The sequence below is a fragment of the Mesoplodon bidens genome (genome assembly GCF_964165515.1).
Source record: "Mesoplodon bidens genome assembly, chromosome: 1".
NCBI lineage: Eukaryota > Metazoa > Chordata > Mammalia > Artiodactyla > Ziphiidae > Mesoplodon > Mesoplodon bidens.
The window spans coordinates 125340258-125466985 of NC_138176.1; the positions used below are offsets into that span (position 1 = coordinate 125340258).

At 36.4% G+C, this 126728-nt stretch overlaps 1 protein-coding gene and 1 pseudogene across 3 annotated transcripts; both read left to right on the forward strand.

The window, feature by feature from the left end:
• Nucleotides 1-8448: 8448 nt before the first annotated feature.
• Nucleotides 8449-84550, forward strand: LOC308627592 (transmembrane protease serine 11C-like; annotated as a pseudogene). The gene is made up of 9 exons: nucleotides 8449-8566; nucleotides 42145-42263; nucleotides 53146-53213; nucleotides 54797-54960; nucleotides 73760-73823; nucleotides 75433-75575; nucleotides 77031-77294; nucleotides 78332-78474; nucleotides 84389-84550. The product of its transcript is annotated as a transmembrane protease serine 11C-like (transcript).
• A 6568-nt stretch (nucleotides 84551-91118) lies between these two features.
• On the forward strand, nucleotides 91119-121692 carry GNRHR (gonadotropin releasing hormone receptor; the record flags this gene model as incomplete). Of its 2 annotated transcripts, none has more annotated exons than XM_081249517.1 (3): nucleotides 91119-91640; nucleotides 104973-105192; nucleotides 121448-121692. In XM_081249517.1, 3 exons carry the CDS (start codon nucleotides 91119-91121, stop codon nucleotides 121690-121692), a joined length of 987 nt encoding a protein of 328 aa, XP_081105643.1. The 2 variants fall into 2 exon arrangements, with proteins under 2 accessions (XP_081105643.1, XP_081105644.1); XM_081249518.1 differs by having other exon boundaries at nucleotides 105101-105192; nucleotides 121448-121475.
• Nucleotides 121693-126728: the final 5036 nt, after the last annotated feature.

Here is a 126728-nt window from a genome sequence, read left to right on the forward strand (position 1 = left end):
TCTTAAAAAAAATGGTTCTGAAGAAACTAGGGGTAGGACAGGAATAAAGATGCAGACATAGAGAATGGACTTGAGGACACAGAGAGGGTGAATGGTAAGCTGGGACGAAGTGAGAGAGTGGCATGGACATATATACACTACCAAATGTAAAATAGATAGCTAGTGGGAAGCAGCCGCAAAGCACAGGGAGATCAGCTCGTTACCTTGTGTCTACCTAGAAGGGTGGGATAGAGAGAGTGGGAGGGAGACTCAAGAGGGAGGGGATATGGGGATATATGTATACGTATAGCTGATTTACTTTGTTATATAGCAGCAACTAACACAACAATGTAAAAAGCAATTATACTCCAATAAAGATGTAAAAAGAAAAGAAAAATACTATTTTTTAACATTTTTGGTTACTTAATATTTTATAGGAAGTGTTACATCCTAAAAGTACAAGTGCGAAGTCATTGTACAGTCCTACAGCAATCTTAATTACCCTGTAGGAACATGCTCCCATAGGAACTAACCAATGAATTTCAGGCATTTACGATCAAAGCTAGAATATTCACTCCTCACCAGAGACCCAAAGAATTATAATTTTCATGATAACTTTTATTTAAAATATTCTTTATCTATGTGAATGAGAGAATTTATCGCCTCCATGGGTGGGGGGCGGGGGGAATGGCAAGAGTTGGTTTGCAAAAAAAACCCAAAAAGTTAAATAGCTTAATTTCAATAAAATTATCTTAATGAAGAAATTTTCTCTCTCCTTCTTTCTTTCTCTTTCTCCCTCTCTCCTGCCCTCCCTCCCTTAAACACACACACACACACACACATGCACACACACACCAAAAGAACACAAATAAAATTTATTAACATTTAATGGCACAGCAATTTATACAGTCTGAATTATGACTGTTACTGAATTTTTACGGGATTCTAGCAGAGTTAAAGTTCGCTTACGCATGATCATCTATGTGTCAGAGCTTCCTCATTCTAAAAGCTAACTTATGACACCTGGGTATCAGAACAACTACATGCATTGTGATGAAAATGTCTTGTATTTCTTCATGTAAAATTGTGAAGAGACCTACACTGAAGTCACTTACTTACAGAAGTTGAAAATTTAACCAACTCTGTGAAATGTACAAATAAATCATTGGTATACCTTACTTCAAATAAACTATTTTAAAATCATTTCTCTGCCTAAGTATTTACGGAAGTTATGACTTATGAAGGACAATCCAAAACAATTTAACTGGTTCTTAAGTAGAATGGCCAACTAGATTCTGAAGGCTTGGCACTTTCTGCTGTCTTATAATCAAGCTCTGTAACTAAGGCAAGCGTCCAGCTTGAAACTCCCTGGCTGCGCCCTGTGAGGACAATATTAAACTGGCCATTTACAGTAAGCCTCAGGGGAGCGTGTTTGTGCATGGGTGTGTTGGTGTGTTTGTATGTGTGTGCATATGCCTTCACATAATCATAAACATACTAGTTTATTTCTAGACATTGAAAGCTATATAAAGGAAAGTACTTATTTAGCAGAAAATAGAGCAAATTCAATTATTTATTGAAAATAAAATAGTAAATATTCATAGTTTTATGAAAAGATATTTGAACACCAGAAGAACACCTATTTTAAGAGATTTTTTTAATGTTCTGATGAGATCTATCTTCTTGATAGCTAAGTAACTCCATGAAAGCAATTTTGAATATTTATGGAAGGCATGATGATTCATAAATCTTTTCAGTTCTTAAAAAATCATTCTGGAAACTCTGGAAGAAACATTCTAGAACCTTAATTCAGTGCCAGGAAGTGTTATTAATACCAGGGAGAATCCTTTTCATCATAGAGAAAACACACAGATGAACCAATTTTTTTAAATGGCAAAGTGAATATTTGATGTTCAAACTGAATACTCCTGAGTTTAAAATAGTCAACAGAACTAATAAAAAGGGAATTATTCAAGAAAGTTTAGAGCCAGCAATTGACTATTTCACTCCTGGGAAGTGTTAATTACAGAGTGTAGATCATTCTTTTGGCAAATTTATTGAGCCCTATATATTTCAGGCTCTCTACTACACTACTCTCTACTATACACTAATGAAACTAAGATAAACAAGACATAGTCCCTGTCTTTAAGACACTCAATATACTGTAATGACAAACAGAAATATAATATAATGGAGGCAATGATAAAGAGTAGGATATTTATTACAGGATAACAAAAAAGGGGTAGTTCTATAAGACTCAGGGAAAATATCTTATAATAATATCAAAAGTGAGTCTTCCAGACCATCAATTTGCCATGAATGATACTAATTACTGTGTGGTTAGAGAGAAGGGAGCTAAGAACTCCTCAGGTTATTTATTTAAATATGTCACAAGCTCTAATTTATACAATTCAATTCCTATTTTCCTATTTGCTAAACATTAATCTTCAAACAGAGCCAAAATACAATTTTTTATATTTTTTATGTCCACATAATCCAAATCTCAAAATCCAGTCCATTCTGCTTCTAATCAGTTTAATTAATCTCCTTTGGGGAAAACAGATCATCCCCACTCCCCCACATTTCCAGTGATTCATTTCTGTAAGAATCAGCTGTCTTTTGAAGGAACAGTTTTCTTATCATGAGAGATAATTAAGCAGAAGCTGGATAATAACCTGAAGAAATGTTTTAGAAGATTTCTGCAATGGGTCAGGCTTAAAAGCAGATTATTTCCATGGTGATTTCCAGACTAAGATTCTACCCATGATAAGCAAATAGTTTTGAGGGAGCATAACATCTGAGAAAAAGAAGAATTTCAGCATATTAGGATATGTTTGTTTAATCTGGTTCACAACCATGAAACAAATCATCCAGAGCAAAGAAATCAAACTGATCAAAATTCAAATTAAGTAGAAAACCATTCTGGAGAAAAAGAGAACTAAATGAAATGAGAAATTAATTCAAAAAGCAGACAGAGCTCAGGCATTTTCCTACCTCCAAACATACAACTTAGACTGAAATTACTTATGCAATAAAAATCTGTTGATATAGTATTAATAAAAGTTTTTTCCCTGCAAAATTCATCCATCTAACCATTCATTTTTTAACCCATTCATTTGTTTATCAATAGCTTTTGAGCACTGACAATTTGCCAGGCACTACTGTAGGCTAGCCAAGTCAACTTCAAGGAAAGAACAAGAAAGGCAGAGGAAGAAGCAAGTGTAAAAGTCCTGAGGTGACTACAAGTTTGTGGGTTTGAGGAACAGTAAGAAGTCAATGTGACTAGAGCAAAACTAATATGAGACTAGTGTTAGAAGAGGTTGAAGAAATAGGTGTGGGGGCCATCTAAAGAACTTTTTATTTTATTCTAAATGTGAAGGCAAAATTCTGAAGGGAAATTATATGATCTATTTTCTAAAGATTAAACTGGTGAAACCAAGGTTAATCATCAGTTAGATCTGTTAAACCTGTAACCTGCCTTCACTAATCAAGCTCCCTTTAATTGTTACTACAAAAACATGCATGCCCTCCAAGTGGCATGTAACCTAAACAATAGGATGTTTGCCCAAGTTGTGTCCAGTTCAAGCTCCAGCCAATTAAGACTGGTTGGGACCACTGACCCTCCAACTGCACATGCCTGAATGACCACTTGGTGACCTCTTAATGTCAGAGGGCTAGGTGTTCTGGCACCCTCAGAACATGCCAACACCACCAGTTTCTGACCATGAGTACTGTGAAGAAGCCTGTAGCTTAGTTACACTTGTGCAGCACCACGATTACCTCACCTTTTTCTTATTTCCAATCATCTTTCCCCATGCTCCCCACACCTCACACCACCCTGCTTCTTTATCCCATAAATATCCCAAGCCTCTCCCTCCTCCCTTTGGGGAGGCCGATTTGAGATTTTGTTCTCCCATCTCCTCACTTGGCTGTCTCATGAATATGAAACAGTCCCTGTAAAGCTGAGTTCCTCTGCTGAGTTTATGATTAACCTTTCTATCCAAAACTTGTTCCCTTTTTTGCCCCATACCTATTCCCCCTCAAGATTGAGAAGTATCAAAGAAAATGGGGGATTGACACTGAGAAAGACCCTATGGGGTCCTCCTAGGCACAAAAGTCTTACCATGTCCCCTCTGTTTCTTGCTCATAGGCCTTCCCTGATTTCCAAAGAGCAGATTCAAACAGTTACTAATTAGGGAGGTGAGGGAATACAGAAACAAAGAAAAGCAGTGAAGAGAAAACTGTGCAGTGATAAAGTAGAATACTAGTTCCTCCTCAAAGTATATACACAACAGTCTGATACTTTTCTTTGAGTTCTTTGACAGGAACTAAAGCCCTCACCCAGGTGGAGGGTGGTAACTTCAGGCTGAGCATAAGCACATTGACCCCAGACCAGTTAGAACCAGGAGGCTGATGACTGAGATTCCTGGACCACCACCCTGTTACCTCACCACCAACCAATCATGCATCCTGCAGCCCTCCCCCTAAATTTGTCTTTAAAAATTCTTCCCAGGGCTCCCCTGGTGGTGCAGTGGTTGAGAATCTGCCTACTAATGCAGGGGACACGGGTTCGAGCCCTGGTCTGGGAGGATACCACATGCCGCGGAGCAACTAGGCCCATTAGCCACAACTACTGAGCCTGCGTGTCTGCAGCCTGCGTTCCACAACAAGAGAGGCCGCAACAGTGAGAGGCCCGTGCACCGCGATGAAGAGTGGCCCCCGCTTGCCACAACTAGAGAAAGCCCTCGCACAGAAACAAAGACACAACACAGCAAAAATAAATAAATTAAAAAAAAAATTCTTCCCAGAAGACTATTGGGGAATTTGGGTGTTTTGAGCATGAGCCTCCCATACTCCTTGCTTGGCCCTTGCAATAAACCTTTCTCTGACTCAAATTCCAATGTGTCAGCTTGTTTGGTCTCACTGTGCATCAGGCACACAAACTTGAGTTCAGCAACAAATACACCCTTTCTCTGCTGCAACCCTCTGCAGTCTTGATATTTGACTTGCTGTGCATCAGGCAAATGAACTTGGTGTGGTAACACTGGCTACCCTAAAGAGAAAGAGCTACAAGAGTACAAAAGAAGGGAGATGAGTCAGAAGACTAATGCAGTAATCCAGGGAAAAGATGGGACTGACTTGGATTAAGGAGTTAACAGTGAAGATGGTGACAAATAGTGGAATTCAGAAAATATTTGTAGGGAGAAACAATAGGAATTTCTAATAGACTAGATTTAGGGACTGAGGGAAAGGAAGAGATCTAGGTTGACTCAAATTTGGGGCCTGAACCACTGAGATAGGAAATTTGGGAGGAGCAAGTTTGGGGTGTGGGGAAACTATAACAGTTTCTTTCTGAATCTGTTACGTTTGAAATTTGCAAGCAATAAGGTGAGGTAAACAACTATGAACACACATCTGTAGCTCAGGGGAGGGACTGAGACCTGAAATATCTATCTGATGGCATTTACAATTTCAGGGAAGTAGGAGACAAAAGCCATATTGGATGACTAGAAGAGGGAGTGGGAAATGTAGCTTTTAGAAAATATAAGGAAATATCTTAATGATCAAGAAATATTTTGATATCTAAAGAAGATGAAAGAGTGATTTTAATATCAGAACGAAACGGGATTTAAAGGAAAGTTAAATTTGATTTTATTAAAATTAAGAACTTTCTATTCAAAAGACACTATTAAGGAATGAAAAGGTAAAATGACAGAGTGAGAAGATATTTGCAATACACATGACAAATACCTTGTATCTAGAATGTGTAGAGAATGACCACAGATCAAAAGGAAAAAGATAACTCAATAGAAAAATGGACAAATGATTGCAACAGGCATATCAGAACAAAAGAGAAATTTAAATGGCTAATAAATGTAAGACAAGGGGCTCAAGCTTATTAGAAATAAGGAAATGTAAAATAAAGCCACTGTAATGTATCACAACTACACACTTACCAATGGATAAAAATGGAAAGTCTGAGGATATCAAGCACTGGTAAGGATGGAGGAGTGTAAATTGCTTTAACTTGGAAAAAAAATTGGCATTATCAAATAATGGATATCATATGCATATCCTATGATCTAGCAATTCTACTCCAAAGTGAATACTCTAGAAATGGGTGCACATGTGCAGGAATATTCAAAGCAGCATTATTCTTCATAGCCAAACAGTGGGACAACCAAATGCCCATCAACAGTAAAATGGATAAATAAATCTTGTTATATTCATACAATGGAATACAATACAGCAACAAAAATGAATGGACTAGAGTCATACCTAACAACAAGGCTGAACTTTAAAAAAACACAAAGCTAAACAAAAGAAGTCAGTCACTAAAGAATGCATACTATACTATTTGTTTAAAGGTCTACATTGTTTAGGATTCATTCTTACTCATTAAAAGCTATTTTTTTAAAAAAGCAAGTAATTTATTACCAAAAAATACAAGACAATATTTACCTTTAGAGAAGAAGGGTAGAATTGTAATCACGAAGGGAAAGGCTGGTTTGTTAGTAAACTTCAATGGATATATACTTTATAGCAAGCCATTAAGTTGTACGTTTATGTTTTACATGCTTTCCTATATGTGTATTGTTTCTCACATCTCTGATGCAGAACATCTGTGGGCCTTCCAAACATGGTGAGGGGAAGCAATCTATAATTCTCAGGTCATTCAGGAAAGAATCTTTGAAGGAAATATATAAAACTTTTTTTAAGGTATATATCATGACAGCAGAAAAAAAGCATTTTCTTTCTGTTCATGATCCACACTAATCTTTTAAAACCTGTTTTTATTTGAATTTTAAACATCTAGCAGGATCGCCTATTAGTGTTAACATTGCTACTATACTTAAACATTTCTAATGTGCATGGTATTATTCAAACATCTGATTCTATTTCTTCCACAATTAGTTAATTTTCCTAAACTGTAAGTTTTGAGGGTAAAATAAAAAGATACATAAAATCCCATTTTGTAACAAGAGGCCAGATCAAATGATTCAGAGTTAAATTATTCATGTTAAATGATTCAGGTTAAATAACTGTACTTGAAATAATAAAAATGGTTTAATAAAAGGTTGTGTGTTTTGTTTGTTTGTAAACAGAATATTTCTTGAACATTTCATTCAGCTTGTACTAATACACCCCTTCCTTAAAATCTCACCGAACTCCTTATTATACTAAAAATGTGCTTCTGTTTTGGGCCTTAACTCTTATAAGAGTGGACAACCCCAGCGACTTGATACATCCTCTGAACTCCCCCTAGCCACTGCCTCCAATAAAACTCCCTTGATGGAAGGAAAGAAAACTAAAGCTTCCATACATATCAATGCAATGAAAGCAGATGCTGAGAGGGAAGGTACAAAAGGTACTGGTAAAATCTTCTGGGTTTCAAGTGAGTCAGCCATAAGTAGTGTTTGTTCTATTACAGTTTTTAAACTACTGTAGCTTTTTCTGAGTTTTTAAACTTCCTTTCTAGTTCTAATGCTGTCCTAACTCAATACCTCTCATACTCGTATGGACCACTTGAAAAAAACCTGCTTTTTGCTCCTTTTGTGATGATTTTATGCATCCTCACAGGGTAATTTCACTGACATTTTGTCATTCTGAACAGGCTTAGGATGCAACCTTGTTTCTTTTCAACCTTAAATACATCACCTTCTCTCTACTTTTCACAGAGCAATTTTATGAGAAAGATATAAATTTGAATGAACTGTCAAAATCATAAGCAATAAAAATAGGATTATAAAGAACTCATCAACACTAGCTCCAAAAATGTCTATACCACATACTTGGACGAATAAAAAAAAAAAAACTAAAATTATCCTACAGATGTTAAGGTCTATATAATTATATTATTCTGGTTAAAAAAAAAGAAATCTCCATTTGGTTTGTAGCACTTATCAGAAAAAGAAAACTTTTTTCTTCTAAAACTGAAGATTTTTACAATCCCTTCTCTAAAACTTTTCTCTATAGAAGACTTGTCAAGCATGTCTTATATAAATCTACTGTAACTTCATTATTTTTCCAAACCTGGCTCAGGAAACATCAATTGCAAAATGAAATGCCCTTAACTTTAGGGCAACACTTACCCATGGTGTTGCCGGCAAAGCCCTCTGGGACCCCTGGGAAAAATTCGATGGAACCTAGGTGATAAGGTTTACCTTCTTTTGTGCTTAGTCTAGTTTCACTTGTCTATAGAAGCTGCGTGCAGAAGTCTTGCACCTAACACGTTGGGTTAGCACTCCCAGAATAAAAACGCTGTGCCGAACACTTCGGCGGCTGTATGCAGAAGCACCACACACACCACCCCAGTCCAAGATGGCGGCGGAGGTCCGTGTGCAGAGAGGCTGCGCCCGCCCGGCACTGTGATCTGGGCGTGAGCAGCACAGCTGCACCCACCTCGCGAGAACTGCGCCCACCTGAGAGAACTCTGCCAGCCTATGAGAATCTTATAAAGCAGCCCTGATGCCGGCCTGTCAGGGAGAACGGTGTACGCTACAGCTGGAGCTCGAAACTCTCCGTTCTTGGATCCTAGAACAACGCTTTCCTTTGCTTCTGAACCAAGCTCGGTCTCATTATATTAGTGACTAAAACATCGGTCAGGAGGACCCTTGTTGGGGCCCGACTCCAAAGGGTCAGTAGCAATGGCATGAGATTGAAATGAAGACTTCCTTTCTAGATACCCAGATGTAAGTGTGACTTTCATTTCTCTGTAGGTTCATATAATCTGTTAGATAAATGCCAGCTTAAAGATATAATTGTAGGACTCAACTCAAGGCAAACATTAAGAAAATTAGAATAACTCTAAGAGAAGGACCCCTCTAATTAAAGGGATTCTTCTACCCTGACTCAAAAATAAGATTTTTTTAATTAGACTCCTATAAAATACGTTCTTAAATTTTAAAACTAAAATTGAAAGTTTTTAAATAATAATTTAAAATTGGACCAAATAAACAGGCTCATAAATGAGACAAAGAAAAAGGAGGAATAAGAACTAGAAGGCCTATAGTCTATGAGAATATTCTCCAGGATAATGTTTACCTCAAGCAGACTTGATATCCAACACTTAAGAGAAAATATTTACTAATATGTGAGTATATATTTCAAATTACATACATATGGAGAAGTTTAATAGGATCCTACATTTTGACATATTGGATTTTAATTGTTCAAGTAAATTTTTAACATTTAAGAAAGCAAGATGTGTGTATGTATATTTACAGGTTAGGTTTCTTATGGAACTCAATAATAGTGAATGATATAATCATTGGGACTGAGGAAACAAAAATATATAGCAATTAACCTTATGACCAGTTTATGTCACAGGTTTCTCATGAGATTTACACAATCACACAGAAGATGTACACAGACTTTCCACAAAATTCTTACAGCATTTAAATTTTCAATAAATTAAGACATAGTTGCCTTTCATCTCAGAAATCCCATCATGATGCATAACAGAAAATAGACATTCAGTGAATGTTTGTATACATGAATGAATGAAATTCAAATTCAATGGCATTGAAGGAAAAATTAATTTTTTTTCTCAAAGTGGATGGAGATTGTAGCCACAAAAAAACTTTATCTTACATGCAGTCATTTTTTTTATTATGGCCTCCAAAATCAAAGTACATTTCGAAAAAAAATCTAGAATACATTTGTTCTAAATTTTAATAAACATTCTGTCAAAAATTTCCCAAGTGTATAGCCTGAGTTACTAAAGGTTACAGAGCTAATGGATGAGACAAGTACATACAGAGATACAGACACAGAGACATAGATACTTTCAAACATATACAATTATGGAACTTAAAGGAATTATATATATTCATAGCAACACAATCATATGAACATTAACAAAAAGATCAAAGAAAGTATTCTCAGATAAGAATAGAGAATTTGACTTAGTTTTTTTGTTTTTTGTGGGGTTTTTTGTGGTACGCAGGCCTCTCACTGTTGTGGCCTCTCCCATTGCGGAGCACAGGCTCCGGACGCGCAGGCTCAGTGGCCATGGCTCAAAGGCCTAGCCGCTCCACGGCATGTGGGATCTTCCTGGACCGGGGCATGAACCCATGTCCCCCGCATCGGCAGGTGGACTCTCAACCACTGTGCCACCAGGGAAGCCCTGAATAATTAGTTTTTATGAGTTAAACAATTTTTACAAAAATAGTTAAAATAAGAATTATCAACAGTGAGTATACACAATATATATTCATTAAGAAAATGCAGGCTGTGGAACCTGCACGTCCAGAGTCTGTGCTCCGCAACGGGAAAGGCCACAATAGTGAGAGACCCACGTACCACAAAACAAAACAAAAAAAATACTGTTTCTCAAATCATGAATTGCATGTATTCCAGGATTACCTCTTAGACTAGCCCTCATCTAAGGTGTTCTAAATAAAAATTTTTGCATAGAACAGTATCTTTGAAATGGCTTATTTATTAAATTTAAAAACCAATAAAATTTATTCTTTCCCAAGTTTTTTTTTTTTTTTTTTTTTTTGCGGTACGCGGGCCTCTCACTGCCGTGGCCTCTCCCATTGCAGAGCACAGGCTCCGGATGCGCAGGCCCAGTGGCCACGGCCCACGGGCCCAGCCACTCCGCAGCACGTGGGATCCCCCCGGACCGGGGCACAAACCCGCGTCCCCTGCATCAGCAGCTGGACTCTCAACCACTGCGCCACCAGGGAAGCCCCAAGTACTTTTTAAAGATGGAAATATCTTTACGTTTTATCCTTTGTGATTTTTCAAACTTTCCCTTCATTAAATGTCTTCTATTTAAAAACTAGACAGAGGGCTTCCCTGGTGGCGCAGTGGTTGAGAGTCCGCCTGCCGATGCAGGGGACACGGGTTCGTGCCCCTATCCCGGAAGATCCCACATGCCGCGGAGCGGCTGGGCCCGCGAGCCATGGCCGCGGAGCCTGTGTGTCCGGAGCCTGTGCTCTGCAACGGGAGAGGCCACAGCAGTGAGAGGCCCGCGTACAGCAAAAAAAAAAAAAAAAAAAAAAAAAAATAAAAACTAGACAGAAAAGTGCATAACATGTATTTTATACTTATTTTTAAAAGAGATCCATTTTATAAAGCAGAAACTAACACACCATTGTAAAGCAATTATAATCCAATACAGATTTTTTTTTAAAAAAAAAAGAGAGATCCATTTTAAAATTTCACCGGAAATGTTAAAAATGGCTGTACATGAAGGCTTCCCTGGTGGTGCAGTGGTTGAGAGTCCGCCTGCCGATGCAGGGGACACGGGTTCATGCCCCAGTACAGGAAGATCCCACGTGCCATGGAGTGGCTAGGCGCTTGGGCCGTGGCCACTGAGCCTGCGTGTCCGGAGCCTGTGCTCTGTAACGGGAGAGGCCACGGCAGTTAGAGGCCTGCGTACCGCCAAAAAAAAAAAAAAAAAGGCTATACATGAATAAGTCATAATTTTTAAAAATATATACTTTAAAGGAATGTATTGTGTAAACAATGTTATAATAATGGAAAAGAATGAAAAGCTTTAAAAAACAGTGACTGCTAATAATATCAATTTTCACTTTCTCATATTCTCTTCCAGTTCTCATCCAAATATATTTATAATTTTACTTAGTTTGTAATCATAATTTTGGTTACCAAACTAGCCCCTGTACACAGAAGGAAAGGACAGACTGAAGAAAGAGGCAGACCACCTCAGACTGGTAGGTGGCAATTTTAGTAAACAAGACAACTTACACTCAAGGCTTGTCTTGGATGGCTGCAAGAAGAGCAGATCTCCACACCTGTCCACCAAAATCTTTAAAGTTTACAGTATTTAGAGGCCTTAACTGAGCTCAGTCACATATACAGTCCGGATGATCTCAGCAACACATTGCTCTCTCAAGGCTGCGTCCTTGAAAATGGCTCCCACTATGGGAACAGTGGGAAGAACATACATCCCAAGGACAGGAGAGGGGCGAGGAGCCTCCAGTTGCCCAGGTCCAGGTTGTGAGTCAGCTGGCAGTCATGTCCTTTCCATGACCTCCTCCAACAATACAGAACAATTTTGTATTCTGCCTTATTCACTTTATGTTTTATCTTTGACATTAGTTTATGCGGTTTCATGATAATGATCAAAAGGTTTTAGGTTTTCACTTACTTTATATGTCAATGCGTCCATTAATATTTACTTAAAAAATCGTTTTTAAATGATTCTCATCTCAATCCAATGATTGATTGGTTGATTTTTAATGATAGCTTTTGAAGTGGACACTTAGATTTATAATAAGAAAATAAGAAAAAAGAGTTTTTGAAAGTGTTCTAGTGTACATCATCACAAATGTTAGATATATAGAGAAGACACTTTCAAACACATAAAATTATGGCATTTAAAAAGAAACTTGGAGTTGTAACTTCCATATAGCCCCTTTCTCTGGAATCTTTCTTCTATATAATTTTTTAAAGCTATGACCCTGTGTTTTTCCTTGATACTCATTGCTTAAAAACTAATACTTTTATGAAAACCCCCTTTTTTTGCTTTTTAAAAAAATTATTGAAGTTTAGTTGCTGTACAATATTATATAAGTTACAGGTGTACAATATAGTGATTCACAATTTTTAAATTAATTTTTATTGTAGTATGGTTGCTTTACATAGTCACAATTTTTAAAAAGGTTATACTCCATTTATAGTTATTATAAAATATTGGCTATATTTTCTGTGTTGTACAATATATCCTTGCAGCTTATTTTACACATAATAGTTTGTACCTCTTAATCCCCTACCCCTGAATTGCCCCCCCATTTCCTCTCCTCGTTGGTAACCACTAGTTTTTTCTCTAATGTGTGAGTCTAATTCTTTTTTGTTATATCCACTAGTTTGTTGTATTTTTTATATTCCACATGTAGGTGATATCATACAGTATTTATCTTTCCCTGTCTGACTTATTTCACTTAGCATAATACCCTCCAAATCCATCCATGTTGTTGCAAATGGCAAAATTTCATTCTTTTTTATGGCTGAGTACTGTTCCATTGTATATACATACCACATCTTCTTTATCCATTCATCTGTTGATGGACACTTAGGTTGCTTCCATATCTTGACAATTGTAAATAATGCTGCTATGAACATTGGGGTGCATGAATCTTTTCAAATTAGTGTGAAAACCCCTTTTTGTATAACTTAAAATCTGCCTTTTAAAGCTCATACTCAAACGTGCTTCTTTAGCTGGTATGATATTTTCTTGCCATAAACTCAAGTATACTCCCCAGAAAAGTAATTTTCTTAATTATTTCTCTTTCAAACTCCCATTCTGCCTAATGACTGCAGCTGTACACTCTATTTTTGGTAGATTTAGCCAATTCAGGCTTTTCTTAGGCAGTCTGGGGTTTTCTCAAGCAAGTTACCATACTCCTCCCTGTTCTCTAAGTTCCAGGTGACCCAGCTTACATAGTGTCAAAGCACTGGGTTGAGGGGGCTGATCTACAGTCATAATCTGTCCAGACTGTCACCTCACTGGCACAATCTACAGGTCAGTCAGCTTTCTCACACGTTCATTTCTACACAGTGCTTAGAAGCATAGAATAAATAGACTATTATCCCCCACTCTTCTCAGTCACCATCACACTCATCAAGCCTACCTCAGAATCTCACTGCCTCAATACACTGTGAAGTCTCTCTATTCAAGGGCTTAAACACCATGATGGCACAAAGAACTCAGGAAGGTGCAAGATCCCATGACTTTATGAACTTCAAATGATTAAGCAGTATATTTTGAGAAGCTCACATGGAAAAAGTAGGGACTGACCTAATCTTAAAGGATGAATAGATTTACATAGACAAGTGAGTGAGAAGAGCATACTAGATATTTTGAAGAAAAGTACAAAAGCCTAGCCTAGAATACTCAAATAAATACAATTAAAGTAGAAATTGTTAAAGAATGCAAATGTTTCTGATCCAGGTCCTATTAATAATTGATACGAGAACCACCGTTATGTTTTTTCTGATACAAATATCATTACTCTGATGACCTTTACCTTTACAAGTTTGGGAGGAAAAAAAGAGGGGAAGCACAGGTTAGAACAATGATTCTACTCGACCATATAAGTTTGAATCTCTTTAACAAAGACTGTTATCCAAGGAAGCCTTCTCTCCCAGCATAACTGGATTTTCCCTTACTGCTGGTCCCTGGCCTCTGGCAAATTCATTTTCTTCCAAGTGGGTAAACATTAGAATGTGTCAAATCTAGTCTTCATAACACTATCTAAATTTGCTGCTAAGAACAAGAATGCTATCTAAAAATTTGAAAAATAACTGGTTAAACCCATGTATACTTTTAATAAAAAATCAACACCCTTTGGCTATCAGGGAATGAAAAATTCTTTAATGAGTGCTAGTGTTAGGGTAGCAGTAAAAATTTCAGGGAGGAATTCAGAAAGGATGATATGAGTCAAAGGAGACAAGAGTTATGAGTTGGAAAGCATTCAGATTCTGGTGGAGGGTGAGAACTTGGAGAGCCATTGGTCTTCCACCAAAAAGCAATAAAGAAACTGCCACAATCTAGGGAATAAGAAGGGCAGCTGCTCTCTTTAGATTCACAAAATGCAAAACTAAATAAAGGCTGACTGTCCTTCTCAAACCACGTGACCTTATTGTTTCCTCAGTCGCAACAACTGAGAGTTTTAACTTGGGTCATATGATTATTATTTATGGAACAGCATATATACAGCTCATGTTTTACTAATGTACAAATAGGAAATGCTCAGAAAGTACTTTGAAGATGAAAAGTTGTATGAGTGCTAAGTATTATCATTACACCATTATCATAAAACACGTAAAAGTCACAGTATCTTGTAAGCTAAATGGGTGGAGAATGACTGTGCTGCACAGCACTTGGGGAGATGATGACAAAGGAACAACCTCTGTGGAGAGAGCAGGCATGGACACCACCACAGAACAGGTGGGCTTAATGGGCTGGGCAGCAGGAGGGCTTGCCCTTGCTCCTCAGGGAAATTTTATGAAGGGATCAAATTCATTAAAGTAGCTTCATTTGTATTTTATAGTCTCAAAATGAACTTTATATGGAAGAAGAAACAATGTGTACTCTAAATAAAAGAAAAATAATAATGATTGATAAATTTTAATCATTAGAGTCTTTTTTGCTTATTAGTTTTTGTGAGAAATATTTCCATCACAATTAAAACATTCATGAGAAGTATATGTATAAATTGCTGAAATTTCTGAAGTAAAATTGGGGCATTCTACTTTTTAAAAGATAATTTCACTTTGAAAATTGAAAGAACACAAGATAGTTATATGTATCTATTCTTGATGTGTGTTGATACAGAGACATTAATATTTATGTTTATAATATGCTATTTTACCTATAGAAAGTGGTACATAAAAGTTTAGGTCTTAATGTTAATCATTGAAACATCACACTGTTTCACTGCTATACATTTTTACTGGTGTAATTTAATATTTCAGTTGGAAACAAGAACAAAAACATTTTATTTCTTTCCATTAGCAGTGCCACATGCTTAGATAGCAACTGGCCTGAAAGTTAAAGAAATGTGCTGCCTGGTTCCATAGCACACAGATGGACAAATAATTTTTGATTCTTAAGCTAATCAAATTAGCACACAAAAATAAATGTTCATGTACAAATTACAGTCCTTCCTGTCACTCCAAAATGCACACCTTGATAAACACATTGGACCCGACTCATGTTTTTAAAAATTTTTAAACAACTTTTCTGGTTTTGATCTTGCCAGCATCTAGATTCTAGGTGAACAGTTTAATATTGGGCAGAATATAACTTATTCAATAATCAGTCACTTTATACATTCACATAAATATTTAACTTAACTATAAGAGTACCCCTGAAATCTTTTCCATTAAATAGTGACTGTTAATCCTTATGATTTAATTAACAAAAACTCTAGTAAAAAATGTTTGGCCTTGTCTCTAATTAATGTGTTTTATTTCCACGTCAACTTGCTCAGTTCATTAGGCTTCATAAATGATATATGAGAAATAATGTATAGACAGACCCTGATTTCATACTTTCAAGGAAATAATTTTTATGTAAAACTCATCAGCAAGCCACACTTTCTAAAACTGCTAAATCAATCTCAATATCATTATTACACCTTACCAATATTACATCTTACCTTTATCACACCTGAATGGCTTCAAGATACACTTGGTGAATAAATAAAACTTTGGAAAATTAAGGCATGTTGCAGAAATCAAAACAAGTTTTTCTATTCCTCATGTCAACTCCCACCTAAGACCCAATTTCTGTTGAATAAGTAGTCTATTTTTCAACTGACAATTCACATAATAACACTTTGAGAAAGTGGAATTTAAATGTCTCACATTGTTCTTAAAGAATAAAGAATCTGTATGTTTACAAAGTTTAATTTTTCTTTTGAATTTAGGGATACACACACACACATACACACACCACACTCACACAGAGGATAACTACTTTCCAAATCAATAAAATCCTTTGTAAGTAGGAAGAACATCTGCATCTTTGAAAACTCAGGTGAAAATGACAGAAATACACACTTAGTTCATTTGCCTTTAGAATTAATTTTTATTCACTAACCATAATTTTGCATTTGTGAATCAAGATAGTTAAGTCACTGTAGTGATCTTAGATTTTGGCTGTAAGATAAGTAAGAGTTGCAAGTTAGAGTGCCCTATATGATTTACTTTTCCTTCAGGAGATCAGGAAAGAATCCTAATCCAAATTCAAACCCTAACCCTAAATATGCTGCTGATAACCAAAGGAGAAATCTCTACCTAGAATGTTTGTCTTCCCTAGATTTGAAAGGTTCTAAAGAGAAAGTATTGTCCTACAATTTCCACTTTTTTAAAATAAGGAAACAGGAATGGGTGATTTGCAAAATCCCTGCCATCTCCAAAAGGCCATGCATCTCTCATTTTAGGAAATTTACACTGAAGAGAAGTTTGAAGTCAAACAATCTCCCTAGTAAACAAGTTGTTGTTTACAAGAATCACTTTTTTGTCACCTTATAGACAAATAAGGAGAAACAATAAATTAAGTGTATCTGAATCTATAGGTTAAACTGTTGTAAAATTGACAATATTCAATTTTTTTGATCTACAAAAGCAGCATCTTTATATAGCTCAATCTGTTAGAAAAACACAGTTGAGATAAATAGAAAATATACTCCAAGTATTTGCCACATCAAATTTCACACCCCATTTATCACATTTTCATTGAAACTTATTCCATGGCAAGCTGTATTGAAGAAAACATAGAGACATATACCTTTGGATATGGAAGAGGATGCTTTAGTATAATATACTAATCAACAAGAATTTAAGTTATGAAGGTCTTACCATATCATCTAGTCTTTTCTTTTTCCAAAAACTTTATGTTATACACTGTTCTAGATTCAGTAGGTGAATTGGTCCAATTGAAAACTGTTTTCCTCTAAACTTTTACATAATGAGGTGTCCTTTAGGGGGTTTTATTTTATTATAGATCAAAAGAGTTCATGAACATCATACTTCTATGGAAATATTGAGATATTAATTTTTATGTGCAGGATGAAAATATAACTTTGACAAACAATATTTAAATAGTCAAAGTCAGTTTTCTTTTTAAGTAAAAGGAAATTTCTAAAAAGCTTAAGATTTGGAAATGTATCTGCTCTGGGGATCTAGTAAATATTTCTTCAGGGAATATTACCTTTCAGGGAATGACTGTTAACTAAAAAATAAATTTTCTGATAGATATTTCACTCTGTTTGCAAATAAAAATCAAACAAACATAAGTGTTTTTAAACCAATCAACATTTAGCATAGTCATTTCAATGAATGTTGATAGATACATTTTTCACACACACAAACATACAAGCATACCTGGAATATTGTATGTATGGGTATATACTATATAAAATATATAATATAAATAAAATATGTATATTATGTTAGTAATATAAATATGAAATATTTATATTAATATATATAAACCAAACATAAAATACAAAAATATGTACTGGACTGAACTGTGTCCCCTCAAAATTCATATATTGAAGTCCTGACCTAATACTTCAAAATGTGATTGTATTTGGAGATAGGGTCTCCTAAGAGACCTTAGGTTATTAGGAGGTCATTAGGTGGGCCCTAATCCAATGTGACTGGTGTCTTTATAAGAAGAGGAAATTAAGACACAGATATGTATAAAGAGAAGACTATGTGTAGACACAAGGAGAAAAATTCATCCATAAGCCAAAGAGAGAGACCTCAGAAGAAACCAAACCTGCTGAAACCTTGATCTCAGACTTCTAGCCTCCAGATGACTTCTGAAGGCTGTTTTGATTAAGGCATTAAAAAGACAGACGAGTCCTAAAATACTCAGTTACTTTAAAGCTAAATAGCCTAAATATACCAGTAAAAGACATATATTAACAGAATGGATTGAAAAACATAATCCAGTCATATGTTGTCTACAAGAAACTTACTTCAAATATAACAACATAGGCAGATTAACTGTAAAAGAATGGCAAAAAGACCTATCATATAATATTATTTAAAACATTACTCAAAGGAAAGCAGGAGTGGCTAAATTAATATCAGATAAAGAAGTAGACTTCAGAGCAAAGAAAATTACCAGAATGGGACATTGTATAATGATAAAAGAGTCAATCAACCAAGACGACATACCAACCCTAAAAGTGTATGTACCAAACAGAGAAGCAAAATATGTGAAGAAAAGAAACTGAAAGGAGAAATTCAAAAGTCAAAATTACAGTTATAGACTTCAACACCTCTCTCTCAACTGTTGAATATCTATGCAGAAAAACAAGATATAGAATAAACAATGCCAACATCAACAGGACCTAGTCAATGTTCATAGAAAACTCCAACAACAGCAGGACACATTCTTTTTAAGGACCCATAGAACATATGCCAAGATATATTCAGTGCCATAAAACAAACCTCAACAAATTTAAAAGAATTAAAGACTCATATATAGTGTGTCTTTCAACCACAGTGGAGTTCAATTAGAAGTCAATAAGGAAAAAGAGTATCTCAAAACACTTGGAAACTCAACAACACATTTCTAAGTAATCCAGAACTCAAAGAGAAATTCTCAAAGGGTGTTTTAAAAATACATGGAATGAAAATGAAAATAAAACACATGAAATTTGTAAGACACAGCTAAAACAGTGGTGAGATGGAAATTTATAGCATTGAAATCATGCATTAGAAAAAAGAAAAAGTCTCAAATCAATAATTTAGGCTCCCAGGGAGCTTCCCTGGTGATGCATTGTTTAACAATCCACCTGCCAATGCAAGGGACACGGGTCTGAGCCCTTGTCCAGGAAGATCCCACATGCCACGGAGCAACTAAGCCCGTGCACCACAACTACTGAACCTGCGCTCTAGAGCCCATGAGCCACAACTACTGAGCGCACATTCTGCAGCTAATGAAGCCTGCACGCCTAGAGCCCATGCTCCACAAGAGAAGCCACCACAATGAGCAGCCCACACACCGCAAATAGAGAAAGCCCGTGTGCAGCAATGAAGACCCAAAACAGCCAAAAATAAACAAAATAAATAATTTTTAATAATAATAATTTAAGCTCCCACTGCAAGAACTTAGAAAAAGAAGAGTAAAGAAACCCAAAGCAAGCAGAAAGATGGAAATAACAAAGATAAGCACAGAAATTAATGAGATGAAAAAAGAAAAAGAAAAAAAAAACAATGGTTCTTAGAAAATAATCAATAAAATTAACAAGTCTCTGGAAAACTAGCAAAGGAAAAAAAGAGAAAAAACACAAATGACCAATATCAGGAATGAAACAGGGGATATAGGTACATGTAGACATCAAAAGGATAAGGGAATACTACCAACGACTCTACACACGTAAATTTGACAATTTAGACAAAATGGACCAATTCTTTGAAAAACACAAACTATCCCAACTCAATATGAAATAAATATTTGGAATAGACTCACAGTTATTAAGGAAATTGCAATTGCAATTTAAACACACACACACACAAAAAATCCAGTGAGGTTTATGCCAGAGGTGCAAGGCTGGTTCAATATTTTTTTAAAAAACAATATAATCCACCATATTAACAAACTAAAGTAGAAACGTTACATATCATTGGATGTAAAAAGGTATTTGACAAGATTCAACACTGTTTCATGACAAAAACTCTAGGGAAAATAGGAATAGAGAGAAACTCTCAACTTGAAAAAAAATCTACAAAAAACTTAATGATGAAAGACTAAATGCTATCCCACTAATATCAGGCACAAGACAAAAGTGTCCACTCTCCTGACTCTTTTTTTTTTTTTTTTTTTTTGCGGTACACAGGCCTCTCACTGCTGTGGCGTCTCCCATTGCAGAGCACAGGCTCCAGATGCACAGCCTCAGCGGCCATGGCTCACAGGCCCAGACGCTCCGTGGCATGTGGGATCTTCCCGGACCGGGGCAAGAACCCATGTCCCCTGCATCGGCAGGCAGACTCTCAACCACTGCGCCACCAGGGAAGCCCATGACTCTTATTTAACATAGTGGTGAAGTTCTGGTCAGAGCAATCAGATAAGTAAAGAAAATAAAAAGCTTACAGATTGGATAGTAAGAAATAAAACTGAGCCTATTTGCCAATAGGACCAATAGGTCATGATTGTCTACATAGAAAATCCCAAGGAATCTGAAAAAAAAATAAAAAGCAACTTCCTAGAACTAAAAAGTGAGCCCAACAAGTCACAGGATGCAAGATAAACTGCAAAAATTAATTATATTTCTATATAATAACAATGAACAATGGACTTCTAAATCAAAACATAATACTATTTACAATTGCTAAAAAAAAAAGAGAGAGAAAGAACATAAGTGTAAATCTAACAAAATACTTATAAGATTTGTATGCTTAAAACTGCACAACACTGATGAAAGAAATCAAAGACGAGCTAATTAAATGGAAAGACATGCTATGTGGATTAGAAGACTCAGCATAGTAAAGATGTTAATTATCTCCAAATTGATATAGTGTTTTACAGCAAAGCCTATCAAAATCAAAGCAAGATTTTTATTTAGATATACACAAGATTATCTAAAGTTTATGTGGAAAAGCAAAGAAACTAGAAAGCTAAAAAAAAATTCACAAAGAAGATAGTGTGGGAGGAATAGTTCTACCTGATGTTAAGACTCACTATATAACTACAGTAATGGAGATTGTGTGGTATTGGAGGAAAAAAAAGACACATAGATCAATGGAACAGAAGAGAACTCAGAAATAGCCCCATATAAATATGCCAACTGATTTTTTGACAAGAATACAAAAGCAATTCAATGGAGGAAAGATAGACTTTTCAGCTAATGGGGCTGGAGCAACTAGCAATCCAAAGGAACAAATTAACCTCAACCTAAGTTTCTTACCTCATGGAAAAATTAATTCTAAATGGATCATAGCATAAAATGTACAAAATTTTTATTAAAAAATATAAGACAATCTAGGTCAAGGCAGAGCTCTTAGATTTGACACCAAAAGTGTGGTCCATGAGAGAAAAATTTGAAAAATTGGCCTTCATCAAAATTAAACACTTTTGCTTTGTGAAAAGACTGTTAGGAAGGTGAAAAGACAAGCTACAAACTGGGGGAAAATTATTTGCAAAACACAAATTCTACAAAGGACTAGTATCTAGAATATATAAAGAATTCTCAAAACTCAACAGTTAAAAAGAAAATCCAATTATTAAACAGACAGAAGATATAAACAGACATTTCAGAGGACAGACATATAACAAATTAGCACACATGTAAAGATGTTCAACACCATTAATCAATGCAAATTAAAACTACGGGGTACCTCTCTATACCTATCAAAATTGTTAAAATAAAAAATCATGATAAATGTTGACATGGATGCAGAGGAACTGGATCACTTATGCATTGCTGGTGGAAATATAAAATGTTGCATCCACTCTGGAAAACAGTTTGGCAGTTTCTTAAAATTCAAACATACAACTACCATATGTCTCAGCAATTACACCTCCAGCCATTTATTCCAAACAAATTATGACATGTTTGTGCAAAAACATCTATGTATATAGCAACTTTATTCCTAACAGCCAAGAAGTGGAGATAGTCCAGATGTCCTTCAGTGAGTAAATGATTAAACAAACTATAGTACGTCTATACTATGACTTACTTCTTAATATAACTGTTTTAAAAAAGAACTATTGATACATGCAACAACCTGAATGAATTGACAAAGAATTTTGCTGAGTGAAAAAGCAAAATCCAAAAAGGTTTCATATTTATATAACATTCTTGAAATGAAATTATAAAAAAGGAGAATAAATTAGTGGTTACCAGGGTTAAGGAGGGTAATGGTACTGGAGGCAAGTGAGTGTGACTATAAAAAAGGGCAACATGAAGAACGCTTGTGATGGAAATCTTGGTATCTTAGTTTCTTGGTTAGTTTTCTTGGCTGTATCAATGTAAATATCCTGGTTATGATATTGTATATAGTTTTGCAATTTGTTACCATTGGGGGAAACTGGGTAAAATATATGAGAGATCTCTCTGTATTATTTCTTAAAACTGCATGAGAGTCTAATTGTCACAAAATGTTAATTTATTTTTTTAATTAATTTATTTATTTTTGGCTGTGTTGGGTCTTCGCTGCTGCACACAGGCTTTCTCTAAGTGCAGCAAGCAGGGGCTACTCTTCATTGCAGTGTGAGGGCTTGTTGCGGTGGCCTCTCTTGTTGCAGAGCATGGGCTCTAGGCACGCGGGCTTCAGTAGTTGTGGCACGCAGGCTCAGTAGCTGTGGCTTGCAGGCTCTAGCGTGCAGGCTCAGTAGTTGTGGCACACAGGCTTAGTTGCTCCGCAGCATGTGGGATCTTCCCAGACCAGGGATCGAACCGATGTCCCCTGCAATGGCAGGCGGATTCTTAACCACTGCGCCACCAGGGAAGTCCACAACATTTTAATTTAAAATATTTGAAAAATATACAAACTTCTCTTAGTAGAACATTCTATAACACAACTGACCCAGTACTTTCAATAAGTCAATGTCACAAAAAATTTATAAAGGAAAGCAGAGTATGAAAGGTATTCTAGATTAAAAGAGACATAAGAGAAATAATAACCAAATGCAATGTGAGGGTTTTGATCTGATTTGTGTTCAACAACAACAACAAAAAATTGTAAAAGACATTTGAGGACATTTTAAGGACAAAAAGAGATGTTTGAATATGAACTTGGTATTAGAGTATATTAAAGAATTATTGCTAATTTCATTAGAGATGATCATTTTTTAAATGTCCTTATTTTTTAGATGGAAAAAATCTAAAATGATTTTTCCATTGTGAATATCATAAGGCAATTATTTTCCTGTAACTATTTTTAAATGCTTCAGAAAAATAGATGAAATCTTGCAAAATGTTCAACTTTTAAATCTATGTGATTGATAAACAAAAGTTTATTATGCTATTTTCTCTACTTTTATGAATATAATAAAATAAAATTTCTCTTGATCCCATTTCCTTCACCATGTATATATTCCCATTTCTTTACACCCCTTTTCAGCAAAATCTTTGAAGGAGTGGTCAGTGGTCACTGTCTCTAGCTCCTCTACTTCCATTCTCTTTCAAACCATCTCTAACCATTCTCACGCCCCTTCCACTCCTAAAATTTCTTGCATCAAGGTCACCAGTTACCTCCAAAATGCTAATCCAATGATCAATTTTCAGTGCTCATTTGCTCGTCTTGTTTATGAGCCATCAGCAACATCTGACACGGCTGATCCCCTTCACAAATCTTGGTACACATCTATGGGCTCCCAGGACACTACTTTTCTTGGTTTTCCTCCTACCCTCACTGGTTGCTTCCTCTCAGTGTCCATTGCTTGGTCTTCCTCTTCTCCCTGATCTCTTAATATGGGAGTGTTCCAGTGATCATCTCTTTGTCTTCTTCTCTAGCTACACTTACTCCCTTGGTAATCTCATCTAGTCCCAGAGCATAATCTCTATGTTGAAGAATGCCAAATGTACATCACCAGCCCAGACCTCTATCCAAAATTCCAGACTTGTATATCCAATCTGCATCTTCACTTGGATGACTAGTGAACATCTAAAACATAAAACTGAAATAATAATCATCCCCTCAAAACCTGCTGTATCAGCAACCTTCCCATCTCAAATGAAGACAACTCCCTCCCTCAAGTTCTCAAGCTAAACAACTGGAAACCATCTTTGACACCTCATTTCCATTCACATTCCACCAATTCATCAGGAACTCCTATCAACTCTGTATTCAAATATATCCAAACTTCAAACACTTTTCATTTCCTCCACCTTCACCACTCTGGTTCAAGCCAACATCATCTTGTGCTTCAATGATTAGAATCAATTCTTATCTTGTCACTCCGCTTCCACCCTTGTACTGTATAATTTACTTTCCAAAAAGCAGTCAGAGGGATCCCATTAAGAAATTAGGCCAAATCATCATAGTCTTACACTCAAAGACTTCCAAAGCTCACATTTAACTCAGAGGGAAAAAAACAAAGTTATTACAATGACCCACACGTCCCTATATGATCTGCGCCCTCATAACACCAAGAAGTACTCTTACTACATTACTCCTCATTCACACTGCCCTCCTAATATGCCCCTCCTTCAGGGCCTTCGTAGGGTCATTCACTCTGCCTGGAACATCCCAGATACCTGTATGGATAACACCATTGCCTGTTTCAAGTCTGCTCAGATTTTACCTTCTCAATAGGTCTAATCTGACCACTCTGTTTAATATTGCATCCTGCCACCACCACCACCATCTCTCACACACACCCCACATTCCTGATCTTCTTTACCTAGCTCTACTTTTCCTACAGCACTTATTATCTTTTTACCAGTTATGTATTTTATTTATTAATTATACTTCATTTGTTGTCTATCTCCCTTCAGTAAAATGTAATCTCCATAACAAAAGAGATTTTTATTCCACAACTATGCCTAGTAGGTCATCTATAAAAATTTGCTGAATGAATGAAGTTTGATTTTAGTATTATATTATTCATACATGCTGAAAAATAAGCAGGTCAAATATTAATTCACTACTTCTGCATGTTGTTCTACAAGCTAAGCAGTCCACTGAGTCCATAATTAATGTAAAACAAAATATACTTCTACACTTAACATCAAGTCCATATGTATTTCTGAGAGTATCCTATATTTTGGTCATATTAACATTTGCCTCCCTGTCCTTTCTGCTCAAAAGAAAAGATTCAAACACAAAAATGAAAATCACAAGTTGTGGAAAGATTACCCTGTGTATCTTAATGATGGTCATCATCATAGTAGTCTTCAGACTCATTGTTTATTTTGTCACTTATGCTGAGTACTCAATATGTCTTTCTAATCACACAGAAATATTGGTTCCATTATTGGGAAAATTAGGAATTTTGAGAATGAGGGAAGAGAAGCAGTCAGACAATATTATTAGGCAGAGAAAATTTCTTACAGTTAACAACATTTAACAAGATTGTTCTTTAGCAAACTTTGGTTTAGAGCACTCTAAACCCAAAGATTTAGTGTGCTCTTTTTTAAATTCCTGGTAAAGATTTAGGTTCTTGGAAAATATTTGTGAAGCAAGTAGTCATTCTCCCTACCTTAGATAAACTTATAACTATCTGAAGAGATAATCAATGAGTTAACAAACATTAAAAGTCTATAATATGGGATTCTAAGCTTTCTTCTTCCAAAGCCTATAATTTTTTCTCTATACAAAGTTTTCTTCTGATAAAATTCTTATTAAAATGTAGAATATTCCCTATTATTGAGAAATAAAATTTAAAAGGTCAGTAAAAACTTTTATATATTTTTTCCATACAATAGAAAAATTCTGGGGTTCTCAGATTGATTTTTCTTAAAAAGAGCTGTATATGCCAAGTTCTCTGTCCTATTCTTCTTACTATCTTTTTTTTAATCTTTATTGAGGTCTAATTGCTTTACATTGTTGTGTTAGTTCCTGCTGTATAACAAAATGAATCAGCTATACATACACATATATCCCCATATGCCCTCCCTCTTGCATCTCCCTCCCACTCTTCTTATCCCCACCCCTCTAGGTGGGCACAAAGCACAGAGCTCTTTCCCTGTGCTATGCTGCTGCTTCCCACTAGCTATCTATTTTACATTTGGTAATGTATATATGTCCATGCCACTATCTCACTTCATCTCAGATTACACTTACCCTTCCCCATGTCTTCAAGTCCATTCTCTACGTCTGCTTCTTTATTCCTGTCCTAACCCTAGGTTCTTCAAGACCAATTTTTTTTTAAATTCCATATATATGTGTTAGCATATGGTATTTGTTTTTCTCTTTCTCACTAACTTCACTCTGTGTGACAGAGTCTAGGTCCATCCACCTCACTACAAATAACTCAATTTCGTTTCTTTTTATGGCTGAGTAATATTTCATTGTATATATGTGCCACATCTTCTTTATCCATTCATCTGTCAATGAACATTCAGATTGCTTCTATGTCCTGGCTATTGTAAACAGTGCTGCAGTGAACATTGTGGTACATGACACTTTTCAAATTATGGTTTTCTCAGCGTATATGCCCAGTAGTGAGATTGCGGGGTCATGTGGTGGCTCTATTTTTAGTTTTTTAAGGAACCGCCATACTGTTTTTCATAGTGGCTGTAGCAATTTACATTCCCAGCAACAGAGCAAGAGGGTTCCCTTTTCACCACACCCTGTCCAGCATTTATTGTTTGTAGATATTTTGATGATGGCCATTCTGACCAGTGTGAGGTGATACCTCTTTGTAGCTTTGTTTTCTCATTGTAGTTTTGATTTGCATTTCTCTAATGATTAGTGATGTTGAGCATCCTTTCATGTGTTTGTTGGCAATCAGTATGTCTTCTTTGGAGAAATGTCTATTTAAGTCTTCTGCCCATTTTTTGATTGGGTTGTTTTTAAATTGAGCTGCATAAGCTGCTTGTATATTTTGAATATTAATCCTTTGTCAGTTGCTTCATTTGCAAATATTTTCTCCCATTCTGAGGGCTGTCTTTTCATCTTGTTTATGGTTTCCTTTGCTGTACAAAAGCTTTTAAGTTTCATTAGACCCCATTTGTTTATTTTTGTTTTTATTTCCATTTCTCTAGGAGGTGGGTAAAAAAGGATCTTGCTGTGATTTATGTCATAGAGTGTTCTGCCTATATTTTCCTCTAAGAGTTTTATACTTTCTGGCAGTACATTTAGGTCTTTAATCCATTTTGAATTTATTTTTGTGCATGGTGTTAGGGAGTGTTCTAATGTCATTTTTTTACATGTAGCCATCCAGGTTTCCCAGCACCACTTATTGAAAAGGCTGTCTTTTCTCCATTGTATATTCTTGCCTCCTTTATCAAAGACAAGGTGACCATATATGCATGGGTTTATCTCTGGGTTTTCTATCCTGCTCCAATGATCTATTTTTCTGTTTTGGTGCCAGTACCACACTGTCTAGATTACTGTAGCTTTGTAGTATAGTCTAAACCCTGGCAGCTGAATTCCTCTAGCTCCCTTTTTCTTTCTCAATATTTCTTTGGCTATTCAGGGTCTTTTGTGTTTCCATACAAATTGTGAAATTTTTTGTTCCAGTTCTGTGAAAAATGCCATTGGTAGTTTCATAGGGATGGCACTGAATCTGTAGATTGCTTTGGGTAGTATAGTCATTTTCACAATGTTGATTCTTCCAATCCAAGAACATGGTATATCTCTCCATCTGTATGTATCATCCTTAATTTATTTCATCAGCATCTTATACTTTTCTGCATATAGGTCTTTTGTTTCCTTAGGTAGGTTTATTCCAAGGTATTTTATTCTTTTTGTTGCAGTGGTAAATGGGAGTGTTTCCTTAATTTCTCTTTCAGATTTTTCACCATTACTATATATGAATGGAAAAGATTTCTGTGCGTTAATTTTGTATCCTGCTACTTTAACAAATTCATTGATTAGCTCTAGTAGTTTTCTGGTAGCATCTTTGGGATTCCCTATGTATAGTATCAGGTCATCTGAAAACAGTGACAGTTTTACTTCTTCTCTTCTGATTGGGATTCCTTTTATTTCTTTTTATTCTTTGACTGCTGTGGCTAAAACTTCCAAAACTATGTTGAACAATAGTGTGAGAGTGGGCAACCTTGTCTTGTTCCTGATCTTAGTGGAAATGGTTTCAGTTTTTCACCATTGAGAACGATGTTGGCTGTGGGTTTGTCATATATGGCCTTTATTACGTTGAGGTAAGTTCCCTCTATGCCTACTTTCTGGAGGGTTTTTATCATAAATGGGTGTTGAAATTTGTTGAAAGCTTTCTCTGCACCTATTGAGATGATCATATGATTTTTATCCTTCAATTTAATATGGTGTATCACATTGATTGATTTGCGTATATTGAAGAATCCTTTCATTCCAGGAATAAACCCCACTTGATCATGGTGTATGATCCATTTAATGTGCTGCTGGATTCTCTTTCCTAGTATTTTCTTAAGGATTTCTACATCTATGTTCATCAGTGATATTGGCCTGTAGTTTTCTTTTTTTGTAACATCTTTGTCTGGTTTTGGATTCAGGGTGATGGTGGCCTCATAGAATAAGTTTTGGATTGTTCCTCCCTCTGCTATATTTTAGAAGAGTTTGAGAACAATAGGTGTTAACTCTTCTCCAAATGTTTGATAGAATTCGCCTGTGAATCCATCTCATCCTGGGCTTTTGTTTGTTGGAAGATTTTAAATCACAGTTTCAATTTCAGTGCTTGTGATTGGTCTGTTCATATTTTCTATTTCTCCCTGGTTCAGTCTTGGAAGGTTGTGCTTTTCTAAGAATTTGTCCATTTCTTCCAGGTTGTCCATTTTATTGGCATAGAGTTGCTTTTAGTAATCTCTCATGATCCTTTGTATTTTTGCATTGTTAGTTGTTACTTCTCCTTTTTCATTTCTAATTCTGTTGATTTGAGTCTTCTCCATTTTTTCTTGATGAGCCTGGCTAATGGTTTATCAATTTTCTTTATCTTCTCAAGGAACCAGCTTTTTGTTTTATTGATCTTTGTTATCATTTCCTTCATTTCTTTTTCATGTATTTCTGACCTGATGTTTATGATTTCTTTCCTTCTGCTAACTTTGGGGGTTTTTTGTTCTTCTTTCTCTAATTGCTTTGCAAGTTTAGGTTATTACTTTAGATGTTTCCTGTTTTGTAAGGTAGGATTGTATTGCTATAATCTTCCCCTTAGAACTGCTTTTGCTGCATCCCATAGATTTTGGGTCATCGTGTTTTCATTGTCATTCCTTTCTAGATATTTTTTGATTTCCTCTTTGATTTCTTCAGTGATCTCTTGGTTATTAAGTAGTGTATTGTTTAGCCTCCATGTGTTTGTATTTTTTACAGATCTTTTCCTGTAATTGATCTCTAGTCTCATAGTGTAGTGGTCAGAAAAGGTACTTGATATGACTTCAATTTCCTTAAATTTACCAAGGCTTGATTTGTGACCCAAGATATGATCTATCCTGGAGAATGTTCCATGAGCACTTGAGAAAAAAGTGTATTCTGTAGTTTTTGGATGGAATGTCCTATAAATATCAATTAAATCCATCTTGTTTAATGTATCATTTAAAGCTTCTGTTTCCTTATTTACTTTCATTTTGGATGATCTGTCCATTGGTGAATGTGGGGTGTTAAAGTCCCCTACTATGATTGTGTTACTGTTGAATTCGCCTTTTATGGCTGTTAGTATTTGCCTTATGTATTGAGGTGCTCCTACATTGGGTGCATAAATATTTATAATTGTTATATCTTCTTGGATCGATCCTTTGATCATTATGTAGTGTCCTTCTTTATCTCTTGTTATAGTCTATATTTTAAAGTCTATTTTGTCTGATATGAGAATTGCCACTCCAGCTTTCTTTTGATTTCCATTTGCATGGAATATCTTTTTCCATCCCCTCACTTTCAGTCTGTATGCGTCCCTAGGTCTGAAGTGGGTCTCTTGTAGACAGCATGTATATGGGTCGTGCTTTTGTATCCATTCAGCCAGTCTGTGTCTTTTGCTGGAAGCATTTAAGGTAATTATCGATATGTATGTTCCTATTCCCATTTTCTTAATTGTTTTGGGTTTATTATTGTAGGTATTTTCCTTCTCTTGTGTTTCTTGCCTAGAGAAGTTCCTTTAGCATTTGTTGTAAAGCTGGTTTGGTGGTGCTGAACTCTCTCAGCTTTTGCTTGTCTGTAAACGTTTTAATTTCTCCATCAAATCTGAATGAGGTCCTTGCTGGGTAGAGTAATCTTGGTTGTATGTTTTTCTCCTTAATTACTTTAAATATGTCCTGCCACTCCCTTCTGGCTTGCAGAGTTTCTGCTGAAAGATCAGCTGTTAACCTTATAGGGATTCCCTTTTGTGTTACTTGTTGTTTTTCCCTTGCTGCTTTTAATATGTTTTCTTTGTATTTAATTTTTGATAGTTTGATTAATATGTGTCTTGGTGTGTTTCTCCTTGGATTTCTCCTGTATGGGACTCTCTGTGCTTCCTGGGCTTGATTAAGTATTTCCTTTCCCATATTAGGGAAGTTTCCAACTATAATCTCTTCAAATATTTTCTCAGTCCCTTTCTTTTTCTCTTCTTCTCCTGGGACCCCTATAATTCGATGTTGGTGCATTTATTGTTGTCCCAGAGGTCTCTGAGACTGTCCTCAGTTCTTTTCATTCTTTTTTCTTTATTCTGCTCTGCAGTAGTTATTTCCACTATTTTATCTTCCAGGTAAATTATCCATTCTTCTTCCTCAGTTATTCTGCTATTGATCCCTTCTGGAGTATTTTTAATTTCATTTATTTTGTTTTTCATCATTGCTTGCTTCCTCTTTAGTTTTCCTAGGTCCTTGTTAAATGTTTCTTGCATTTTCTCTATTCTATTTCCAAGATTTTGGATCATCTTTACTATCATTATTCTAAATTCTTTTTCAGGTAAACTGCCTATTTCCTCTTCATTTATTAGGTCTGGGAGGTTTTTACCTTGCTCCTTCATCTGCTGTGTGTTTTTCTGTCTTCTCATTTTGCTTATCTTACTGTGTTTGCAGTCTCCTTTTCGCAGGCTGCAGGTTCGTATTTCCCGTTGTTTTGGTGTCTGTCCCCAGTGGCTAAGGTTTGTTAATTGGGTTGTGTAGGCTTCCTGTTGGAGGGAACTAGTGCCTGTGTTCTTGTGGATGAGGATGGATCTTGTCTTTCTGGTGGACAGGTCCATGTCTGGTGGTGTGTTTTGGGGTGCCTGTGGCTTTATTCTGATTTTAGGCAGCCTCTCTGCTAATTGATGTGGCTATGTTCCTGTCTTGCTAGTTGTTTGGCATAGGGTGTCCAGCACTGTAGCTTGCTGGTCGTTGAGTGAAGCTGGGTCTTAGCATTGAAGTGGAGACCTCTGGGAGATTTTTGCCATTTGATATTACGTGGAGCTGGGAGGTCTCTTGTGGACCAGTGTCCTGAACTCGGCTCTCCCAAATCAAAGGCACAGCCCTGATACCTGGCCAGAGCACCAAGACCCAGTCAGCCACATGGCTCAGAATAAAAGGGAGAAAAAAATAGAAAGAAAGAAAGAGGATAAAATCAAATAAATTAAAGTAAAATAAAATAAAGTTATTAAAATAAAATATAAAAAATAATTATTAAGAAAAAATTTTTTAAAGTACAAAACAAACAAACAAAGCAAAAAACTGATGGACAGAACCCTAGGACAAATGGTGAAAGCAAAGCTATACAGACAAAATCACCCACAGAAGCATACACATACACACTCACAAAAAGAGGAAAAGGGGAAAAAATAATACATCTTTGCTCCCAAAGTCCACCTCCTCAATTTGGGATGATTCATTTTCTATTCAGGTTTTCCACAGATGCAGGGTACATCAAGTTGCTTGTGGAGCTTTAATCCGCTGCTTCTGAGGCTGCTGGGAGAGATTTCCCTTTCTCTTCTTTGTTCGCACAGCTCCTGGGGTTCAGCTTTGGATTTGGCCCCACGTCTGCATGTAGGTCACCTGAGGGCATCTGTTCTTTGCTCTGACAGGACGGGGTTAAAGGAGCAGCTACTTCGGGGGCTCTGACTCACTCAGGCCAGGGGGAGGTAGGGATACGGATGCTGGGTGAGCCTGGGGCGGCAGAGGCCTGTGTGACGTTGCACCAGCCTGATGTGCGCCGTGTGTTCTTCCGGGTAAGTTGTCCCTGGATCACGGGACCCTGGCAGTGGCGGGCTGCACAGGCTCCTGTCAGGGGAGGTGTGGATAGTGACCTGTGCTTGCACACAGGCTTCTTGGTGGCTGCAGCACCAACCTTAGCGTCTCATGCCCGTCTCTGGGGTCCGCGCTTTCAGCCGTGGCTCGCGCCCCTCTCTGGATCTCCTTTAAGCAGCGCTCTTAATCCCCTCTCCTCATGCACCCCGAAACAATGGTCTCTTGCCTCTTTGGCAGGTCCAGACTTTTTCCAGGACTCCCTACAGCTAACCATGGTGCACTAGCCCCTTCAGGCTGTGTTCACGCCGCCAACCCCAGTCCTCTCCCTGGGATCCGACGGAAGCCCGAGCCTTAGCTCCCAGCCCCTGCCCACCCCGGCGGGTGAGCAGATAAGCCTCTCAGGCTGGTGAGTGCCGGTTGGCACTGACCCTCTGTGCGGGAATCTCTCCGCTTTGCCCTGCGCACCCCTGTTGCTGAGCTCTCCTCCATGGCTCTGAAGCTTCCTCCCTCTGCCACCCGCAGTCTCCACCCGCGAAGGGGCTTCTCCTGTGTGGAACCCTTTCCTCCTTCACGGCTCCCTCCCACTGGTGCAGGTCCCGTCCTTATTCTTTTGTCTCTGTTTATTCTTTTTTCTTTTGTCCTACCCAGGTACGTGGGTGTTTCTTGCCTTTTGGGAGGTCTGAGGTCTTCTGCCAGCATTCAGTAGGTGTTCTATAGGAGCAGTTCCACGTGTAGATGTATTTCTGATGTATCTGTGCAGAGGAAGGTGATCTCCGCGTCTTACTCTTCCACCATCTTCTCACGGCCCGCCATCCCCACGACTGTCGTGGCTTCAGCCGCTGGGGCCCCTCCAGAGCTGGCAGCCTCAGTGAGGCCGCCCTCCCCTCAGGCTCTGGGGCAGCTCCGTGTCGGCGGAGGGAAGAGACCCCGAGCCGGGTGTTCCAGCTCTGCCCATACCATTACCATTTTAAGATTTTCTAGTTCACTATTCTAGACAGAAAACCTGGAAGCTACTAGCCATATCCTCAAAATAACTACTCTTTCACTTGGGCCAGTAACTAGTTAAACAAAGTCAGCTGGACAACCAAAGCACAGCACAGATATTCACTCCACAAAACCTACCTTTTTCTACTTCACATGACTCTATGTAATAATAATGTTGTGTTATCTATTTGGTTAACTTTTTAAGAGAAGATAGATAAATAGATAGATAGCCTTCCTCTTTCTCCCATTCTATCTGAAACTGCATACAGATTTAACCCAAGAAGCCGTTCATTGGGTGACTACTGTGTACTTAATGGCAGGTAGTAGGCTAGGTGCTATAATGAGAGTAATGGAGTAATGAAGGAGAGTTTCTAGAACATCACACCAATCCTTGCCTTAAAGTGCTCAGCATCTAGAGCAGGGTCAGCACACTTTTCCTGTAAAGTATCAGACAGTATACATTTTCCTTTCTGTGGGCCATAATAGTCTCTATCACAACTTGAGTCTAATGTTGTGATGCTAAAGTAGTCAATATGTAAATAAGTGAATGTAGTTAATTTCCAATAAAACTTTATTCATGGACACTGAAATTTGAACTTCATGTAATTTTCACATGTCACAAAATATTATTATTTTGACTTTTTTTCAAATTTTAAAAAATGTAGAAACCTTCTTAGGCACAGGCCATACAAAACTAGGCAGCAAGCTAGATTACACAGTTTGCTGATCCCTGATCTAGACTAATAAAATTTAACCCTGACTGCACCTTAGAATCACCTGGAAAGCTTTTTTCAAAAAATACTAGTACAAAAGCCCCACTCAAAGATTCTGTCTGGAGTGGAAATTTTAACTTTAAAAGCTCCCCAGGTGGTTCTAATGTTCAGCCAAGATTTGAGAACCACTGATCTAGGGGGAAACAGATACATATATTTATAAGATTCAGACACAAATATGTTCAGAAGTCAATGACTCAGGTTCAGTATGTCACTTCAAGATGTCAGGGACCCAGGCTCCTTCAATCTTGCTATGCTACCTTGACCTATTGCCCAGATCATCTCAATATTCAAAGTGACTGTGCCAGTTCTGACCATCATGTTCACATTCCAGCCAGCCAGAAGGCAGAATAGCAAGAAGAGCATGGCTTCTATTAAGAAAACATGTCATAAATTGCACATAGTACTTTCCATTTCATTCCATTTGTCAGAACTTAAATGTACTCCATCACTCCTAGATGGAACAAACAGAGACAGGAAAACATAGTTTTTATTTTTGGATAGAATCTTCTCAGTTAAAAATCACAAACTGTATCACTATAGGAAAAGAGAAGAAAAAATATCAAGAAGTAGCACATAATTTCATCCTCAGGAGGTTAAAGTTCTCTTGCAGTAGGTTAGGCTGTGAGTAATTGATGAGGAAATGAACAGATGAGATATCCAGGAAAGTTTCTGGATATGCATGGAGCAAGCTAATCTATCTTCCTGATTTTCTCACTACCACTAGTTCAGGATATTTCAAATACTCCTGGGCCAACTGTAAATGGAAATTGTTAATCCCAAAATAGCAACTTCACTTTCAAGGAATAGGAAATGAAAGGGAAAGCATCAGAGTCAAGGCAAAAATAATTTCTTCTCAAATTCAAATGTATTTTCTTTTTTTCTTGCTTCTTAGCCAATGGCCAAAATGATAAATATGTGAGGTACTTTTTCTAGACTGTCTCTTCAGGGCCAAGTTTAATGTTAACTAATAGATTTTATAAAAGGCATCTCTTTGACTCTCTAGAGGCACATTTGGGAGATCCTGGCCTGCAGAACTACTTTCAACAAGTCTTAAATGTTGAGAACAGAAGCCAAGGACCAAGCTGAGGATATTTGAGGTGATTCATCTTCTAAGATAATAGCAGACAAAAATGAGAGCAATTGGTGGCCACCAGAATGCAGTTTTGAGCAAGTAAGTCACCATGTGTGATAAAGATCTAGGTGTGGAAACATCTAGGGACAAGTGTACTGATACTGTTATCAGTTAATTATAAGCCCACAGTGTATGTATGTTCCTGATCACAGAAAGAATTCTATGGGGCAAGAATTCTCACAGGACAAGTGGTATTGTAAAAGAAAATTCAACATAAATCCATTTCCTTGAACAGCATTTTTAGATTACTTTTCAGTAGTTTTGAAAAGATACAAAGAGTAGGGGAGGGAATCTGCTGCATGAACCAAGTGAATGAAGTTAACGTCAGCTGTAATGGGACAAACTGATAACAGGTGCCTAATGTTTGCCAAAGGACATATAACTGCTGTGATATTTACTGGCCAGAAAAATAAGCAAATCATAATCTAAATCTAGTCATGAAAAACATCAGTCTTATTCAAATGTCAAGCCACATAGAGTACCCATATTCCACAATCTCTAATACAGTAGTGTATTTCAATAATCCTTCTTTAGCATTCTAGAGAGGCAGTGTCTCCTAATTACACTTATCTTTCAGAATTTCTGCATTATTCTGGGCCATAAATGCCATCCTGTTTAGATGTGCATTTTCTTATTTATTTATTTTTATTTTTTATTTTTTGGCTGCTTTGGGTCTTTGTTGCTGTGCACGGGCTTTCTCTAGCTGCGGCAAGTGGGGGCTACTCTTCGTTACAGTGCACGGGCTTCTCATTGTGGTGGCTTCTCGTTGCAGAGCATGAGCTCTAGGCATGCGGGCTTCAGTAGTTGTGGCTCAGAAGCTCTAGAGCGCAGGCTCAGTAGTTGTGGCACAGTGGCTTACCTCCTCTATGGCATGTGGTATCTTCCCGGACCAGGGCTCAAACCCATGCCCCCTGCATTGGCAGGCAGTTCTTAACCACTGTGCCACCAGGGAAGCCCTAGATGTGCATTTTCTTAATCCTGATCTACATAGAGCTGACGGACCATCCATATGGGAACTAAACACTACACTTCCCTTCTTCACTGATATCCCAAGTCCCCACTTCATCCTACATATGAATCTTAGCTATCAATAACTTTCCAAAGTGATCTGTCACAAAGGGAACATTATCTGTAGTTGCAGGTCATTACTTCATGGTGGCAAGTGCTCAAGGCCCATCAGAAGTCTGAATGGAGAAAACAAAGAAGGATCTGGAATACAGGGGAGAAGTGTTCTTAAGAGTTAACCTTGAATGTCACAAGAAAGAGGAAAAAAAAGGTAGTTGAAAAAAAATTGTTAGGCAGAAACACCAGAAGTACAGAAGTAAAATTTTGCATGCTCTAAAACCATGGCATTTCAAGAAGTAAGGGGGACATAGCCCCTGACTCAAGACAGGACTTGTACCTGAGAACCTGTCATTTCTTCCTCTTCTGCTTCCTCCTCTAGGTTTCTTCCTCAGGTGAGATTATGTGGAGAAATCACATCAGCATCTTGAGAATATGCCTTTAAAGTCTTTGGCACAGATCCTTTACCTGCTACCAATGTGGCCATGGACAGAAGGACCTTGAAACTCAGGAAAGTCAACCCTTCCTTGTCTCAGGAGAGATTCAGGAACAATGAGCTCCTACATGAAGAACAAACTTTGAGCTTCTCCTATCTTGTCTTCGAGGACCCTCCCTTCCCACAGATGCCTTTAAATTTTGCTACACAATAGCTAATGTGGGCTCCACCACCCTGCCTCTACCAAACCCATGTAGAACAGACCCTGTTACCTCCCCTTGGACAAAAGCCTGGACTAAACTCTCATAAATATACTTGGGAGCTCACATACTTAACCCTGGCCTCACTTAGAATCACCTGGAGCACTTAATTAAAGCAACATTGATGTTCGCACCCAGACCAATGAACAGAATCTGTAGGAGAGGACCCAAGATTTGATAGTTCTCAAAAATCCACGTGTGATCTTTATTGAAAGCCCAGGCTGAGAGCCACTTATGTAAACCTTGCTTCTCAAGCTTTAATGTGCATAAAAATTGCTTGGATGGATGTTAACTAGACTTACTGTGGTGATCATTTTGCAGTATGTACATATATTGAATCATTATGCTGTACACCTGAAACTAATATAATGTTATATGTCAATTATATCTCAATTGTAAAAACCACTTGGAAAGCAAATATAAATAAATAAATAAATATACAAAGAGAAGAACTAGTCAGGATCTAGTCCTCCCTGGAGCTCTTAGCCCTAGCCCAGAATATGACCTGGATTATTTGAAAAATATGACTCTTCTAGGGAGGAAAAACCAATCAAAATAACACTCAGAAGAGATCCTAGATCACAATTTTTCCTTTTCTCTGCTTAAGGTCCAGGTTACATTTGAAGGAGAGAAACTAATCCTTTAGTATAATAGTCTGATAGTTCCTCTGAATACCAACAGTAGCACCTAATTTATCACTACACCTTCCAATTCAGGACTCAGTGCTCTAACAGGATAACAGAGCTAAGGATTGGCTTTCCTTTCTAGTGTTTAAAATTTGTTTAGTAGTCCAACAAGTTAATAAAGCCTAATACTGTCTTACTGCCCTAGATTTTCAACCCTGATATCCTAATGGAAAATTAAGGTCATATAGTATTTATAAATAAAAATATATAATAACAAAAATATTATGTTCCTTTGGAATTTTCTTCTTCCAGCTTTATTGAGATATAATTGACATATAACATTGTGTAAGTTGAAGATATACAATGAGTTGATTTGATATATATTGCAAAATTGTTACCACCATACAGTTGTATATTACAAAATGATTATAATATGCTTATGTGTATATTTTTAATAGATATTTTTTGGAGTATAATTGCTTAACAATACTGTGTTAGTTTCTGTTGCACAACAAAGTGAATCAGCCATATGCATGCACATGTCCCCATATCCACTTCTTCTTGAGCCTCCCTCCCATCCTCCCTATCCCACCCCTTTAGGTCATTGCAAAGCACCAAGCTGATCTCCCTGTGCTATGTTGATTCTTCCCACCAGCCAACTATTTTATATTCGGTAGCGTATATGTGTCGATGCTACTCTCACTTCGCCTCAGCTTCCCCCTCCCACTCCGTGTCCTCAAGTCCATTCTCTATGTCTACCTCTTTATTCTTGCCCTGCAACTAAGTTCATCAGTACCTTTTTTTTTTTTTTAGATTCCATATATATGCGTTAGCATACAGTATTTGTTTTTCTCTTTCTGACTTACTTCACTCTGTAGGACAGACTCTAGGTCCATCCACCTCACTACAAATAACTCAATTTCATTTCTTTTTATGACTGAGTAATAGTCCATTGTATATGTGTGCCACATCTTCTTTATCCATTCATCTGTCGATGGACATTTAGGTCAGTTTGATGTCCTGCCTATTGTAAATAGTGCTGCAATGAACATTGTGGTACATGTCTCTTTTTGAATTACAGTTTTCGAGGTATCACCTCACGCCGGTCAGAATGGTCATTATCAAAAAATTTAGAAACAATAAATTCTGGAAAGAGTGTGGTGAAAAGGGAACCCTCCTGCATTGTTGATGGGAATGTAAATTGATACTACCACTATGGAAAACAGTATGGAGGTTCCTTACAAAACTAAAAATAGAACTACCATATGATCCAGCAACCCCACTACTATGCTTATATATTATCTCAGATGTTTCACTGTTAGTATATAGAAACACAACTAATTTTGTGTCCAGCAGCTTTACTGACTCAATTAGTTCTAACAGATTTTTGGTAGAGTCTATAAGATTTTCTATACATAAGGTCATCCATGTGCAAATAACAACTTTCCTTCTTTCTTCCTAGGTTGGATGCCTTTTAATTCTTTCTCTTGCCTTTGCTCCAGCTAGGATTTCCAGCACTATATTGAATAGGAGTGGTGAGAGTGGGCACCCTTATCTTGTTCCTGACCTTGGAGGAAAAGCTTTCAACCTTTCACCCTTGATTATCATGTTGACTGTGGGTTTGTCATATATGGTCTTTATTATGTTGAAGTTTGTTCCCTTTAGACCCAACGGGTTTTTACAACATGAAAGGTTTTGTGTTTTGTCAAAAGTTTTACTGATCTATTGAGATGATCATATGATTTTTATCTGTCATTCTATTTAAATGGTATATCAAATTTATTGATTTGTATATATTGACCCATCCTTGGATTCCAGGGATAAATCTCGATTGTGGTGTATGATCCTTTTAATGTGTTGTTAAATTCAGTTTGCTAGCATTTTGTTGAGGATTTTTGTACCATATTCATCAAGGATATTGATCTATAGTTTTATTGTAGTGTCCTTATCTGGTTTTGGTCAGGGTAATACTGGACTTGTAAAATGAGTTTAGAAGTGTTCCCTTCTCCTCCTACACTATTGGTGGGAGTGTGAATTGGTACAGCCACTATGGAAAACAGTATCAAGGTTCCTTAAAAAACTAAAAGTAGAGCTACCATATGATCCAGCAATCCCACTCCTGGATATATATCCAGAAAAAAACATAATTCGAAAAGATACATGCACTCCAATGTTCATTGCAGCACTATTTACAATAGCCAAGACATGGAAGCAACCTAAATATCCATCAACAGAAGAATGGATAAAGAAGATGTGGTACATATATACAGTGGAATATTACTAAGCCATAAAAAAGAACAAGGGCTTCCCTGGTGGTTCAGTGGTTGAGAGTCCACCTGCCAATGCAGGGGACATGGGTTCATGCCCTGATCCAGGAAGATCCCACATGCCACAGAGCAGCTAGACCCGTGAGCCATGGCCACTGAGCCTGCACGTCCACAGATTGTGCTTCACAATAGGAGAGGCCACAACAGTGAGAGGCCCGTGTACCGCAAAAAAAAAGAAAAAAAAAAAGAACAAAATAATGACATTTGCAGCAACACAGATGGACCTAGAGGTTGTCATACTGAGCGAAGTAAGTCAGACAGAGAAAGACAAATATCATATGATATTGCTTATATGTGGAATATAAAAAAAGGCTACAAATGAACTTATCTACAAAACAGAAATAGAGTTACAGATGTAGAATATAAACTTATGGTTACCCACGGGTGAGGGAGGGGGAGGGATAAATTGGAAGATTGGATTTGACTCATACACATTACTATATATAGAATAGCTAACTAATAAGGACCAACAGGTTAGCAGAGGGAACTCTGCTCAATACTCTATAATGGCTTATATGGGACAAGAATCTAAAAAAGAGTGGATATATATATATATATATATATATATATATATATATAAACAGATTCACTTTGCTCTACACCTGTAACTAACACAACATTGTAAATCAACTATACCCTAATAAAATTTTCTTTTTAAAAAAGTGTTCCCTTCACTTCTATTTTTTAGATGATTTTGAGAAGAATTAACATTAATTCCTTAAATGTTTGGTAGAATTCACCAGGGAAACCATCTGGTCCTGGGCTTTTCTGTTTGGGAAGGTTTTTGATTATTGGTTCAAACTCCTAACTCATTGTTGGTCTGTTCAGATTTTCTGTTTCTTCATGATTTAGTCTTGGCAGGTTGTATGTTTCTAGGAATTTATCCGTTTCTTCTAGGTTATACAATTATTTGGTGTATAATTGTTTATAGTAATCTCTTATGATCCTTTGCATGCCTGTGGTATCAGTTGTAAAGTCTCCTCTTTCATTTCTGATTTTGAGTCTTCTCTCTTTTTTTTTAGTCTAGCTAAAGTTTTGTTAATCTTGTTTATCTTTTCAAAAAATCTTGATCTTCACTGTTGTTTTTCTGGTCTCTGTTTCATTTATTTCTCTGATTTGGTTATTTCCTTCCTTCTGGTAACTTTGGGCTTAGTTTGTTCTTCTTTTCCTAGTTCCTTGAGGTGTAAATTTAGAGTTTTTATTTGAGATCTTTCTTTAGTCTTCATGTCAGTGTTTATCACTGTAAAATTCCCTCCTAGAACTGTTTTTGAAGCAACCCATAGATTTTGGTATGTTGTATTTCCGTTTTAATTTGTTTCAAGATATTTTTCAATTTCCTTTTCAATTTCTTCTTTGAACCATTGGTTGTTCAGAGGTGTGTTGTTTAATTCCCACATATTTGTGAATTTTCCAGCTTTATTTCTGTTATTGATTTCTACTTTCATACCATTATGGTAAGAAAAGATAGTTAGTTGATTTCAATCTTCTTAAATGTTCTAAGACTTGTTTTGTGACCTGCCATATGCTCTATCCTGGAGAATATTCTGTGTAAACTTGAGAAAATGTGTATTCTGCTGCTGTTGGATAGAATGTTCTACATAAGTCTGTTAAGTCAATTTCTCTAAAGTATGATTCAAGTTCAATGTTTCTTTGTTGACTTTCTCTCTGGATGATCTATCCATTATTGAAAATGAGGTATTGAAGTCCCCTACAATTACTGCATTCTTGTCTATTTCTCCCTTCAGATCTGTTAGTATTTGCTTAATATATTTAGATGCTCTGATGTTGGGTACATATATATTTATGATTGTTATGTCTTCTTGATGAATTGACCCCTTTATCATCGCATAATAATAGGTCATATTATATTATTTAATGTATATATAATATTATATAATGAACTTCTTTGTCTCTTAATACTACTTTTAGCTTAAAGTCTATTTTGTCTGATATATGTATAGCTACTCCAGCCTGAGTATTATTTTTGTCATCTTTGCCAATACAATCCAAGAAAAATGCTATGTCATTTTTTTGTTTGTTTTTTTAAATTATTTGTGACTGTATAGGAAAGATTTTTTAAATAATTAACTGCAGCCACTCACATGAAGAATTTTATCAGAATGTTACAAAATGGTTTACATTCCTGGGTAAGGTTATAATTTAATAGGCATGTCAAAGTTATTTCCACAATTGCTAGTAAATTCAGACTATTTAAATATTAAGTTACTTGAAATTTCATTAGAGTATTCTATTTCACATGATTCCTTAAGGATGAAAGCAGTTACACAATAAGCAAAGTCAGAACTATTTTTTCTTTTTTCTCCTTCTCAGGAAAAACACCTTTTTACTATCACATGAGCTTTAAAGTCAGTAATATTGACTATGACAGCAAGTTCAAAAAACCATATTCACAAGAATATATGGACCTAACTAAAAAGATAGTATCTTTGGTAAGATGAAATTCTTTTCTTAGCATTGTTTTTTTTAATACTATGCACTTTAAAATGTCAGAATCCTAGCACTCACCCTCCAAGTTGGAAATGATTGATAATTTGATATTATTTCTTACTACTACCTCAGTTCTAGATGAGGATAGTGAGCCCTTTCAGAAAGTCAGTTAGAATACATGTATGGGAGGAAAAATGTAAGAGGGACACATTTTGAAACATCTAAGAAATGCCTGACATGCTATAGACAGTCAAAGAATATTTCTAACGTATTAATAAATTAAATGAATAAAACTTACTCTACCTCCAAGATAGCTGACCAAGGCTATGCTGTTTCTGCTCCTAACTTAAACAGTCCTTCAAGGAAGAGAAATGGCCAGTGTAGAAGAGAACGTACAGCCCAATATAAAACTCTTCTTGTTGATCCTCAGTGTATGTAAAAATTTTTAAATGTCTACTTAAGAATATGCTTGTTATAAGTTAAACTTTACTTGACTAGAGACCTAATGAAAAGTCTTGACTGCCCCTTGGACATAAGCTTCCTTTATCATAGATACCATTCTAACTAACTCAAATAATTCTATCAATCAAACCAAATTCTGCCAAGAGCAATGGTGTCATCATTCATCTCCCATTTCCCTGAGCAAATTCCTGACCAGACATTTTCAGACCTAACTGTCTCTGAGTAAAGCTTGTAGTTTTTCCACAGCATTCCACTACCTCCAGTTTCTAATAAACCCAAAGACTTTAAAAGTTTTGGTGTGCTTTTACCATTAGACTAAGAGTTAGCATATAGAAAATGAAGAAAGAAAATTCCCACTTTTAGTTTAGCTTTATGATAAAGAAGGAAATGACAAGGAAGCAGTATAACACACTGATTAATAAATAGTAGACTTTGGACTCAGAGTCCTTGTTCAATTCTGTGTGTAGCCATTTACTACCTGTATGACTTCAGACAAGTTATTTAATCTTCCCACACCTCAGTTTCTTCAACTAAAAATGAGATGACAAATACCTATACCATGGAAATGTTCTTGGCATGACATAAGGTTAAATATGTCATAATCTTAGCAGAAGTCTTATTATTCTGTAAACCCTTAAAATAAGGATGGTCTAAAACAATTACCTAAAATAAGAGTGCCAATAGACTTAATAAATTATAAGTATATAACAAAGCTAATATGTAAATTTAAAATAACTCCAAATATGCCCACACTAAGAAATTCACCTTTTCTGCTATAAATTCAAATCAACACGTCCAAACCAATTAACCTATGTTTACTTCACAAATGAATATTCCAAAACTATCAGTCTGATCTATTATCATATCATCTTGGTCAGTCAACCACCCATCCTGACATCTTCCTTCAGGCTCCTTTAGCAGTCCTAATTCCCAATTTGTAAGTCACCTGTATTAAAACAATCACCAAATATTTCCCATACTTTTTCATTTACATGGGTCAGAATGTCTGCTTTTACATGCCTTTCCTTCTATTTTCATTTAATTCAATGCTCCTTGTATTATAATTATTACCATATACACAACATTCAAAAGTACAACACTGGTGATGATAGCATGTACCAAATGGACTTGTGAATCATTCATCAAACTTACCTATTAGTCATTATTATAATGCACACAGCCTGTTTTTCTTCTGATTTCCATTAAATAATTCTTGTGATGATTCAGTCTAAAAGGAGAAAGGGAATTAAATAAAGAGAGATGCTGCTTTACTATGAATCATAGTTTTTTTTTCACTACAGAGAAGAAGCCTTCATGGGGAACATTTTCATGTTTTAGATATATGGTTTTCTAGTGGGAAACTCAAAAAGAAATCTCTGTTATTTCATTTTTTTTTGTAGCTCTCCAACAGATATGATGTCCAACTACAGTGAATATAAATTCTAAAATTTAGGAGTGAAGTAGTACCTTAACAACAAAAATTAGCTTTACTAATTGTCAGGACTGGTCTAAGCACTTTATATATTAACTTATTTGATTCTCCTGATATCCCCATTTTCCATATGAGGAAACTGAGGCATGAAAAGGTTAATTTACCCAAAGCCATATTGCAAATATGCTTCCTTCTACTTTATGATTTATTGTCCTATAATTAATGAGCATGCAAACATTATAAAATCTCAAGCACATTTCCAATTACATCAATTTTCACATGACAGGTCAAATATTCCAAAATGTTTAACCAAATACTATGTGGTTTTCACATATAAATGCAGTGGATTATAGATGACCAAAATGATACCTGATATGTGTAAGATATCTAAGATTACCCATAAAAAACAAGTCAGCCAAGCTTATACATCATACCACTTACCAGAGTATCCAAGGGCAGGGATACTCTTCATATTGCATCTTTGGTCATTATATAACCAGGGTATTCATCAAGTAACAAATTTTCTGCTGAGCCAACCTAAACCTGGTATGAGCATATGCACCTTTATACTTATGTCTCTCTGTGCAGCCTACCAAATGACAGATTATCTATGGAATTCATCAGGATTAGAAGTATGTAATTTTAAAAGGTAACAAAGTGAAGGATAATATGCAGGATTCCTGTCCTATCTAATATGAGTAAAAATTATGCCAGCGTTCATTCAGTTTCATGTCCTTCAAAACTTATAAGAAAACTAAATTCAAGATTACTGTACTCTCTAATATAGGCTATTGAAAAAAAATGCTGATCTGACATATTAAATGAAAATCATTGTGCGTTAAATTTTTAACCATGAAGGAATTGAGAATATCCCAGGTTTATCAAAAAAATGCAACCAACATTATGGAGATATTATTCATATTTCAAATGGTATGAAGAAAACTTACAAAAATTACTGATGCGCTAGTTTTCTACAATTGGAAAATAAGGAGAGAAGAAATAAATATTAGATACTCAGGACAGGATGTCTGCAGACATGGTTATGGAAGGTGGGAATGGTAATAATGAACACTAACATAATTCTAAGTGAGTTTCTGAAACTTGGCACTTATTTTCAGGTCAAATACCTAACAACCCTTTTCCTACAGGGTGTACCAAGAGACCGAGATTCTTAAAAACAGGGATTGCATGAGTGCTACTGGGGAAAATTCTATAAATCCACCTTACAGCTTCTTGGAACACCCTAAGCCTGAAGTTACTGTTCACTCTAAGGATGGTTCTACATCTTCCATATATCAACACCTTATTAAACAAATATTATATGCTAAAGCTGGGTGTCTGAGTTCATTTTGAAGCTTATTTTTTTCAAGTATCATTTAGCAGGCATCATTTTTGGTCTTCAGTCAGTCTCTTTCCCTGGTTTTGGTTCATAGTATTCCCATTCTCCCACTCACCTAGTCACCATATCTTAAAGTCAATTTTGACCCCTCCTTCTCCATTATCTAACCATTATCTCCATTATCTAACCATTATCTCCATTATCTAACCATTATCTCCATTATCTAACCATTCACCAAATTTTATTAATTATTTTCACAGTATTTCTAGCCTGACTTCCAAAGCAAGATTGCTGACTAAAAGCAAGCATTTATCCCTCTCTTTCTCCTCAAATCTCACTGAAATGACAGAAGACAAATAAAAACAATACAATGTGTCTTACAATGGTGGAAATGTTGCCACCCAAAAGACTAAAAGAGTGAGGAGATTCTGGAAGATAAAAACTAGAGCTCCACTAAGAGTAAAATCTCACCAGCACAGTTGCTGACAAACTCCAGAGCCCTGGAGGTAAAATACCAGCCTCCAAGAAAGTGAGTCTTCCCAAAAGAAGCTTCAAATAAACTCAAGATCAGAGAAAGCAAAGGTTGAAAGGAAGTCATAGTGGGTAACTAATTAATTAACATAAGGTATTAATTATTCCAACAGGAAGTAATATATTGTAAATTAATTAAATGACTGAATCAAACATTCTACTGGAAGTCTATACCAATGCAATTACAAAAAGAAAAGGGAGTAATATGTGTACATTGAAAAGAATGAGAGGAAAATGTCATTATATACTGACAATATTACTAGATACTTAAAATATTCAAAAGACTAAGTTGAAAAATTACTAGAAATAATAACAGTTTTGCAAGGTGGCCAAATACCAGACCCCAACACACAAAAAGTAATAGTTTTCTTAATCAGCAAAAATAACAAAATATAAACATTATTTTAAAATTCCATTTAATAGCAACAAAAACTATAAGATATACATGAATAAAACTAACATAAATTGTACAGAAGACTCATTATTTTAATTATATCAATTCTGTTCAAATTAATAATAAATCCAGTACAATCCTTTAGTTTATGATAAAGATGCAATTTCAAATTCAATAGTGTTGGGCCAGTCAACTAGCCATCTAGAAAATATAGAAAGTGATATTATTTGTGTTTCTGGTGTAATCACTCAATTACATAAGTAGTTAGCTTGTGCAAGATTCTGTTTACTTATCTGAAGAATAGGACTGGTTAGGATTATTTATAAAGTGGTTTATAGATTTAAATTCCATGAATCTGTGGATTTATTACTATCAATTCTAGGATGCTATTATCTAACCACTCCAACTCAAAATGTTGTCTCCCATCTCTGAATACCTACAGAAAACACAATCTATAGTACTAATTTTTTCACTTACTGTGTCTTCTCTTTGTAGCTATGGGTATGCTCCCTGTACCTCTTGCCCCAGTCATCTCCTTATATTCAAATAATATTTGAAAAAAAGGAGAAGAAAAAGTCAGGGGGAATGGAGTTAGGAAGGAGTGAGAAAGAAAAATGATGAAACAGCTTAAAGAGGAAAAGGTACATTTATGGATCAGCAGAAAATTTCTGCAGCCTAAAACAGTTGACAACAGTTGAATTATTCTGAGCATATAAGTAGTTATATTTTTCTCTCTTTTCATAGGATTTTCTTTTCCACAGGAAACAAGATACTGTAATACTATTGCTCTTCTAGAGTGCAGTACAGTATTTCATGGTCTTCAGAGATATCAGTAGCTAGCTCACACACTCTCATCTAAAAATGTTGCTCTTGACTCTATGGTCTCCTCCAGCATCATTTTCCTGCTCTCCTCAGTAAAATTTTGTTGAAAAAGTTAGATATGCTTGCTGTTTCCACCTCCTTTGTCACCTGTTCTCACTTTAACCCAGTCCAGCTGGAATTTCTTTCTCTCCCCCACGCATTCAACTACTCTTATAGAGGTCACCAAATACCTCACTGTTGCCAAATCCGATGGTCACTTCTTACTTGAACTTCTCACCATTACTTATGTTCCTTCCTGAAACTTTTCTTTTTTTGGTTTACAAGATACCTCCTTCTCCATATTTTCTTCTTCACTAATTGCTTTTCCCAGCTGCCTTTGCTGGTTCCTTATCATCTGTAGATCTCTAAATATAGGTGGTTCCCTCTGCATTGTCCAGAGTCTCCCTTCCTTCTCCATCTTCCCCCTCCTTTTATCTTCTCCTCTCTTCTCTATTTGTACTCCCTCTACTTCATACTTTGTATGTGTATGTGTGTGTGTGTGTGTGTGTGTGTGTTTATTTATTTTTTGCTCCAGATTTCTTTGTCTTTTGACCCTTTGGTTGCTTGCTCAAACTTCATCATCCCAAATCTGTTACTTGATATATGTTTTCAGATTCTAAACTCTGGCTTTCCTGTATGCACCCCTTAGAATTATTTAACAAGCCCTTATATAGCTTTTATTTATTAGAACAGTGTCTGTCACTGTTCTAAACATATGACATATTATCTCACTTAATCATCGTAACAGCTCATAAGCAGCATATAATTATTGTCCCCATTCACAAAAGGTTTGACAACACATATGAAATATTGCCAACCAGTGAATCTCATCCAAGCCTTAGGGCATCCAGGGTAATTTCTGGGGGACAGTCACATAAGCATGGAGTGTCCACATGACTGTCCTTAGCTACTTAGTCTGCAGCCCCTCCAAAGGTGAAACTGTTATGCCATGACCCAGGGCCCCAGGCAAATAAAAAGCAGGCATCCCCCACAGGCATCCAGCACAGTGTTAACATAAACCATCTGGTGTGGCCCAAAGGCCCAGGTATACACACACTCTTCTCAGGCAGGACACTCCAAGGGCTTAAATGTTATCCCTCAGAAGCTGGTCAAGGGTCACTCCTTCCTTTGGAATATACAGGGATTGAACACCCTAAGCCTACTGAGTTAACTCTTTACTACACAGACAGCTTCTAGAACTTATGCATCTCACAAGAAAATTAGCATTGTTATATGAGGAAGAGGGTTGGGGCCCTAGAATGATGATGAATGCATCATGAGCATCAACAGTGGAAGTTTGTGGTAGAGGGGGATTAATGAATCTTGGTATTAAGGAGCTAGAATCCAGTGTGTGCAAAATTCTTCCAGTCATCAGATATGTAAAATTTTTTAAAGGCTTCAGTTTTTGTTTTTGTTTTTTTTAGGTATAATTGACATTAACATTGTCAACATTGTGTTGGTTCCAGGTATACAACATAATGATTCCATCTACATGTATACTGTGAAATGACCACAATAGGTCTGGTTAACATCCATCAGTACACATTATTTCAGTACATGATCAAATGGAAGTTCCCTTGTACTAGGAACATATTTGATAAGGCAGTACGTAAAATCATAAATATACCATTACATTTTTTCTCTTTATAATGAAAATCATACAAATTAAAATATATCAGAATTTCTGTGTTTTAGGACTCAAACCTATGGTACTTAAACAGTTAGTACACACGTTCATACATGAAATAAGCCTAGATCTTCCCTAAATTACATTTTTCCAAATAAAATTTTAATGTTAATTTGAAAAATAGATAAAATAAAATGCCATCCTTGTTGTATTCTAAGTCCGTGTATAATCTAGTATCTATTTTTTGATTCTATATTGTGTTCCACATTAATTGTATAACATTTCTTTCTCATAACTTCATAATCAATGGTCTTTTTTTGTCAAATGTGCATTCCATTAATTTTTAAAAATATACACAGGAGAAGCCATGAGAAGCCATATAAGAATACACACATTAACAAAGCATTTCTTATCGTTTTCCAAAACTCTATCAGTCTGAGATTTATAAATTAAATATATCAGAACCTTTTACATTAAAATGATATCCGTGAAACTACTGGATATGCTAGACTTTTCTCAAGATCAAATGAACAGGGAATGTGAATATGGTTTGTGCTAAATAAAGTTTAGTGTTAGCTTTATTGCCTGTAGTCTATAAGATGCAACTTTATTGTGCCTTCGCAAACAGGATAATTTTCTTTAAAAAACTGATCAAAATTTTCCATACATATAGCTCTATATGATAGATTACTGTGCAACACCATTGTTATGTAATTACAGAAATACCATAGAACCCAAGAGCACAGGGTAAGCAAAAGGAAAATAATCCTGAGCTATCTGAACAAGATGATTTGATGAATCCTTTTAGTGTAAGTTTAGAAAACATGGAAGAGGGGAAAAAAATACATGCACACTGCAGTCAGGAGCAAAATAGTCAACAGTCTTTCATCCCTTTATTTACAAGTACGATTCTTTTAAATAATAGATAACTAGGTTTTGGTTTTGAATGCAATTTCATAGATTCTTTAATGACAAAGTTTTATCTATTCTCATTAATTGTGGCAGGTAATATACTTGATTTTATTTCTCCATCTTGCTTTAAGTAAATAACATTTTATTTTTTTACTTTCTTATCCTTATTCTTGCTGATTTTCACTGTTTTTCATTCTATTTTTTTCTCTTGAAAATTTCAGTGTACTTAGTTAATAGTTTACATCCATCCTGAAACTCAAAGTTAGATGAATATTTTTCTTTATTAAAAAAATTATTAGCCCTATCAAAACATTATTTTCCTCACCTAAACGCCAACCCAAGGACGAGAGGCCTTTAACATACTTTCATTTGTATCCTCTCCTCACATTCCCATTCCCCACTCCTGATAAGTCTTTTTAGCACTTGTTTCCCCTCCCTCTCCTACACTCCTTTCCTATTCCTAATAGGTGAAATAGCACCTCAAGTTCTATTGTTAGGCTGTTTCTTAAAGTTTGTTGCTTCTGCTGCAAGCATTTCCATTATACATTCATTGTATTGTACACACACCCCTCAGGTTTCCTTCTTCAACATTTGTTCCCTCTCCTCTTCACCTCCCCCCCATTGAGACCTCAATTCTGTTTTATATCTTGCTTCCCTAGAATCCTTAATCATGTATTCTCCTCAGTTGTGATATGTGAATGCTATATTACTGAATTCTTGAATATCCATAAATAACTTTCTTTTACTCTAACGAGAAATTATACCTTGACTGAGAATAAGATTGTTAAATTGTCAGCTTTTTCTCTCAGAGTATGAGAATATTATTCCACCAGCTTCCACCTTCAAATGTTACAGATGAAATGATTCTATTTCTTCTGTCAACATATTTTTACTTCAGTATTAAAGTTTGTAGCTAAAATTCAAAAATGTTCTCCTGATGCATCAAATCTGCCTAAAACTCAGTCTATCCCTATGAATCTGTAGATTTTGATCTTTATTTAATTCAGAACCATCTCCCCCTACTACTTATTTTACTATTATTATTATTTTTTCCCTCTATCTCTTTCTCTCTTCAAGATCCTATTATTTACAGCCACTACTGGAATCATGATCTAAGAGTTTTGTTTCTCTTCCCTCATTGTTTTCTTCTTTTTAAATTTTACTATTTAAAGTATTTATTCTTTTTGGCCTTACAGGTCACAAATTTGGATCTCAAGAATGACACTCATCTTTTTAAATTGACTCACTAAATTTTTTAACGTGAAAATTGTGTTTTTTAGTACTACATAGTCTTTTTTTGATGTACCTGAATGTTCTTATGTGTGCTTTTTTGCCATTGTTGTTAGGTTGCTGTTTTCTCCAGAAGTTCCCTTTTGATGAGCACCTAATCTGTTATTTACTTTCTCTGGCTGCTGGGTTTCTTTATTTGTATTATCATTTTTCCTTGTTGGTTTATTCGGGCCACTGTCTTGTTACTGGAGACAATCCTACAAGATAGAGCATGAGCTATTCTTAAATCCTGTAGTCTAAATGTGGGCAGCAGGCCTTCTGCGTCTCCAAACCAAGGACCCAGGAGAAGTCTTCCAGCTCCCCATGTTCTGCCCAGTACTACCCTAGCATCAGGAGAAAGGAGGCTTCAGCCCCCTTTTCAGTTCCTTCTTGGCTTCTGTGGAGCCATGGAAACACACTCACATAGTCCAATGTCGACCTTATCCCTGGGTGTTCAAGCACCTCTGTTGACCAAGATCTTCCCAGGACCTGTTTTGATTCTATCCTTGCACAGGACTCATACTATTCTCTAGGTTCTTCCTTGACCTGTGGAAAATAAATTCCTCATCACCTTCCTGTTTCTAGGACTCCCATAAAACCCAATTCCACCTGGCCCCAGGAGTGGCAGATTGGAATAGAGAATAGAAGAAAAATACAGTATAATTAAGTTACCATCTTGTCAGGATTCCTCCATTCACTATATTTAGGAATAACATCCAAACTTATTACCATGGCCAAATAGGCTCTCTGTAATCACATTTCTATCTACCTGGGCAACCTCAGCTTATACACTCTCCCTTGCTCACTTTACTTGAGTCACAGCAACTTTGCTTCTATCCCTCAAATATACTAATCTCATTTTTACCTAGGATTATATCACTTGCTGTTCACTCCTTAGAGAATATTCTTCTCCCCTTGATAGTCAACTTTACATCTTTCAGGTCTCAATCAAATGTCACCTCTTGAAAGAGATCTTATTTTATCATTCAAGTAATATTCCCTGAATCACTCCATCACATCATTTTACATATTTTACATCACCTAACACTATCTCAAATTATCATATTTATATATTTATTTCTTGGTCTGCTTATTATCTGTCTCCTTCATTGAATCTCCAAGAAAGTATGGATCCATCTAATTTGTTAGTAGTTTTATTTCAATAGATATTTATTGAATAAATTAACATATTCTAATTGCTTTGGAGCAAGAGGGAAAATATAAATTAAATCTTTGCGATGCCAAAAATGAGTCACTGTTTCTGAAGGACTATCTTTGCCGAAGTAAAAGCCATGGACAGTGCAACGTTTTATCTTTTCCTCTGTGAAGGTCCCGCTGTGAGAAATCATCATTAGGTTAAGATCAAGAACAGCTGAGAAAATGACTCTTATGTGAGATTTCTCTGAGAGATTTCTACATATCCTGCTTTGAACCCGTCGGTAGCACATAACTGAAAGATCAGGGGAAATGGTTTGCAGTCCAGAGGTGAAAAGCAGGCTTCCATAGTACAAAAGAAAAAAAATGGAGAGAGAAATATTTCCTCCTTCTCGGGACACTTCTGTTTAGTTTTATGGCATTGATGTTCAGTGGAGGCTGAACATGGAAGACAAACTCTATCCGTTGGACTTTTGAATTTATCTCTCCAAAATGAATATTCTTACCTATCACGCTGTTAGGACGCAAATATTTTTGCCTCACCTTGCCACACAATTTACTGATTTAAGGATATTTGTGAATTAATTGAGCTAGTATAAAGGTAATTTTCAAAAAAAACCCACATGTTTAACACACATTGTATCTCTTTCTTAAATGAGATCTGGGGAAATTTTAACACTATGTATTTGATGATATTAAGGAGTTATTTGATCCCTAGGATGTGGATAGTAGTAAAATGAAACTGTTTGTTCCTTGATTGATAACTGGTGAAGATGAATGATGGGTACATGGGGTACGTTATACTATTCTATTTATTTTGAGGTATATTTGAAGTTCTTCACAATGAAAACTTTAAAATTAAAAAATTAAAAGCATAAGTTATTCATTTTATTGTTTAACAGATAAATTAAACATTTCATGGATCCAGACTGAGAAGACAGTATGTCAAATCTCATGTTGCCCAAGTAAGGTATGTAAAACAGACTGAGAGGCACAGAGAATAAAATTTTCCTTTGCCTTCATATCTCATATTCAACAGAATATCTTTGCATAGTATATAATCGAAAGGTTAAATTTGAGGCTTCAAAACCACTAGCATTTTCAAATGTGAAAACATGTATTCAAGGTCTGTTGGAAAATTATTAAACCAGAACCAAGAGTTCCAGCTGATGGTGAGTATCAGGTAAAGGTTAAATGGGGTTGTTTTTTATTTGAAGGCACAAAGTCAAAAAGCAAATCTAAAATCAGATCATTTCAACGTAAGAATGGATAAGATAGGAGAGCCACATATAAAATGTCTGACCCAGGAGTGGCACACTAGTAGATAATGTGCCAAATCTTGCTTAGAATTGCGGATTAAATGTAAAAGTTTGAAAATTTCACATAAAAGCAGGATTCTCAGAATGCGTTAAAAAAAATCAAAAGGTCTAACAACATGTGACCCACATTCCCACATAGTAACAATATTCTGACACTGAAGTTGCACTGTTTGCAGCAGGCCCTAACACTCACACAAATGTATACATATGTATTTACACCCAACCAGCTTCACTCTTTTACCTTACCTTCCTAATTCTACAGTTATTTTCTATCAGCAAAGATGTTTATCCAAACACTGGTGAGGAAGATGTAACCTGCAATAGATATGGAAAAATAATAACCACAATCTCAAATAGAAAAGCTAATATGCTTTGGAATATACCTCTTCCTAAAACTAGAACTTGTGCTATTTAATTTTCTTGGTTCCTTTTTAAATAATCCATGCTCTCAACCAGAACACCCAGAGAACTTATATTAACTCATTTAACCTGATAACAACCCTATATGGTATGTACATATTAGTTTCTCATTTTGCAGAGGAGGAGATTGAAGCAAAGTTAGGTTAAGTGACTTGCCAAGGTCACATATTTAATAAGTAAAAAACTATAGTCTGAACCCAAGCAATCATATCTAGATTATTGCATCAACTTGTCTAATCTTCAGCTTTCACACTTGCTCCACTATTATACAAACTGCATGCAGCAATCAAAATGAATTAGAAGAGGCCATCATCCCCTTCCTTAATATCCTCTGGCAGTTTCCCACAAATTCCACACTTCTTACATAGTGCACATAACCTTACCTGGAACGGCCTTGCTTCTCTCTGACCTCATCTCATACCCTCATCCTCATTCAACACTTATATCCATACAGATTGCTATTATTCCCCCAATAAACATGTCAAAATTGTTCCCACCACCAGGCTGTCAAAGCACAAATTGCACCATACAAAATTGAACAGACAAGGAAGATATTGTTCAAGCCTTTTGCAACAGGGTAGATGGTTGAATATGAATGTGAAATGGTGAATCTAGAGTACAAACTCAGTTCCTGTGAGTCTAAATCCCACTCTCTTTGCTGTTCACCATGTCAATAAAGTGCCATTTCCACTCCCTTTGGAGAAACTAGAAAACTGCTAGGAGTTCTGCTTAACAAAGGATAGAATGACTCCACTAAGAATGATAGAGGCTCAGTAATAAAAGCATAATTTCTTTGTCTGTTTCTGTTCTGCAGCCGAGCCAAAGGAAAAGTGATAACACATGCTGTGCTTAAGTTTAAATCCTGTTATATGAATAATGCAGCAAAATTTTGGTATAGGATCGAAACCATTTTACATCAGAAGCTAAAGGGCAAAACTAGGTCTTTATGTATAGATTCTTCTTCATTTAGATTTTCAGGTAAGATTTTTATGTATGGTACAGAATGATTTTCATCTTTTAATTTGAATATGGTGTTTTGCTGTGCAAATGAAAACAATACTTCTCTCTTTAAATATCATTTCATAGATAATGGTAATTATTTTTAACCACTGTTAAAGTAATCAAGGTCTCTGTTAATCAAGTTTTTGATATAGAATCATCCTTGTATTCTTGAAATTAAACTTTATTTAATGATAGATTTTTTTCAAAAAAAGCAATCATGGTCGCAAATAACATTTCTTTGCAAAACAAGGCAGCCTTAAGCTCAAACACTTATGGCTTGTTCTGTGGGTCATGATTTCTCTCTCAGTTCTTTTGGATGTCTTAAGAATCTAGACTCCCAAATTCAAGAACTGAGTTTGAATACCTTTAACATCAAACTTATTTCTTGATAGGCCTTTAATGGATTTAATCTCTCTCTTATATCTAATCTAATTCTTATTCTTGGTCACATAACAATATTGTGAAAGATGGCTTCTAAAAGATAGTAACACATGTCCTCCATTCCCAGGATAATCAGTGTCTCCCTGATCTTGATAAATGTATAGGCAATGACTGGCACATCTAAGCTAAGCTATCAGTTCTCTGTTACAACAAATTTGATCAAGGGCAGAAAAGTATCCTATCCCTACAGGAAGGACTAAAGGTTTGTGGAAAAAAAAAATGTAGTCCAAGTGTTCGTTTGTCTGGAACATCAAAAGGATCAAAAAGCAAAACCTGAACATGCTTCTCCTGGATAAAAATCCATCATGTTGTTGAAATGTGACTCTCCTCGGGTTATATTAGATGCTTTGTCTTAGAGCCTTCCTTCTCACACAGCTACTTTAATCACGGAGAAATAAAGCAGTTCTCTGATTAACAGAGAATGAACCACCAAAGATATATTTTTGGAAACTCATCTGCTAAAGACATGAACTCACATAGTAAAGAAACAGCATTATATTCCTGGTATTTCTCCAAAATTTAAGAACATTATGTAGGATCCCAGGAAAACAGACTTTCTGGGAGGTATTTCCTAGCCTTATGGTTTTCCTCAGTAGTTTTATTTATTACAATGCCATCCGACAAGTTTATGGAGAGCAGTGACTGATAAGTGTAATACTCTTAAGTACATGCAGTGCTTTGGTACTGTCTTAGCCTCTACCTGTTCCCTAGAAACTACCTATCTCTCCTCCTTCACTTCTCATCAGAAGCTAGACGTCTCTTGAAACTGACTGGGCTTTCACATGTGCAAGATCAAACTCAGAAGCCGACTGGGCCAGGCCTCCAAAACCACAATGAAGTGAGTTAACACAAAGCTCACATTTAAGACAGCTCTTAAAGAGATTATGAACCTTCGTTAGTCACCACATAAATGGGTCTCTGGTTTAGGGATTTATGAAAGCTTATTTAGGTAGCCAAGGTTGCTGTCATAGCATCTTATTGAATAGCCTGACCTTCTTATGCTGCCTGGTTAGTTTGGTTGCTTAGCGCCTGCTCCTAAGTATGTCAATGTTGTGGATTTCATTTTCATACAAGCTGCTAACATAGAGGAAAAAGACATCACTGGCCAGTGCTATTAGTTACAATGAATGCCTGAATACAATACCAGTGTTCCCGTATGATTATGCCTAGAAAGAGGGCATATAGAATAATGATATGCATAAACTGTGTATCATCGGTGCATAATAGAGATGTTCCAGATGCATAGAAGAGAAGTTTCATTAAAACAAAAGCCACTTAGGACTTTAGAGCTTAATTCCCCAACAGAACCCCAACTGAGGAAGGCTGATGGCAAGTTTGGCACATGTATGCTGCTAGTAGGGACTGCTATCCCCAGATTTAAGATGCAAAGAGTGCTTCAATTATTAAGACCTGTGAACATAACATGCAATTTAATTTTCCACTCACTCTTGAATTCCAGGGAAATGACACTGCTACTATCTTCCTAGGTACTAGCAATCAGTATTTACAGTGTATTCTTCAGTGAGAAATAAGTATTTTCTCCATCAATTCTAAACTTACTAGATCAGAGAATTTTCAAATTGACTACCAGGCATAAAGCCTAGAAAAAACTTTGATGGAATAGTTTTCCCCTGCCCATGATAGAATAGTTTCCAGGAAAATCTCTCAAATGACAAATTTCTTAACCTAATACCACTGACTTCAGTGGTGAAAGTTTTTATGCATTCCCAAACCCCTGAATTTATATTCACTTATGCTTTATCCTTAAACAATATCACATTATTTTAAAAATAGAGATGATAACCTCAATAGTTAAGATTAGTTAACACAATCAGTACTTTATAAATTATTTCCTTTATAAATTATAAGATCATGCTTACATGATCTTGTTATTTTATAGCTTAACAGGCAGAACATACATGTGATACTTAATGTTTATGCAAACTTTAATGCAAAAAACCCCAGAACATACATGTGATACTTAATGCTTTGCAAACTTTAATGCAAAAAAAAAGAAAGAAAGAAAAGAACAAGTAAAGCAATGCAAGTGCTATCTCACCAAACAAGTTGACCTCACAGCATGATGCACTTGAGTGTCACTGCCATAAACTATCAAGCCAACAGCTAAGAAGAAAATGTAACACTAGACTAGATCTACCAACTACAAAACTGCAAAGATGACCACATGGTGTTTCTCTCCTGGAAGCTTTGGAAGGAAAAATCTAAGTCATTCTTTGTAAAAACAAAGAAATGCCTCATAAGCTGAAGTGATGATTTTAATGAAATGCCTTATAAAGTTGAATGCTCATAACTTTAATGTGCATACTTAAGGATATGACTTACCTTGTTTTAAAAAAATATTTATTATTTCCTACAGAAAAATGCCTTGTACCTACTGCTACACTTAACCATTTACTGATTAAGCATGAAAAATATTTTAAATACTTATGCTAAATCATAACTGGTTAAAGTAAAAACTCAAATTATGTGACAGTAATAGAAATTCATACACAAGGATGATGGTCCTGACACACTGTTAAGGGTTTTACAAGAAGAGGAATGAAGCTCTGGCCTAGCATTCATTTGTGTGTAGCTGGGCAACACTGAGATATAAATGATGTTAGTAGAACACAGTTTTTTCATGTGGCTTGATCCTGAGACACTGCATGGCTTCATTCGTACCATGTTTTAACCAACTTTAACCAATCATTCTTTGATAACTAATAGAGGACATTTTTTTTAAGTCTACTGTATCCCAGAGACATGTTCTCTTTCTTTAAGTATTTTTCAAATGCAAGCTTGAAATATATACATTATTGAATGATAAAACTATTAGACACAGTCCAGATACTTTTTTTTTTTTTTTATTATTATTTTTTTGCGGTATATGGGCCTCTCACTGTTGTGGCCTCTCCCGTTGCGGAGCACAGGCTCCGGACGCGCAGGCTCAGTGGCCATGGCTCACAGGCCCAGCTGCTCCGCGGCATGTGGGATCCTCCCGGACCGGGGCACGAACCCATGTCCCCTGCATCGGCAGGCAGACTCTCAACCACTGTGCCACCACAGAAGCCCAGTCCAGATACTTTAAGAGAATTTAAAGATTATTAATAGTCATTGCATTAAAGGACTTGCTATCAATAGGGCACACAACACATACTGTCACAGAATTATCTGTGAAACAAGAATGTTCTTCCAAATGAATCATCCTTATTTTCTAATCACTATAAAAGGAAAAACATAATAATTTATATTGCTTATTTTTGATAGTCAGGCACTAATTTTAAATGCTTAACACTAAGACACTCCATCCAGTGGGCCAATTCCGTTACTTGCCTGGACTACCTGCCAGATCCATGTAGAATGACTGAGACTCGATCAAAAGAGGCTGTTAGTAGACCAGACCCCAACAGATTTTATTTAGAGGAGTTCTAGATTCATCTTGCCAATTTAGATCCAGGATACCTGAAATGAATCTTGAAAAATTTTTTTAACATCTTTATTGGAGTATAATTGTTTTACAATGGTGTGTTAGTTTCTGCTTTATAACAAAGTGAATCAGCTATACATATACATATATCCCCATATCTCCTCCCTCTTGCATCTCCCTCCCACCCTCCCTATCCCACCCATCTAGGTAGTAACAAAGCACAGAGCTGATCTCCCTGTGCTATGCAGCTGCTTCCCACTAGCTATTTTACATTTGGTAGTGTATATATGTCCATGTCACACTCTCACTTTGTCCCACCTTACCCTTCCCACTCCCTGTTCCCTGAAGTCCATTCTCAACATCTGCGTCTTTATTCCTGTCCTGGCCTTAGGTTCTTCAGAACCTTTTATTTTATTTTTTTTTTAGATTCCATATATATGTGTTAGCATACGGTATTTGTTTTTCTCTTTCTGACTGACTTCACTCTGTATAACAAACTCTAGGTCCATGTACCTGATTACAAAAAACTCAATTTCATTTCTTTTTCTGGCTGAGTAATAATATTCCATTGTATATATGTGCCAAATCTTCTTTATCCATTCATCTGCTGATGGACACTTAGGTTGCTTCCATGTCCTGGCTATGGTAACTAGTGCTGCAATGAACATTGGGGTACACGATTCTTTTTGAATTATGGTTTCTCAGAGTATACGCCAAGTAGTGCAATAGCTGGGTTGTATGGTAGTTCTATTTTTAGTTTTTTAAGGAACCACCATACTGTTCTCCATAGTGGCTGTATCAATTTGCATTCCCACCAGCAGTGCAAGAGGGTCCTCTTTTCTCCACACCCTCTAAAGGATTTATTTTTTGTAGATTTTTTGATGATGGTTCTTCTTACCACTGTGAGATAATATCTCATTGTAGTTTTGATTTGCATTTCTCTAATGATTAATGATGTTGAGAATGCTTTCATGTGTTTGTTGGCAATCTGTATATCTTCTTTGGAGAAATATCTATTTAGGTCTTCTGCCCATATCTGGATTAAGTTGTTGTTTTTTTTTTTGATAATGAGCTGCATGAGCTGCTTGTAAATTTTGGAGATTAATCCTTGGTCAGTTGCTTCATTTGCAAATATTTTCTCCCATTCTGAGGGTTGTCTTTTCGTCTTGTTTATGGTTTTCTTTGCTGTGTAAAAGCTTTTAAGTTTCATTAGGTCCCATTTGTTTACTTTTGGTTTTATTTCCATTTCTCTAGGAGGTGGGTCAAAAAGGATCTTGCTGTGATTTATGTCATAGAATGTTCTGCCTATGATTTCCTCTAAGATCAGGAACAAGACAAGGATGTCCACTCTCACCACTATTATTCAACATAGTTTTGGAAGTCCTAGCCATGGCAATCAGAGAAGAAAAAGAAATAAAAGGAATACAAATTGGAAAAGAAGAAGTAAAGCTGTCACTGTTTGCCGATGACATGATATTATACATAGAGAATCCTAAAGATGCCACCAGAAAACTACTAGAGCTAATCAATAAATTTGGTAAGGTTGCAGGATACAAAATTAATGCACAGAAATCTCTTGCATCCTATACACTAATGATGAAAAATCTGAAAGTGAAATTAAGAAAACACTCCTATTTACCATTGCAACAAAAAGAATAAAATATGTAGGAATAAACCTACATAGGGAGAAAAAAGACCTGTATGCAGAAAACTTTAAGACACTGATGAAAGAAATTAAAGATGATACAAACAGATACCATCTTCTTGGATTGGAAGAATCAATGTCGTGAAAATGACTATACTACCCAAAGCAATCTACAGATTCAATGCAATCCCTATCAAATTACCAATGACATTTTTTATGGAACCAGAACAAAAAATCTTAAAATTTGTATGGAGACACAAAAGACCCCGAATAATGAAAGCAGTATTGAGGGGAAAAAGCGGAGCTGGAGGAATCAGGCTCCCTGACTTCAGACTATACAACAAAGGTACAGTAATCAAGACAATATGGTACTGGCACAAAAACAGAAACATAGATCAATGGAACAAGATAGAAAGCCCAGAGATAAACCCACTCACTTATGGTCAACTAATCTATGACAAAGGAGGCAAAGATATACAATGGAGAAAAGACAGTCTCTTCACTAAGTGGTGCTGGGAGAACTGGATGGCTACATGTAAAAGAATGAAATTAGAACACTCCCTAACACCATACACAAAAATAAACTCAAAATGGATTAGAGACCTAAATGTAAGACCGGACACTATAAAACTCTTAGAGGATAACATAGGAAGAACACTCTGACATAAATCACAGCAAGATCTTTTATGATCCACCTCCTAGAGTAATGGAAATAAAAACAAAAATGAACAAATGGGACCTAATGAAATTTCAAAGTTTTTGCATAGCAAAGGAAATCATAAATAAGACAAAAAGACAACCCTCAGAATGGGAGAAAATATTTGCAAGTGAATCAATGAACAAATGATTAATCTCCAAAATATATAAACAGCTCATGCAGCTCTATATTAAAAAAACAAACACAACCCAATCCAAAAATGGCCAGAAGACCTAAATAGACATTTCTCCATAGAAGACATACACATGGCCAAGAAGCACATGAAAAGTTGCTCAACATCACTAATTATTAGAGAAATGCAAATCAAAACTACAGTGAGGTATCACCTCACACCAGTTAGAATGGGCATCATCAGAAAATCTACAAACAACAAAAGCTGTAGAGGGTGTGGAGAAAAGGGAACCCTCTTGCACTGTTGGTGGGAATGTAAATTGATATAGCCACTATGTAGAACAGTATGGAGTTTCCTTTAAAAACTCAAAATAGAATTACCAGAGCTTCAAGGTGGTGGAAGAGTAAGATGCAGAGATCACCTTCTTCTCCACAGATACATCAGAAATACATCTACACGTGGAACTGCTCCTACAGAACACCTACTGAACACTGCTAGAAGACCTCAGACCTCCCAAAAGGCAAGAAACTCCCCACGTACTTGGGTAAAGCAAAAGAAAAAAGAAAAAACAGAGACAAAAGAATAGGGATGGGACCTGCACCACGTAGAGGGAGCTGTGAAGGAGGAAAGGTTTCCACACACTAGGAAGCCCCTTTGTGGGGGGAGACTGCCGGTGGCAGAGGGAGGAAGCTTCGGAGCCACAGAGGATAACAACAACAGGGGTGTGCAGGGCAAAGCAGAGAGATTCCTTCACAGAGGATCAGTGCTGACCAGCGCTCACCAGCCCGAGAGGCTTGCCTGCTCACCCGCCAGGGTGGGCATGGGCTGGGAGCTGAGGCTCAGGCTTCAGTCGGATCCCAGGGAGAGGACTGCGGTTGGCAGCATGAACACAGCCTGAAGGGGGCTAATGTGCCACGGTAGCCAGAAGGGAGTCCGGGAAAAGGTCTGGAACTGCCGAAGAGGCAAGAGACTTTTTCTTCTCTCTTTTTTTCCTGGTGCGCAAGGAGAGGGGATTAAGAGCGCTGCTTAAAGGAGCTCCAGAGAGGGGCGTGAGTCATGGCTATCAGCGCGGACCCAAGAGACGGGCATGAGGTGCTAAGGCTGGTGCTGCAGCCACCAAGAAGCCTGTGTGCCAGCACAGGTCACTATCCACACCGCCCCTCCCAGGAGCCTGTGTAGCCCACCACTGCCAGGGTCCCATGATCCAGGGACAACTTCCCCAGGAGAACGCACGGCATGCCTCAGACTGGTGCAACGTTAGCTGGCCTCTGCCGCTGCAGGCTATCCCTGCATCCGTACCCCTCCCTCCCCTGGCATGAGTGAGCCAGAACCCCCGAATCAACTGCTCCTTTAACCCCGTCTGTCTGAGCAAATAACAGACTCCCTCAGGTGACCTACACACAGAGACGGGGCCAGTTCCAAAGCTGAGCCCCAGGAGCTGTGTGAACAAAGAAGAGAAGGGAAAACTCTCCCAGCAGCCTCAGGAGCAGTGGATTAAAGCTCCACAATCAACTTCATGAGCCCTGCATCTGTGGAATACCTTAATAGACAACGAATCATCCCAAAATGAGGAGGTGGACATTTGGGAGCAAAGATATATTATTTTTTTCCCCTTTTTCTCTTTTTGTGAGTGTGTATGTGTATACTTCTGTGTGTGATTTTGTCTATATAGCTTTGCTTTCACCATTTGTGCTAGGGTTCTGTCCGTCCGTTTTTTTTGTTTGTTTGTTTGTTTGATTTCTTTCTTTCTTTTTTGTTTTTATACTTTTTTAAAGTTTTTTCTTAATAATTATTTTTTATTTTAATAATTTAATTTACTTTATTTTAATTTAGTTTATTTTATCCTCTTTCTTTCTATTTTTTCTCCCTTTTATTCTGAGCTGTGTGGATGAAAGTCTCTTGGTGCTCCAACCAGGAGTCAGTGCTGTGCCTCTGAGGTGGGAGAGCCAACTTCAGGACACTGGTCCACAAGAAACCTCCCAACTCCACATAATATTAAAAGGCAAAAATCTCCCAGAGGTCTCCATTTCAACACCAAGACCCAGCTTCACTCAACGACCAGCAAGCTACAGTGATGGACACCCCATGCCAAACAGCTAGCAAGACAAGAACACAAGTCCATCCATTAGCAGAAAGGCTGCCTAAAATCATAATAATGCCAAAGACACGCCCAAATGCACCACCAAACGTGGACCTGCTCACCAGAAAGACAAGATCTAGCCTCATCCACCAGAACACAGGCACTAGTCCCCTCCACCAGGAAGTCTACACAACCCACTAAACCAACCTTAGCCACTGGGGACAGACACCAAAAACAACGGCAACTACGAACCTGCAGCCTGCGAAAAGGAGACCCCAAACACAGTAAGTAAAGCAAAATGAGAAGAAAGAAAAACACACAGCAGATGAAGGAGCAAGATAAAAACCCCACAGACCAAATAAATGAAGAGAAAATAGGCAGTCTGCCTGAAGAAGAATTCAGAATAATGACAGTAAAGATGATCCATAATCTTGGAAACAGAATAGAGGAAATACAGAAAACGTTTAACAAGTACCTAGAAGAACTCAAGAGCAAACAAACAATGATGAACAACACAATAAATGAAATTAAAAATTCTCTAGAAGGAATCAATAGCAGAATAACTGAGGCAGAAAAACAGATAAGTGACCTGGAAGATAAAATAGTGGAAATAACTACTGAAGAGCAGAATAAAGAAAAAAGAATGAAAAGAACTGAGGACAGTCTCAGGGACCTCTGGGACAACATGAAATGTGCCAACATTCGAATTATAGGTGTCCCAGAAGAAGAGAAAAAGAAAGGGACTGAGAAAACTCTTGAAGAGATTATAGTTGAACACTTCCCTAACATGGGAAAGGAAATAGTTAATCAAGTCCAGAAAGCACAGAGAGTCCCATACAGGATAAATCAAAGGAGAAACACGTCAAGACACATATTAATCAAACTACCAAAAATTAAATACAAAGAAAACATATTAAAAGCAACAAGGGAAAAACAACAAATAACACACAAGGGAATCCCCATAAGATTAACAGCTGATCTTTCAGCAGAAACTCTGCAAGCCAGAAGGGAGTGGCAGGGCATATTTAAAGTGATTAAGGAGAAAAACATACAACCAAGATTACTCTACCCAGCAAGGACCTCATTCAGATTTGATGGAGAAATTAAAACGTTTACAGACAAGCAAAAGCTGAGAGAGTTCAGCACCACCAAACCAGCTTTAAAACAAATGTTAAAGGAACTTCTCTAGGCAAGAAACACAAGAGAAGGAAAAGACCTACAATAATAAACCCAAAACAATTAAGAAAATGGGAATAGGAACATACATACCAACAGTTACCTTAAATGTAAATGGATTAAATGCTCCCACCAAAAGACACAGACTGGCTGAATGGATACAAAAACAAGGCCCGTATATATGCTGTCTACAAGAGACCCACTTCAGACCTAGGGACACATACAGACTGAAAGTGAGGGGATGGAAAAAGATATTCCATGCAAATGGAAATCAAAAGAAAGCTGAAGTAGCAATTCTCATATCAGACAAAAGAGAGTTTAAAACAAAGACTGTTACAAGAGACAAAGAAGGACACTACAGAATGATTAAGGGATTGATCCAAGAAGAAGATATAAAAATTATAAATATTTATACGCCCAACATAGGAGCACCTCAATACATAAGGCAAATACTAACAATAAATGAAAGGGGAAATCTACAGTAACACAATCATAGTACAGGACTTTAACACCTCACTTTCACCAAAGGACAAATCATCCAAAATGAAGATAAATAAGGAAACACAAGCTTTAAATGATACATTAAACAAGATGGACTTAATTGATATTTATATGACATTCCTTCTAAAAAAACAGAATATACATTCTTCTCAAGTGCTCAAGGAATATTCTCCAGGATAGATCATATCTTGGGTCACAAATAAAGCCTTGGTAAGTTTATGAAAGATGAAATCATATCAAGTATCTTTTCTGACCACAATGCTATGAGACTAGATATCAATTACAGTAAAAGATCTGTAAAAAATACAAACACATGGGCCTCCCTGGTGGCGCAGTGGTTGAGAGTCCGCCTGCCGATGCAGGGGATACGGGTTCGTGCCCCGGTCTGGGAGGATCCCATATGCCGCGGAGTGGCTGGGCCCGTGAGCCATGGCCGCTGGGCCTGCGCGTCCGGAGCCTGTGCTCCGCAGTGGGAGAGGCCACAACAGTGAGAGGCCCGCATACCGCAAAAAAAAAAAAAAATATATATATATAAACACATGAAGGCTAAACAATACACTACTTAATAACCAAGTGACCACTGAAGAAATGAAAGAGGAAGTCAAAAAATACCTAGAAACAAATGACAATGGAGATATGATGACCCAAACCCTATGGGATGCAGCAAAAGCAGTTCTAAAAGGGAAGTTTATAGCAATACAATCCTACCTTAAAAAACAGGAAACATCTCAAATAAACAACCTAACCTTGCACCTAAAGCAATTAGAGAAAGAAGAACAAAAAAACAAAAGTTAAACAGAAGATAACAGAAGGAAAGAAATCATAAAGATCAGAGCAGAAATAAGTGAAAAATAAATGAAGGAAATGATAGCAAAGATCAATAAAACTAAAATCTGGTTCTTTGAGAAGATAAAACAAATTGATAAACCATTATCCAGACTCATCAAGAAAAAAAGGGAGAAGACTCAAAACAATAGAATTAGAAATGAAAAAGGAGAAGTAACAACTGACACTGCAGAAATACAAAGGATCATAAGAGATTACTAAAAGCAACTCTATGCCAATAAAATGGACAACCTGGAAGAAATGGACAAATTCTTAGCAATGCAAAACCTGCCGAGACTGAACCAGGAAGAAAGAGAAAATATGAACAGACCAACCCCAAGCACTGAAATTGAAACTGTGATTAAAAATCTTTCAAAAAACAAAAACCCATGACCAGATGGCTTCACAGGCAAATTCTATCAAACATTTAGAGAAGAGCTAACACCTATACTTCTCAAACTCTTCCAAAATATAGCAGAGGGAGGGACACTCCCAAACTCATTCTATGAGGCCACCATCACCTTGATACCAAAGCCAGACAAAGATGCCACAAAGAAAGAAAACTACAGGTCAATATCACTGATGAACATAGATGCAGAAATCCTCAACAAAATACTGGCAAACAGAATCCAACAGCACATTAAAAGGATCAGACACCATGATCAAGTGGGGTTTATTCCCGGAATGCTAGCATTCTTCAATATACACAAATCAATCAATGTGATACACCATATTAACAAATAGAAGGAGAAAAACCATATGATCATCTCAATAGATGCAGAGAAAGCTTTCAACAAAATTCAACACCCATTTATGATAAGAACCCTCCAGAAAGTAGGCATAGAGGGAACTTTCCTCAACGTAATAAAGGCCATATATGACAAACCCACAGCCAACCTCACCCTCAATCGTGAAAAACTGAAAGCATTTCCACTAAGATCAGGAACAAGACAAGGTTGCCCACTCTCACCACTATTATTCAACATAGTTTTGGAAGTCTTAGCCTCAGCAATCAAAGAAGAAAAAGAAATAAAGGGAATATATTGGAAAAGAAGAAATAAAGCTGTCACTGTTTGCAGATGACATGATACTATACATAGAAAATCCTAAAGATGCTACCAGAAAACTACTAGAGCTAATCAGTGAATTTGGTAAAGTGGCAGGATACAAAATTAATGCACAGAAATCTTTGGCATTTCTATACACTAATGATGAAAAATCTGAAAGTGAAATTAAGAAAACACTCCCATTTACCATTGCAACAAAGAGAATAAAATATCTAGGAATAAACCTACCTAGGGAGACAATAGACTTGTATACAGAAAATTATAAGACACTGATGAAAGAAATTAAAGATGATACAAATAGATGGAGAGATATACCATGCTCTTGGATTGGAAGAATCAACATTGTGAAGATGACTCTACTACCCAAAGCAATCTACATATAGAATGCAATCCCTATCAAACTACCACTGGCATTTTTCACAGAACTAGAACAAAAAATTTCACAATTTGTATGGAAACACAAAAGACCCCTAATAGCCAAAGCAATCTTGAGAATGACAAATAGAGCTGGAGGAATCAGGCTCCCTGACTTTAGACTATACTACAAAGCTACAGTAATCAAGACAGTATGGTACTGACACAAAAACAGAAATATAGATCAATGGAACAGGATAGGAAGCCCAGAGATAAACCCATGCACATAGGGTCACCTTATCTTTGATAAAGGAGGCAAGAATATACAGTGGAGAAAAGACAGCCTCTTGAATAAGCGGTGCTGGGAAAACTGGACAGGTACATGTAAAAGTATGAAATTAGAACACTCCTTAACCCCACACACAAAAGTAAGCTCAAAATGATTAAAGACCTAAATGTAAGGCCAGACACTATCAAACTCTTAGAGGAAAACATAGGCAAAACATTCTATAACATAAATCACAGCAAGATCCTTTTTGACACACCTCTTAGAGAAATGGAAATAAAAACAAAAATAAACAAATGGGACCTAATGAAACTTAAAAACTTTTGCACAGCAAAGGAAACCATAAACAAGACCAAAAGACAACTCTCAGAATGGGAGAAAATATTTGCAAATGAAACAAATGACAAAGAAATAATCTCTAAAATTTACAAGCAGCTCATGCAGCTCAATTCAACAAAACAAACAACCCAATCCAAAAATGGGCAGCAGACTTAAATAGACATTTCTCCAAAGAAGATATACAGATTGCCAACAAACACATGAAAGAATGCTCACCATCATTAATCATTAGAGAAATGCAACTAAAACCTACAATGAGATATCATTTCACACTGATCAGAATGTCCATCATCAAAAAATCTAGAAACAATAAATGCTGGAGAGGGTGTGGAGAAAAGGGAACACTCTTGCACTGTTGGTGGGAATGTAAATTGATACAACCACTATAGAGAACAGTATGGAGGTTCCTTAAAAAACTAAAAATAGAACTGCCATATGACCCAGGAATCCCACTACTGGGCATATACCCTGAGAAAACCATAATTCTAAAAGAGTCATGTACCCCAATGTTCATTGCAGCTCTATTTACAATAGCCAGGACATGGAAGCAACCCAAGTGTCCATCAACAGATGAATGGATAAAGAAGATGTGGCACATATATACAATGGAATATTACTCAGCTTTAAAAAGAACTGGAATTGAGTTATTTGTAGTGAGGTGGATGGACCTAGAATCTGTCATACAGAGTGAAGTAAGTCAGAAAGAGAAAAACAAATACCATATGCTAACACATATATATGGAATCTAAGAAAAAAAATAAGGTCATGAAGAACCTAGGGGCAAGACGGGAATAAAGGCACAGACCTACTGGAGAGTGGACTTGAGGATATGGGGAGGGGGAAGGTTAAGCTGTGACAAAGTGAGAGCGTGGCATGGACATATATACACTACCAAACGTAAAATAGATAGCTAGTGGGAAGCAGCCGGATAGCACAGGGAGATCAGCTCGGTGCTTTGTGACCACCTTGAGGGGTGGGATGGGGGGGGTGGGAGGGAGATGCAAGAGGGAAGAGATATGAGAACATATGTTTACGTATAACAGATTCACTTTGTTATAAAGCAGAAAACTAACACACCATTCTAAAGCAATTATACTCCAATAAAGATGTTTTAAAAAAATAATAATAATAAAGTAAAATAAAATAAAAAAAGATATAGACGTAGAGAATGGACTTGAGGACACGGGATGGGGAAGGGTAAGCTGAGACGAAGTGAGAGAGTGGCATGGACATATATACACTACCAAATGTAAAATAGCTAGCTAGTGGGAAGCAGCCACACAGAACAGGGTGATCAGCTTGGTGCTTTGTGACCACCTAGAGGGGTGGGATAGGGAGGGTGGGAGGGAGATGCAAGAGGGAGGAGATATGGGGATATATGTGTATGTATAGCTGATTCACTTCATTATACAGCAGAAACTAACACACCACTGTAAAGCAATTATACTCCAATAAAGATGCTAAATTTAAAATAATTTTAAAAAGGAAGGACACACAGACTGCCAGAGCAGTGACTCAGTCGAAAACAATGACAGCTTAAGTCATTTCCCTATTCGTGGTACCTGTCTTTCACCTAACCAAGTGATAGTTACTGTATTAAGCTTTGAAATAATACAAGTATTAAATGTAAGTTCTAGCTCAAAAACATTTCTTCTCTTTAGAAAGTCATGCATTGCTAATGCACATATATGGAATCTAAAAAAACGGTACTGATGAACCTAGTGGCAGGGCAGGAATAAAGACGTAGATGTAGAGAACAGAATTGAGGACACCGGGTGGGAAGAGGAAGCTGGGACGAAGTAAGAGAGTAGCATTGACATATGTACTCTACCAAATGTGAAATAGATAGCTAGTGGAAAGCAGCCGCATAACACAGGGAGATCAGCTCGATGTTTTGTGACCACCTAGAGGGGTGGGATAAGGAGGGTGAGAGGGTGGCTGAAGAGGGAGGGTATAAGGGGATATATGTATACATATAGCTGATTCACTGTGTTGTACAGCAGAAACTAACACAACATTGTAAAGCAATTATACTCCAATAAAGATATATTCAAAAATGAATTAGGTACTGAGGCCATATCAGAATAAAGCTGTAACTTTTGTAGTGTTAATCATACCTTAAAAAAAAAAGTCATGCATTAGTAAGGAAAACCTCAAAGGAAGAAGAAAGTCTGTGAGCAAAGTAGGGTTTCTAAATAATTAGTTCTTAAGATATAGGAATTAACATTTTTCCAGTAGAGTTATAGTAGTTTAGTTATCTTCCAAAATCTTAATATGGTTTGATATATTTTACCAACCACACAAAGCTCAAAATCAAACTCTACTGGTATCATGTTGAATAAAAATTAGCCTCTGGAAAGCAGACATAAAGAATTAGACAGAAATATGCCATCGGTTTAAGTAGGTGTGGCACACATTTACTCCTGGTCCCTCTGACTGCTGAATTGCTCCTGCATTTTTGTTCAGACAGGTTGACTTTCTGGTAAAGGATTCTTTTGTCTCTCTGATTTTTTGTGCAACCTAATACAAGAGTGTGTAATTGTAACTGGCATACATAACTGGATACTCCCCCCTGGATTTATAGAAATCCAAGAACATAATAAAAATGAACCTACTTTGACATTTACAGTATTTAACTTATAGAGTAACTGGTGATTTCTTTTTGAAGAGAAACTCATAAGTTGAAATGACTACTGGATTTACAGTTCTCTGCATCTGAAACTTGGGACATAATTGTAATTCACTTACCCTCTCCTCACACATTTTTCACATGAATTAAACAGGTTTGCCATTCTCCATAGATGTGGGGCCCATACCAAAATTATCAGGAGTAAATCTCACTCTATAATATTCCCCAGATGTCTAGGAATGAGTAGACAATGTTGAAGTGTACCCTCTTCTTAAAATATATTTTTATCCAAAATGAATGAGAAATGGAATGGCATGCTTAATTGAATGTTCTGAATAATTGAAATTTACTGTACAAAATGTATTTATTTTTAAGTGAGTAAAATATAGCAAAATGCACACAACACCGAAAAATACACTAACTATAACAATTTATGTACTCTCTCCTAATTACAAGCATTATTTGTTCTGGTATGTAGTTATTTGAGTGTCTTAATCTGGTTCCTCAAAAGCAGAGCCTGAGACAGAGACTTGCATTCAGTAGTTGATTTGAGAAAGAGTAAAAGACAGAAAGAGTAAAATGGGGAGAGGAAATTAGTCATCACTAGTGGCAACTCTAGCTCCATCTGGTAGGACCTTACTAATTGTATTTCAGAACTGTGTTCCCCTGTGACTAAAGGGGGAAGCGTTTGTCCATCAGCTCTCAGCCAATTCTGGCTCCAAGAGTTACCTCCCACATCTCCTATTGTTCATCTTGGAATGTCCAGTGGGTTCCTTCTAGCAGAAAGTGAGAAGTCTTAGGTGCTGACCTGAGAAAGGCATTTGTTACTCCTGAGTAGAGAAGATCCAAATCTGTGTGGAATAGGTCACCATACTGTGGCTGGGATAAGATGGGCCAAGAGTATTTAAAATGGCATTAAAAAGTGTCAAATGCATTTAGTATCTGGTAGTTTGTATTCAAGATGTGGTGAAAGATTACCATTTTTCATATATTTTAGTACTTTCTAGAAACCAGAACTTTTTTTCAAATATCTTGTGATGGGGAACTTGAGAGTCTTTTTAGAAACAGAATAATAAATACTAAGATTGTATTACTCTCTATGCTAATCTATGAACATAGAAATTACATAGTCAGGATTGAATAAAATGATTATGCCTACAGAAAAATGTGTTCTCCAAAACAAAATAATTAATATGAATTAATATTAAAACAAAATGTGTTCATAAATGTAACTATTTCCATTTTCTTCCCCCTTGACTTTTAGACATTGCAATGCCAACAGCAGAAAATCTTCTCAATACCTGTACGTTCACTAATAAAGAGTTATTTTCTAGTAAGAAATTCCTTAGATGGAAAAAAAAAAAAAACAACCAACTGTCCACTTGAGAATCAATGTGGTATCTGTAAAGGTGTAATGGGAACCTTTCTTCTGGAAACTTGTATGAAGGTGACTGTAGATGGTCTTTGACTGATATCATGGATTTAAAATGAGGAACACATTATCTCATGCCATGATGGCAGAGGGGATCTAAGCACAGCAGTGATAATTAAGAACTTAGACTCTAAAACTAGCTACACATTAGTTTTGAGCCCCAGATCTAGCACTTCCTAACTGGATGAATTTACACAGGTTATTTAACTTCTCAAATCTTCTGTTCCAAGCTATTGTGATGACAAAAGAAGGTACAAGTAAGGTACTTAAAAGAATATATGCTCATGATAAGCACTCAAAAGATGTTAGCCCTTTGCATTTTCTACTCTGCCAATGAAAACTTCAGGCCTAGGAACTCACTATGGAATTCTAATCCTAGAAGCCAAGTTTAGTGTGCTAAGAAGTCAGCTGCCTTACATGCAAGCAGCTGCTTGTTGGGCGAGGCATTCTGTTTCTACTCTCCCACTTTGGGAAATGTGATCCCCAAGGTTGCTAGAACCTGGAGCACACTGTCAGGAGAAGCACTCCTCTTATCTGAGGTTGATTGGAGCAACTGGATTAGAGGAATTGCCCTCCAGAGCCAGGTGACACCAACCCCAATGGCTCTTGCTATCCTTCAGTCACATCACAGTTATTTCTGAGCAACCTGGGCAAAACTTAAACACAAATCTGTATTAGATTGTTTTTCTCTGTGATATATTTTGACTGAACAATGCTTAAGCAACTAATAAGACATTTTTAAGTCAATTATTCCAGTTAAAAACTTCAGTACTGATATGATCAAAATCCACAATTAGGAATTTGTCAGGTTGGTAGAGAGAGGTAGTCAACACAGGAATAAAAGCAGTGGTAAGAAAGAGATGAGCCAATTTGTCCATCCCCCCATCTGGGACACTAAACAACCATCCAGACCAGTATCCTGAATTTGCCTTGGTTTATCTGAGATTTTAATTGTACTTTAAATAAGAAGGGAGAAGGGAGATGTAGGCAAGAAAAATTGAACAGGGTTGAAGAGAATAGAGTTTGGCATGTGACGTAAAGTATATTAAAGTGCAGTAATAGGATAAACAACAAAGTCCTACTGTATAGCACAAGGAACTATATTCAATATCATGTGATAAACCATAACGGAAAAGAATATGAAAAAGAGTATATATATATAACTGAGTCACTTTGCTGTACAGCAGAAATTAACACAACATTGTAAATCAACTATACTTTGATAAAAAAAATTTTTAATGCAGTAATAGCTGATGGAGTAGAAGTTAGAAGTGTAACGAGACTGTAAGAGCTTGGTAGATTATCTGATTTTTCTGAAAGTATCACCCAGAGAGTCTTCATTATATTCCTTAAATCCTTGAAATTTGTCAAATGACCTCTTTTGACATAACAAAAGCTCTAAGGTGCCAGGTAAGATTTTGGCAGAGGTAATAACAAGGTAGTACTGCAGAGGTGGTGGCTAAAAGCTTAACAGACAAATCAATCATGAGTAAATAAAAACTCAGAATAAAAATTGGTGAGTGGATATAAATTAGATTAAAATTCTGAGTAAGAGCAGAAACGGAGAAGTAGAGTCACCCAGGGGAGGTTCTCCTAGCCCACAGATTATTATCTTTGTTTTTACATACCTCTGAAGGAAGTTGAGTAAAAGCCAACTTCCTTTAGGAGTTGTCCAAACAGAAAGGAAGATCAGGAGGAACCCTTATATCTTCAGGTCTGCATTATTTTCTTTATCCTCTGTAGCGTCCATGATAAGGGAGTGGATAGAAAGAGGGAAAGAAAAGGGAGTCACACTTAGTGAGTCAGTGTGAGTGCAGTCTCATTCAAATTCAGTGATGTTTATCAAGAGGATGCCTTAACAACCTGAAGTTTGGGTTTCATCAAAGAGAAGTCTAGAATCAGAAGCAATATACAAACTTAAGGATTTCAAAGGGCTAGTGAAGGTTTTTTAAAAGTCTACATGTCCCTCCCCTGTGCTTCTAATCCTTTCCACCCTCAGGAGAGAATACCTCAAGATACATCTTGTCACATATAACAAACAACATCTCTGTGAAGCAATTGACCATCTAACCTTTCCAATTAATTTAAATATTCTCATTCTTGATACAAACATCTTTCTTTAATTCAGAGTTTCTCAACCCTAACTACTAATGCTTTTGGCCAGATAATTCTTTGTTTCAAGGATAGTCCATGCATTATAGAATTTTTAGCAGGATTACTGACCTCTACCCACTAGATATTAGTAGCCCAACACTGCCCCCCTCCCAGTTATGACAACCAAAAATGTCTCCAGATATTGCCAAATTACTCCTGGGGATGGGAGGTGGTATGCAAAATTGACACTGACTGAGACCACTACCTTAATCTACGCCCACTGCATTGATTTTGGCAAATTTTATTCACTCTCCAAATTCTTAGGAACAAACCTAATACAGAAGAGGGTTTTGCAGTCAAATATTTTTTACTTTAAGATGTCTCATGGATTACGCTATATAGACTTCATTTCTACAAACATTTGAGAACTTGTTTGCACTCCTTTTATGTGATGGGTTATCTCTAGTAGGTTCTGGAGATACATTTTTATTTAAAGATATGATTCTTGCCCTATAAAAATATTTATTAGTGAGGTTGACGATCTCTAGCAAAAAGTACCATAAACTGTTAAGGGACAAGCTCAGTGCTTTAGTTGGAATAAGACGAGATAATCACGAAAATCAGAGAGAGGGTCAGATGGGTAGAATAATAATGAAGTTACACTATTACTGCAAATTTGCTTTAAAGACTTAAGAGTCTAGCAGTTTCTCTGGATCTAAATTGACACTAAAGCACAGTCCTGATACAGAGAAGCATATAACTTTGGGGAAAGTGTTGGCTATCTTCATGTGCTTTTCCTTTTATCCAAGTATTGTTTGTTGTAACTTGAATGCAAATACATTTCTGTCTACTCTGTTTCTCATCAGTATCTCATTCACATTGACATTCATTCACACTTTCTTATGAATGTTTAATAGCAATTATTGCTTTAAACAACTGTTCACAAAATTAAAAAGCACACATTTCCCCATGCAACTTTGTAATTTGTTATACAATTATCTTCCAAATTTAAACATTTAATTCCACCTACCTCTTTCAACAGGTCATAGCAAGGCCGAACCATGCACAAAAAGATGTATGTGAGTGATGAGAATGGGGGAGAAAGATGTCAACCTACTTTGAATGAATTCTCAGGAAATCTCATGTCATTAGTAAAGTAGTCCTGACTTTTCCAAGACTGTGTTTTTTCTCAGTTAAAAGTTAACAGTGACCCATATTATAGGAAGGTTGTTTACTATAGGAATGCATGCATAAGTGGTATCAATATTATATGCTAATGACTCGATTTTGAAAATCGAGCACACAATAACTCCCTCTGGAAGCAAGATAGCAGGGGGCATGGATGCCAAGGAATGGGAATGGTCCTGGCAAGCTAGCCTTCAACAGAACAGAACAATGTCCACCAATGTGGAGCCACTCTGATTAGTAACAGCTGGCTTGTCACTGCTGCTCACTGTTCCTTAAAGTAAGCTCTGGACCACTTAAAGTCCTCAAATTCACTCAAGTACCTAAAAGTCTGATACATATCTTTCAAGAATATAGTCATACAACTATGCTTCCAGCTGTACAATATTGTGAGGTATAGCTCATAATTACTCAATGAATTATCAGTAATATATATATATATATATATATATATATATATATATATATTCAGACTAGAACAGGGTTGTCAACAGTGGCACTACTGACATTTTGGACCAAATAATTCTTTGTGGTGGGGGACTAGCCTGTGCATTATAGCATGTTTAGGAGCATCCTTGTCCTCTAAACACCAAATGTCAGTGTCTGGAGGACAAGACTGACAACCAAAAATGTCTCTAGACATTAGCAAATGTCTCTTGGAAGAGAAAATAGCTCTCAGTTGAGAATCACTAAGCTAAATCTACTTAATCAATTTTATAAGGAAATTATAAATCCCAAATTGAATATGGGTCTTCTATTCCTTTCTCATCATTATTACATTTGGTCACATTTACTTAATCATAAGTATTTGAATCCATCCTGCATCCTCCCATATATGTTATACCTCTACTTGAAATGATTATTTCTTTAAAGGATATATTATTACACCAAAAGTTTACTTTTTGTTTTGTTTTTTGTTTTTTGTTTTTTTGTGGTACGCGGGCCTCTCACTGTTGTGGCTTCTCCCATTGCGGAGCACAGGCTCCGGACGCGCAGGCTCAGCGGCCATGGCTCACGGGCCCAGCTGCTCCGCGGCATGTGGGATCCTCCCGGACCGGGGCACAAACCCGTGTCCCCTGCATTGGCAGGCGGACTCTCAACCACTGCGCCTCCAGGGAAGCCCAAAAGTTTACTTTTTTATACCTAAAAGTTTTTTACCCTTTTGTTTGATGGTTCATTTCACTAATTTCTGTTGGTTCTATATAGCACTTATTGTTTTTATATGTAAACAAAAATCCCTCTCAAACTTGAGAGTTTTAAATTGTTCTGACAGTACTACTTTCAGTGCTTAATGTACAACCCTTGATTAACAAGTAATAGTAAAAGTCAGAAATATTTTCTATTTATAGTTTTTAATGCATATAAAAGAGGATTTAGACTATTTCCTTAATTTCCACAAGTTCACTCTGTCCCATATCCTTGCCCACTTTTTATTTAGTCTTATTATCTTGTGTTATTATATTTATCTTTCTAAATTCCTTTGAGTCTTTTCTGTACAAAAAAGAATAATATGTAGTTTACTTGAGTTATCCTTTAAAATAGAGCTTATTGAGTTATTCAAAGTCTATTCATGTTATCATTATTTTAATTTTTTTCTTACATATAGCTTTGCTTTTGTATGCTTATATGCACTATGGGAATTCAAAACTTATCTAGTTCTTTAAAAAAGTATAAGATATTAATTCCTACAACTCCAATATACAGGACTTTTAATAAATAAATTTATTTTCTTTAGTGCCAGGGATCCCAAAGACTGGAATGTTAGTTTGAGGCTTCTTTTAAGTGATCCACAAATACAGCAAAGTGTCAAGGATATTATAATTCATGAAAACTACCACTACACCAGCAGCACACGATAATGACATTGCTCTTGTGCATCTGTCTTCACCAGTATTCTATACAAGCAACATCTGAAAAGCATGTCTTCCAGAAGCTTCTTATGCATTCCCACCCAGTTCTGATGTGGTGGTCACTAGATAGGGAACATTAAAGTCTGATGGTGAGTTCCTAACCTTCCATCATTACATGGTTTGAGTTTTAGGAGTCAAAAAAAAATACTCAGAATCACAATTAAACCTGAGAAATACTCTCTTTCTCTGGGTCATCTTAAAGGAGGTAATGTGCAATGGGTTGAAAATCATCCTCAACAACATTCATATAGAAACCACAATTTCATAGAGCTGTTTACCTTGATTTCCCTTAAGAATGGTGGTTTTTACAGAAGTGATTATTTGAATAAGTAATTCATTTTCCTCCATTTCATTTATTCATTCACTCATTCAATAAATATTTATTTTGATTACGACCTTTATTCCAAGTATTGTCCTAGGTCGTTTGGATATATTAATGAATAAAATAGGCAAATATTCCTGCCCTTACAAAGCTTACATTCTTAGCAAAGAAAGACAGACAATAATCATGAGATACAATAAATAATAGACTACATAGCATATTTTATGCAGGTAAGTACCATAGCAAAAGTAAGAACTACAGGGGATTTGGACATTTTTGATAGGGTAAAATGAGTAGCTCTCTGTGACAAAGCAATACTTGAGCAAAGACCATTGAAACCATGACCCTAATAATGTAAAGATTTAGTGGCTGTTTGTGTTCATAAATGCATTTGAAAGCAGAAAAAAATAAACCACAAAATTCCAAGACTCAGAATTGTAGTAACAAACAGTAGAAAATCTAAAAATGATCATAAAATGTATATTTCTGGAATATGAATTTTTTGTTTTGTTTTCTAAACCATACAGGTAATAAATATAAACTTCCAAAACAATTCAAAAGTAAAAACTATCCCATCACACATTGATGGACACATTAAGTATTTCTAAATATGATGATTTTTAACAATAGTTTGGTGTATTCATAACATACCTCTTTGTTATTAAGAAAGCACACAAATACAAGTTTAATTAAAACATGTTTTACATTGATTTGGAAATTTTACATAGTGTTAGATACTAATAATCTAGCCAGAGAGATTAATATTGACTTTAGCAAATGTTATATATATTTATTTTCCTTTAGGAACAAATCCCAATATACTCCAAAAAGGATTAGTGAAGATTATAGATAATAAGGCCTACAACAGTAAAGTGGTATATGGTGGTGCAATCAAACCTGGAATGTTGTGTGCCGGGTTCCTGAAGGGAAGTGTGGATGCCTGCCAGGTAAATCTGCTTATTCCATTTTCAAAAAGATCTTCTTCATATGTTTTTTTAATTTCCAATTAACCTGTTCAATTGTCTCAAAAGACTGACAATTTTTAAAGACTTATGTGTGTTTCATAGTCAAAGTACCTGATTAAAATTATATTGCTATCTGATAGGTCTCATTAAAGTACTATTGAGTTAAAGCACCCTTATTGTTATAAGAAGCTTTGAATGGGAGTGGGGATGAGACTCAATCTGGAATAAGCAATGAAGAGATTAAATTGAATATTGGTGACTTTAGTTCAACTGGCCCTCTTTGACTGGGAATCACAACTGGGTCCAACAACAAACCTATGGATCATGGACCTTTCTTGATTTAGCGTAGCTCCCACATCCTAAATGTTTTATTTATTTGACAACCCTTATATGGCATCTTCATGTGCCAGGCACTGTTTTTGAGCTCTTTACAAATAATAATTTAGCCAAGTTATGACAATCTTGTGATGTTTGTTTATACTATTATAAACCCTATTTCTCAAATGAAGAGACTGAGACAAAGAGGTCAAGTAATGTGTCTAAACTAACACAGGTATTAAGTGGCAGAACTGAGATTTAAATTCAGGAAATTAGACTCCACAGCCTATACTCTGAATGCTACACTAAGTTGCCTCTCCATATGTTTAATATACTTCAAATACCTCTGATGCGCTTTATAAGCAATAGTCCTAGAACTACTAAAGTACTACTGTAAGTTATTTAGGCAGGCAGAATCAGTGATAAATCCAGAAGGACCCTTATTTTATTCATTCAATTCACTTTACTCATTATTCTTGTACTCTAGGAGCTAGAAGGCATGCAAACAAGCACTTGTAATACATAATTATAGTTTCTTATTACAGATTCCCAACTTCGCAAATGTCCCATTAAACCTATTCTTCAAAGTCATGACAAACTTAAATTCTTGTTTCTCTCAATTTTCTCGCAGTCCATTACTCTCAAACCCATGACTCTCTTCTAACTTTGTGCAGCCTAGAGCCCATGTTTTATTATTTCAACCACTCTATTGACAGCGCCCTCAATGATTTCACCATCTTCTAATTCCCCCCACACCCATCCTAATCTCCAAACACATAGCAATCTATTCACCTTATTTGCTCTTATATGCGATCTCCTGAGCACAGCTAAAACCTTGTGTCATGTAGTTACAGCTGGGCCCTTAACACACTGTAGAATCCTTTAATGCATCTTTTATGGTGCGACGTCAAACTTTTATTATGTTCTTTGAATGTATCCTACCACGCCCTTATATTCCTTAACAAATGACATTTCCTCCTACTAACTAGAAAAAAAAATGACAGCAACTACTCCTTTAATTTCTTTACTTCCTGATTGAATAGTAGAAGAAACTTGTTCATCCTCAGCTTAGAAGGTAAGGATAAGTACAAATATAAATCTATTAGGAAGAAAAGAAAAGCTAATCTCTTATCTGGGTTCTTTATCCACTTTGTTTTCATCTACACAGGTATTTGAACTTTTCATTAATTTTGAACTTTTCCCATATTTTCCAAACTTCCACTCTAATTCACTCTTCCACATATTCTGCAAACATTATTAGGTCTCTCCTTTAATATATCCTACTCTGTCTTTCTTATTCCCTTCTTGGTCAAATCTTTAAAGAATAGTTTACAACAATGTTTCACATTCTCAGTTTATTCACTCTCTGACCCACTGCTTGCAGACTTTTGCCCTACTAGTCCACTGAAAGTATTCTAACCAAGATTACTAATGATTTTCTAACTGCCAGATTCAATACACGCAGAGTGTCAGATGGACTAGAAGCAAGAAAGCTAGAGATCGTGGGCTCTATTAAAATATTTTTCCTGTGAAAAGTAATAAGGGCTTCAACTAAGACACAGTAAGAATGAAAAGACCATAAGACAGTTGAGTGACCAGGACTGTGAGACTGATTAGATGCGAGGAAGGAGAAAATGGAGTTATACCTGCTAACTCTATATTTTTCCCTGAGCAACTGGAGAGAGGGTATATAGGAGAAAGAGCAGGTTTAAGGAGGGTAAAAGTTCAGTTTGGGGTTTGCTAAATTTGAGATGCCTGTGGAATATCCAGGTACATATGTCCATTATATCATTGTAAATAAAAACCTTGAGCTCAGGAAAAAGTTCAGCTAGAGATATATACCTAAAAGTCATTGTCATCTGGGTGGTAGTTAAATTCATGAGTATGGATACAATAGCTCAGATAAAGTATATAAAATAAGAAGCAGCTAAGTAACAGAACTCAGATATACATGCTTTTAAAGGGCTAACAGTAAGAGATAAGAAAGATCAGAAAGACAGAAAAGCATAAGAAATTGGTCTCACGGGGGTCCAGGGATCAGAAAAAAAGGGGATGGTTAACATATGACATCAAGAGGTCAAGTAAGATAAGTGCTGGAAAGTGTCTATCAAATTCAACAATTGCTTATTGGTAAAGTTTGGAAAGGTGCATTGGTGGAAAAACCATTTAGAAGTAAGTTGAGTAAAAGATTTTTAGTTTGCTATAGTCTCATTTATGTTTGCTTTTCTTGCCCTTGCCTGAGGAGACATATCCAAAAAAATATTGCTAAGATCAATGTCAAAGAGGTTACCGCCTATGTTTTCGTCTAGGAGTTTTATGGTTTCAGGTCTTACATTTAAGTCTTTAACCCATTTTGAGTTTATTTTTGTATATAGTGTAAGAAAATGGTTCAGCTTCATTCTTTTGCATGTAGCTGTCCAGTTTCCACAGAACCATCTATTAAAGAGACTGTCTTTTCCCCATTGCACACTATTCTTGCCACATGAAAAGATGCTCAACATCACTAATCATTAGGGAAATGCAAATCAAAACCATAATGAGATATCACCTCACACCTGTCATAATGGCAATTATGAAAAAGACAAGAAACAAGTGATGGAGAGAATGTGAAGACAAGGAAACCCTTGTGCACTGTTGGTGGGAATGTAAATTGATGCAGCCATTTTGGAAAACAATATGGAGGTTCCTCAAAAAATTAAAAATAGAACTACCGTATGCTATGGAAGCAACGTAAGTGTCCATCAATAGGTGAATGGATAAAGAAGATGTGGTGTATACACACACACACACACACACACACACTGGAATATTATTCAGCAATAAAAAAAAAGAATGAAATCTTGCCATTTGTAGAAACATGGATGGACCTGAAGGGTATTGTGCTAAGTGTAATAAGCCAGACAGAACAACAATTACCATATGATTTCACTTATATGTGGAATCTGAAAAACAAAACAGAAGCAGACTTATAGGAACAGAGAACAATCTGGTGGTTACCAGAGGGTAGGCGGTGGGGAGACAGATGAAATAGGTGAAGGGGATTAAGAGATACAAAATTCCAACTATAAAATAAATAAGGTTGTAACGTACACATAGGAAATGTAGTCAATAATATTGTAACAACTTTGTACGGTGACAGATGGTACTTGGATTTACCGTAGTGATCATTTCATAATGTATAAAAAATCAAATCACTATGTTATACACCTGAAACATAATATTGTATGTTAATCATAACTCAATTTTAAAATAAAAAAAGAAGTGGAGAATGGAATGAGAAACTGGAAACTTCAGTATAGACTACTACTTCAAGTCATTTAGCTATGAGAGAAAGATAATTAAGGCAATAGAGGAGGTCTTAAAATCCAGAAAGTTTGTCATTTTTCAGGCAGGCAAGACCAAAACCAAACAAACAAACAAATGTATATGCCTGGAGAGAAATGACAGTGGAGGAAATGAAGGCATATTAGGAAAAAACAAATACACAGAACAATTATTGATAGAACAAGGTCCTTGATTCAAAGAACAGATGGGGGGATTAACCTTGGAAAGAACCAAATACATCCATTTGTCTGAAAAGGAGAGTAAATACAGATGTAGGCTGATGTAGTTGAGCTGGGAAATCAAAAGGGCCAAGGACAAGAAATGTAGAGATTGCTACCTGTTACTCTCTACTTATTCTATGAATTTAAAACGAACTAAGGCACTAGGTTCAGAGTGAGAAATTTAAAAATTATGAAATGAGCCTTGTATGTTGCTGGTGGGAGCATAACATGGTGAGCCTATATAAAAAGCAGCATGGCAATTTTTCAAAAAAATTAAAAATAGATTACCATATGATCCAGCATTTCCACTTCTAGGTATTTACCCAAAAGAATTAAAAGCAGGGACACAGATATTTTTACATCCATATTCATAGCAGCATTATTCATAATAGCCAAAAGACTGAAGCAACACAAATTTCCATTGATGGGTAAATGGATAAGCAAAATGTGATATATGCATAAAATTAAATATTATTCAGCCTTAAAAAGAAGGAAATTCTGAGACATGCTACAACGTGGATGAACTTGAAGACATTATGCTAAGTGAAATAAGCCAGTCACAAAAGTACAAATACTGTACAACTTCACTCATATGAGGTACTTAAAGTAGTCAGATTCATAGAGACCAAAAGTAGAATGGTGTTTGCCAGGAGCTGGGGGAAGGGGACAATGGGGAATAATTTTCAATGGGTATAGAGTTTCAGTTTTGCAAGCTGGAAAAAAGTTCTGAAGATGGATGGTGGTGATGATAGCACAATATGAATGTATGTAATGCCATTGAATTGTATACTTAAAATGGTTAAAATGGTAATTTTTATGTTATGTGCATTTTATACAATAAAAAAATAAATAATGATTTTTTTTTAATGAGAAAGGAATATGGCTTGGGACACATAACTACTGGGTAGAGGTGTTGGTTTGAGGATGTAAATTTGTAACATGGTTTTCTTTCACAGTGTATAGTTGGCCCAGATTACAGTAGGGAGGAAGATAAGAAGCTAAGAATGTTGTTGAAAGAGTAGTGGCATGGATAAATTATGGAATATCGTCACATAAAGAAAGATGGAAAGTAAGAGGTAAGTTAATACACTAGGAGAGAACGGAGGAGTCAAAAATTAGCATTCTTAATGGTTGAGAGGTTGAAGGGCAGAAGTAGAGTTAAAAAGTAGTGGAGTGAAAACACTGCAATTGTAATGCTGTTAGTAGCATTTCAGAGGTGGAGCTGATCCAGGTGATGACAAAGAGAGACACAGAAATATTTAATAAATATGAAGATGATTAGAATCAAAGAAACCAAAAGACTATGCTTTCATCCAATGGGTGTTGAAGTTATCCAGGATGATGGGAAAGATTAGAGCAAAGGAAAATCCAGATGTTAAGGTGTCCCATCTTTCTGGAAGAATGGCCTAAACATCAGTAAATGAAAACCATAAAGGAGTATAGAGGGTAGTTTAGCCAAATTACAAAATTCTGAGAACGGGAGCGATGTTTCCACAAGATTGGAAGAGAAGTAGCCCAGTGCTGGTGGTGAGTAAATATAAACTACTTCTTTTGTCAACATCTGAGTGAAAATAGGAGAGTTTGGGGAGATAATCAGAGAATTCCTCAGCATACTGATGATGCCATAGGCAACAATACCTTAAATATCTCTTTTAGGTAATAATTGAGTTGAAATTTTTCAGACATATTTCTTATTATATTGTTATATCCAAAGACATGTACTGATGTCTTTGATTTAAATAAATGATTATAGAATCCAAAAATGTTCTTGGGGAGTTCCCTAGAGGTCCAGTGGTTGACTCCACACTTCCACTGCAAGAGGCACAGTTTCAATCCCTCGGGGAACTAAGATCCCATATGCTGCATGGCACAGCAAGAAAACAAAACAAAACAAAATTGTTCTTGACTAGAATCATTTTAATATTGAAATATTTAGGTTTTTTTTCTTCTGTTTCTCCTTGTCTTTGCTACAGAAGAGAAAAGTAAGCACTATTCATCTTTATATTAATTGTATATTTCCTTTTTCTCTCTAGGGTGACTCTGGTGGACCTCTGGTTGGTACAGATTATAAAGGCAGTTGGTTCCTTGCTGGTATTGTAAGCTGAGGAGATGAGTGTGCCCTTCCAAACAAACCTGGAGTCTACACTCGAGTGATATACTATAGAGACTGGATCATGTCCAAAACTGGTCTCTAGTGCATAAGTACTTTGTCGATTAAAATTCAAAAATTATACCTTTATTAAATATGGTTGTAATTTCAAACCACATTAACTTAGAATCACCTCTCTTTATGTACATGTAATGTCGCAAATTTAAACATATATAATTTTAGAATTATGAAAAATGTTTGTGTATTAGACTTTGACAAGGGTTTAGTGATAGTGATGGACCAGGCCATATAATTCCCATTTTACCCTTTCTAGACTGAAAGGAATCGTATGAGTAAAGGTGGATTACACTTTACTAAGGAGTTCTTCTCTATTGATTTGCAGATCCAGGTCCCTTGAGAAATCACAGACTAGGTGTTAGCAATAAACTACCTTCCGAGTGTATAAACAATCCCCTGCTGAATCACATGGACTCCACAAGATCCCAATATTGGTGGGTTTTTAGCTAGTGAGTTGCAATAATACTGACTATAAAAATTTTTCAGGAAAATCTATCTACCTGTTTTCTTTCTAGTCTTTGTACCAACGCTAATCCCTTCTCTATTTATGGCTTCCTCGCCTTGAGTGACGCACATCAGCATGATAATCGTTGATAGATCCCTTGACGTATGCTGATGACTGTAGATTTGTCCCTATTTCTCTTTCATGTGAAAGTGAGGTAGAAGACAGTTCTCACATATACACATACAATAGTAAAATTATCCTCAGACACATGGGCCATATTTCATTATTAGGCTTAAATACACTATGTCAATAACACCATATTACATGTCTCCAATCTCTTAAAATTCCTCAACAATACAAATTATCAAACAGAATAAATAATATGAAAATGTTGCTTCTACTTTACTTTCCTTTTGCCCATATAGAATGATTCTAGATGATGGCATATATATCTATAAAATGCACTGTTATGCCTCATGCCAACTTGCCAAATAAGCAGATCAGTTGGCTTTTATCTGGAATACTATTTCATCAGGTTGCTTTCCGAGAGTGCAGTCCACCAGTATCTCTATAGCAGTTTTCCCTTCTCTTTTCATCACTGACATTCCTACAGCTACCACTAATAGCCTTCATTATGATATAATTTTTTTCAAGGACTCAAAGAATAATTGCATTAATAATAGTAGCTAATATTCATAGACCACTTACTACGTGCCAGGCACAATTTACATGTATTATTACATTGAACTCTCACCATAGCTCTGTGAGGATTGTCCCCTTGTAAACTTAATTTATAAATAAGGAAACTGAGGTAAGGAGAAGTCAAGATCAGAGAGTTTATAATTAGTGGAGCTGGGATTCAAAATCAGACAACTGAATTCCAGAGCCCACACTTATAACAACTATGCTATGTTATGTGATATGGTTGTAACTAAGTATCTGCCTAGCATAGTATTCTAAAATGAAATGTCTTTCATAAAATTTTGGGATGAGTTAATAGATTAGGTTATTATTTGATTGGTTTTAAAATATTTTGATATATCTTGAGTTATAAATTTATCAGAATTAATATTTCTATATTTTTATTGTCTAGAAATTAAGAATAAACAAAAAACTGTATGTATTTTGGCCAGAATTCTTTGGTTGCAAGTGACAGAAAATCAATTAACAGTAGCTTAAGTGAAAAGAAGAAATATATTGACTCATCTAATTAAAAATATAAGGATCTACAAATGGCAGAGTTGAGGCTAGATCCAGGAGCTTAAACAATGTCTTGATCTCTAGCCACATCTTAACTTTCCTCTCCTCTGTCTTTATTCATGGCCAGATACTACCCACTAAGGTGGTAAAGACAGGCTTATTGGCTCTAGACTTAGATTTTCCTTAGTGGTAGGCTAACAGTCCCTCAAAAATAGAGCCCTCCTACCCATTGCCTTGAGTAAAGAAAAAAGTCCTGAGATGCCTATGATTGGCCCAGGGAACCACCTATGGTGGAGAAGGTGGGGCCTTTTACTGATAGCCTCTCAGGTCAGGGAAGGGCTTTTCCAGAAAAAGAATGCTGGTAGACCAAAAAAAAAAAAAAAAGTTTATTATCCAATGGAAAATGTACTATCTTCTGAATCAATATAATGTTATTCAAAATCATATTACTTCACAACAGAGATTCTATGTTTTCGTATGTTTATTGTCTTAATCAGATTTTCCATAAAACAATGTCACACTATGCATATCTTGATATCTTGGAAAAAAGTAAGATGGACTAATACCTTAAGGCATAGTACTCCTCTTTATCTAATTTCCTTGTGTATAGCAGGTATATAAAATTCCTGTGGGGGGGAAAACGTACAAAACATTTAATATTTATGTTTTGAAAATAATTTGACATGAAAACAGCTACATTGTTAGCACATTTAAGAAGTATGCCAGTTCCAAATAGGGATGGTTTAAGTGAACTAATCTGCATGATAGTATACTATGTGATCATAGACTCTCCTTCCCTCTCTACAGGAGAGACAAAACAACAGGTAATGTCAATGATAATGGTGCCTCCCCATCTGACACCAGTGTCTTAACTACTGAGTCTCTTCAGATTCAGGCATTTCTTCTATAAATAGTATCTGGCAAGAGTTCATGATGAGAACTTTGAAATAATAGTGAAAACTCAATACACTGAATATAAATAAATTATTACCAAGTTTATTAAATAGGTAAGTTCAATATTACACAGATAACACTACAAGTAAGTACTGTTTGTTGAAGTGCACTTTTTCTTTCTGGCCATATCTACACCGTATTAATCCATCTTTCAATACACTGTGCATAGGTAAAGCTCAGACTTCTTGATATGTAATATAGATTTTCCTGATCTGATGGCTGCTTCGTCTTTTCCACTTCTGTTCTCAGATTCCCTTTTTCAGCCACATTGAATATATTAACATTGTATTTGAGCATGTTGTTCCAGCTTCTGAGAATGCCCTCCCCATCCATCTACTTCATCCCCCAGTCACCTTTTTGCCTTTGTCATAAGTTCTCTTTCTCTTTCTTTCTCCTTTCCTTCCTTCCTTCATTTCTTTTTCTTCCTTTCTTTCTTCCTTTCTTTTTTCTTTCTTTCTCTTTCTCTTTTCTTCCTTTCTTTCTTTCGTTATCTTCCTTTACTTCCTTTTTCTTACTTGATGGAATAATATATATTGGAAGAAGTTTCAACCAAGCTGAATCTTGGAAAGAAAAAGGGAAAGAAATAGAAAGGAAAGATACAATGAAGCTTTTATGCACCAGTTTTTCTTTCCCTAAATGTAGAAGGCAAGGGCAAAATATACCTCAGTGTAATCAGATTTTACCATGAACATTTTTTCCTTTATTCTTTAGGTTGCTGACCCACATATAATAGCTTTTCAGATTTATAAAATCTATCCAGTGGTTACCTTGTTTTGTCTCAAGCATATGGCCTTGATCAGATTAACTGGCATGATATATATGCAAAGTCTTTTGAGTTTTTCAGAATAATAAACTGTTATAATCAAGACTGTTTGATTTTAAGGAACCTACTATAGCTAATGCAGTAGGTACAAAATTTATGTTCACAAGTATCAGATGTGAAAAAAGTCTTTCTTCAATATTCTATATAAAATCAAAATAGCTGCAAATTCAACAAATATATTTTAATGTATTGTGAACTTCTAGATTAAAACACTATTATTTTTAATATTCTGAACATTTTCATTTGTAATACAGTTTAAATTATTTGGAAGTTCTAGTGGGAATTTTAATTTTTCTTTATTCTATTTGACATCAATTCTTATTTATGGTTGATCTTTATTATTTGCAAATATATCTATTTGCTAAAATTTCTTTCAAACCCCAAAAACATATTTATAGTGATTTTGTGATTATTCCCAGGCATGTACATGCACAGAATAGGGAAATACTTGAGTTGCCCATGGTGCAATTTCCCAGCCAAGGATGAAAAAGGCAATGCTCTGCCTCCTTGTTTCAGCTCTCATATACCAAGCTAGCATCCTTTTCATGGTATATTTAGTACCACGTTTTTCATGGTATATATAGTACCATGTTTGTGCTTTTTTTGGTGATTTCACTGTTAAAATGGCCCCCCCAAGCATAGTGCTGAAGTCCTGCCCAGTGTTCCTAAGCACAAGAAGGCTCTGATGTGCCTTATGGAGAAAATGGATGTGTTATATGGGCCTTGTCAGGCAAAAGTTATAGTGCTCAGCCCATGAGTTCAATGTCAATGACTCAAAACCATGGTATACCCAGAAAAAGGAAGAGGAAATTTTCTGATCTGTACATGAGGCTGCTTCAGAGAGTGCTAAGGTGAAATCTATAGTCTGTGATGAAACCACAGAAAACCTGCACAAGTGGTGAAATTTGTGGATTCATGAGATGAGGGCTGATTTTTTAAAGTAGAGTGGACAGCACTGTTATGAGACTGAAAGCCAAAGAAATTTATGGTTACCAGTTTGCACATTATGAAAGGTGATATAGTGTGAAAAATTTCACACTTGCAGGTGAGGCAATTTCTGCAAATCAGGCACCGCATCTTGGGAAGAATTTTTTAATGAAGTATAGTTGATTTACAATATTATATTACAGAATGTTTTAAATATCTGCTCTGTGTTATACAGGAAGAGGGTTATGTGGAGTAGCAGGTGTTCAACACTGATGAGCTTGGGCTTGTTTTACAAAGACACTGGCAAATGAATCTGTATGATGCAAATGATGTTTTTGGCTTGGAGAAACCTAACCCTGTATCTTCACTAGGAGCAACGGTTCAGTTTTCACTAACTCAGAATTCATGGCAACTCTGTAGAACAGAATTACCACAAATAATGAGTAGCATGAACTGTATATTTATGCTATATTTCTGCTTAAAAATGCATTGTTTCATTTTTCTAGAAAACACATGCCTCTTGATTTCTGACTCATCTATTCCTCCCACTAATTTTTCTAAAGTAGTTTATTTCAGGACCAAAATAATCCATTCGAAAGTATTTCTAGATCCTTCAGAAAGGCACTTAAGAAGCCAGATTTCATGTCCTGCAGTATAATAGTTCATCCAAGTCTAGAAGTAGTGAGAAAAGCCAGTATTTCTGGGCGTGTGGTAACAACCAAAGGGGAACCCAGGTAAGCAACTGGTCTAAGCTGCTCAAGACCCAGGAGCCACCACAGCAGGAACTGAGGAGGCACATAAGGTAAATCCAGTCCTCTTGTCTAATCTTCTGTAGTACCAAATAGGTTCCTTCAGGGCCTGGGTGATGCCATATTCACGTTTTGGCTCCGGACGTGCAGGCTCATCGGCCATGGCTCACGGGCCCAGCCGCTCTGCGGCACGTGGGATCTTCCTGGACCGGGGCATGAACCCATGTCCCCTGCATTCGCAGGCGGACTCTCAACCACTACGCCACCAGGTAAGGCCACCCATATTCACGTTTTAATCACCTGCCAAGGCCAAGATAGTATATATATAGCAGGTATTTAGTAATTATTTATTAAATAAATGAATATAAGACAGAACAAACAAATAAATGAACCAACAAGAATGGACCATATAAATTAAAATAGCCACCTTTATTCTTAACATTATTCCTTCTTTGGCTGTCACAGAAGCAAACTAGTTGACATACGACAAATCAATCTGGTGATTTAATAAATTCCAATCTAAGTCATACCAGTATTAGTAAACAACATCATCAAGCACTCATCATGAAAGTTAAAGCAACAACACAGAGAAAGTTTCTAAGTGACCCTAATGTGAAACAATCAGATTGCATATAAAGGGATATAAACAAATATTCATATTATATATAAACATACATAGATGTGGTTACAGCATTTATACAGTATTCTCTCCAATACCTAGTCACCTTATGCAATATGCACAATAATGGCAGGTACAATATTTAGACAATTATGAAATCAAGGTAATAACAGAAGAAATAGTTAATGATTTTACTCTAACTTAAGCATGGATAATCTGACTGTTAAGACTGATTGGTAAATTTGAATGCAGCCCAATTTATATCAGATCAAATTGATTCTAACTGTTAAGGTATTAATTTGGTGTTTTGTGGAGGATGGTTTTAAATAAATCTATTTATCTAGTGTTTGAATGCTCAGCAGTGTGTGATTGAAAAGAAAACAAATGTTTTTGAGAAATATATTAGTTTCTTAAAACAACAAATTTTAACTGGATCAAGTTCTTTTTTTAGTATTTTTCTTCTTTTTCATTTTGCATCTGTTGACATGTAATAGTTTTTAGAAAATCTCTTCATTAGAGTTATTTGAACCGTATCCTAAGTGAATTTTAAATATAAAATTAAGTTTCAAACGTCCTTCTTCACTTAAGAAAAATGTTGTGGAAACCAGGCCATCTGCTGAGATACTACAGTTACATTTGGCCCTCAGAAAATGTTTGCTCGCTTTAGCACTCTGTTGGATTATAAGCCCACAAAACAAGTTCACCTTGATCTTTCACTTTAAATATAAAGTATCTCAGGGACAAAATTTGACATAAATATAAACCCGTAACGTTTCTCTCCAAAGAAGGCTGAAATAAAACAGGACTTTGAGTGCAATTACAATTAAAACATCAGAAGTGCCAGAAACAGAAGTTTTGAAGCTATATCAGCCGTGAAGGATGGCAAACAGTGCCTCTCCTGAACAGAATCAAAATCACTGCTCAGCAATCAACAGCAGCATCCTGCTGACACAGGGCAACCTCCCCACACTGACCTTATCTGGAAAGATTCGAGTGACAGTTACTTTCTTCCTTTTTCTACTCTCCACAACTTTCAATGCTTCTTTCTTGTTGAAACTTCAGAAGTGGACTCAAAGGAAAGAGAAAGGGAAAAAACTCTCAAGAATGAAAGTGCTTTTAAAACATTTGACCTTAGCCAACCTGTTGGAGACTCTGATTGTCATGCCACTGGATGGAATGTGGAACATTACTGTACAATGGTATGCTGGAGAACTCCTCTGCAAAGTCCTCAGCTATCTGAAGCTTTTCTCCATGTACGCCCCCGCCTTCGTGATGGTGGTGATCAGCCTGGACCGCTCCCTGGCCATCACGAGGCCCCTAGCTGTGAAAAGGAACAACAAGCTCGGACAGCTCATGATTGGCTTGGCCTGGCTCCTCAGTAGCATCTTTGCTGGACCACAGGTAAACCAGTATCATAAACTTTTTAGGACATGGAGATCACAGATTTCCTATATAAATTTGAATGGAGGTCTTGTCAAAGGCAGTATTATCTCTAAGAGCTTGGGCTCTGGAAGTCAGAGTATGGAATTTAATCCTGGCTCTGCTCTGTTACCTTGGGCAAATGTCTTAACCCCTCTGGGTTTCATTCCTTCATTTATAAAATGGAGGTAATGCCTACTTTATGCACCTTTTGTGATGATTAAATGAACAGTGTGTTAAAGTGTCTATCATAATCTCTGGTACCTAGTAAATGCTCCCTGAAAATGTAGCTATTCTCAAATTTGACCTCATCCCCATTCTATTCTTCCATCTACTTTTCCTTTCACTCAGGTTGACATGGTAAATTGAGAGAATCTTTAGGAACAATGAAATTTGCATAGGTAGAAAGTATGTATAACTTGTTTTATTTGGGGCTTCTTGAGTCTTCTGTCACTGCAGCTTAGAGAGAACTATACTTGATTAGTATGTTTTTTCTGCAGTTTGCAGCTATGTGCGATTGAATAAAGAGGAAATGTGGGAAATCTCAGACTTTTGGAAATTTGAACATTTCCCTGAGGTTGACTTGAGCTTTTCTGGAGGTAGGCTAGACTGTAACAGGCTGTTAGCAAAACTATAAGACTGTTGGTTCAGGCAAGGCCCTCTCCTATAGAAAGCAGATATCTCTCCAGACTGTCTTCGTCAGAGGCAACCTGGTTGATTGACCTGCAGAATCTGCCTCTTCAACAGTCAGATCTCTGAAGAAAAGGACACATTCTTGAAAATGGCAAAGATCCTTTAATAACAGATGAACAAGTTGTCTCTATGCTTGTAAATGTACTCTATGGTGAACCCAGGGTACAAGGATGTGTCAAGAAGTAAAGTCAGAGTTTACTGTGATTCTCCAAAAACTTGTCACTACAAATGGAAATTTATCTAGACATTCTAAGCTGGCCAGGTGGCATAAAAAGAAAAAACAAACAAATAAAAACTGTCACACAGGACTCACTAAATAGTGCAAGACATTAAAACCTTCTGGCAATTGTTTGAGCTGGATGGATCATTTTGATGAGGGGCTGCATAATTACTGAGTACTTCTAGGGCATCAGGGATTGTGCTGCAGAAAGGCAGAGAGGGAGAGGTGGTCTAACCTAGCTCTTCCCCTTTCCATCTCTTCCTTGCATCCCAGATTTGACTCACCAGTGTTTTGACCTGGCATCTTCCTAAGCTTCCACTCCATTCCTCCTCTCAGGCCTCTTATATAACAGGAAGCACGGCTCTTTCTTGCCAAGTGTTCACATCAGTGTTTCCTAGCTAGTTCCTCTTGTTAAGTGGCCACATCCTAACAGACGTTTTTGTCAAGGTTGCAGGAAAAGGACTGAAGATAGACTGTTGAGGTAGTTTTCCATCTAGCCTATGGATCAGGTTCACTCCAGTAAGTCTTAGGCCACAGTGAAATTTTGGGGATTCGTTGTTGTTGTTGTTGTTTCTTTTCTCCTTTTCCATCTGTGTGGTATATTTTTAAACAGAATTTTATTTTTATTTTTATTTTTTTAACATTTTTATTGGAGTATAATTGCTTTACAATGGTGTATTAGTTTCTGCTTTATAACAAAGTGAATCAGTTACACATATACATATAACTCCATATCTCCTCCCTCTTGTGTCTCCCTCGCTCCCACCCTCCCTATCCAACCCCTCTAGGTGGTCACAAAGCACCAAGCTGATCTCCCTGTGCTATGCGTCTGCTTCCCACTAGCTATCTATTTTATATTTGGTAGTGTACATATGTCCATATACACTAGAGAAATGGAAATAAAAACAAAAATAAACAAATGGGACCTAATGAAACTTAAAAGCTTTTGCACAGCAAAGGAAACCATAAACAAGACCAAAAGACAACACTCAGAATGGGAGAAAATATTTGCAAATGAAGCAACTGACAAAGGATTAATCTCCAAATTTATGAGCAGCTCATGCAGCTCAATATCAATAAAACAAACAACTCAATCCAAAAAATGGGCAGAAGACCTAAATAGACATTTCTTCAAAGAAGATATACAGATTGCCAACAAACACATGAAAGAATGCTCCCATCACTAATCATTAGAGAAATGCAAATCAAAACTACAATGAGATATCACCTCACACCGGTCAGAATGGCCATGATCAAAAATCTAGAAACAATAAATGCTGGAGAGGGTGTGGAGAAAAGGGATCCCTCTTGCACTGTTCGTGGGAATGTAAATTGATACAGCCACTATGGAGAACAGTATGGAGGTTCCTTAAAAAACTACAAATAGGGGCTTCCCTGGTGGCGCAGTGGTTGGGAGTCCACCTGCCGATGCAGGGGACATGGGTTCATGCCCCGGTCCAGGAAGATCCCACATGCCGCAGAGCGGATGGGCCCGTGAGCCATGGCCGCTGGGCCTGCGCATCCGGAGCCTGTGCTCTGCAACGGGAGAGGCCACAACAGTGAGAGGCCCGCATACCGCAAAAAAAAAAAAAAAAAAAAAAAAAAAGAGTCATGTACCACAATGTCCATTGCAGCTCAATTTACAATATCTAGGACACATAAGCAGAATTTTATTTTTAAAATAAAAGTTATTTATAAGATGATACCTTAATTACACTCCTGCAATATAGCCATTATTTTATTGTATAGTTCTAGTTATCTGTATTTTATTAATAAAATTGACAAGGTGGCTGCGGCAGAATGCTGGGTGTCACAGGGAACATACATAGCTATTCCCTGAAATTTTCCCTTTGCCCTTTTCCATGTGCCTTCACTTTAGCTGTGTGCCTTAAAATCTACAGTCTTGTTCTCCAGGGTAGTAAATAAAATGCAACACTTGGCATTTATTTTATGTTTAAAAAATAGTATTTTATTTATAATAAAATCTGTATATTTGTAACACAAAAATTTTTTTCTTTCCTTCTAGTGCATTTTCTTGCACTAGAAAGCTAGATATCTAAATTCTCCCACCAATTCCTCACTTAACATTTTTTGTATATCAGTGTGTGTTTTATTGAAGAAGAAATGGGAAAAATCAAAATGCTTTCGTTTCCCTGGAAAAAAGTATATTACAATTATTCTCACAGTGACTGCATATACAAGAATTAGTTTAGCAAATATGTCACTTAAAATGAGGTTGCTTAGCAAAGGCTTATGCTCTGAAATTTTCCATTTTACTTCTTTAAAGTAGGAGTGCTGTGTATTGTTCAGTTTTCTTAGAAAAGATAAACACAAGTTAGGTTCCTAACACTGAGCCGGGTACTGATGGAACAAAGAAACAGCCCTCAAAGAAAGTGTCATTCAGTTGTAGAGACAAAACTTACATAAAATGAATATAACTATGTACCAAAAAGTTTTTAAACATACTAGAAGTGTAAGGAGAGAGAGAAACATGAACAAAGTTGAAATGGTGAAGGAAGGTTTTAGGGTAAAAGAAGGATGAACTGAGTTTTTAAAGATGAATGATTTTTGGATGGAAAAAGTAAGCCAAGGATCACATATATTTCTCAGCAAAGGTTGAAAAGTGATTAATTTTCATAGGAGACTTGTTTGGCTGAAGTGAAAGACTGAGAGTTGAGAAATAGCAGGAAATTAGATTTGGTGGTTGCTGTTTTTCCTTTGACGTCATGGCACATTATTTCTTTGTCAGAAAACATTATGATTATGTATTTGTTTGCCATTGCCATTATGGTATTTGCTCTTACAACAGTGAAGACTGTTATGTTCAACTTAATATTCACAGTACACAATGAGATACCCAACAAAAATAGAAATTTTAAATGTTTGGATACTCCCGTTTCTCTCCAGATCAAGTAGACCTTTCACCTTTTACAAAAAAAAAAAAAGAAAGAAAAAAAAAGTTTGGATAAATGAATCAATCATTGGGGGTGGAATGGATGTATATAACAGAAGACACCAATATCCAGGGGGAATTCTGAAAATAATGTGGAAGCCATATAGCCTTCATGAGTCATGTGCAAGGAGTAAAATACTTTTTTGGGTTTTTTTTTTCTTATTTCCAGTTTTACTGAGAAATAATTGCTATACATCACTGTATAAGTTTAAGGGGTACAGCATGATAGTTTGATTTACATATATTGTGAAATGATTACCACAATAGGTTCTGCTAACATCCATCATCTCATATTGATACAGTAAAAAGAAAAGAAAAAAGAAAAGTTTTCTCCTTTTGATGAGAATGCTTAGGATTTACTCTCAACAACTTTTCTATACATCATACATCAGTGTTAACTGTAGCCATCATGTTGTACATTATTAAAATGATGTTTAACAAAAATGTTTTGAGAAAATTACATAAACCAAATAGAGTCGAGAGAGGCAAAGAAGACTTTTCAGGTCATCTGGTGATGAGGTGATTAGGTTGGAGGCTAGGATGGTGTTAGAGGAGGTTGATAGTATTTATGAGGGACGTTTCAACCAAAAAAACAAAGCTTGGCAACAAATTGGATTTAGGGGCGTTAGTAATAGACCAAAGTAAAATAAAGTTCCAATATTTTTAGCCAAGGAGTTTTAAAACCATTGGAATAGACAGGTAGGTTGGGAACAGAAGGGTTTGTTTGTTTGTCTGCCTGTCTATTTGTTTGAAGGGGGAGAGAAGGCAGGCTAGTAGTAAAAGAGCTATTTGGAAAGCATTTGGTAATTTGGGATATTGATGGAGATGGAAGTCTAAACAAAAGTCTAAATAAGTCAATTTGTGATAATAACAAACACAAACCCACAATTTCACTTTCTTTTAAAGGACTCTCCCAGAGACTCTAAATAAAATATTGATGTATTAATTCAATTATTTTCATCTAAGTCTATCACAGCAATAACAGAAAGAAAATGCCAAATATTTATGTCTTGATGTAATGAAAAGAAAATATGAACTTAATTTCGAATTGTTTAGGAATTTCATGTAATAGCCTGAGCTCAAATACATTACTCTACCTGAGAGATTTGTGTGAATATGGGCCACAGAAAATGGTAGTATTCTTCATTTTGTAAAACAAATGACCCATTTTTGATTTCAGCAACACTTTAAATTTATAAAGCACTTTGCTGAAGTTTCCTGAAAAAACGCACAGTCATAATCTTATTTGGTATTTACATTGACTCTGTGAGGTACATAAAAGCTGTGTTATTGTCCCCATTTCACATATAAAAGAACATACAAAGAGAACCTTGGAAAGCAATGTCCTTCAAACTTTTTTGACAGTAACAGAAAGATATACATACTACATAAAGACTTTGTCTCTCTCACACACTTATAACTGAGAAAAGTTTTCATAAAATAAATATTCTACTCTGTTCCACTTCATTCTTTAATGCTGATTGCAGCCAACTGATGGGTACAACCCGCAGTTTGAAAAGCACTGGTTTAAAGGGATTCATTGTTTGCCCAATGCCACTTGGCCTGTTGGACTCCTGTCATTTCACTAAGTCCAGTTTATCTTTTTATTATATCTCTCTGCTCTCTCTCTGAATTAAAGAGGTTTCAACCCTGTGACTAATGTTATGTGTATTTGATGGGGAAGACAAGAGGTAGGGGGTGCTTTTTATTTCCAGACCATGGGATACACAGTGAGTACACCTCAAGCTTCACCACGCTCCACGGAGAAGCCCACTGACAAAGGCGCATCCTGTCGTGGCTAATTTACATTGAAAGGATGACTTTTATGTTCATCTTTTGGTGCATATATTGATATTCTATCACTTGAGTAATTCATACCTAAGTTGAATGAAGAAATAAACTAACGAGGTAGTTGTCACATTGCTAAGAATCTAAGAATTTATGACATTTTGCTAGAGCTCAGAATGACCAAATTGCAAACTGACCACCTTGCTTTTCCACCTTTCTAATAACCTCAGAGTTCTATGATGATTTGGGGATATATTTTCAAAAGTTTTAACATAGTGTGGCCAACATGTCATACTTTTTGCTAGTAATGGAATTTTCTTTTAAAATGGAATTCTGTGTGGAGCTTCAGTAAATGAAACAGATATAAGTGGACTTGCTCTGGTCAAATAGGGATAAAGGAGTCCCAGTGCTCTGCTTGGTCATAGTCTCTGAAGACCTCAGATCCCATTGCAAGTCTGAAAGTCAATGGGATAGTCAAAATAGCATGGATACTGGATTTAAACAAAGCTGGTTTCAGATCTCAATGCTGTCTCTTACCAGCTATCTGAGTAAATTAGTTAACTAAGTTTAAAAGGGTTAACTGTAAAGAATTACAATCCTTTGTAACTTTCAATTGTAACGAGTAAGATATATAAAACCATCCAGTACAAGACTTTACACCTAAACACTCAGTGTTCATTCCTTCCTCTTTTCCTATCTTCATTATTTCCTTCATAACAGGGTTTTTGAAATCAGGAGAAAAAAATAATAGGGAAATATGAGTATGAAAATTAAATAATTATTTAAGAAACAGCAAAGAAAATTGCTTATACAAAGATTACTTTATATTTCTCAAATTATGACATTTATTCTGACTGATAAGTAAATTTGGCCAATATACTCCCTAGTCACCAACCTGTCCTACTCACTCTGAAAGCTCTCTATATGCCAGAGCATAATGATTCAAGTCTTGGAAGTATCATGTCTAAAAGCAGGATAAGAAACGAAGAAAGGGAGGAAGGGTGAGGAAGAAAAGGAAGGGAAAAGAAAGGGAAGGGAAGGGCAGGGGAGAGGAGAGGAGTGGAGGGGAGGCAAGGCAACAAACAGAACCTGAAAGGATATCTGATTTAAAACTGGTTGTGGTTAGGCTAGTAAGTGCATGTTAAGAAGAAAATATTTCCTGAATTAGATGTGTCCATATCTAATTAAAAATAATAAGATTTCCAATGACAGTCACCTAAGACCACAAGAACTCCAGAGCAGCAAATTATTTGCAGATAGAGTTCACATCATTAGTTTATCTGTGTTACTAGGGTGAATTACATGTTGACAGCTTTTTAATTCTATAGGTAACCCAGGCCTTCAGGGAAGACATGGTCATCCCTCAGTGTCCTGGGGAATTGGTTCCTGGATACCCTCCCTCTCCCCCCACCCCACCCCGTGGCTGCAGATAATAAATTTCCCAGATGCTCAAGTCCCTTATATAAAATGGCATATAGTATTTTCATGTAACCTACGCACATCCTCCCGTATACTTTAAATCTAGATTACTTATAATACCTAATACAGTGTAAATGCTAGGTAAATAATTGTAAATACAATGTAAGTGTTATGTAACTAGCTGCTGGAGCTTGGCAAATTCAAGTTTTGCTTTTTGGAACTTTCTGAAATTTTTTTTCCAAATATTTTTCCATCTGCAGTTGGTTGAATCTGCAGATGTAGAACCCACAGATTTGGAGGGTCTGTTGTATATGAGCAATCCTTTATTCTTTGGTGTGAAGACGTGGTCTGAATAAATGTGAAGGCTTGCCTGTTACACACAGAATTTACAGGGCTAGAATGCACTTCTGAACTTGACAAGCAGTTTACATTCAATAAATACTCTTTACATGTGTACAATATGCCCAAAACAGTACTGGAACATAGTAATAGCATGCTAATAACAAAAATAACAATAATGATGATGATTTTGATAAATAACAGTTATTCAGTACATAAATATGTGCCAGGAATTGTGCTAAATGCTTCTGTAGGGGGGTTTAAATATTTATTTATTTATTCATTCATTCATTCATTTATTTACCTGCACCAGGTCTTAGTTGAGGCACGAGGGATCTTCTTTGCCTCCTGCGGGATCTTTAGTTGCAGCGTGCAGAATCTAGTTCGAACATGGGCTCCCTGCATTGGGAGTGCAGAGTCTTAACCACTGGACCACCAGGAAAGTCCCTCTTCTGTATTGTGTTTTTGTTTTGTCTTGTTTTGTTTTTTTCAACAATGCTGCAGGGCTTGAGGGGTCTCAGCTCCCCGAGCATGGATTGAACCCAGGCCACAGCAGTGAAAGCCCAGAATCCTAACCACTAGGCCACCAGGGAACTCCCTTCTGTGTTCATTACTTCATGTCAGCTCCCAATAACTGTATAAATTAGATACAATTATTATCTTTATTTTATTCATGAATAAACTAAGATTATGAATGCTATGTAACATGGCCAAGATTACCATCTATTAAGTGGAGGTGTCAGTACATCCAGTTAGCTCCATACCCAGAGTTTTTAATGACTACAATATATAGCACTATACAATATTGTCTATTTTCTTTCTTCCTGTAGGAGGCTGAAGAAGAAAAAGACAGGAAAATCTTAAGGTGAGACTAGATAGTTAAGTGATATCAGAGGGACCGACTTCCCTGGTGGCGCAGTGATTAAGAATCCGCCTGTCGATGCAGGGCACAAGGTTCGATCCCTGGTCCAGGAAGATGCTACATGTCGCGGAGCAACTAAGCCTATGTGCCACAACTACTGAAGCCTGTGCACCTAGAGCCCATGCTCTGCAACAGGAGAAGCCACCGCAATGAGAAGCCCGCACACCACAACAAAGAGTAGCCCCTGCTCCCCACAGCTAGAGAAAAGCCTGTGTGCAGCAATGAAAACCCAAAGCAGACAATAATAAATAAATTAATTACCTTTAAAAAAACACTCTTACAAATTATAAAAAAAAAGAAGAGAGAGAGAGACATCAGAGGGACTTCCCTGGCAGTCCAGCAGTTAAGACTCTGTGCTCCCAATGCAGGGGGCACAGTTTCAATCCCTGGTCAGGGAACTAAGATCTCGCATGCCCCACCCATGGCACAGCCAAAAAAACACAGACACACAGACACACACACACACACACATATATCATATATATATGATACATATTTATGTTGTGTGCCTCTAAATTTTTATTTTAATAATGATTATAATTTACATAGTGTGTGCCAGGCACTACTCTAAGTGCAAGTATTCACTTGTTAATTGTCATGTCATCTGTCCTAGAGGCAGATACTATTAATATCTCCCTTTTATAGATGAGAGGAACCTGAGCACATCTTCTAATGTTAATCACCTCTGGAAAAGATTAGGTCATGTTGTCACTAGTGTGGGTAAGGTGAAGGTTAAAAATAATATGCTATGAGGAATAGCATCTGCAAGGACTGTAAATATGGAACACAGATTGCTATTGTTGAGGGCAAAATAAAACAAACATTGATGAGAACTGGGGCCAGGCATGAGAGTAAAAAAACATAAAGAAATTTAAAAAATATGATCCAAGGACAAAAGAACCACAGGAAGTAAAGTGGATCCTTATATTAATCATTCAAATGAACATGGCCTTAAAGCTGAAAATAAACGGAACCAAGCCTAAAACAAATTAATTTATGGACAAGTAAGATTCTGAATTTTCATAACACTATACCTCTCCTTTGAAACTTATCACAGTCTATCTTGTATTACAGGTGTCACATACATGCTATATCTCCCCTACCAAAAATTTAATTCCCTAATGGCAGGATATATGTAGGTCATCTTTTACAACAGAGTGTGCCTAGTATAGTTTTTTGACCAAGGAGTTGCTTTAAAAACTAGCATTTGTTACATAAATAAAGATGACAACCAAATTCAAATCATAGTACTATAAAGTCAATTTTATTGAAAGTTTCATCGTTATAACTTAAAAACATGAAATATTAAAGTGAAAATGTGACCCAGTGCAGAGCAGAAAATCAAATTCGGGTCATCTGTTCCAAGGCTGATTGGGGAGGTAGAGAGAAAAAGATTTTGAAGAAATATAGGACTCCCGGATTCTATGCAAAGGAACCCTTCCAAGGATTTCAACTCACAACACCTGTTGAGTCAAATTCAAACTGAACTTTAAATAAGGTCAGTTTGCAAAGAAGTATGGAAAAACTGAAAGGGTCACTTTGTCATGTGGAAAAAGTTGGTCTGGATCTTAAAATAGAATTAGCTGAATGTATGTCTTTTCGACTTTAAGATAGATAATATGATCATTGGCGCCCTCTAGTGGATTGATTTTAAAATTCTTTTTTGCCTTAGACGCTGAAAAGATCTGAAACTGAAAATCAACATTTTAACTACAAATAAAAGAAATAGGTTTATATTTTGTATTATACTTACTTACATTTTATTACATTTGTATATATTTTATTATATTTATATTTTACATTTAGTAAAATTTTTCTACTCTACAAGCAAAGAGGAAAAACAGTATTTTTTTAAGGCATCATCTACTCTCACTCCACCCCTCCCAAAAAGGAAAGAAATTCTGGGCCTATTAAGTTAATTAAATGTAATTTAAATTTACTAATTTAATCAAAACTAATGAAAATGTATACTCTCCCTCATTTGCTTAAAAGAAAAAATCCTGTAACATTTTTACTTGAATTAACTTGCTATCAGTTTTAAAGTGCTTGGCACTCTTTTCATTTTAATGTTTCATGGTAAAATGAAGTTTTTCAGGAGAAAATCTTGGAAATGACGAAGTAAGAAATGTGCTTGACGGATGGGGAAAGGATAAATAAATGTCCACTAGAACTTGTTTTTGAAAACCACTTGCAACGTTTCCTTAATAGTTAACTCAACTTGTTCTTTTTTTAACATAATTTCACACTTAGAGAAAGGTTGCAAGAATCATACAAAGATTTCTAGGATACCTTTCCCTTGGACTCCCCAAATATTAACATTTTACTACATTTGTTTATTTGCCTTATTCTCTCTCTTGTATGCATTTTTTTTCTGGATTGTTTAAAAGTAAGTTCAGACATGACCTCCCTTTCAATACTTCATTGTGTTTTTTCTAGCACATAACCACAGTACTAATTATCAAAATCAGGAAATTATCACTAGTACAGTGCTATTTTTTATCTATATACCTTATCCATATCTCACTCGCTGTCTTAATAATATCCCTTTCAGCAAAAGAAAATCCAAGATTATGCGAGGGATTCAGTTGCCATGTCTTTTTAGTCTCCTTTAAACTGAAACCATTCCTTGGTCTTCCTTTGAATTTCATGATGCTGACATTTTTGAAGAGTGCAGGCCAATTATTTTGTAGACTGCCCCTCAATTTGAGTTTGTCTGATGTTTGCTCGTGGGTAGATTCAGGTTATGCACTTGTCGACTGAAAAAAAATGTACAACCTAAAAGTTGAGAATTATGTTTTATTCAGTAGATTTTCTGAGGACGTAAGCCCAGAAGACAGCCTCTCAGATAACTTGGAGGGACTGTTCCAAGAAGCAAGGGAGGAGCCAGTATGTATAGGTTTTTTTGCAACAAAAACCAGGTAGATTATTGTTAATTAAAGAACATCAAAAGATTATTGTTAATTAAAGAAAAATGATACATCTCAAGTTAATGAATTTAGCACTTTTCTAAGTATGGGAAGGTGCAAGAGTCCAGACTTATTGAAATAATCCCTTTGAAATGCACCTTAACTATCTAGAGCCAGTATCCTGCCTTTTTCTATCCTGAATGCCCTCAGTGTGCACAGTCAGGGGTGGCTGCAGGGGCTATGGCTTGATGGCCACAACATCCTTTATTTACTGGTATGGTAGGTGACATTCTTAATCCACACACTTTTAGCAAAAAATACCTAAGAGGTGACACTTTCTTCGCAGCACATTATAGAAGGAAGCAGAAGCTGTCGATTGGTCCCATTATTGGCAATGTTAATTATTTGGTTATTTCTCGACTAGTAAAGTTATTATTTTATAATAACGTTATAATGACATGTGTCCTGCAGGTAGATACTTTGAGATGATATAAATAAACTACTCTCCTCAAACTTACACCTATATTTTTACCATCCATTGGTGATTCTTGCCTGAATCAATTATTATTATAGTGATTACAAAATGGTAATCACTACTCCCACTATACCTTTGACATTTATTAATTGACTTTCTACAGTAAAGAGCTTTTTCCTCTCCCCATTTATTTGTCGTTGTTGGTTTGTAATTTATATCAGCATGGAGTCATGGTTTCTTTCTTTATTAGATAGTTTATCATTCTTTTCTATCAGTGTTTGTTTGTTTTCATGCTAAACTATCCCAGATTTGGCCAACTGAAGCTCTTTCAACCTGGTGCCTGAACATTTTTCACATGCTCCATCATTCTCTGGGCATTTCCTGACTTTTGAGCACAACAGCTGTTCCAAGGACATATTGTACTTTGCTTTCCCCAGCATTGAGCTCACCAATTTCTCCACTTAGGTCTGGTTCCTTTTGGTAGAGAATGATACTTAGAAAACAAGATCTGGGTGCTGGAGTGCTGGGTGTACTCATTGCTACTCGGATGTCATGATTCCTAGGCTCTCTGCACAGGCAGAGCTGGAATAAATGTATTTATGTGTACACACGCGCACACACACACACACACGCATAAATTACCCTTACTCTTTTTTTACAATTGTACAGCACCTCATTGTGTGGCCAACCGTAGTTTATTCAGTTACTATTCAATGAATTGTTATTTAGATTATTTTCAATGTTTTTCAATTATAAGCAATGTATCAATGGATAATCTTGTGCATATGTATTTTCATATAATGGAAGTAGGGGTGTATCTTTGGGGTAAATTCCTGAATGTCAGACTGCTAAGTCAAAGGTAAATGCATATATAGTTATGCTAGTTATTGCCAAATTCCCCTCCGTAATGGTTGTACCAATTTGCATGTCCATTAGCAATGTATGAGTCCCTGTTTCCCTACAGCCTTGCCATGAAAGTGTGCTATTTTTTTTAATTTTGCCAATCTTGATAGTAGAAGATGGCATATCATTGTAGCCTTAATTGGTTGGCACTGCTCTAATAAGTGAGGTTGAACGTCTTTTCATATGATTAAGGGCCACTGTTATATCTTTTCTGTGAACTGTCTGTTCATGTTTTATGACCATTTTAATGAGATTTTGTGTCTCAAAAATAAAATTTAAATTTGTATTTTGAGGGCATATTCTAAATACCAGACACAGTTTTATGTGCTGAGGATATAACAATAAAATCACTTGCAAAATCACTTGCAAACAGTTTACTCAGCATAATAGGATCTGAAATTGAAATACAAACAAGGTTTAAATCTTTGGTTGATGACTGTGCTGAAAGGTTGAAATAATTGCAAAAGAAATCCAAAATCCTACAGATCCATTCACATTACCCAAACATATTTTAAGTAAAAATCCACTTATAACTTTTTATAGAAATGCCAAAAGAATATCAAGATGCTTAGCAGTTGCTTTGGGCAACAACATGTTAGAAGGCTAGCAGAATACAGAAGAGAAAACTTTCAAGAAAACTTGCAAATACTGTTTGAAAATAAGCAACATCACTTTTTTTTAAATTTTCTCATACAGTTATACATCTTCAGGATGATCCATTTAGCAGATGACTCTGGACAGACAGAAGGTTTCTCTCAATGTGTAACACACTGCAGTTTTCCACAATGGTGGCATCAAGCCTTTTATAACTTTTTCACCTTCACCTGCCTCTTCATCATCCCTCTTCTCATCATGTTGATCTGCAATGCAAAAATCATCTTCACCCTGACAAGCGTCCTTCATCAGGATCCCCACAGTATGTATTCCTTAGATTTGGTGTTAATTGGGGGTAGACAGCTTCTAACAGCAATACTCAAAGCACAGAAGCAGAGTGGCACTTACGATGCGCTAGATACTGTTCTAAGCAGTTTACGTATATTAATTCACTCTTTTAATATTCAGAATCAACCCATGAGGCAATACTTTTATTATCCCCAATTTAGAGATGAGGTAATTTAATACTCCCAATATTATAAATTCACAGCATGAAATTAAAAATGAAAGGACAGTTACTCCAATAACCCAATAGAAGCATTGGCAACTTGTTCCTGCTGGTCCATCACAAAGCTCTATCAAACACCTAATGTCTAGAATGTAGCAAAGTACAACTCATTAAATGGTAGCCAATAGACTTGTTAAAGTTAAGCTTTTCTGTATCACATTCAAATCTCCTGTACCCACAAAATGTATCCACACACTATGCACATTTGTGTGTTGAGTATGCGAACTTGAACGTGTAATTGACTATTTCATCTTTAACGTCACAGATGCAGTTGTGCCTTTTTGCTTTAAGAATCTGGTGCATTCTCAAATACTAAAATTTATGAATTTTTAAAATTTTATATTGTAGTATAGTTGATTAACAATGCTGTGTTAGTTTCAGATGTACAGCAAAATGATTCAGTTATACATATACATGTATCTATTCTTTTTCAAATTCTTTTCCCATTTAGGTTATTACAGAGTATTGAGCACAGTTCCCTGTGCTATATAGAAGGTCCTTGTTGGTTATCTTTTTTTTTTTTTTAATGGGGTATAGTTGCTTTACAATGTTGTGTTAATTTCTGCTGTACAGTGAAGTGAATCACTGATATGTATACATATATCCTCTCTTTTTTGGATTTCCTTCCCATTTAGGATACCACAGAGCATTGAGTGGAGTTCCCTGTGTTACACAGCAGGTTCTCACTAGTTATCTATTTTATACATATTAGTGTATATATGTCAATCCCAGTCTCCCAATTCATTCATCTCCCCATACATTTCTTCTGTACAGCTGGGTCTCTATTTCTGCTTTGCAAATAGGTTCATCTGCACCATCTTTCTAGATTCCACATATATGCATTAATATACAATATTTGTTTTTCTTTTCCTGACTTACTTCACTCTGTATGACAGTCTCTAGGTCCATCCACATCTCTGCAAATGACCCAATTTCATTCCTTTTTATGGCTGAGTAATATTCCATTGTGTATATATATATATATATATATATATATATATATATATATATATACTACATCTTCTTTATCCATTCATCTATCAATGGACATTTAGGTTGCTTTCATGTCCTGGCTATTATAAATAGTGCTGCAATAAACATTGGGGTGCTTGTGTCTTTTTAAATTATGGCTTTCTCAGGGTATATGCCCAGTAGTGGGATTGCTGGGTTGCATGGTAGTTCTATTTTTAATTTTTAAGGAACCTCCACTGTTCTCCATAGTGGCTCTATCAATTTACATTCCCACCAATAGTGCAAGGGGGGTCCCTTTTCTCCACACCCTCTCCAACACTTATTGTTTGTAGATTTTTTTGATGATGGCAATTCTGACCAATGTGAGGTGATACCTCATTGTAGTTTTGATTAGCATTTCTCTAATAATTAGTGATATTGAGCATCTTTTTCATGTACCTCTTGGTCATCTGTATGTCTTCTTTAGAGAAGTGTCTGTTTGGGTCTTCCTCTTATTTTTGGATTGGGTTGTGTTTTTTTTTGATATTGAGCTCATGCATGAGCTGTTTGTATATTTTGGAGATTAATCCCTTGTCAGTTGCTTCATTTGCAAATATTTTTTCCCATTCTGAGGGTTGTCTTTTGGTCTTGTCTATGGTTTCCTTTGCTGGGCAAAAGCTTTTAAGTTTCATTAGGTCCCATTTGTATATTTGTGTTTTTATTTTCATTACTCTAGGAGGTGAGCCAAAAAAGATCTTGCTGTAATTTATGTCAAAGAGTGTTCTTCCTAATTTTCCTCTAAGAGTTTTATATTGTTCAGTCACATTTAGGTCTTTAATCCATTTGAGTTTATTTTTGTGTATGGTGTTAGGGAATATCTATTTTAAATATAGCAGTGTGTACATGTCAATCCCAAACTCCCAATCTATCCCTTCCCCTTCCACTATGATAACCATAAGGTTGTTCTCTAAGTTTGTGAGTCTGTTTCTGTTTTGTAAATAACTTCAATTGTTTCAGGTTTTTTTAGAATCCACATATAAGCGATATCATATGATATTTGTCTTTCTCTGTCTGACTTACTTCACTTAGTATGATCATCTCCACGTCCATCCATGTTGCTGCAAATGGCATTATTTTATTTTTTTAATGGCTAATATTCCATTGTACATATGTACCACATCTTTATCCATTCATCTGTTGATGGACATTTAGGTAGCTTCCATGTCTTGGCTATTGTAAACAGCGCAGCAATGAATATCAGGGTGCATGTATCCTTTTGAACCATGTTTTTCTCTGGATATATGCCCAGGAATGGGATTGCTGGATCATATGGTAGCTATATTTTTAGTTTCTTAAGGAACCTCCATACTGTTCTCCATAGTGGCTATACCAATTTACATTCCCACTAACAGTGTAGGAGGGTTCCCTTTTCTCTACACCCTCTCCAGCATTTATTATTTGTAGACTGTTTGATGATGGCCATTCTGACTGCTGTGAGGTGATATCTCATTGTAGTTCTGATTTGCAGTTCTCTAATAATTAGCCATGTTGAGCATCTTTTCATGTGCCTCATGGCCATCTGTATGTCTTCTTTGGAGAAATGTTTATTTACATATTCTGACAATTTTTTGAGGGGTCATTTGGTTTTTTGATGTTGAGCCACATGAGCTGCTTGTAAATTTTAGAGATTAATCCCTTGTCGGTTGCATCATTTGCAAATATTTTCTCTCATTCTGAGGGGTGTCTTTTCGTTTTGTTTATGGTTTCCTTTGCTATGCAAAGGCTTTTGAGTTATTTAGGTCCCATTTGGTTATTTTGTTTTTATTTACATTACTCTAGGAGATGGACAGAAAAAGATATTGCTGTGATTTATGTAAAAGAGTGTTCTGCCTATGTTTTCCTCTAGGAGTTTTATAGTATCTGGTCTTACATTTAGGTATGTAATCCATTTTTAGTTTATTTTTGTGTATAGTGTTAGAGAATGTTCTGAGTTCATTCTTTTACATGTGGCTCTCCAATTTTCCCAGCACCACTTATTGAAGAGACTAACTTTTCTCCACTGTATACTCTTGCCTCCTTTGTCATAGATTAACTGACCAAAGGTGTGTGGGTTTATTTTTGGCCTTTCTATCCTGTTCCATTGATCTATATGTCTGTTTTTGTTTCCGTACCAGGTTTTGATTACTGAACCTTTGTAGTATAGTCTGTAGTCAGGGAGCCTGATTCCTCCAGCTCTGTTTTTCTTTCTCAAGATTGCTTTGGTTATTCAGGGTATTTTTGTTTTCCATACAAATTAAAATTTTTTTTGTTCTAGTTCTGTGAAAAATGCCATTGGTAAATTGATAGGGATTGCACTGAATCTGTAGATTGCCTTGGGTGGTATAGTCATTTTGACAATACTGATTCTTCCAGTCCAAGAACAAAGTATATCTGTCCATCTATTTGTGTCATCTTTGATTCGTTTCAGCAGCATCTACTAGCTTTCAGAGTACAGTTTTTTTTGCCTCTTTAGGTAGGTTTATTCCTAGGTATTTTATTCTTTTTTATGCTATGGTAAATGGGAATGTTTATTTAATTTCTTTCTGAAATTTCATTGTTTGTTGATAGAAATGCAACAGATTTCCGTGTATTAATTTTTTTAACATCTTTATTAGAGTATAATTGCTTTACATTGGTGTGTTTCTGCTGTATAACAAAGTGAATCAGTTATACATATACACGTCTCCCCATATTTCCTCCCTCTTGCGTCTCCCTCCCACCCTCCCAATCCCATCACTCTAGGTGGTCAAAAAGCACCGAGCAGATATCCCTGTGCTATGCAGCTGATTCCCACTAGCTAACTATTTTACATTTGGTAGCATGTATATGTCCATGCCACTCTCTCACTTCATCCCAGCTTACCCTTCCCACACCCCATGTCCTCAAGTCCATTCTCTACATCTTCATCTTTATTCCTGTCCTACCCTTAGGTTCATCAGGATCATTTTTTTCTTAGATTCCATATATATGTGTTAGCATACGGTATTTGTTTTTCTCTTTCTGACTTACTTCACTCTGTATGACAGACTCTAGGTCCATCCACCTCACTACAAAAACCTTTATTTTGTTTCTCCTTATGGCTGAGTAATATTCCATTGTATATATGTGCCACATCTTCTTTATCCATTCATCTGTTGATGGACACTGAGGTTGTATCCATATCCTGGCTATTGTAAATAGAGCTGCAATGAACATTGGGGTACATGACTCTTTTTGAATTACATTTTTCTCAGGGTATATGCCCAGTAGTGGGATTGCTGGGGCACATGGTAATTCTATTTTTAGTTTTTTAAGGAACCTCCATAGTGTTCTACATAGTGGCTGTATCAATTTACATTCTGAACAACAATGCAAGAGGTTTCCCTTTTCTCCACACCCTCTCCAGCATTTATTGTTTGTAGATTTTTTGATGATGGCCATTCTGACTGCTGTGAGGTGATACCTCATTGTAGTTTTGATTTACATTTCTCTAATGATTGGTGATGTTGAGCATCCTTTCATGTGTTTGTTGGCAATACATATATCTTCTTTGAAGAAATGTCTATTTAGGTCTTCTGCCCATTTTTGGATTGGGTTGTTTGTTTCATTGATATAGAGCTGCTTGAGCTGCTTGTAAATTTTGGAGATTAATCCTTTGTCAGTTGCTTCATTTGTAAATATTTTCTCCAATTCTGAGGGTTGTCTTTTCGTATTGTTTATGGTTTCCTTTGCTGGGCAAAAGCTTTTAAGTTTCATTAGGTCCCATTAGTTTATTTTTGTTTTTATTTCCATTACTCTAGGAGGTGGATCCAAAAAGATCTTGCTGTGATTTATGTCAAACAGTGTTCTTCCTATGTTTTCCTCTAAGAGTTTTACAGTGTCAGGTCTTACATTTAGGTCTCTAATCCATTTTGAGTTTATTTTTGTGTATGGTGTTAAGGAGTGTTCTAATGTTATTCTTTTACATATAGCTGTCCAGTTCTCCCAGCATCACTTATCGAAGAGACTGTCTTTTCTCCATTGTATATCCTTGCCTCCTTTGTCATACATTAGGTGACCATAGGTGTGTGGGTTTATCTCTGGGCTTTCTAACCTTTTCCATTGATCTATATTTCTGTTTTTGTGCCAATACCATATTGTCTTGATTACTGTAGCTTTGTAGTAAAGTCTGCAGTCAGGGAGTCTGATTCCTCCACCTCCACTTTTTTCCCTCAAGACTGCTTTGGCTATTCGGGGTCTTTTGTGTCTCCATACAAATTGTGAAATTTTTTGTTCTCGTTCTGTGAAAAATGCCATTGGTAGTTTCATAGGGATGGCATTGAATCTGTAGATTGCTTTGGATGGTATAGTCAGTTTCACAATATTGATTCTTCTAATCCAAGAACATGGTATATCTCTCCATCTGTTTGTATCATCTGTAATTTCTTTCATCAGTATCTTATAGTTTTCTGCATAAAGGACTTCTGTCTCCTTAGGTAGGCTTATTCCTAGGTATTTTATTATTTTTGTTGCAATGGTAAAGAGAAGTGTTTCCTTAATTTCTCTCAGATTTTTCATCATTAAAGTATAGGAATGCAAGATACTTCTATGCATTAAATTTGTATCCTGCTACTTTACCAAGTTCATTGATTAGCTCTAGTAGTTTTCTGGTAGCATCTTTAGGATTCTTTATGTAAAGTATCATGTCATCTGCAAACAGTTACACCTTTACTTCTTCTTTTCCAATTTGGATTACTTCTATTTCTTTTTCTTCTCTAATTGCTGTGGCTAAAACTTCCAAAACTATGTTGAATAAAGTGGTGAGAGTGGACCACCTTGTTTTGTTCCTGATCTTAGAGGAAATGGTTTCAGTTTTTCACCATTGAGAAGGATGTTGGCTGTGGGTTTTTCATATATGGCCTTTATTATGTTGAGGTAAGTACCCTCGATGCCTACTTTCTGGAGGGCTTTTATCATAAATGGGTGTTGAATTTTGTTGAAAGCTTTTTCTGCATCTACTGAGATGATCATATGGTTTTCCTCCTTCAATTTGTTAATATGGTGTATCACATTGATTGATTTGCATATATTGAAGAATCCTTGCATTCCTGGGATAAACCCCACTTGATCATGGTGTATGATCCTTATAATGTGCTGTTGGATTCTGTTTGCTAGTATTTTGTTAAGGATCTTTGCTTTATGTTCATCAGGGATATTGGCCTGTAGTTTTCTTTCTTTGTGACATCTTCGTCTGGTTTTGGTATCAGGGTGATGGTGGCCTTGTAGAATGAGTTTGGGAGTGTTCCTCCGTCTGCTATATTTTGGAAGAGTTTGAGAAGGATAGGTGTTAGCTCTTCTCTAAATGTTTATAGAATTCTCCTGTGAAGCCATCTGGTCCTGGGCTTTTGTTTGGTAGATTTTTAATCACAGTCTCAATTTCCAGGCTTGTGATTGGTCTGTTTATATTTTCTATTTCTTCCTGTAGCAGTCTCAGAAGGTTTTGCTTTTCTACTCATTTGTCCATTTCTTCCAGGTTGTCCATTTTATTGGCATATAGTTGCTTGTAGGAATCTCTCATGATCCTTTGTATTTCTGTAGTTTCAGTTGTTACTTCTCCTTTTTCATTTCTAATTCTATTGATTTGAGTCTTCTCCATTTTTTTCTTGATCAGTCTGGCTAATGGTTTATCAATTTTGTTTATCTTCTCAAAGAACCAGCTTTTAGTTTTACTGATCTTTGCTGCTGTTTCCTTCATTTCTTTTTCATTTATTTCTGATCTGATCTTTATGATTTCCTTCCTTCTGCTAACTTTGGGGTTTTTTTGTTCTTTGTTCTCTAATTGCTTTAGGTGTAAGCTTAGGTTGTTTATTTGAGATGTTTCCTGTTTCTTGAGGTAGGATTGTATTTCTATAAACGTTCCTCTTAGAACTGCTTTTGCTGCATCCCAGAGGTATTGGATCATCATGTTTTCATTGTCATTTGTCTGTAGGTATTTTTTGATTTCCTCTTTGATTTGTTCAGTGATCTCTTGGTTATTTAGTAATGTATTATTTAGCCTCCATGTGTTTGTATTTTTTACAGATTTCTTCCTGTAATTGATATCTAGTCTCATAGTGTTGTGTTTGGAAAAGATACTTGATACAATTTCAGTTTTCTTAAACTTACCAAGGCTTTATGACCCAAGATATGATCTATCCTGGAGAATGTTCCATGAGCACTTGAGAAGAAAGTGTATTCTGTTGTTTTTGGATGGAATGTCCTATAAATATCTATTAAGTCCATCTTGTTTAATGTATCATTTAAAGCTTTTGCTTCCTTATTTATTTTCATTTTGGATGATCTGTCCATTCATGAAAGTGGGGTGTAAATGTCCCCTACTATGATTGTGATACTGTTGATTTCCCCTTTTATGGCTGTTAGCATTTGGCTTATGTATTGAGGTGCTCCTATGTTGGGTGCATAAATATTTGCAATTGTTATATCTTCTTCTTGGATTGATCCCTTGATCATTATGTAGTATCTTTCTTTGTCTCTTGTAATAGTCTTTATTTTCAAGTCTATTTTGTGGATATGAGAATTGCTACTCCCGCTTTCTTTTGAATTCCATTTGCATGGAATACCTTATTCCATCCCCTCACTTTCAGTCTGTGTGTGTCCCTAGGTCTGAAGTTGGTCTCTTGTAGTCAGCATATATATGGGTCTTGTTTTTGTATACATTCAGGTAGCCTTTATCTTTTGGTTGGAGCATTTCATCCGTTTATGTGTAAGGTAGTTATCGATATGTATGTTCCTATTGCCATTTTCTTAACTGTTTTGTGTTTGTTATTGTAGGTCTTTTCCTTCTCTTGTGTTTCCTGCCTAGAGAAGTTCCTTTAGCATTTGTGGTAAAGCTGGTTTGGTGGTGCTGTATTCTCTTAGATTTTGCTTCTCTATAAAGGTTTTAATTTCTCCTTTGAAACTGAATGATATCCTTGCTAGGGAGAGTAATCTTGGTTTTAGGTTTTTCCCTTTCATCACTTTAAATATGTTCTGCCACTCCCTTCTGGCTTGCAGAGTTTCTGCTGAAAAATCAGCTGTTAACCTTATGGGGATTCCCTTGTATGTTATTATTTTTTTCCTCGCTGCTTTTCATATTTTTTCTTTGTATTTAATTTTTGATAGTCTGATTAATATGTGTCTTGCGTGTTTCTCCTTGGATTTATCCTGTATGGGACTCTCTGTGCTTCCTGGACTTGATTGACTATTTCCTTTCCCATATTAGGGAACTTTTCAACTATAATCTCTTCCAATATTTTCTCAGTCCTTTTCTCTTTCTCCTCTTCAAATGCGACCCTTATAATTCAAATGTTGGTGCATTTAATGTAGTCCCAGAGGGCTCTGAGACTGTCCTCAATTCTTTTTGTTCTTTTTTCTTTATTCTGCTCTGCAGTAGTTATTTCCACTACTTTATCTTCCAGGTCACTTATCCATTCTTCTGCCTCAGTTATTCTGCTATTGATTCCTTCTAGAAAATTTTTAATTTCATCTATTGTGTTTTTCATCATTGTTTGTTTGCTCTTTAGTTCTTCTAGGTCCTTGTTAAACATTTCTTGTATCTTTTCCATTCTATTTTCAAGATTTTGGATAATCTGTACTATCATTACTCTGAAATCTTTTTCAGGTAGACTGCCTATTTCCTCCTCGTTTATTTGGTCTGGTGGGTTTTTACCTTTGTACTTCACCTGCTGCATATTTCTGTCTTCTCATTTTGCTTACGTTACTGTGTTTGGGGTCTCCTTTTCACAGGCTGCAGGTTCGTAGTTCCTGTTGCTTTTGGTGTCTCCCCCAAGTGGCTAAGGTTGGTTCAGTGGGTTGTGTAGGCTTCCTGGTGGAGGGGACTCATGCCTGTGTTCTGGTGGGTGAGGCTGGATTTTGTCTTTCTGGTGGGCAGAACCACATCCTGTGGTGTGTTTTGTGGTGTCTGTGACCTTAGTAAGATTTTAGGCAGCCTCTCTGCTAATGGGTGGGGTTGTGTTCCTTTCTTGCTAGTTGTTTGGCATGGGGTGTCCAGCACTGTAGCCTGCTGGTTGTTGAGTGGAGCTGGGTCCTAGCATTGAGAAGAGGTCTCTGGCAGAGCTTTCACCATTTGATATTACATGGAGCCAAGAATTCTCTGGAGGACCCATGTCCTGAACTCAGCTCTCCCACCTCAGAGGCACAGGCCTGATACCTGGCCAGAGCACCAAGACCCTGTCAGCCACATGCCTCAGAAGAAATGGGAGAAAAGGAAGGAAGGAACGAAGGAACGAAGGAATGAAGGAACGAAGGAGGGAGGAAAACTAAATAAAATAAAATAAAATAAAATATTTAAAATTTAAAAAAATCATTAAAAATTTAAAAAGAGAGAGAAAGAAAGAAGAGAGCAACTAAACCAAAAAACAAATCCACCAATGATTACAAGCACTAAAAACTATCCAAAAAATAATAATAATAATGGACAGACAGAACTGTAGGACAAATGGTAAAAGCAAAGCTATACAGACAAAATCATAAAGAAGCATACACAAATACACCCACAAAAAGAGAAAAAGGAAGATATATATATATTAAAAATGGAAGAGAGCAACTAAATCAATAAACAAATCTATCAATGATGATAAACTCTAAATACTAAACTAAGATAAACATAAGACCAGAAACAAATTAGATGCAGAACGCAAACCCCAAGTCTACAGTTTCTCCCGAAGTCCACCGTCTCAATTTTGGGATGATTCGTTCTCTATTCAGGTATTCCAGAGATGCAGGGTACATCAAGTTGATTGCGGAGTTTTAATTTGCTGCTCCTGTGGCTGCTGGGAGAGATTTCCCTTTCTCTTCTTTGTTCACACAGCTCCTGGGGTTCAGCTTTGGATTTGGCCCTGCCTCTGCGTATAGGTTGCCTGAGGGCATTTGTTCTTTGCTCAGACAGGAGGGGGTTAGAGAAGCAGCCGATTAGGGGACTCTGGCTCACTCAGGCCGGGGGGAGGGAGGGGTACAGAATGCGGGGCGAGCCTGCAGCGGCAGAGGCCAGCGGGATGTTGCACCAGCCTGAGGTGCGCCATGCGTTCTCCTGGGGAAGTTGTCCCTGGATAATGGGAACCTGGCAGTTGGCGGGCTGCACAGTCTCCTGGGAGGGGAGGTGTGCATAGTGACCTGTGCTTGCACACAGGCTTCTTGGTGGCTGCAGCAGCAGCCTTAGCGTTTCATGCCCGTCTCTGGTATCTGTGCCTATAGCCGTGGCTTGTGCCCGTCTCTGGAGCTCGTTTAGGTGGTGCTCGGAATCCCGTCTCCTCACACACCCAGAAACAATTGTCTCTTGCCTCTTAGGCAGCTCCAGACTTTTCCCCAGACTCCATCCCAGCTAGCTGTGGTGCACTAGTCCCCTTCAGGATGTGTTCACGCAGCCAACCCCAGTCCTCTCCCTGGGATCTGACCTCGGAAGCCAGAGCCTCAGCTTCCAGGCCCCACCCGCCCTGGCAGGTGAGCAGACAAGCCTCTCAGGCTGGTGAGTGCTGGTAGCACTGATCCTCTGTGCAGGAATCTCTCCACTTTGCCCTCTGCACCCTGTTGCTGCACTCTCCTCTGTGGCTCCGAATCCTCCCCCCCTTCACCCCCTGTCTCCGCCAGTGAAGGGGCTTCCTAGTGTGTGGAAACTTTTCCTCCTTCACAGCTCCCTCCCAGAGGTGCAGGTCCTGTCCCTATTCTTTTGTCTCTGTTTTTTCTTTTCTCTTCTGCCCTACCCAGGTATGTGTGGAGTTTCTTGCCTTTTGGGAAGTCTGAGGTCTTCTGCCTGCATTCAGTAGGTGTTCTGTAGGAGTTGTTCCACATGTACATATATTTCTGATGTATTTGTGATCTCCACGTCTTACTCCTCCACCATCTTGAAGGTCTCTGTGTATTAATTTTGTACCCTGCAACTTTACCCAATTAATTGATTAGCTCTCATAGTTTTCTGTTAGCATCTTTAGGTTTTTCTATGTATAATATCATGTCATCTGCAAACAGTGACAGTCCTACTTCCTTTTTTCCAATGTGGATTCCCTTTATTTCTTTTTCTTCTCTGATTGCCATGGCTAGGACTTCCAAAAATATGTTGAAAACAGTGGCGAGAGTGGACATCTTTGTTTTTTCTTGATCTTAGAGGAAATGTTTTCAGCTTTTCACCATTAAGCATGATGTTAGTTGTAGGTTTGTCATATATGGCCTTTATTATGTTGAGATATGTTCCCTCTATCCGACTTTCTGGAGAGTTTTTATCATAAAAGGGTGTTGAATTTTGTCAAAACCTTTTTCTGCATCTATTGAGATGATCATATGGATTTCATTCTTCAATTTGTTGATATGATGTATCACAGAGATTGATTTGCAGGTATTGAAAAATCCTTGCATCCCTGGGATAAATCACACTTGATCATCGTGTGTGATCCTTTTAGTGTGTTATTGGATTCTGTTTGCTAGTATTTTGCTGAGGATTTTTGCGTCTATGCTCATCAGTGATATTGGCCTGTAATCTTCCTTTTTTGTGTGGTATCTTTGTCTGGTTTTGGTATCAGGGTGATGCTGGCCTCATAGAATGAGTTTGGGAGTGTTTCTACCTCTGCAATTTTTTGGAAGAGTTTCAGAAGGATAGGTGTTAAATCTTCTCTAAATGTTTGATAGAATTCGCCTGTGAAGCCATCCAGTCCCAGACTTTTGTTTGTTGGGAGTATTTAAATTACAGTTTCAATTTCAATACTTGTGATTGGTCTGTTCATATTTTCTATTTCTTCCTGGTTCAGTCTTGGGAGATTGTACCTTTCTAAGAATTTGTCTCTTTCTTCTAGGTGTTTATTTTATTGGCATATAGTTGCCTGTAGTAGTCTCTTAAGATCCTTTGTATTTCTGTGGTGTCCATTGTATAATAACTTTCTCCTCTTCCATTTCTAATTTTATTGATTTGAGCCCTCTACCTCTTTTTCCTGATGAGTCTAGCTAAAGTTTTTTGTTTTTTGTTTTTTGTTTTGTTTTTTTTTTTTGCGATAGGCGGGCCTCTCACTGTTGTGGCCTCTCCCGTTGCAGAGCACAGGCTCTGGACACGCAGGCTCAGTGGCCATGGCTCACGGGCCCAGCCACTCCACGGCATGTGGGATCTTCCCAGACCGGGTCACGAACTCATGGCCCCTGCATCGGCAGGCGGACTCTCAACCACTGTGCCACCAGGGAAGCCCTAGCTAAAGGTATTTTGTTTATCTTTTCAAAGAACCAGTTTTTAGTGTCATTGATCTTTTCTGTTTTCTTCATCTTTATTTCATTTATTTCTGTTCTGATCTTTATGATTTGTTTCCTTATACTAATTTTGGGTTTTGTTTGTTCTTTCCCTAGTTGTTTTAGGTGTAAGTTAGGTTGTTTATTTGATATTTTTCTTATTTCCTGAGGTAAGATTGCACTGCTATAAACTTCCCTCTTAGAACTGCTTTTGCTGCATCCCATAGGTTTTGGATCATCATGCTTTCATTTTCATTTGTCTCTAGGAATTTTTTTATTTACTCTTTGATTTCTGCAGTGATCCATTGGTCGTTTAATAACATGTTGGTTAACCTCCAAGTGCTTGTGTTTTTTACAGTTTTATTTTTTCTTGTAGTTGATTTCTAATCTCATAGCATTGTGGTCGGAAAAGATGCTTGATATGATTTCAATTTTCTTTAATTTACCAAGGTCACTTTGTGGCCCAGCATGTGATAAATTCTGGAGAATGATCCATGTGCACTTGAGAAGAATATGTATTCTGCTGCTTCTGGATGGAATGCTCTATAAATATCAATTAAGTGTATCTGGTCTAATGTGTCACTTAAGGCCTGTGTTTCCATACTGATTTTCTGTCTGGATGATCTATTGATGAAAATGGGGTGTTATAGTCCTCCATTATTATTGTGTTACTGTCAGTTTCCCCTTTGATGGCTGTTAGTATTTGCCTTATATATTGAGGTGCTCCTATGTTGGGTGCATATACATTTACAATTGTTATATTTTCTTTTTGGATTGATCCCTTGATCATTATGTAGTGTTCTTCTTTGTCTCTTGTAACAGTCTTTATTTTAAAGTCTATTTTGTCTGATATGAGTATTGCTACTCCAGCTTACTTTTGATTTCCATTTGCATGGAATACCTTTTTCCATCCCCTCACTTTCAGTCTGTATGTGTCCCTAGATGTGAAGTGGGTCTCCTGTAGACAGCATATATATGGGTCTTGTTTTTGTATCCCTTCAGCCACTCTGTCTTTTTTGTTGGAGCATTTAATCCATTCATGTTTAAGGTAATTTTCAATAGGTATGTTCTTATTGCCATTTTGTTAATTGTTTTGGATTTGTTTTTGTAGGTCTTTTCTTCCCTTCCTCTTTTGTTCACTTCTCTTGTGATTTGATGACTAACTTTAGTGTTGTATTTGGATTCCTTTTTCTTTTTTGTGTATCTATTGCATATTTTCAATTTTCAGTTTCCATGAGCTTTTGCTATAGCATTCATATATAAACAAGATTGTTTTAAGTTGCTGATCTTTTAATTTCAAATGCACTTCCAATATCCTGCATTTGTGCTCTCCTCACGATTGCTGGGTTTGATATCATATTTGTGTGCAGATGATTTCCTACCTTTACTGTATGTATGCCTTTACTGGTGAGCTTTTCCATTCATAATTTTCTTGATTCTACTTGTGGCCTTTTCTTTTCTGCCTAGAGAAGTTCCTTTAGCATTGTTGCAAATCCAGTCTGGTGGTGCTGAATTCTCTTAGCTTTTGCTTGTCTGTGAAGCTTTTGATTTCTCTGTTGAATCTGAATGAGAGCCTTGCTGGGTAGAGTATTCTTGGTTGTAGGTTCTTCCCTTTCATCACTTTAAATATATCATGCCACTCTCCTCTGGCCTGCAGAGTTTCTGCTGAAAAAACAGCTGATAACCTTATGTGGATTCCCTTGTATGTGATTTGTTGCTTTTCCCTTGTTGCTTTTAATATTTACTCTTTGTCTTTAATTTTTTGTCAGTTTGATTACTATGTGTATCAGCTTATTCCTTCTTGGGCTTATCCTGCAACTCTGTGCTTCCTGGACTTGGGTGACTGTTTCCTTTCCCATGTTAGGGAAGTTTTCAGATATTACCTCTTCAAATCTTTCTCAGGTCCTATCTCTCTCTCTCTCTCCTCTCCTAATTTGAATGTTGGTGCATTTAATGTTGTCCCAGAGGTCTCTTAGACTGTCCTCATTTCTTTTCATTCCTTTTTCTTTATTCTGATCTGTGGCTGTGATTTCCACCATTCTGTCTTCCAGCTCACTAATCCATTCTTCTGCCTTAGTTATTCTGCTATTGATTCCTTCTAGAGTATCTTTCTTTTTAGTTATTGTATTGTTCATCTCTGTTTCACTGTTCTGTAGTTCTTTAGGTCTTTGTTAAACATTTTTTGTATCATCCTGATCTGTGCCTCTATTCTTTTTCCAAGATCTTGGATCATCTTTACTACCATTACTCTGAATTCTTTTTCAGGTAGACTGCCTATCTTCACTTCACTTAATTGTTATTCTGAGGTTCCATCTTGATCGTTCATCTGGGACATATTCCTCTGCCATCTCATTTTGTCTAACTTTCTGTGATTGTGGTTTCTGTTCCACAGGCTGCAGGGTTGTAGTTCTTCTTGCTTATGCTGTCTGTCCCCTGGTGGATGAAGCTGTCTAAGAGGCTTGTGCAGGCTTCCTGGTGAAAGGGACTGGTACCTGTCTGCTGATGGGTGGAGCTGGGTCTTGTCCTTCTGGTGGGCAGGGCTGTGTCACGGGGTGCGTTTAGCAGGCAGCAGTGTGCTCAGGAAAACTTTAAGCAGCCTGTCTATTGATGGGTAGAACTGTGTCCCTGCCCTACTGGTTGTTTGGCCTGAGGCATCCCAGCACTGGAGCCTACAGGCTGTTGGGTGGGGCCAGGTCTTGGTGAGAAAATGGCAGCCTCCAAGAGGGCTCATGCCAGTGAGTACTCCCCAGAACTACCACCGCCAGTGTCCTTGCTCCCACAGTGAGCCATGCATCTCCACAAGAGACCCTCCCCTACTAGCAGGTAATTCTGGCTCAGTCTCTTATGAGGTCACTGTTTTTTTCCCTGAGTTCTGGTGTGCACAAGACCCTGTGTGCACCCTCCAACAGTGGAGTTTCTGTTTCCCCCCGGCCTGCGGAATTCCTGTGATCAAACCCCTGGCCTTCAAAGCCAGACCCTCTGGGAGCTCCTCTTTCCATTGCCTGACCCCCAGGCTGGGGAGCCATACATGGGGCTCAAAACGTTCACTCCTACGGGAGAACTTCTGTGGTATAATTACTTTTCAATTTGTGGGCTGCCAAACCAGCATGTATGGGATTTGTTTTTATCATGACTGAGCCCCTCCTACCATCTCATTGAGTCTTCTTCTTTGTCTTTGGATGTAGGCTATCTTTTGGGGTAGGTCCCAGCATGCTTTATTCAGCAGTTAGTTGTGATTTTGGTGTTTCTGTAAGAAGAGGTGAGCTCCACCATCTTGTCCTCATCCTTCAATGTCCTTAATGCCAACTAGGATTCTGACACTAGTTCCAATGCATGTGTTTCTTCCATGTGCCAAGCTTACATTGCCTCCCACAGTGGCGATGGCACCTCCTGTGGGGCCAGCCGGGAAAGGGGGAATTTATAAATTTATAAAGTAAACATGGTTATGTTGGCATGACAACCAAAAGGTAGGGAATTCAACTCAGCTCAACCTCAGTCTGCTCTCTTAATTTTATATTTTAAGAATTTGAGTAGCCCCTTATTTCAAATCCATTTTAGTTTGATGGAAAATTTATTTTAAGAGCACTACTATCTTTAATATTTTCTATTTATTATGTAACATAGTAGAAAACTTGAAATATAAACAAGGTTTTCAAACAAATTGTCCTTATTAAAAATATTAGAAATTTGCTTCCATTATATTCATCAGGTTGAATTATGATTTTCTCTTCCTTTTTGTCTGTTTTGGTTTTGTAATAAAACTGGTTGTTAAACACCTTCTCTTTTCTCTATCTAAAAGAACTACAACTGAATCAGTCCAAGAATAATATACCACAAGCTCGACTGAGGACCCTAAAGATGACGGTTGCATTTGCCACTTCATTTACTGTCTGCTGGACTCCCTACTATGTCCTTGGAATTTGGTATTGGTTTGATCCTGAAATGGTAAACAGGGTGTCAGATCCAGTAAATCACTTCTTCTTTCTCTTTGCTTTTTTAAATCCATGCTTTGATCCACTTATATATGGATATTTCTCTCTGTAATTGTTAGATTACATAGGAAGTCACACAAACTATGTAGGACAAGGTAATGAATTTCCTCTTTTGGGAATGATAAACACAAAGCATATTCCAGCACATTTACATACAAACAAAGCTGGGTTTCAGATTATGGTATTATACTTATCCCTTTGGAAATCACATTGTCAGAAACTCAAATACTAGGAAAATTTTTTTCAGGAAAAATAATTAAATATTTCCTCTTAACCATTAGCTTTTATATTAATCTCTTCACTTTCTGATCTCCTACAACACATTATATGGGTTTTTAAATCACTTTTTTCTTGTATAATAATATATAAATATTTAAAATAGCCATGGCCTAAGGCAGAGATGCCAAAAAGTAATGCTGAGAAACACAGTCCTAACCTCAGCATGCCTTGGAGAGTTTTTCTCCAAAGGGGCTTAGCAGCAATTAAAATCTTATGCTAAAAACAATAAATACATAGAGCAGAGAGATAGTATTTCCCCTGCCCATGTGATCAGTTTTCCCTTCTATGGTTTAAAAAAACAAAATGCAATGAATCAAATTTTTTCCTTGGCTTCAAAAGCATTCTGATGTTTGGAGTATCCAGCAACCAACCCACCATCCACTGCTCCAACCTGACAAGACTTATAAATAGTTCTCTTTCATCCCATTCTTCACTTGGTACAGGTTGTGAAGTACCTCCATATAAAAGGGAGTTTCAGAGGGACTCATATTTGGATAGGGGGTTAGAACATTCCTCTTGGGCTGTGTAATCTATGGAGTTTGTGGTAAGTAAGTGTAGTAATAATAACACTGTTTTAAAATACAATCATGAAAAGATATATACTGATTATGTTTTATAAATAACATACCTTCTCTTTTAGTATCAGGGATTTTTTTCTATCTTCTGATCTTTCTAAATCCATAATCCACAAATCACTAAAAAAAAATAAGAAATCAAGCAAATGCACAAGCAAAAAGTTATTTGATATGTAAAATTAACTCTGAAAGCCTCAGTTTCACTATATATAGGTCAAAGGAGACAGAAGGGTATTAGAAAAGGGAAAAGAAAAACTCTCTGTAAATGTATAACTAATACCTGCTGATGTTCACATTGAGTGGTATGGTTTCCAAAATATGTCAGCACAATACCTCTTTTAATTTAGGCCTGTTTCTACCCATTCCATGAAAAAGGGGATAAGATGAAAGGGTTCTATAATATCCATTAAATAAGAAAACCACATAAGGGAATTAAAAGAAATTCAACCACTCTTTAACTTATTTTTTAAAAGAAATAGGTAAAATATTATATTCACATGAGGTATGTAGTGTCACACAAAAGATGAAATGTCATTTCCACACATTCCAGGCCTTGTGGAACTGTGGTAAGTAAACTAGTAATTAAACTAATGGTAGGTCTTTCCTTTCCTTATTTTTCTCTTCTCATACTTTGTCTTTTAGTGTTGTAGTGTGTAGTAGTTATTTTTCCACATTCTAGGTTATTTTCCAATTCTGTCTCCATGGGTCCTATTTCTGTCACTATTGAACTCCTTCCTTCTACTCTTTCATTCATATCTTCATTTTACTAAACTCATACCTTTAATTAGCCAATCAATCCCCCAACTCTACAGTTGAATTGGGCTGGACTCAAATTTGTAATGTGCTAAAATGCTCAAAGTTAACTTTAAAGGTGTGTATACTGATACCAAGAATTTAAAGTTCCACTAGATGACACAGGAATATAGGTAAGGCACAACAAAACCATTCTTCTCTACCATCTGTTTATCATACGTATTCTTATTCCCAAACTGATAACAATTCTTACATATGAATTTAAAGGCAAAAATATACAAGATACAATCTAAGGGCTTTGTTAGATATGTGTTTATTGAACATATGTCAGTTTGGCTTTTACACGTTCAAGAAACTGTTCTACTTAGATACACTCTCAGGCATTTTTTAATACATTAACTTAAAGGGCTATTCAAAATCTTGATGCAGGTGTTTTTAAACTGTGGGCCATGCACAAAACTGTATTACAATGCAACTGCTTTACTTTTATTCCTATTTGTATTATTTTATGCATTTAAAAACATTATCCTGAGAAGGGTTTTTGGCCATACCAGACTGCCAAAGGAGCCAATGTCACAAAAAAGGTTAGGAATTCCCAACTGATTCTGTATATTCATAAAGAAGTTTATTACAGTAAAAATGTATCAGAATGTATTCACCTGATATTTATATATATATATATATAATCATAATAATGTTAATATTGAAACTGTACTGGATTGATTCAATTTGATCACTCACCATTTTCAACCTTAAAAACTCTCTTAAGGCTCAACATGTAATGAAAAACTTGGCAGAAATAAGTATATTATATAAATGTTGTGGTCTGCAAATTATAATGTGGATATGGATTTATACTAAAATTAATAGTGCAAAAGGTAAATGTGGCTTTTAAGTTAAAGATACATCACTCAACATAGAGTATTTCATATTTGGTATTACAGTCATTTACTCTATTTTCAGTCAAAATAAAAGATGAGGATTCCTTGTAAAAAAGGATATGTTCTGCAGAGTTAATCCAATATATCAGATAATTAAGATTCTATCTTGGATATCTTCTCTTCTATTTGGCATATAAAACTGGTTAAAAAATGGATTTCCTCTTGCTAAATTCAATTTAGTAATACATGACATGAACAAACAACAATGAATTAAAAGATTGTGCAAATTCAATTTCAGCCTACAAAACAGAGATATCATAGCTTAAAACAAATAAACCAAAAATGTTGGAGTACTACAAACATAATCTTCCCAGCAGCATAAATCAGTGTAAATGAGTTAGAAAAAAATTATAAGTGCTCTGATCTCAGAACTTACTTGGTAGTCACAAAGAGATAATATTTATGAGCAGCTAAAATACATTGGAATTTCATCTATTTTACCTTTAGCCTAGTTTCAAATGTTGAACCAATTCCTGTTGTCTAATTACTATAAATTGTGTCCATAGGAGACTAAATAAAATCAGATTCAATTTAATTTCTAAGATTAATTGATTTAAATCTTCAATTTAATTCTTTTGGTTATTAAGTTTAAAAATTAGGTATAAAACAATAAGTCTAATTTTTAAAATTATATAATATACAAAGTGCATGCATAGGAAAAATAGAATATGTGCAAAAAGTGTTGATATAGTTATCTCTGAATGATTTTTTAAATTTCTTGTGAATACCTGTATCCCAAATTTCCAGAATGAACATATATTGCTTTTCTAATGAGAAAAAGGTACAATATTATATGTGTGTTTGTATGACTTTCATGCTGTTTCTGTTAGAGTGCTTTCTGCTGTAAGCAATAGAAATGTCAGACTAGACGTGGCATGTTTTCATTTCACATTACAGGAAGTCCAGAAGAAAGCATGCAGAGTTGGTTAGTTCAGAGCTTTGAGTCATTTTCTCTGCTTCCTCTAGGCTTTAGTGATCAGAAACTACTTGTCACCAACTAGAAGTCTCAAAGGCACAAAGAAAGGGTGGCTTCTCACTATACATCTCTCTTTCCCAGAACCCTCAGCACTTCCTCTTAGATTGGCTAGAACTAGAGCACAGGACCAACTCTAAGCTATCACTAGCAAAGGAGAAACGGATTACCCTAAACACCTTAAGGGTATATTTTATCCTATGGAGAGCAGCACTCAATTTCCCTGAACATTTAGTCACCTGATAACTTTAAAAAAATATTTAGTTCTTTTTTTCCTCTCTCTTTTTTTTCTTTTTTTGTGAGAGCAAGAGGGGAATGTTTTGGGGATCAGAAGACAGAAGTACCTGCTACAATCACCAATTACCTTCTCAAAATAAAATCAGGACTATGTATATCACAAAATTTAAATAGCACACAATTTAAACACAAAGAATAAAGGCTAAATATAGTCTTGGTACATTGTAATTACACAATAAATGTAGCCCTAAGGGAAAAGAACAAACTTTATTGTTTTTCACAATCTAAATCCAAACATTTAAACTCCTGTGGTTGGAATCTTCATCTGATGCATAGAGGGTAACTTCCACCCAATTATTGACTTTCTTTTTTATAACTAGTCCATTGGGTAAGAAATTTGCATAAGTTTTAAAAATTCTATCACTTCAGATCAAGAGAATAATTGTCAAATAAATTAATAATTTAAAAATGTGATTAAAACTAAAAAAAAAAAAATGTGGCAACCTGAAGTGGATTTCCCACGAAGCTAATGAAACTTAATTTCAAAGCTCCTCGTTTAGCCCCCTCATAAGCCCTGGAAAAGAAGTCTTCCCATGGGTACATGTTTTTATAAAATTCATAAAAATAAGATATTATAATTGCAATAATTAAGACTATCTCTTTTCACTTTTACTTCCCCTCTGTCACACTCACCCCTCAGATGAGGTGGTGTTGGAATGGCCATGGATAGCTTTGGGATCCAGCCAAGGGGAACTTGAATTAGGTATATATTTACATTGAATCTAGAGGGATATTTTGTGGTTCTTGGTCACTTTCACGTGTAGTTAAGTCACTGCTAACCATCACAGTAAGCATCTAGGCATAGTACTAGATAAAATATTGTTACCCTCATACTGACTTACCTGGCATAGAGACAGGAAAGTGTAGGGCCAGAGGTCATATCATGATATGGAGGTTAGAGTATGGCACCAGAACTATTTGAGTAGTGGAGGAGAAGTAGGGTATAAAACGTACAGAAACTGGTCTACAGAAATTATTTCACTCTTTAGCATGTCCACCCTAAAGTGATTCCCAATAAATCACACCCCTGTGTAAACTACTCTTGCTTCCAACCATGCTTTACCTATGGAAAAGGTAATGGGATATCATTTCTTTGATTAAGCTATAAGGTAAAGGTGATAGGATGTTCCTCCCATGACTCTTGTTACATTATATATGATTATCTTAGCTGACTGAGCCCGAAATTCTCCTGCTGCCCTTGAAGAAGCCAACAGCCACGCTGTGAACTACTTTTGCAGAGAGTACGTGGCACGGAATTGTGGGCAGCCTC